This window comes from Ornithorhynchus anatinus, chromosome 3 (assembly GCF_004115215.2).
Source record: "Ornithorhynchus anatinus isolate Pmale09 chromosome 3, mOrnAna1.pri.v4, whole genome shotgun sequence".
Classification (NCBI taxonomy): Eukaryota; Metazoa; Chordata; class Mammalia; order Monotremata; family Ornithorhynchidae; genus Ornithorhynchus; species Ornithorhynchus anatinus.
Genome location: NC_041730.1, coordinates 98,664,923 through 98,809,101, shown reverse-complemented (window position 1 = coordinate 98,809,101; position 144,179 = coordinate 98,664,923). Strand labels below are relative to the sequence as shown.

General features: G+C 42.4%; 1 protein-coding gene and 1 non-coding gene across 2 annotated transcripts; one reads left to right on the top strand and one right to left on the bottom strand.

Moving 5' to 3' along the window:
- Window positions 1-19,849: 19,849 nt before the first annotated feature.
- On the bottom strand, window positions 19,850-19,987 carry LOC114810738. Its single transcript, XR_003758433.1, has one exon. It is a non-coding gene; the product is annotated as a small nucleolar RNA SNORA7 (small nucleolar RNA).
- Window positions 19,988-52,586: 32,599 nt separating this feature from the next.
- Window positions 52,587-143,099, top strand: RTKN2 (rhotekin 2). Its single transcript, XM_029061695.2, has 12 exons — window positions 52,587-52,637; window positions 74,370-74,566; window positions 87,218-87,276; window positions 90,800-90,853; window positions 92,247-92,364; window positions 99,091-99,288; window positions 109,173-109,267; window positions 114,906-115,012; window positions 116,539-116,670; window positions 134,224-134,389; window positions 139,711-139,818; window positions 141,400-143,099. The coding sequence occupies exons 1-12, from the start codon at window positions 52,602-52,604 to the stop codon at window positions 141,966-141,968; spliced, it is 1,839 nt and encodes a 612-aa protein (XP_028917528.1). The 5' UTR covers window positions 52,587-52,601; the 3' UTR covers window positions 141,969-143,099.
- Window positions 143,100-144,179: the final 1,080 nt, after the last annotated feature.

The window sequence follows — 144,179 nt, the reverse complement described above, 5'->3', positions numbered from 1 at the left end:
AGATGAGATTGAGGTTCAGTGAGTAGTTTGGCATTAGGGGAGTGAAGTGTGCAGGCTGGGTTTTAGTAGGAGAGTGGTGAAGTGAAGTAGGAGGGAGCAAGGTGATTGAGTACTTTAAAGCCGATGGTAAAGAGTTTCTGTTTGATGAAGAGGTGGATGGAAAACCATGGGAGGTTCTTAAGGAGTGGGGAAATGTGGAAATGTAAAAGTTTTGGTAGAAAAATGATCCGGCCAGCAGAGTGAAGTATGGACTAGAGTCAGGAGAGACAGGAGTCAAGGAGGTCAACAAGGAGCCCAGTAGAGTGATAATAGTAATTATGGTATTTGTCACACATTTACTATTTGCCAGGCACTGTACTAAATGCTGGGGTTGATAGAGGAAAATCGGGTTGGACACAGTCCCTCTCCACATGGGGCTCACAGTGTCAATCCCCATTTTACAAATGAGGTACCTGAGGCACAGGGAAGTGAAGTGACTTGCCCAGGGTTACACAGCAGACAAGTGGCAAAGCCAGGATTAGAATGCATGACCTTATGACTCTCAGGTCTGTGCTCTCTCCACTACACCATGCTGTTCTCTAGTCAAAGTGGGATAGCATTAGTGCATAGTTTAACATGATTGTAGTTTGGATGGAGAGGAAAGGATGGATTTTAGCAATGTGGAGGTTAAACCAACAGAATTTAATGATAGGTTGAATATGTGGGTTGAATATGTGGGTTGAATGACAGAGAGGTCAAGCATAAAGCCAAGTTTAGGGATGGACTTGTGAGACAGGAAGGATGATGGTGTTGTCAACGGGGATGGGAAAGTCAGGGGAAGAACCACGTTCGGGTGAGAAGATAAGGAGTTCTGTTTTTGATATATTAAATTTGAGGTGATGCAGGACATTCACATAGAGATGTCTTGAAGGCAGGAGGAGATGTGAAACTGCAGAGAGGGAGAGAGATCAGGGCTAGAGATGTAGATTTGGGAACCATTTTAGTAGAGTTGGTAGCTGAAGTCATATGAGCAAGTGACTTCTCCAAGGGAGAGGGTGTAGATGAAGAATAGAAGGAGGCCCAGAACTGAACCTTGAGGGGTACCCACAGTTAGGAGGTGGGAGGCAGAGGAGGAACCTGTGAAAGAGACTGAGAATGATCAGCCAGAAAGACAGGAGGAGAACCAGGAGAAAACAGTGTCAGTGAAGCCAAGGTTGGGGAATGTTTCCAGGAGGAGGTGGCTGATGATGTTGAAGGCAGCTGAGATGTTGAGGAGGATTAGGATGGAGTAGAAGCTGTAGGATTTGGCAAGAACGAGATCATCGGTGTCCTCTGAGAGGGTAGTTTCTGTGTAGTGAAGGGGGTGGAAACCAGTTTGGAGGGGGTCAAGGAGAGAATCGAAGGAGAAAACCTTGAGACAGTGGGTGTAGACAACTTGCTCAAGAAGTTTGGGGAGGAATTAGGAGAAAGATGGGGTGATAATTAGAGGAGCTGTGGGGTAAAGGGAAGGATTTTTTTAGATGGGTAGACATGGGAATGTTTGAAAGCAGTGGAGAAGAAGCCATTTGAGAGTGAACAGTTGAAGTTGGCAGTCAGGGATGGAAGAAGGGAGGAGGCAAGTGTTATGATAAGATGTGAAGGTATGGGGTCGAATGTGCAGATGGAAGAGTGGATTTTGAAACAAGGCAGGAGATTTCTTCAAGTTACTGTTAGGAAAGATGGGAGAGTTGAAGGGCAGAAGGAGGGAGAAACTGGGGGCCCCCTCTTCTGCTCTCCCAGCAGTACCTCAAGGGATCTTCCTCCTCCAATCAAAATCTGCCCCCTCCACCTGTGCCTCCAAACCCATTCCTTCATTTCTTGTCAAAATTATTGCTCCCACCATCCTTCCTTCCCTGATCGATACCATCAACAGCTCACTTTTCAATGGCTCCTTCCTGACTGCTTTCAAACACGCCCATGTATCCCCATCTTAGAAAAACCTTCCCTCCACTCCATGGCATCCTGAATTTATTGCCCCATCTCCAGCCTACCATTCCTCTCCCAATTCCTCCTACCATTCTTCTCCCTCAATTCTCTCCTTAACTGCCTGAAATCTGGCTTCCATCCACTTCACTTCATGAAAACTGGCCCTTCTAAGGTCACCAATGACTTCCTAATGGCTAAATCGAATGGTTCATATATCCTAACCCTTCTTCAATCATTCAATCGTATTTACTGAGCATTTACTGTGCACAGAGCACTGTACTAAGCACTTGGGAGAGTACAATATAACAATAAACAGACACATTCCCTGCCAACAATGAGCCTACAGTCTAGAGGAAATCTAGAGGGAATCCTTCTTGACCACTCAACTGACTTGATCACTATAGACTACCCACTTCTTGAAACATTATCTAACCTGTGCTTCACTGACATTGTTCTCTCCTTGTTCTCCTTGTTCTCTGTCCTCTTCCTTCTCAGTTTTTTTCTCTGGCTCCTCCTCTGCCTCTCACCCCCTAACTTTAGATATTCTTCAAGGCTCAATATTGGGCTTCCTTCTATTCTCCCTCTACAGCCATTCCCTTGGAGAATTTATTCACTCCCATGGCTTCAACTACCATCTCTTCATGGATAACTCCATTAAGCAGTGTGGCTTGGTGGCAAGGGCATGGAATTGGGAGACAGAAGATGTGGATTCTAATCTCGGCTGTGCCACTTGTCTGCTGTGTGACCTTGGGCAAGCCACTTAACTTCTCTGTGCCTCAGTTATCATTTGTAAAATGGGGATTAAGACTGAGAGCCCCACGTGGGACAACCTGATTACCTTGTATCTACTCCAGCGCTTAGAACAGTGCTTGGCACATAGTAAGTGCTTAACAAATACCATTATTATTATTATAATTCACAAATCTACCTCTCCAGCCCTGATCTCTCACCTTCCCTGCACTCTCAAATTTCCTCTTGCCTTCCAGAGATCTCTACTTGGATGCTCTGCCGACACCTAAAACTTAACACTTCCCACCCGAACCCTATCCTCCACCAGACTTTCCCATCACTGATGACACCACCACCAGGAATCTTCTGGCTCACACACCTGTAAACGTGAGGGGCAGGAGGAAGGAGAGCCTAGGGATCCCCCTCTTTGGCTCTCTCAAACTTCCCAGTAGTATCTCAAGAGGAGATCTTCCCCCTCCTATCAAAATTCAACCCACATGTTCACTCTATCACCAATACTGTCAGTTCTACCTTCATAACATCTCTAGACTCCACCCCTTCCTCTCCATCCAATCTGCTATCATGTGACCCAAGCACATATCACATACTGCCTTGACTACTGCATCAGTCTCCTCGTTGACCTCCCTTGCCTTCTCTCTCTCCCTACTCCAGTCCTTACTTCACCATCCTGCCCAGATAATTCTTCTAAAATAAAAAAATTCAGTCAGTCCATGTTTCCCCACTCCTCAAGAACCTCCAGTGGTTGCTCTCCATGTCCACATCAAAGAAAAACCTGTTACCATCAGCTTTAAGTTCTTCCCGTCCTATCTTACCTCACTGATTCCCTACTACAGCCCACCCCACACACTTTACTCTTCTGACGTCAAGCTACTCACTGTCCCTCACTCTCATCTGCCTCACTGTCGACCCCTTGCCCACATATCTCATCTGTAAAATGGGGATGAAGACTGTGAGCCTCACGTGGGACAAGCTGATTACCCTGTATCTACCCCAGCGCTTAGATCAGTGCTCTGCACATAGTAAGCGCTTAACAAATACCAACATTATTATTATTATTATCCTCCTTGTGGCTTGGAACTCCCTTCCCCTTCATATCTGACCTTCATCCCTCTCCCCTCCTTCAAAGTCCTCCTGAGAGTGTATCTCCTCCAAGAGGCATTTCCTGAAAAAGTCCTCATTCCCTTCTTTGTTCTCCCATCTGTGTCTCCTATGCCCTTGGGTCTTTTCCCCTTAAGCACTTAATATTCACCCTACCACCAGCCCCACAGTCACGTATGTACATATCCATATTCTGCCCCATTTTCCCTACCTGTAATTTATTTAAATGTCTGGTTTTTTTCTAGGCTGCAAGCTCCTTGTGGGAAGGGATCCTTCCTACCAATTCTATTACACTGCATTCTCATAAGCATTTAGTAGAATACTCTGCATACAGCATGTGTTCAATTAGTCTTCCATCTTTTAGGCCTTGGCATTCTTTCAGTCATCACACACATCCTATAATTTGTTCTGGATTCCTCAACTTTTGTTTCGATGAATATCTGTTTGCAGGCACAAGACTTTCTGCAAGATTTTTGATGCCCGTTGTTGGGTAGGGATTTTCTCTGTTGCTGAATGGTACTTTCCAAGCTCTTAGTACAGTGCTCTGCACACAGTAAGCGCTCAATACAGTTGAATGAATTAATGAATTCCACTGATTGATTAACAACTGTAAAATATTGAATGTATGGAGGGTTGTCAAAGGCAGAGGTGGAGAACTTTGTAATAATAATAATGGTAATAAAAACAGAATTGAGTATTTAATAGGTGCCAAGCACTGCACTAAGTGATGGGGTAAACTTTGCATTATTAGCTGTAACATTCAGGTAGTTTTCCTATAATATGAAGGAATGCATTCTGATAAACCTCGTGTTAAGGAGCTCTCAAGTTATAACGCTCATTATACTGCTGTACACTGTAACCATGAGCATAACCCTTTCTTCCTACATAGAATTATGTTTTATACTCTAGACTCAGCTCTTTCTGGGTAGGAAACTTGTCCACCAACTCTGTTGCGTTGTCCTCTCCCAAGTGTTTAGTCAGAGCCCTGCACATGGTAAATGCTCAATAAACACCATCGAATAATTGATTGATCCAGCTAGATGCCTGTTGGAAATATTTTCTTTGATTTCTCACCTGCATTCTATCCAAAACACTTAGTGAAGACCTCCATTATACAAAATCGAACTGGGTTTTCTTCAGTGGATAAAGTGGCCACATGCTCTATATTTTTCAGAATTTGCCATTTTTTCCTCACATATCCCTGGTTCTTAATGAAATCAATGCAGGAAACATTTTGTCCCATATCGAGTAATAAAGCCAACAATGTTGCTGGTCCATTCCCCCACCGGGAATGCCACCCTTCCCCCAGCCTATCTCCAGCCTGTCTTCAATCCTGGTGACTTTGGAGTCGTGTGTGATGCAGGCTGAAAAGGAGCCAGGTAGCAAAAAAAGTAAAGGGGTCACAGCAGGACAACGTTAAAAAAAAAAAGTCACACGGGGACAGGGGACCAGCCCATCCATTGGCTGTGAGTTCTGGTTCAGGATTGGGGACAGAGGAACAGGACAGATGCGTAATGGGGAGGGGATGCAGGGGAACAGTGGACTCAGAGGTTTCAAAGATCTACAGGGAGAGCAGGATGAGTGGGGATGGGCAGGTTGAGTAAAGAAAAATAAATTTGAATAAAAAGATTTACTTGGGTAGTAGGTCGGATCTTGTAAAATATTTTATTTCCTAGTATCTTTTCAAAGAATAATTTTTGTTACTCAATTTCAAACAAGTCCTAGGAAATTTTTTACATTCCTATCTTTTGAAAGATCTTTGTCTTATATTAGCCAAACACATGTGGTCAACCTATCTGAAACCCACTCAGTGGAAAGAGCCCAGGCTTGGGAGTCAGAGGTCATGGGCTTGAGTTCCGACTCTGCCACCTGGCAGCTGTGTGACTGTGGGCAAGTCACTTCACTTCTCTGTGCCTCGTTACAGTTACCTCATCTGTAAAATGGGGATGAAGACTGTGAGCCTCGCGTGGGACAACCTGATTACCTGTGTCCACCCCAGCCCTTAGAACAGTGCTCTGCACATAGTAAGCGCTTAACAAATACCAACATTATTATTATTATTTTTGTCTAACTGGGGGTTATGTTTGTGTTGGTCCTACCTCCCTTATTAGACAGTAATTCTTTGATGACATGGAACAGGGGCTTATTTTCTCCTTTGCATTTTCCCCAGTATGCACTATATAAGAACAGATGAATAGAAGACATCCCATCATAAGAAGACCAATAGCCAGGCATTCAGTCCAGTATTTTAAAAAGCAATGGTCAAAGAAGGCTTTGTGGAGCCATTCGACAGTTGCTTATCTACATCCATATATGCATAAATCCAAATGTGTATATATATCCATATATGGATATACATTATCAATCATATTGATTGAGTGCTATGTGCACAGCACTATAATAAGCGCTTGGGAGATTACTATGTAATAGATTTGAAAGACACGTTCCCTACCCACAATGAACTTACAGCCTAGATGGGAAGGCGTACGTTAATATAAATGAATAAATATGGATTTGTACATAAGTGAAGCAACGTGGTTCAGTGGAAAGAGCATGGGCTTGGGAGTCAGAGGTCATGGGTTCGAATCCCGGCTCTGCCACTTGTCAGCTGTGTGACTGTGGGCAAGTCACTTAACTTCCCTGTGCCTCAGTTCCCTCATCTGTAAATTGGGGATGAAGACTGTGAGCCCCACATGGGACAACCTGATTCCCCTGTGTCTACCCCAGCGCTTAGAACAGTGCTCTTCACATAGTAAGCGCTTAACAAATACCAACATTATTATAAGTGTTGTGGAACTCAGGGAGGGATGAATAAAGGGTGCAAATCCAAGTGAAAGGGTGACACAGAAGGGAGTGGGAGAAGAGGAAATGAGAGCTCAGTGATGGAAGATGTGCTTGGAGATGTGTTTTTAATAAGGTCTTGAAGATGGGGAGAGTGATTATCTGTCAGATATGAAGAGGGAAGTTGTTCCAGGCCAGAGGCAGGATGTGAGCGAGAGGTCGGCAGCGAAACAGACGAGATTAAGGTACAGTGGATAGGTTGGCATTAGAAGAGCAGAGTCTGCGAGCTGGGCTAGATCTTACAGCAACAACCCCAGTTTTCACTGAATATTGGCAAATTTTCTTCTAGTAAGTCTTTGTTCTAAATGGTATTTGTTAAGCGCCTACTATGTTCCACGCACTGAACTAAGTGCTGGAGATAGATGAAAGATAGGTTGGGCACAGTCCATGTCCCACATGGGGCTCACAGTCTTGATCTCCATTTTACAGATGAGGTCACTGAAACACATAGAAGTTAAATGTCTCACCCAAGGTCTCACAGCAGACAAGTGGGAGAGCCGGGATTAGAACCCAGGTCCTCTGACTCCCAGGCCCGTGCTCTTTCCAGTAGGCCACAGTGCTTCTCATAACCTAGAGAACATAACTTAGAGAAGCAGCGTGGCTCAGTGGAAAGAGCCCGGGTTTGGGAGTCAGAGGTCATGGGTTCTAATCCCGGCTCCGCCGCTTGCCAGCTGTGTGACTTTGAGCAAGTCATTTAACTTCTCTGTGCCTCTGTTACCTCATCTGTAAAATGGGGATGAAAACTGTGAGCCCCACGTGGGACATCCTGATCAGCCTGTATCCCCCCAGCGCTTAGAACAGTGCTTTGCACATAGTAAGCACTTAACAAATATGACCACCATCATCATCATTATTATTATTATAACCTATCAGGGATCACATCCATGAATTTCCCCCTGGAAAGAGAGAGCATCCAGACTTGCATAGGCTGACAGTGCCACTACTTATAATGACAGTTTTTGTTAAGCACTCATGATGTGCCAAGCACTGTTCTAAGCGCTAGGGTAGATACAAGGTCATCAGATTGTCCCATGCGGGCTCACAGTCTTCATCCCCATTTTACAGATGAGGCAACTGAGGCACAGAGAAATTAGAGGGACAGTATCCAGCTCAGCCCAGTCTTGCCCAGCCCTGATTGATCTGGGGCAGCTGTCAAGGCCACAGAGCCGGGACTAGTGACACTGGAGAATAAGAGAGCTGGAGCGTGGCTCAGTGGAAAGAGACTGGGCTTGGGAGTTAGAGGTCACGGGTTTGAATCCCGGCTCTGCCACCTGGCAGCTGTGTGACTGTGGGCAAGTCACTTCACTTCTCTGTGCCTCCATTACCTCATCTGGAAAATGGGGATTAACTGTGAGCCATATGTGGCACAACCTGATCACCCTGTATCTACCCCAGCGCTTAGAACTTGCTCGGCACATAGCAAGTGCTTAACAAATACCAACATTATTATTTTAACCGCAACTCCTCCTATTTTAACCAACACCTCCTATGTCCCCAGAGTAGTCCCATGCCTGCTGAAGGGTTGACTACTGACCAAGACCACACTCCTGGCCACTTGTCTGCTAGGTGACCTTGGGCAAGTCACTTCACTTCTCTGTGCCTCAGTTACCTCATCTGTAAAATGGGGATTCTTTCATTCAATAGTATTTATTGAGCGCTTACTACATGCAGAGCACTGCGCTAAGCACTTGGAATGGACAATTCGGCAACAGATAGAGACAATCCCTGCCCAGTGATGGGCTTACAGTCTAATCGGGAGACAGATAAAAACAAGACCACTTAATCGCAATAAATAGAATCAAGGGGAATGAGACTGTGAGCCCCATGTTGGACTGGGACAATTTGCTAGTATCCACTCCAGCGCTTTAATAATGTTGGCATTTGTTAAGCGCTTACTATGTGCAGAGTACTCTTCTAAGCACTGGGGTAGATACAGGGTAATCAGGTTGTCCTATACTGTGCCTGGCACATAGTAAGTGCTTAAATACCACAAGTATTATTATTAATATCATTATTATTATTATCATGCCACCTGCAGGCTGACAGCTATACAACAAAGATCTGGGGAATTGGGGTGGGCAGCTCTGCAATTTACTTTACTAAGCAGGCTGTTTCTCCTGGTTGCAAGTGGGCTTGTCCGTAAAGGACTCCAGCCCCAGTCAGTGAGGTCCTGAGCCAAGAGGTAGGACGAATTTCTCGGGTAATAGACCCAGCCCTTCTTACAGAGAGGGTGGTGACACAGGGCTATTATATCTGCTTAGAAAGGAATTCTCATTTTCCTAGCAGGTGAAACCTGTACTAGTTCATTAAGTATGTTAATCTCCTTCTAATCCCCAAATGTTTTCTTTCCACCACCCAGCCCTTCAACATACACGCACACCCCTTCTCTCTGCTCTATTATCGTTTCAGTACGAGAACGGAGTCCAGTCAGGTTAATTTTTTCTGTTCAGTTCGAGTTTGGGTTCAAATGAAAATCAAGAATTCCAATCCATGTCTGAGTCAAAATATTAGCAGTCCTGTCCCAGGATGAAACCAATTCAGCTGGGAAATGTGATGCAAGCTATGTGAAAAATGTCCTGTCCTGGCAGGCTTACAGAAATAGCTAAAGAGCAAGTGCCGGCCCAGATCCAAATGCAAATAATGACTGATTGCCTTTCAGAGAACACTGATCATGCATGAATGTACTTCAGACTTTATAAAACTCACTTCAGAGCTGAGAAAGGCAGCTAGGTTCAAATATTTGAGCCTTAAAAATATGCAGAGAGTGTGGTAAATACTTATCAGGGCAAAAGGGAATCCAAACCAAAACACTTTTCTTAGGTAAATTTTGTTTTGCCAACCGTCCCTTTCGACCTCTATGACCAAGAGTTCCATTCATTCATTCATTCATTCATTCATTCATTCAATTCACTCATATTTATTGAGAGCTTACTAAGTACAGACCTCTGTACTAAGTGTTTGGGAGAGCACACTATAACAGCAAAAAGACACATTCCCTGCCCACAGTGAGCTTACAGTCTAGAGATGAACTTACAGTTTAAAGACTGCAGCCCTAACTTTTGTGGCTCCGTCAAGATTACTGTCCCGTAAAAACACCTACAGTCCCCTTCTATTTCTTCCTCTTCTCCCCAGCTACTGGCCAATTCATTCAATCGTATTAATTGAGCATTTACTGTGTGCAGAGCACTGTATTGAGCACTTGGGAAGTACAATTCAGCAACAAATAGAGACAATCCCTACCCACAATGGGCTCACAGTCTAGACAGTCTTACCTGTGAGCCCTTTGTGGGACAGGGACCATGTCCAACCTGATTATCTTGTGTCTACCCCAGCTCTTAGAACAGTACCTGGCACATAGTAAGCATTTAGCGAATCTATATCTATATATATATCTGCATTCTTTACCCAGAGAAGCTGTCTTAACTCCGCTCTTGGCTTCCTGATGTGTCCTCCCTTCTTCCTTTCTTCACGGTCCTCGCGGTGAGAAGCCCCATTGTGGTCTTTGTTCTTTCGTCTCCCATGTCAGTGGTTATTATAGCTTCCCTATTTTTTTTATTCAGTTCGCCTTCTCCTTCAACAACAGTGGAAGGTCGGTGATCTAGGTTCCGCTTGAGATAATCAGCCTAAATTCAAACTGGTTTGTTGTTTGAGTTTGGGTTTGATCCAGCTTTGACTTCAAAGTGGGTAAAGGGCTAGAGTCTTGGGGAGCTGGTCCAGGACTGTAGACCTCCTGGAGTTGAAACCACCGACCTTGTCTACATTTCTTCCACGGAGGCATTTCTACTGATGTGACTGAAAAAAGTAAAATTCAGCCACATATGATAATGCAAGGCATTTCTCTGCTCAGGATTCCTGAGCTCCCTCTAGACTGTAAGATTGCTGTGGGCAGGGAATGTGTCCGATTAGACTGTAAGCCCGTCAGTGGCAGGGATTGTCTCTATCTGTTGCCGAACTGTACATTCCAAGTGCTTAGTACAGTGCTCTGCACATAGTAAGCGCTCAATAAATACTATTGAATGAATGAATGCCTATTTATCATTATACTGTACTCTCCCAAGCATTTAGTACACTGCTCTGTGCATAATAGGCGCTCAATGAATATGATTGAATGAATGAATGGCTCTAAATTGAAGAATACTAATAATTGTGGGATGTGTAGAGATAGGTATGATATAATAACAATAATAATAATAATGATGATGATGATGGCATTTGTTAAGTGATTACTATGTGCCAAGCACTGTTCTAAGCGCTGGGGAGAGGAGTACAAGGTTATCAGGTTGTCCTACGTGGGGCTCACAGTTTTAATCCCCATTTTACTAGATGAGATAACTGAGGCCCAGAGAAGTTAAGTGACTTGCCCAAAGTCACACAGCTGACAAGTGGCCAAGTCAGGATTAGAACCCATGACCTCTGACTCCCAAGCCCGGGCCCTTTCCATTGTCCACACTGTCTCTGTCCCACATGAAACTCACAGTCTAAGGGGGAGGGAGATGGAGAACAGGTATCTGATTCCCATTTTTACAGATGACGAATTGCCAGGAAATGATTCAAAGTCAGTCATCCTCTTTGGACAATCATCCTTGATTACATTTTCATAAACATGTCTTCTGCCTACAGTTTTTTAAATGGCATTTGTTGTGCTTACTACATGTTAAGCACTCTACTAAACTCGGGGGCAAACCCAAGCTATTCAGTTTGGACACAGTCCAGGTGCCACATGGGGTTCACAGTTTTAATCCCCATTTTCCAGATGAGGAAATGGAAGCACCGAGAAGTTAAGTGACTTGTCCAGGGTCACTCAGATGAGCAAGAACTAGAACCCGGATCTCCCAGTTCCCAGGCTCATGTTCTTTCTAATAGGTCATCCTGCCTTGATGAAGCCAAGTGTGACCCTGGGCAAGTCACTTCAGTTCTTCACTTTTCTGTAAAATGGGGGCATTAAGACTGTGAGCCCATGTGGGACACAGATTGCAGGGAATGGCACTGTTTATTGTGGTACTGTACTTTTCCAAGTGCTTAGTACAGTGTTCTGCACACAGAAAGTGCTCAATAAATACTAATGAGTGAATGAATGACTATATCCACCCTGATTAGCTTCTGTCTGCCCCAGAACTTAATACAGGGACTGACACATAGTCAGAAACTAACAAGTACCATTAAAAAAAAAATAGAAGGCAGGAAATACGTTTATAAAAATGTAATCAAGGATGATTGTCCAAAGAGGATGGCTGACCTCAAATCGTTCTCTGGCAATGCTTTCCCAGCTTCCGGACAGTTCCCAGCTGAGAACAGAACACTCAATTTTGTTCATTTTCCCAACAAGCAAGTATATAGGGAGAATAAGACAGCCTGCTGAGTAGCTTACTTAGTGTTCTCTGGGTCTTCCATGCCCCAGAGGGCCAATTAATTCCCTAGTGAGAAGGTTCTGTGGTAGGTCTCCCGCAGAAAGAAACTTGATTTCTGGCATATCTGCCCCTCAGTCTGTTTCTCTTAATCTAAGTGATTAAGTCCTCAGTAGGAGAGGAATTCTTCTGTCAATGTGCAGAATTACCAAGAAAAAGGAAGCCAAGCTTGTTCCTTCTCCCTATTCACAATCTGCATTGTGCGAAAACACTAAATATTACCCTACATCTGTGTGGAAGGAGCTGAGAGAATCCAAATATCATTACCACTGACAATATATAATTTATCTTCCTGAACACTTTGAAGGTAAGCAGAAGGAAAAGTATTCAGACTCCTGAATCATTCTATTTTTCTTTCTACGTACAAATAGAGGAACAGTGGCATTCAAAAGTCCATCCAAACCTTTCAATTTGTTCCCAAACCCCAGACAACACAAATGTGTAGTCTTAACCTGTTTGTTCCTCTAAATCCCAGGAGGCAGGAAAATTACTGGCTAGCTCTATTCATATAACATAACATTTTGGGCTAATTTGTCCAAAGCACCTTCCGAATAAGATGCTGTGCTCTGTTTATTCTATCTTCATGTCAGTGATTTTGTACGTCCCTTTCAAATATTCAGGTAAACATGCAAATGTTATTTGTGCCTCCACATTACAGGGTAGACAATGACACTCCTCATATGATTTTCCTACATCTACATATTTAGTCATACAATATTTTAGACAGCCAAACCAGAACATAAAAAAAACCCCAGACTTTCTCTGTTGGACTTAATTTGCATTTATGTTGAAGATGTGGGTGAGGGAAAGGTAGCTCATCTCGTAATCAAAAGAAACCCAATGTATAAAGGAAAGTCTTTTCTCATTCATCACAAATGCATATGAGAAATAACCTTACAGTAATTTATAGTAGGGACATTTTACTCAGTTATGATTATGTTTCTTTGCATCAGCAAGTGTTAGAGTGCAGGAAAAATGTATCTTTTTTTTATATGCACCCTATCACCTGCCTGACCAAACCTGGCTTAGAAATCACCACATTTGGCTTCTGCATTGCAGGTTTCAAAGTTGGTCTCTTAATATAGTTCACAGATCAATCTGATTTGATTTTATTTGAGTCTTTAGCCAAATAGGGAAGGGAAACGGAGACCAGCTTTTAAAAATTCTAGTTCTAATGTATAGGGAATTTGTCTGCAGTTTATAGAGGGCATCCTCAGTTTTCTCTCTCCTTCTCTCCTCACCCATTCTAACCCCTCCCTGTTTTCCATTTCTGTTTAGCTTTTGTCATGAGATAGCTCTGGCCATTCATGCTCCCTGCCCTTTCTTTGGCCTTTTTCCTCAAGCTTCTTCTCCAGTTGTTTTTTGTAGCACTGTATTCCCTTCTCTTTCTTGACCGGATCCTAGCCCCTCTGTAGCTTCTCTCCCTCCTTTTTCAGTACGTCTGAGCTCCCTCAGTTCTGCTCATTTTACTTTGGGCTGAGGCTTCAGAGTCTACAGATGGTTCTTCCCCCCACCCCCAAGTTCCTTTCCACCCATATCTGGCTGCTGAAGCAGCTGTAGGTCACAAGGTATGACAAGGGGACAAGCGTTATTTGAATGGATTGTGATTACATTCAATGAGTTCTTGAATTTTGCAATCAAATAATAGATATTTCTGTGGAATACCATAAGAAATATACTTGAACATGCAGCTAGCTTGGCTGAAGATGCCCAGTGGTTCATCAAGTTCAACAAAACGTTAAGAATTTTTTCACAACCAACTGGAATTTTCATTTCCTGCATCACCAGGCCTATCCCTGATTTTACATTATTATTTAATCATTACACTCCTGGAATAGAAGATGAGTAACTTCTATATCTATCTGAAGGAAATGAAGCCAAGAAAGGTGAAGTACTCGATTCAAGTTCACCCAGCAGTGTTGGGTATTATTAAACTTTGGGTCACTATATGAACTAAAAGGAGTTAGGTTTTTCCACCACAAAATAAAAAGTGTGATTTGCATTATTTCTTCAAATTCAGACACTGGATTCTTAATTATCAGTGGTAATAAGGAACACTCACACAGTGTACAGAGTGCACACGGTAAGCACTCAGTGCTTAGAACAGGGCTTGGTGCATTGTAAGCACTTAACAGATACTTAACAAACACAAATCAGAGAAGCAGCATGGCTCAGTGGCAAGAACACGGGCTTGGGAGTCAGAGGTAATGGGTTCTAATCCCGACTCTTCCACTTGTCATCTGTGTCACCTTGGGCAAGTCATTCACTTCTCTGTGCCTCAGTTATCTCATCTGTAAAATGGGGATGAAGACTGTGAGCCTCACGTGGGACAACCTGATTACCCTGTATCTACCCCAGTGCTTAGAACAGTGCCCTGCACATAGTAAGTGCATAACAAATACCAACATTATTAAATACCTCATCATCAATAAATACAATTGACTGATCTAATGACCTGGCGACACACTTCATCCACAAAAATTGAAACCATAAAGTGTTATCTCTCTAAACATCTTCCCTGCTCCTCTCTAATCCTGCCCCCAGCCTTCTTTGACTTTCCCTATATTCCCTGTATCTTGCCCTCTTCTCAAAATCTACCCCCTTCACCTGTGCTTCTCACTCCATCCCTTCACACCTTATTAAAACACTTTCTTCCTTCCCCCATTCCTCCTTCCTTGAATGCCATCTTCAACGTTCACTTTTCATTGGATTCTTCCTCACTGCTTTCCAACATGTTTATATATCCCCTCTTCTAAAAAAGCCTTTCCTTGACCCCAAGGCTCTCTCCAGATATTGCCTCATCTCTCCTATTTCTCTTCAGATTTCTTGTTTACACCTGTCGTCTCCATTTCCTCCTTCCATTTCTCTCCTGGGTCACCTTCAATTTGGCTTCCGTCCCCTTCACTCCATGGAAACAGCCCTCTCTAAGGTAACGCATGACCTCCTCGCAAAATCTCACAGCCTCCTAATCTCTCTAGATGTCGCAGCTGCCTTCGACACCCTAGACCATCCCCTTCTCCTTGAAACTTTCCAATCTTGGTTTCACGGACTCTGTCCTCTCTTGGTTCTCCTCCTATCCATCTCTGATCACTCCTTCTCAGTCATTTTTAGCAGGCTCCTCCTCTGACAGCATGGGGGCGGTCCCTCAAGATTCTGTCCTGGGTCCCCTTCTCTCTCCACCTACACCCACTCCACTGAAGAATTTATTCACTCCCATGGTTTCAACTCCCACCTTTATGTGGATGATTCCCAAATCTGCTTCTTCCACCCAGGTCTTTGTCCTTCTCTGCAGTCTCACATTTCTTCCTGCCTCTGCTTTCAAGATATCTCGACCTGTATGTCCTGCCAACACCCCAAACTAAACCTGTTCAAGACAGAACTCCTTATCTTTCCACCCAAAGGCCGTCCTTCCCTTGTCTTTCCTATCACTTTAGACAGTACCACTCTCCTCCTTATCGCACTGAGCCTTGGCATTGTCCTCGACTCATCTCTCATTCAGCCCACGTATTTGATCTGTCACCAGATCCTGTAAGTTTTACCGTCACAGCATTGCTAAAATCCACCCTTTCCTCTCCATCCAAACTGCTACTATGCTGATCCAAGCACTTACCATTCATTTGATCGTATTTATTGAGGGCTTACTGCGTGCAAATACTGTGCTGTCTTGACTACTGCATCTGCCTCCTCACTGACCTCCCTGCCTCTGGTCTCTTTCCACTTAAGTCCATGCTTCACTCTGCTGGATGGACCATTTTTCAACATTCAGTCCACGTCTCCCCACTTTCTCTAGAACCTCCAGTGGTTGCCTATCCACCTCCACATGAAACAGAAACCCCTGACCATTGACTTTAATTCAATCAGCTCTCCTTACCTCAGTACAACCAATCATATTTATTGAGCACTTACTGTGGGCAGAACACCTTACTAAGCGCTTGGGAGAGCTCAATATAACAGAGTTGGTAGATACATTTCCTGTCCCCAGCGAGCTTACAATCTCTCACTGACCTCCTATTACAGCCCAGCTTGCAGACTTTGGTGATCTTGGACCAGATTACACACCGTACTCTGATCTCATCTAACTCATCACCGACATCTTTCCCCTATCCTCCCCCCTGCCTAAACTCCCTCCCCGTTCATGTATTCCAGACCACAACTCTCTCTGCCTTCAAGGCCTTATTAAATCACATCTTTTCCAAGAGACCTTCCCCAAGTAAGCCTTCATTTCCCCTACTCCCTCTCCCTTCTGTGCCCCCTATACATTTGGATCCATGAGCTTTGGGACATTTGATATACACCCCACACTTATGTGTATGTACATATGTATCTGTACAATATAACAGAGTTGGAAGGTATACTCCTTGCCTTCAAGGAGTTTACCATCTACAAGGGAAAGCCAGACTTCTATGCGATCCACAAGACGGAAACTCAGTTGCAAAATAATGTTAGACTTAAGTTCAAAATGTTAGCTGGGTTAAGCACTTATAATCATTAGCTCAAAGATTTAACTACAGTTGTTTCTCCCTAAATACTGTTCATCATTTTGAAAGTTTAATATCCAGATGACTGTTAAAAGTTCATGTTTTACTTCATCGTGACAAATTGTGACACCATCCCATTCCTCCCGTAAATCCTTGCCGTCTGCAGATCAGACTTCAGTATGTTGGATGTTAACTTTCTGGTAACCATCACCATGCCTTGACTATTCCAAATCACTTCAAAATACCAGGAATATTTTATCATCATTAACAAACAGTAATTGAGTTGTATCCCCAGTGTGGGCTTGAGAGCTAAGGAGTTTCTGAATAAACCTAACTTCATTTTGGCCCACTTGAATGATTTCATATCATAAAATATGTATTAATCCCCAAACTAATCCTAAAACTAATAAACAAGAGCATACATTTTCTTTTGGGAGGTGAGGGTGCAGTAATATACTAGGAGAGGGCATAAACAAATGAAAGTGAATAAAGATTTTTGTCATGCCATTGGAGACATTTTTTTTTCAAGAGGTCTCAACTGTGGCTATGTTCACAAAACAGGTTTATTTTATTTGCTTGATTGTTTAAGTAACTATACTTATCAGCTAAATATTTCTGTTAGTGGATCTTATCCTGAACAAAATGAACAGAGGCGTAAATTTGGGATTAGCTTCATGCAATAAATAAAAGAATGGTCAACTTGAATAAATATAGAAGTGATGCTGAACTGGGCTATAGAACCAAGCAAATCCAGTCAATATTATTATTAATAACTATTATAATAGTAATGGTATTTGTTAAGCACTTACTATGTATCATTCACTGTACAAAGCACTGGGGTGGTTATGAACAAATCGGGTTAGACACAGTCCCTGTCCCTAATGGGGCTCACAATCTTATTCCCCATTTGACAGATAAGGAAACTGAGGCACAGAGAAGTGAACTGACTGGCCTAAGGTCATACAGCAGAAAAGTGGCGGAGCCGGAATTAGAACCCATGACCTAATAATAGTAGTGGTATTTGTTAAGCACTTAGTATGTACTGAGCACTGTTCTAAGCACTGGGGAAGATATAGGATAATCAGATCAGATACGTACCTTGTCCCAAACGGGGCTCAAATTCTAAGTAGGAGGGAAAACAAGTATCGTATCTCCATTTTTACAGATGAGGTAACTGAGGCACAGTGAAGTTGAGTGACTTGCTCAAGGTCATACAGCAGGCAGGAGGCAGTTAGGATTAGAACCCAAGTTCTCTGATCCCAGCCCTGGGCTCTTTCCACTATCCCATGAGGGAATGTTTTGAAGCCCTAATTTCTTTGTTATTTATTATCTGAACTTGGTCTTTTGCTGGAGAGAAATTCCACTTATAGTTACTGAAACTCAAATTACTAAAGGATTTTTCAAAATGCTTTAGTCTCTTTTCTAAAACTTTATCTTTCTGTGAGTGTCTCGCAAAGCAGGTAATTAGCAAGCAAAACTAGGAGTACCTTGATAAAACCAGAAATTTACCTTGGTCTACCATCTTGCTTTCTATGTTCTCCTAACACTTTATCAGTGGCAACACGAAGCATGTTTTACTGTTTAAGGGAGCTCAACCATGTACGTGCTGAGTGATTTGTTCTGGAAGTTGTAATAACAGGCCTCACTGGCTCCAGACTCTCCCCTCCCCAGGCCACCTCACTCTGCTGCCTGGATCATGTTCCTAAAACAGTCTGGCACACATCTCCCCAATTCTCATAAGCCTACAGTCGTTGCCCATTCCTCTCCGTATCAAGCTGAAACTCTTTACTCTTGGCTTTACATGTCCAATCAGCTCTCCCCACCATATGTATCCTCAATCCTCTCCTTCTATCCCCCAGTTTACACACTTCATTCCTCACAAGCCAACTTACCCACTGTGCTTCTTTCTCATCTCTCTCACCACCTTCCTCTTGCTCACACATTCTTTTCTGTCTGGAATTCCTTCTTCCTTCACATTCAGCAGACAACTGCTTTCCCCATCTTCACGGTCCTTCAGAAATCACACTTCCTTCCAAGAGGCTTTCCCTTACTGATCTTTTATCTCCCCATCCTATTTCTCTCTCCGTTGCCACTTGAATATTTCTACATCACCTAAGGACTTGGGTACTAACTAAGCTGGCTTCACTAGGATTTGATAACAGATAGAATATGCAGGTTGAGTGAGAGATAACATGAAAGTTGCAGGCATAAGCAATGTTGCCTAATGGATGGAGCACGGCCCTCGGAATCAGAAGGACCTGGGTTCTAAGCCTGGTCCCCCACTTGCCTGCTGTGTGATCTTGGGCAAGTCACTTCTCTGTGCCTCAGTTCCCTCATCTGTAAAATGGGGATTAAAACTATGAGTCCCATGTGGGACAGAGACTGCATCCAACACGATTTGCTTGAATCTGCCCCAGTGTTTAGGACAGTGCCTGGCACATAGTAAGCACTTAACAAATGCCATCATTATTATGTAAGAATGTGAAGATTCCTGGTGGTGCTGCCTGTAGTGATAGGAAACTTTGGGGGAGGACAGGGTTTGCGTTCGGAAGATTAGGAATTCTGTTTTTTGTGTTCTTTTGGGGGGTTTTGATGGTGCTTCCTGTGTGCCAGGCACTATTCTAAGCGCTGGGGTAGATATGGGGTAATCAGGTTGGACACTGTCCATATCCCACATTGATCCCCATTTTATAGATGAGGTAACTGAGGCACAGAGAAGTTAAGTGACTTCCCCAAGCCCATCCAGATCCTTTTAACTCCCAGGTGCGTGACCTAACCATTAGACGACACTGTTTTGGACATGTTAAGTTTGAGGTGTCATCCAAGCTTAAGGTGGGACACCCAAGTAGTGATAGCCTAAAGTCAAGAAGAAATGTAAGACTGCAGAGAAGGAGCATTCTCCTTCAGGGTTGGAGAGGTAGATTTTAGAATAATTCCTGTAGAGATGGGGAGTTGAGCCATGAGAGTGAATCCATCAATCAGTCATATTTATTAAGCACTTATTGTGGGCAGAGTACTGTATTAAGTGCTCGGGAGAGTACAGAATAACAGACTTGTTAGAGACGGTCCCTTCCCACAAGAAGCTTTCAGTTCAGAAGGGGAGATAGGCATTGTCTTACGCTGTCTAGTCGTCTCCGACCAATAGCGACACCATGGACACATTTCTCCCAGAACGCCCTACCTCCATCTGCAATCGTTCTGGTAGTGGATCCATAGAGTTTTCTTGGTAAAAATCCGGAAGTGGTTTACCACTGCCTTCTTCCGCAGAGTACACTTGAGTCTCCACCCTCGACTCTCTCCCGTGCAGCTGCTGCCCAGCACAGGTGAGGTTTGACTAGTAGCAGATTGCCTTCCACTCGCTAGCCACTGCCCAAGCTAGGAATGGAATGGGTAGGCCTCTGCTTGGCTCACTCTCTCATAGTCAAGACTGGAAGAGTACTGGAAACTCTCCAAATGTGACCTTGAGAGGGGAGAAAGGCAGAATATAAATAAATGAATTATGTTTAAATGAAGGTGAAGGTGGGGTAAATAAAGGGTGCAAATCCAAATGGAAGAGAGACTCAGAAGGGAATGGGAAAAGAGGAAATGAGGGTTTAGGCGGGGAAGGCTTCTTGGAGATGTGATTTTAATGAGGTGGGAAGAATGGCGATGTGTCATATACCAAGTTCTAAGCCAAAGGCAGGATGGGGGCGAGGGGTCGGCGGCGTGAGAGAGGAGATCTAGGTTCAGTGAGTAGGTTGGCATTAGAGGAGGGAAGTGGGTGGGCTAGTTGTAGAAGGTAGGTGGTGGCAAGGTGATTGATTCCTTTAAAGCCTAAGGTAAAGAGTTTCCATTTGATGTGGAGGTTTCTGAAGAGTGGGAAAACAGACTGAAAGGTTTTGTAGAAAAATGATCCAGGCAGTGGAATGAAGTAGGAACTGGAGTGGGGAGAGACAGGAGGCAGGGAACTCAGCAAGGAGGCTGTTGCAGAAGTTAAGGCAGGGTAGGATAAATCCTTGGATTAATGTGGTAACAGTTTGGATGGAGAAGAAAGAGCAGATTTTAGCAATGTTGTGAAGGTTGAATTGACAGCACATGAGTTTGCCAAGGGAGTGGGTGTAGATGGAGACCTGAAGGGGGTCCAGAACAGTTAGAGGGTGGAAGGAAAAGGGAGGAAAATAATGTTTCCCTCCCCAATCTTTTCCAGATTTCCTGTAGATCAAAGTTGTTTAGTATATGAATTCACCCATTTTTATAGTTAACCAACACAGCAAAATTTCACTCTGAAGAATAATCATCCCAATTATAAAAATTATTTTTAAAATTCCTTTGACTGGGTATGTGGAGGAAATAGAATGTAAAACATTGATGTACTAGGAAAAAATAAAGGAGAAAACAAGAGCTTGGATACCAAAAAATTCTAAATGGAAGATCTAAAAAGTCTTTATTTCTTTTGACATTCACAAGATCAAAAACTGTAGAAAAACTAAATAATGCTTCCCAAGACCTCTTAACATTTTCTGTTATTAGAGTGTAGACTAGCAAACAGTTTGAAGTTAACATTTCAAAAGCTACTTAATGACTAGTTACTGAGAGAGAAAAAAAATCACAGATTTCCTGCCTCTATCCTGAAATTCTTATAAATATTTTGATTACCTATTCAGTTTTCACCACGGGGAGTAGATTAACTCCATACTACCGTGTAACATACAGTGTGTTATCTCTGTCCTTTTGAACTTCCCATTTCTTTCTTTTTTCTTCCTACCTTTCTCATCATCTCATTGTCTCTTGAAGAGGGAGTAACCTACGTGGATTAGCTTCATTTCATTATTTGGCAGGGGCTTGGGCAAAAATAATGGTCATATGAAAGGATATTAGTGAAATTAATACTTATAGAGAAAACAACTTTCATTATAAGAAGGCTGTGCTCAATCTCCTAAGTGTATTTGAAATAGTTAATGGGGCAAGCTAATTGCTAGCTGAGTAGAAACCAAATGCTTTCAGCCGAGAGGTAGTTTCTCTTTGATATTTCGCTCAAGATAAAATATGCTTCTCTTCCCACTACTGTGCCCACACCTAATTCAAACAAACATTCAAGAGGGATGATACATTAAATAGTAATTCACCATCTTTAAAACTTTGCGAAGCACTTTGATATATTGTTTTCTGCATTGAGGTAATTCAGATACTTTCTAAAATGAGGAGAATCACATACTTATAATGGTTAAAATTTTACTTTTCAGATTAATATTTGCTGACAATTTCTGGTTAATTCTAGTTTTTGTGGAAAAGAGAAAACATTGTTCTTTGAGGATGAAGACCTTGGGGTGGATAGTTTAAAAACTGTCAATCAAAAACAATAGAAAGAATAACTGGTCTAATATCAAGGGAATGAGTACTCGCATCTAGTAAGTTATTTCCCAGAGAAAATCCATTTTTCTTCTAAATGGGGTTTCTGATCACTTAAATGATTAGGGCATTCTGTGCCTCTCGTTACTTATACTAATGAATATTCTTAAATTAATGAGTCACACAATTAATATATATTCCCTATGGTATTTTTTTAATTATCTGCCAAACATTTCCATGAAATAAGCATGCTAATGCCAAAGGCAGACTAATGGGAATAAATTGAACCTATCCAAAGTCCATTTCTACCTCAGATAATCTTTTGGGGGCAGGAATAACAAAAAACAATAAAATATGCTCTCTTCTTGAATTATCTAAAGAAAGCACAAAGCTTTCAACTTTAATCACAGATGTTAGCGGTGTAACTTCCTTGATACCTCCACGTTCCTTAAGTCTGGTTTCCTCACGTCTGGTCTGAAAGTTGAAGGAGGAGAGTTTCCGAGGGGGGAAAAAGAAAGAAAACAAAAAAAAGTAAGAGCAGTACCACGATGGTTTGATGGATTTTGCTCTATGAAACGTGAATCAGATGCAATCCTTCAAGCAGTGCTTTATAAAACCTCCTGGCTGGGTCTCTGCGTAGTTTGACCTACCTCCATCTCTCCACTGAGCAGGTGGAGGAGAGAAAATGAGAAGCTTTGTGTTTGTTTCCTCTTAATTAAAAAAAAAGGACAAAAAACAATCCCTGGGGACAGCAGCTGTCGGAAACAGGGTTGACCTCTCTGATCCCACAGCAGGACCATGCCTTGGGGGGCAAGTATCAGGCTGGCCTCAGATGACATCATATGACTGAGGGATGGGGAAAGGTGTCAAGTTGGGTGGTAATGTAACCCCTTCACCTTGGGGTTGGTAGAATTAATAGGATGCCCAGACTTCTTAAATAAACCAAACACTTTTTTATGAAAGTCACCCCTCCTCTCCCCCCTGCATCACAGGCAATTTTCTTCAAGGGGAGAGTTATCTCCCAGTGATTTACTATCTCTTCCCTTGCCAGGTTAATCCAACATCCTGGAATAACCACATACCTAGAAGAGAAGGAATGAATAACTTGCTGAATATTGTTCGTGGAGTTTTGAACCCACATTTTCAATATCAGTACTTGGAAATGATCAGGTATTTTTCCAAACATATTTGTCTTTATTTTGTTTTTATGTTTTTACAGACTCTGATTCCACTTCAAGAGAAGTCCATCCATCCCTCAAAGTGCATTTCATTCTCCTGCTTGCTAGGCTGAGAATGAGCAGAAAGGCATATTGCTGTTTCAAGTTGATTGTCAGAATTAGGACTCAAAGCTTTTGACTCTCTCCCTGTACACCCGAAAACTAGGCCACTTCCTGAATAAAAATATTTCTTTAGTATATTTTTCAACAACCAACTCCCAGCTTGAAGACATTTGTAAATTAGACATTCTTTGTAACTTTCTGAATATTTATACTTTTCTGCCCCAGAATTCAGTGCAGATGCCAACTCAGTTTCAAACTCATTACAGCATTATAGATGAAAAAGCAAGCTTATAAATCGCCTTTTAAGGAATTACTTTATGCCAGTTTTCAGAACATTCCACGTGAAGAAAATAATTTCCTTTGGTCCTACTGGGACCAAGAGATGAGTGGCAATAGTCACAGAAATTGCACTGCTTTGAAATGAATGGAATAAACACATGCCAAAAGTCATGATTTTACTAAGAGTTCCAAACTGCAGTAAGTGGGATAAATTAGATGAATTAGAAGAATATGATTCAGAGAAATAAATTGAATGTTAATCCTGGTTTCAGTCTGTGCTCTATTTATAAAGTCACAGGCATTTGTTAATCCATTCTCATATTTCAAATCATATTATTAAGCTTCTCTGAACACATTAATGGAAAAAATAAACTTTGGAGTTTGAGAAGGATCAAAGAATTTTAGAAGTCTGATTTGAAAGATTTTATAATCAAATATTTTCTCTATAAAATGTTCTTTGTAGCGATGCTGACGCCAAATTGTTAATGATATTTAGTTACCAGAGAAATATACAATACCATCCTCCCTTTCCATATGTTCCTGTCTTTCTATTGAGGTACAACTCATACATGTGGTAATAAGACTCTCTACATCCGAGATCAACAGAGCTGAAAGGACCTGAAAGGAACCAAAAAGAGAAGTCCTCTGAGACAATCCATCAAAGGTATTTACTGAGCACTTTCTGTGTACAGATCCAGTACTAAACACTTGTGAGATTACAATGGAATTGGTGGGAATGATCCCTTTCCTCAAGGAGGTTATAATCCGGTAAAGCCCTGCTTCTAGGTAGGTGAATGACCACAGCATCCAGGATAGATTTTTTTTTTTTTCAAGTGAAGACTGCAGTAATCTGTTTCAGTGTTTTATCACTCTGCTATTCCAGACCTTCTTTCATGAATTCAACTAGGATCCTGCTTGCTTTAGTGTAAATCCAGTTTCATCTTGTTTGGAACTTGTTGGTCCTCGAGAATAATAGGACCGCCCCGTAGCAATCTTCCTCTTCCACCTCTTCCTCCTCCTCAAGATTTACTGGCTGCCTATTTTGTGTGCCCAGCACTGTTTTAAGAAGTGGAGAACATGCAGATGAAGAGCACAGTCCCTGCCCTCAAGGACCTATAGTGTCATGGAAGCAGTTACTAAACTAACAAATCTAAACGAGCAATCAATCGTATTGATTGAGCACTCACTGTGAGCAGAGCACTGTATTAAACAGTTTGGAGAGTACAGTTTAACAAAGTTGATAGACACACTCCCTGCCCACAACAAGCTTACAGTCTAGAGGGGGAGACAGACGTTAATATAAACAAATTATGGATATTTACCTAAATGTTGTGGGGCCGAGCGTGGGGTGAATAAAGGGAGCAAATCAAGGTGACACAGAAGGGAATGGGAGAAGAGGAAATGAGGGCTTAGTCAGGGAAGGCCTCTTGGAGGAAATGTGCCTTCAGTAAAGCTACGAAGGTGGGGAGAGTAACCCATTCCTTAAATGCTTTGACCCCATGATCTCTTTGCTTTTCTTTTAATGATCATTCCTGACATTCTTCCTAAATTGCATTTAACTTTCCCATTACTATAGATAACACCACCAAACTATTCAATTAATCTACCACCTTGGCAACATCCTCAACTCCTCCCTGTTTTTCAAGCTCTTATATTTAAGCACTGGCTAAATTTCCCAACTCTTCCCTTACGATAATTCCCAGATCAGCCTCTTCCTCTTTACCCAAATGGCTTCCACATTGGTCAAGCACAAGGCCTAGCTGCCTGGAAGACAGTCCAAAGCTGCCATTTTCCTTTGACATTAGACATTTAATAAATACCATTGATTGACATCCTGCTCTCTCCAGCACAGCAGAGAAAGTTGAGTTTTTAATAATAATAATAAAATTTGTTAAGCGCTTACTATGTGCCAAGAACTGTTCTAAGCTCTGGGGTAGGTACAAGGTTATCAGGTTGTCCCACCGTGGGGCTCACGGTCTGAATCCCCATTTTACAAATGAGGTAACTAGGGCACAGAGAAGTTAAGTGACTTGCTCAAAGTCACACAGCTGACAAGTAGAGGAGCAGGTAATCGCGCCCATGACCTCTGACTCCCCAGCCCGTGCTCTTTCCAGTAAGCCGCGCTGCTTCTCAGAAGATTCAAGTCGTAGGTGGGGAATGTGTCTACCAACTGTCTTGTGCTGTGCTCTCCCAAGTGTTTAGTATACTGCTCTGTACACAGTGAGCCCTCAATAAATACAATTGATTGATTGATTGATTAATTGGGTTTGGGATAGCTGTGACAGTGGCTTTTGTGACTCTTGGAGTCTAAATAGCCCTTCCTAGGGAAGGGGGTGAAGGATGTGTGTGACAAACATGAAACCTCTCTTTTAGCCACAGTGTTCTATGGTTGTGGTAATATCCAACCCTACTATCTTGTATCTAGCCCGGCACTTAGAACAGTGCCTGGCAAATAGTAAGTGCTTAATACCATAATTTCTATTATTATTATTAATAATAATATTATTTATTTTTGTTCATGCCTTTCTATGTTTTTTTTTCGTTTTTTATTGTTTCACATTTCCTTACATATCTGTTGCCAAACCTCTGCATTTCACTTAGATTTTTGAGCATTTTGAGTGCCCAGGCTCATATTTCATTATCATCAAGAATTAGTACAGTGTTTTGCGTACAGTTGGTGTTTAAGAAATATTATTACTATACTACTGCTATTACTATTACTGTTGTTTTATTACAGACTACTGTAATCAGCCTCCTTCACTAGTTTTCCTCCTTCCAGCCTCAACCCATTTCAGTTCATATTCCAGACTGCTGCATGGATCCTTTTTTGTGCTTGTGTGGTATTATTAAGGGCTTACTACGGCCAGACACTGTTCTAAGCTCTTCGGATAGATACGAGGCAGTTAGCTTGGACAAGGTCCATGACCTACATGGGCTCACAGTCAATCCTCATTTTACAAATGAGATAACTGAGGTCTAGAGGAGTTAAGCAACTTGCCCAAGGTCACACGGCAGACAAGTAGCAGAGCCAGAATTAGAACCCAGGTCCTCCTGACTCTCAGGTCCATGCTGTAGCCACTAGACCATACTGCTTCTTCATTTTCTTGAAGTTTGCTAGGTACAAAGCATTCCACACCTCCAAAAGCTGTCCATCTCCTTCCACATCAAGCAGAAACACTTTAACATTGGTTTTTAGGCACTATTTCAACTCTGTCTATCTAGAGAAGCAGTGTGGCTCAGGGGAAAGAGCCCGGGCTTGGGAGTCAGAGATCATGGGTTCAAGTACTGGCTCTGCCACTTGTCAGTTGTGTGAGTGTGGGCAAGTCACTTAACTTCTCTGTGCCTCAGTTCCCTCATCTGTAAAATGGATTAAGACTGTGAGCCTCACGTGGGGCAATATGATTACCTTGTATCTACCCCAGCACTTAGAACAGTGCTCTGCACATAGTAAGCCCTTAACGAATACCAACGCTATTATTATTACTACTATTGGCTTTCTTCACTCACTACTCCTCAGCTCGCACATTTTGCTGCTCCTTACCTTACTTTCAAACAACTCACTCTTGGACCTTCTAAGCTCTGCTAAGGCTGTTCCCTCAGACTGAAACTCCATCCCCTCATAGATCTTCCAAATGACAGCTTCCCCATCTTAACAACCCTCCCCAAGTACCACCATTTCCAGGAGCCTTCCTAAATTAATTCGCAGCCCCCCAGATGTGTATAACCAATTACCATCCTTAGTGCTTATATGTCTTATTCCTTTCCTCAGACCTTTTGTCTTTATGTTTATCTAAGCAATTATATTTTACAGTCATTTATTTCCTACTGATATATCTGTACTACTTTCTGCTAGATTGTTATTCTTCCTCCTACTTCCAATATTTTTAAAAGATGAACTTTCTCCCTCCCCTATTAGATTGTAAGATCGTTGAGGTCACAGAACGTTTTGCAACTGCTGTATTCTCCCAGGAACTTAGTACATTGCTTAATGATAATAGTAATAATAGCAATAATAATGTTGGTATTTGTTAAAGCGCTTCCTATGTGGCAGGCTCTATTTTAAGTACTGGGGTAGATACAAGCTAATGAGGTTGGTTACAGTCTCTACCCCACATGGGGTTCACAAACTTAATCCCCATTTTACAGATGAGTTAACTGAGGCATAGAGAAATGAAGTGACTTGCCCAAGGTCACATAGCAGACAAGTGGCAGAGCGGAATTAGAACTCAGATCCGTCTGACTCCCAGACCTGTGCTCTATCCACTAGGCAACACTGATTTCCTTGATCATTAGTATTCTTTAGGCCCTTAGTTAGTGTCATTGGCTGATGGTTAGGCCTCTCCAGTTTCTCCATTTTCTTCTTGGAATGTAGTGCTCAAAATTGAGTAAAATACTTTAAATATGCTAAATATATTAGCATGATTACTTCCCCATCCTTTCTTGTCATATTTCAACACATCATTTTTCAAAAAATGTTAACTATTAAGCATTATTAAGCTTAACTATTAAGCAATTATTATTATTATTATTATTATTAACTATTGAGCAATATTCTGAGCATTGGGATAGATACAGATCAATCAGACACAGTCCCTGTCCCCACTGGGCTCCCAGTCTAAAGAGGAGGGAAAACAGGTACTGAATCCCCATTTTACAGTTGAGAAACCTGAGGCTCAGAGATGTGAAGTGACTTGCCCAAGGTCACATAGCAGACAAGTAGCAGAGGCAGGATGAGAACCCAGGTCCTCTGACTTGTAGGCCCGTGTTCTTTGCACTGGTCCACGGTGCTTTGCAACTAGGATCATATTATGCTGATTTATATTCTCCTTATAGTTGCTATGACCCCCTGGGTCTTTAAAGCATCTCCATTTTCTATTTTTATTCCTTGCTTTTTTTTCATCCATAAGCATGCTACCTCACACTCTCCCCACTGAATTTCATGTTATTTTTCTAGTACCATCTTTCTGTTTTATTAGGGTCACTGAGTTTTATTTCTGTATTCCAAAGTGTTAGTAACCTTCACAAGCAGAAGAACTGACCTTATTCATCCAGTTCCAAAAACATTCTGTTCTAGATAACATGAAAAAACAAATATTCATCTGGAAGCCCATATCAGCTTATCTGCTTGATTGACCTAGATGTCCATCATTGATGCTTCCTTCAGCTGAACACTCAAGATAGAGATAGAGAGAGATAGATAGCAGCGTGGCTCAGTCGAAAGAGCCCGGGCTTGAGAGTCAGAGGCCATGGGTTCGAATCCCACCTCTGCCACTTGTCAGCTGTGTGACTGAGGGCAAGTCACTTAACTTCTCTGGGCCTCAGTTCCCTCATCTGCAAAATGGGGTTGAAGACTGTGAGCCTCATGTGGGACAACCTGATGACCCTGTATCTAGCCCTGTGCTTAGAACAGTGCTCTGCACATAGTAAGCGCTTAACAAATACCAACATTATTATTATTATTATTATCTATCTAAATAGATAGATACCTATATATCCCCATCCTCTAGCAGTGTACATCCAGCTGCTTTACTTGAGAGTGAGTGTAGTTTTGAGGACAGAAATACCTGTTGCTTTCTATCTGAGACAGATGAGAGATGTAGTATCTGGTGGATCACTAGGCAATCAGCTTAGGGAGCAGCAGGAGGGTCAAAATCAATGCCTCTGTTAAATTCGTTATCTTAAATCCAGACCTCATTGGCCAGTAGAAAAGTATGTCATTGCTGAGCCTCTAGACTAAGTTCCTTGTGGATAGGAAACGTGTCTACCAACCCATTATATTCTACTCCCCCAAGTGCTTAGTACAGTGTTCTGCTCACAGTAAGCGCTCAATATATGCCTTAATTAATGAGCAGAAGGATGCTCGCTCCTTTCAGTACGGTAAAAGATGGCCAGTCAAACCTTCTAGCTGCACCTGTAAGACGCGGGGTTACTGAAAGGTTTGTTCTGATGACAAGATTTGAACAGCAATCTTTCCGCAGTTGAAATTTAAGCAACTAAAGTTTCTTTTAGGAAGAAGAATATGGAAAAAAGATATGGGAAAAGAAGACCTAATATATGTTTAATATGTTTCTACTTAAGGGACTGTTGAAGGCACTCAAAGAATAGCTACATCGAGCAGTGGAAATGAAAACATTAAGGGAAATTTTATAATGCTCCTAAAGAGAATGTGGGTGTAGCGATTTGATTCTAGTTAAGCTGAAATGATAGGTTTGGTGTTATGCATAATTTGCTGAAGTGACACTTAAAAGAGCCATATTTTTGAGGTAAAATTTTATTCTATCTTCACATCTTCCCTTCCACACTGTATGAGAATAAATATATTTGCATTTTCACTCCACGTTCCTAAAACCTACCTCTAGAGCCAATCTCTTTTGTAGTTTCTTTGTAACTACAAAGAAAAGATGGAGGAATAGAGGAATTATTCAGTAAATGAAATAATCAATGTAGACAATCAGTTTGACAATTTAGAGTAAGTAAAACTCATTTTCCTCATTGCCAGATTTTCTGACCTGAACAAGATGGGTAATTGGTTCACATTTCCTCTTAAATGTGCTCATTCAGACACAGTCTTCAGCCAGACAATCATGAACAAATTTTCCAGATAATTATCCAGATAAAGTGTATTTTGACTTCTGTTGGATTTTTTTTCAGTGATATTTGTTAAGCACTTACTATGGGAAAGGCAGTGTACTAAGCACTGGGGTAGATACAAACTGCTCAGGTTGGTCACAGTCTATGATCTACATTAATCACCATTTTACAGATGAGGTAACTGAGGCACAGAAAAATGAAGTGACTTGTCCAAAGTCATACCTTAGGCAATTGGTGGAGCTGGGATTAGAAACCTGACTCCGAGGCCTGTGCTCTTTCCACTATGCCAAACTGCTTCTCAATTATATGGATAGGTTAGTGAAACCTTTTGTTTGCTTTTAGTATTTAGGTAATTTGCTAGTGTAGTCCCAGCCTTAGTTAAGGGTTTAGTCTGAGCAGGCACAGAATAATAATAATAATTATGGCATTTGAGAAGTGCTTACTATGTGCCAAGCACTGTTCTAAGCGCTGGGATAGATACAAGGTAATCAGGTTGGACACAGTCCCTGACCCAGATGGGACTCACAGTCTCAATCCCCATTTTACAGATGAGGTAACTGAGACACAGAGAAGTTAAGTTTCTTGCCCAAAGTCACACAGCAGACAAGTGCCAGAGCTGGGATTAGAACCGTCGACCTCTCACTCCTAAGCCCTTACTCTTGCTGAAATCTCTTGCTTTTCCAAAAATCATACCACTGCAATCAATCATACGTAATTATCCCAAAACTGATCTCCAGTCTCCAGGAAAAGGAAAATGATAAAAAGAGAAAATGCTGATCAGTTGCTACATCAGTGGTATTTATTGAACGCTTACATGTGCAGACTTTACTAAGCACTTGGGAAAGTACAATAGACTAGAGTTGGTCAATGTGATCCCTGCTCACAAGGAGCTAATGGTCTAGAGTACCTAGTATACTTAGCATCACTCCCTCCTTTTTAAAACCTTCTCAGGCCTAGGTCTTGCTGATGCAGAACTAACCTGCTTCTCCACCCACCTCTCTGCTAACCATTGCTCAATTTCATTCATTGGCTCCTTTTCTGCCTCTCATCCTTTTACTGTGGAGACCCCCCAAAGATTTTGGTTTTTGTCCCTTCTCTTCTCCCTCTACACTCACTCTCAGAAGCTTACCGACCCATGTGGCTCCAACCACCGCCTCTATGCAGACAAATCCTCAATCTAACTGTCTTGCTCTAACCTCCCATGTGGCCCACAGTCTCACACCTTGTGCCTTCAGGACAGCTCCCCTTGGATCAAGCAGTTAATCAGTGGTATTTATGTGAGCCCGTTGTTGGGTAGGGATTGTCTCTATCTGTTGCCGAATTGTACTTCCCAAGTGCTTAGTACAGTATTCTGCACACAGCCAGCGCTCAGTAAATACGATCGAATGAACGAATGAACGCATTGGGCCAATGTCCTTCTTCCCCCTCAAAATCATGATGTCTAAAACAGAATTCCTCACCTATCCTCCTAAACATTCTTTTCCCCATAATTTTCCCATTTCAATCTATAACACTACCATCATCCCTGTTCCAGAAGCCTACCCAATTCGCCCCTCATTAATTGCAATAATTGTGTCATTTGTTAAGCACTTACTATGTGTCAGGCACTGTTCTAAGGGCTGGGGAAGATACAAAATAATTAGATAGATACAGTCCCTGCCACTCACAGAGTTCACAAACTAAGAAGAAGGAGAACAGGAATTAGACCCCCATTTTACAGATGAGTTAATTGAGGCACAGATAACAAGTGACTTGCTCAAAGGCACACAGCAGGAATGTAGCAGACCTGAGAGTTGAACCCAGGTTCGCTGACTCTCAGGCCTGTGCTCCTTCCAATAGGTTATGCTGCTCCTCATTACCTATCAGTTCTCTCAAATTCACTAACTCAATCTCTTGGTTTTTCCCCAAGCCAACCTTGTTGCCGTCCTTATCCTCATCTCGTCTGCTTCCAACCCATCAATCATACACCTCCTCCAGCTAGAAAATTCCCTCTATTCACAATTCTGACAGACAACACAGACATTCAGAGCCCTCAAAAAATCCTACCTCTTCCAGTAAGCCTTTCCCAATTAATTTAGCATCACCCTAAACCATGTAACACCATCGGCCATCTCTAGCACATCTGAACTTTATTCCCATTCTCAGCAGTCAGGTTAATTTATTTATTCAATTTATTTTGGCCACTCTGGTTATAAATATTTTTATGTTTATCTTCCCCCATAAAGGTGTAAGCTCCTTGAGGGCATTGTACTTATCCCTTTGCTTTTCTGTACTTCCCAAGCATTTATTTTTTAAATTCTGAGCCAACAAGGGACAAGGATTATGTCCCACCTGATTATCTTATATCTACCCCAGTGCTTAGTAAACGCTTGATTCACTAGTAAGTCCTTAACAAAAATATCATTAGTAGTATAGTCCATTGCATCAAGTGGGCTCTCAATAAATATGACTACGAGTATTGTCGGTTCTGCGATGCCTGGCCCTCAGTAGATAGTCAATAATTTATTAAATACCATTGACTGACATTGAAAAAGGGGGAAAAAGCAAATGGAGAAGGGTGAAAAGGATAAAAAGGAAAAAAAGAGAAAAGTGGAAATTTGGAGGAGAAAAAGGAGGGAGGGGAAAAAGGAGAGCAGGGAAAAGAGGAAAGCGGAAAGAAAGTGGTAAAGGAGCCTGCCATTTTTCGTGCAGTTGAAACACTGAAGAATAAGGCTGAGAGCTCCATGTGGGATAATGGCTGTATCCTGTCTTCTAGCGTGTCTACTCCAGTGCTTAGTTCAGTGCTTGGCACAGAATAAGTGCTTAATAAATACCAGCTATTATTATTAATGGACTATTCAGTTATACTGCAAAATAAGATTGTTTTGGATTTGGGTAAGAAGCATATCCAGTGACTCTTTGAGCTGCCTTGAAGTTGATTAGGTAGCTCTGAGTATAAGGTAGGAAGGGTAAGACAGTGGGGCCTACCTTCAAATTCATCAGAATGAAAGCTTATTTGAATCTCCTTTCTCTATATTCAGAGCAATTTATGATGAAAAACCACATCCCCATACTCAACGGTGCTCCCGAAGAAAAGGGAGCATTTCCTCTTGTCAGCCATTAATAACCAAGAGGGTAATTTTTCCCAGAGTGTATTACAGTACTGGCAGAACTAATAAAATTACTGACATTTGATCACATTAATAGTAGACAATTAAAAGGAAAATTAACATATCTAATAGAGGAAAAAACATGACTTATTGTTTCTAGTTCCATGCTGATTAATCATAGACCTCCAAAAGAATAGCTCATTTCTTTAAACAGTTTTTGATTATTTGAGGAGAGAAGCGTGAAATGACCAGGACTGATTTTATTTCGGCCTATTTTAGAGAAGAGCAAGTTGATGAATAGGAGATCCAGGAGAAATAATCCGGCTTTGATTGACCATTAATCAATTTTCATTTGTTATTCTGCCTAGACACTTTGAATGAAGTTATGAATAATAAAAGTGCATCAATAATTTAACCAAGTATTTGATATAATTTATTTTAATCATATGTGAAAGACAGCTTGTTAATATTCCGAAATGAGTAACTTTACTTGAATCACTTTAAAAATAAATCACACTAAGAGGTTTAGCTATGGAGTAATTTGCATTTTGTTTGAATTTATTAATGTTGCATAAAACCAGTCCTCTAATTTAGAGGCATTCTGACATAATCACTACAAGGGTTTGAAATCTATCTGCGGGCATACATTTCAGGTAGATCAGAACTCACTTTTTTTTTAATGGTTCTTGTTAAGCATTTATTATGAGTTAGGCTTCGAATAAACCACTTAAGTACATACAAGGTAATCATGTTGGATATAGTCCCTATCCCACATGGGACTCACAGTCTAAATTGGAAGGAGGAGGATTTAATTCCATTTTACAGAGGAAGTAACTGGAAGTAACTAAGGGAAGTTAAGCTGTGCACAGGAACTGTGTCTACCAATTCCGTTACATTGTACTCACCCAAGGGCTCAGTACAATGCTCTGCCCACAGTAAGCCCTCAATAAATACCACTGATAGATTGATTGATTAATTAAGTAACTTGCAGAAGCTTGATTCAACATTTTGATCTTAGAAAGTATTTCTTAGCCGGGGGAAAGGGAAGCAGATGTTAGTATTTACTTGAAATTTTGAAGTCTAGAAATCCCTCTGATGGAATCCTGTGGTTAGTTATACTTCTTTTGTTATGCTTTCCAAATAAAAATGGAAAATCAATTCAGCCCCCCAAAGCTTGATTACTGATAGTACAATAGTTTTATCTTAATTGCTGGACTCTGTTGGATACCTTAAGAAGACAAGTTGCCCTTTCTGTTGCTAGGAGAAATAATGGCTTTACCAGTAGCTGAATGATTATATTAATTCTGGGGCTAGTCTGTATGTAGCAAGGGAATATCCGGCTGTTATTAAAGGTAACATTTTATTTAAAAGACACTGTGATTGTCATGACCATAGGGTTCCTGTTGATTTATCAAGCACACGGAAACTATGACAGTTTTGTCTGGAGGGCAGAAAAACAAGTAACACTGCAGGAGCTCCTGAAACAACCACCTTTTCTCCCAAAGGAACTCATGTTCCTTGGCTCCCAGCTGGAAAGGTATACCTCAGTAGAAGCCTTTCATGCATTACTTTGATAGCTCTCTGTGAACATAATGAGATGCCTCTTCCTGCAGTCATGGATTCTGCCTCTGAAAAGCCCTTCCCAATAAAGTCAGTGTTCCCTATAACCTAATATAAAATACAATCATTGTGTTCTCCTAATCTAGGCAGCCGATTCAATCCCCAAGGCCTCTGTTCTTGTGGTTGTATCTTTGCACTGTCACTGAAACATTCTTTGCCTCAAATCAAATTCCAAATATGAAATGGGAGAGTAAATATTCCATTGCAAACCATTAAGGCCAGAGGCACAGAGTTAAACCCAAAACAATCTTAATGGAGAAGGACTCCATATCTATAATTATTTATCTTCTGAAGCAGCTACAGCAACATCATTATTAGCACCATCAAGCATCATTATTAAAGTAGCAACATTCCACCTGGTATTTTGTAGGACAAGTAAACACGGCTCCTTTGCGCCATAGAGTTTGTAGTCTAGATTATGGTACGTAATGGAGGCAGGAACAACAGTTTAGTGACACAGTCTGGGTACACAGACATCCCATCCTATCTGTCTGCCGCTCAGTAGGTCAGTTGTATTTATTGAGTGCTTACTGTGTGCAGAGCACTGTACTAAGCAGTTGGGAGAGTGAAATATGGCAATAAACAGTCACATTCCCTGCCCACAACAAGCTCAAAGTCTAGAGTCCGACACAGTTCCAGGAGTCAGTGGGGTTTTCCCTGGAGCTACCAACCACTTCCTTATTTTTACCAAGAAAACTCTATGGATACACTACGAGAAGGATTGCAGATGGAGGGGGGGCGTTCTGGGAAGAGATGTGTCCACGGTGTCGCTATGGGTCGGAGACGACTCGACGGCAGAAGAAAAGACAGGACTAACCTAGTACGGGGTCCTATAGGGAGTTTAAAGGGCCTGGTAGTAGAAAGTAAAGAAGAAAAAGAGGTGTGACCTACCAGAGAGAGCCCGGACCTGGCAGTCGAAAGACCTGGGTTCGAATATCACTCTAATACTTGCCTGCTATGTGACCTTGGGCAAGTCCCTTAAGTTCTCTGTTCCTCAGTTGTCTCATATGTAAAATGGGGATTCAATGCCTGTTTTCCCTCCCATTTAGACTCTGAGACCCATGTGGGACTGTGACTGACATGATGGTATTGTATCCACCCCAGTGCTTAGTACAGTGATTGGCACACAGTAAGTGCTTAGTGACTGTTGTTATAATTATTATTAGAAAAGCAGCTTGGCCTAGTGGAAAGAGCATGGGCCTGGGTTCTAATCCTGACTCCACCTCTTGCCTGCCGTGTGACCTTGGGCAAGTCACTTAACTTCTCTGCACCTCAATTACCTCATCTGTCAAATGGGGATTAAATCCTACTCCCTTGTACCTAGACAGTGAGCCCCATGTGGGACAGGGACGGTGTCCAACTTGATTATCTTATGTCAGCCACAAAATTTAGTACAATGATTGACACATAGAAAGGGCTTAAGAAGTACCATAGTGACAATTATTAACATTTTGATTATCAATAATAATAACAAAAAATGATATAAATGAAAGAAGAATAACTCTAAATCTAACCCAGTCCAACATCGTGTGGGCCATCACACAATGCAACTCCCAGGCAAGTGGAACTGACCAGCCTCCTTGTGTGGCACAGAAAGTGTGGGGTTGTGGATTGTGTCCAGAGAAATCACACACCTTTGCGAAAGTCAGTGGGGGGTCCCCTTTCTCCCCAACAATCCCTCTATCGTACATATTGGCAGTTTCTAGAGCCAGTCCCTCTACCAGGTATGGTATTCCCTGGACCATGGGACCCAGACATCTGGCTTCCCGACAGGACCGTCAAGGAGGCTGTAGCAGAGCATCGGTTCAGAGCAGGGAGACTTTAAAGTCCAGGAAGTCTACCCTTAAATCTTTTCTCCGTCCCACACTGAATGTCAGCCTGATGGAGCCTCCCCATTCCTCTTGTAGGACCCTGGACAGCCTTGAACTCTGCTCAGAGAACCCCCCATCTCTCCCTCTCAATCCCTCTAGGCAAGCAGGACTCTGGAAAGCTGCCAGCCCCGGGACGGGGAGGTTGCCAATGGGTAAGACTCAGACAGGAGACTTCTCCAATTCTCTTCCTCCCTGTTGCCCTGTGTTTCTAATAATAATATTAATAATGTTGGTATTTGTTATGTGCTTACTATGTGCAGAGCAGTGTTCTAAGCACTGGGGTAGATACAGGGTCATCAGGTTGTCCCACGTGAGGCTCACAGCCTTAATCTCCATTTTACAGATGAGGGAACTGAGGCCCAGAGAAGTGAAGTGACTTGCCCACAGTCCCACAGCTGATAAGTGGCAGAGCCGGGATTTGAACCCATGACCTCCGACTCCCAAGCCCGTGCTCTTTCCACTGAGCCACGCTGTTTCTCATAAAAACTGAAGATGAGGAGACAGAGAAATGAAGTGTCTTGCCCAACGTCACAGAACAGGCAAAGGTCAGAGCCAGGATTAGAACCCAAGTCTCCTGATTCCCAGGTCTGAGCTTTTTGCACTATGCTACTTCAATCACATCGTTTCTGCCAATCAATCGTATTTACCGAGTGCTACACTGTGTGAACAGCACTATACTAAGCACTTGGGAGAGTGCAATATAAGAACGTGCCAGACTTGGTAGACACAGTCTACTGTCTAGAGAGGAAGAAGCAGATTTTCATTGTCCTCGCTGAGGAGAAGGGTGTGGGGCCTCTGGGGCATTAGTTCAGGGAAGTTACCTCCATTTGCCCTACCTTAGGGAGGGGGCCCTGTTGATCAGTTCTTATTTGTATTCTTCTCTGAGGAATGAACGACATTTCAACATTCAGGAAGATATTACTAAACTCACCTGTATCCTTGAATACCAATGGATAAGACACATTTATCTACTGAAATTCTTCTGTCAAAATAAAGAGCCAATTTAAACTAGCACTGCTTTGAATTTTTGTAAAGGGGGCTCCAATATAGTAGGACACCATCTTTTATTTTTAATGTGCACGTATGTTCACTTAGAGAATTAGTGACAAGCTTTAGATTGCTGTTGCTTAAACTGAAATTACTACTACTAACAAAGTAATGATAATAATGATAATTGTGGTGCCACACACTGTACTATACGCTGGGGTGGACACAAGCAAATTAGGTTAGACATAGCCCCTGTCCCACATGGGGCTCACAGTCTTAATCCCCACTTTACAGAGGAGGAAACTGAAGCACAGACAAGTAAAGTGACTTGTCCAAGGTCACACAGCAGGTCACACAAGGGCTTCTGACTCCCAGGCCCCATGCTCTATCCACTAGGCACGCTGCTTCTCTTACTCATCAACTTCATTTCATTTGCAATTAATTCCAGTTCTGGAATTTCTATAACATTACCAATATTTAGTTGAGTTCGGCTTGGAGTTAGGATAACTGAAATTGTATTTACTTGAGCTCAGTTAAATTTTAACAAAAGAAAATGAAGGCTGGGGAATGCGATTATCAGGATGTAGAAAATTTACAGGATTAATTCTACCAGAATTCATCTTTTCCACTGAGACGCATAATGGTTCATATTTTTACGGCATCAGCCTCCTCCAGACTGTAAACTCTCCCTCTAGACAGTAAGCTTGATGTGGGCTGGGAATGTGTCTACCAACTCTGTTATTTTGAACTTTCCCAAGCGCTAGTATTCATTCATTCATTCAATAGTATTTATTGAGCGCTTACTATGTGCAGAGCACTGTACTAAGCGCTTGTAATGTACAGATTGGCAACAGATAGAGACAGTCCCTGCCCACTGACAAGCTTACAGTCTAATTGGGAGAGAACAGTGTTCTGCACCAAGTAAGTGCTCAATAAATGCAACTGATTGATTGATCTTCGCTGAGCTATCTGCCTCCTGTCTCTCCCCACTGCAGTCCACACCTCACTCTGCTGTTTGTTCAGTACAGGTCTCCCCATCACCCAGAAACCACAAATTGTTGCCCATCCACCTCTGCATCAAATGGAAGCTTCTTACCATTGGCTTTAAAGTAGTCAGTCAACTCACCCCCGCTCTTACCTTACTTTGCTCATTACCCACCACAACCCAGCCCACATACTTTCCTCCTCTAATGCTAATCTACTCATGGTACTTCGCTCTCATCTATCTAACCGTTGACCCCTTGTTTACATCATCCCTCCGGCCAGGAACTTCCTCCCCCTTCATATATTATTATATTGTCCTCTCCCAAGCTCTTAATAGTTTGGCTTTAAAGCACTTAATCTCCTTGCCCCCTCCTACCTTACTTCCCTACTCTCCTACAACCCAGCCTGCACACTTCGCTCCTCTAATACTAATCTTCTCACTGTACCTCGATCTCGCCACCGACCTCTTGACCACATCCTACCGCTGACCTCAAACTCCCTCCCTCCTCATATAAGACAGGTAATTGCTCTCCCTCACTTCAGAGCCTTACTGAAGGCACATCTCCTCCAAGAGGCCTTCCCGACTAAGCCCTCCTCTCCTCTTCTCCCACTCCCTTCTGCGTCACCCTGACTTGCTCCTTTCATTCATCCTCCTTCCCGTCCCCACGGCGCATATGTATACATCTGAAATTTATTCATATATTTATGTACATTAATGTCTGTCTCCCCCTCTAGACTATGAGGTCGTTATGGGCAGGGAATGGGTTGTTTTGTTGTATATCGTACTCTCCCGAGTGCTTATCACGGTGCTTTGCACACAGTAAGTGCTCAATAAATACGATTGAGTGAATGACTGCAGTGCTCTCTATCCAAGAAGAACTCAGACACAAATGACTGATGTATAACAGACCACCACTCTTCCCGTCTTCAAAGTCACATCTCCTCCAAGAGGCTTTCCCCAACTAAACTCTCATTTCCACTATTTCCTCTTCCTTCTGCATAGTCCTCTCCCTGGCATCTGTGTCCTTTAACGACTTGATATTCACCCTCCTGTCGGCCTCACAACACTTAGGCACATCTACGTGGCTTAGTGGAAAGAGCACGGGCTTGGGAGTCCGAGGTCGTGGGTTCTAATCCCCACTCTACCACTTGTCTGCTGTGTGACCTTGGGCAATTCACTTAACTTCTCTATGCCTCAGTTACCTCATCTGTAAAAATGGGGATTAAAAAATGTGAGCCCCACGTGGGACAATCTGATTCCCCTGCATCTACCCCAGCACTTAGAACAGTGCTCGGCACATAGTAAGCGCTTAACAAATACCAAAAAAAAAAAGAGTTTACATTTGAGTGCGGGAGACAGACATTAAAATAAATCACGCAGATAATAATAATTAATAATAACAATTGTGGTATTTGTTAAACGCTTACTATGTGCGGAGCACTATTGTAAGCGCTGGGGTTGACGCAGGGGAATCAGATTGTCCCACGTGGGGCTCACAGTCTTCATCCCCATTTTACAGATGAGGGAACTGAGGCACTGAGAAGTGAAGTGACTTGCCCAAAGTCACACAGCTGACAAGTGGCCGAGCCAGGATTTGAACCCATGACCTCTGACCCATGACCCATGACCTCTGACTCCAAAGCCCGTGCTCTTTCCCCTGAGCCATGCTGCTTCTCTAAACTCCTTGGGGGGGGGGGACCTGTCTACCAACTCTCCTACAGTGCTCTGCAACCGGGAAGTGCTCAATAACTATCATTTATTGATTGTTGTGCCTCTAATTTCAGCTATTAGTAGGATACCTTTTGTTATCTTTATCAGAGTTTTCATCATCGTCATTATCATCATCATCATTATCATCATCAGTATTTATTGAGCACCTGCGACCATCTCTACTAACTCTATCCTACGTGACTCTGACAGACACTTAGTGTAGTGCTTTGCACACAGTAAGTGCTCAATAAATTACATTGATTGATTGGTTGATTGACCTACTGTATGTAGAGGACCTTAGTAGGGCTCTTGTGAGTATATGAAAGAAGTTTCTCCCCTGAGGCTAATGTCACCTCCCCAAATTAAATTCTTATAATGCAACTCCAGATAGTAAAATAGCATCAACTTAAAGCTACTCCTTAAAAATTTACCTGCATTTTCACTGACTGCAGATTTGCGTCTGCCCTGTTTGCAAGCTCTCTCTTCACAGGCTTTCTAATTTGCTTTGCGTACAATCAGATCTATTGTAGTTTAGTCTGAGGCCTTTTTTACCTTTGAGATTGTTAGTGTTTAGAGAATAAAGCAATTTATCTATCAGTCAACTATTATTAAGCAACAGTCTGTAAACAGCTTTTGGTAACAGCTACAATTTAATCAATTAGTCAATTTGGCAATAAAACTTTGTCTCCAAATCATAGTCCATAAGTCCCCACTCAAGAACCTCCAGGGGTTGCCCATCCACCTCCACCTCCGAAATCAGGTTGTCCCCCGTGGGGCTCAAAGTCTTCATCCCCATTTTCCAGATGAGGGAACTGAGGGCCAGAGAAGTGAAGTGACCTGCCCAAGGTCACACAGCAGACAAGTGGCAGATGAGGGATTTGAACCTGTGACCTCTGACTCCCAAATCTGGGCTTTTTCCACTAAGCCATGCCTATTCTCCAGCATACTTGTACTTATTATGGTACTTGTAAAGTGCTTACCATATGCAGGCACTATTCTAAGCGCTGGGGGGGGGGAGGTAAATTAATCAGGTTGGATGTAGTCCCTGTCCCACATGGGGCTCACACTCTTATCCCCATTTTCCAGATGAGGTAACTGAGGCCCAGAGAATTGAAGTGACTTTCTCAAAGTCACACGGCAATTATGCGGTGGAGTGAGGATTAGAACCCAGGTCCTTCTGACTCCCAGGCCTGTGGTCTATCCACTAATAATAATAATAATGATAATGACATTTGTAAGCACTTACTATGTGCAAAGCACTATTCTAAGTGCAGGGGAGGATACAAAGTGATCAGGTTGTCCCACGCGGGCCTCACAGCCTTAATCAGTGTGGCGCAGTGGAAAGATCCCGGGCTTGGGAGTCCGAGGTCATGAGTTCGAATGCCGATCCACCACTTGTCAGCTGTGTGACTGTGGGCAAGTCACTTAACTTCTCTGTGCCTCAGTGACCTCATCTGTAAAATGGGGATTAAGACTGTGAGCCTCATGTGGGACAACCTAATTACCCTGTGTCTTCCCCAGTGCTTAGAACAGTGTTCTGCACATAGTAAGCGCTTAACAAATACCAACATTATTATTATTATTATTCCAGTTTACAGATGAGGGAACTGTGGCACAGAGAAGTGAAGCGACTTGCCCAAAGTCACACAGCTGACAAGAGGCGGAGCCGGGATTTGAACCATGACCTCTGATTCCCCAGTCCGTGCTCTTTCCACTGAGCCACGCTATTTCACCTAAATATGGTTGGATGACTTATTTTCCTTGTTTTAGAAAATCTCCAGGAAAGGAGATTTTACTTCTATCTCAACAACCCATTTAAGTAACAGAGGCATTGACATTGGCAGCTCGTACCTTGATGGGGATGACCAGCACGGGGCCTGGATTGTTACGGGTGTAGGAGGCTGCAGTTGGGTAGGTTATCTCTTCCCGAAGAGCCTAATGAGAGTGGAGAAAAGTTTCTGTGTGGAAAATTGATGCCAGATTGTGATTCCTCCAGATATGAGGTGAAAAGTGGAAACTCCCTCTTCGCGGCAGATGTGGATGAGGTCAGAAGATGCGGCTTAGTCACATTGCTCAAGACACAGAGCTGAAGTGGAAGCTTTGTCTTAGGTAGGGCAGGTAATCTCTTGGTAGTTTCCATGACAGAAACTTCTTCAGGGCTTTCCCAGGAGGAAGAAGGAGGAGACAATGAGATCACAATTGATTTCAACTAGCAGGAGCCCTGCAGGAGGGGCCCTGAGGAAATATCAGTTGCAGTGATCAGTCTTTATAGTACTGCATTCAAATGCCTGGATAATCATCTTTTATCAGCACCGATAGCATGTACTATATTTAAATCCTTCTGAGAGGATCAGCATCAATATGGGTATCGACAATATTTATTGAATGTCTAGTGTGTGCAGAGCACTGAACTAGTATCTGGGGACATTTGGAAGAAGAAGAAAGAGAGATAATAGAAATAGACAATTATACACAGGGACCAGTAAAACAATAGATCAGAGTAAAGGACTGAATTATTCTTATTGTTATTTAAGCTATTTGTTAAGTGCTTACTATGTACCAGGCACTAAGTGCTGGGGTAGATACAAGTTTGGATACAGTCCATGTCCCTCAAGGATCTCACATACTTAATCACCATTTTACAGATGAGGGGACTGAGGCACAGAGGAAGTGAAATGACTTACCCAAGGTCACACAACAGATGAGTGGCAGAGCCAGGATTAGAACCCAGGTCCTCCTGAGTCCCAGGCTCGTGCTCTAGCCATTAGGTCACGCTGCTTCTCCCACCCTAGACTGTGAGCCTCATGAGGGAAAGACCCTGTGCCTGATCTGATTGTATTGCTTCTACCTCAGAGCGTAGGATTGCATTTGGAATATAGCAAGCACTCAAATACCACAATCAATATTTTTATTTGATCATGCAGGAAAACATGATCTTATTTGCAAACATTCTCATCTTTATTTCTGTCTATCACGAGTCAGTGAAATTTACCTGCTGAAGTAAATGAATAACGATCAAATCCATCAATTAGCATCGACTAGAGCTTATTCTATGCAAAGCACTCTAGGTGAACATGGGAGAGTACAATAAAATTAGTAGACAAGGTCCCTGTTCTTAAGTTTACAGTTTGGTGAGGGGGACAGACACTAAAATCAATTATAAGTAGGGGGAGGTAACAGAATTTAAAGATATCTAGAGGGTGGAGGAATGGTGAGTACCCAAGTGTGTAGGTGATATGGAAGTGATGAAATGGAAGTAGGAGGTGAAATAAGGTGGGGATAGGAGAGATTAATCAGGGAAGGCTTCTTGGAGGAGATATGATTTCAGATCACATTTGATGTTAGGGAGAGAAGTAATCTGCCAGTTATAGAGAGAGAGGGAGTTCCAGGCTAGAGAGAGAGGGCATGAACATGAGGTAGGCAGAGAGAGAGAGACAGAGAGAGAGACTGCAATGAGGTGTAGTGAGTAGTTTGACTTGAGAGGAGCAATCATGAAAGCTGGAGAGAAGGGAAGATAAGTAAGGTGGAAATCGCTGATTGAATGCCGTAAAGTCAGTGTTCAGGAGTTTCTCCTTGATGTGGAGTGGAATGGGTAACCATTGGAGGTTTTTGAGAAGTGATAAGATGATGTTTTAGAAAATGATCCAGGTAGCAGAGTGAAGTATAGATCGGAGAGGGAAGTTGACGAAGGCAGGGAGGTGTGTGAGGAGGCTCATACAATAGGAAGATTGGGTTTTGATATGTGCTTGGACCAGCATGATGGCAGTTTGGCTGGAGAGGAAAAGACAGATTCTGAAGATGCTGTTGAGAATGTACCAACAGGGAATTGAAAGAGAGAAAGGGGTCAAGTATCATGCCAACGTTACAGATGGAGAGAAGGGGATAATGACAGTTATAGGGAAAGTTAGGAGAAGGAGATTATTTAGGAAGGGAGATGAGGGGTTAAGTTTTGAACATTTGAAGCTTGAAGGGCTGGTGGAATATGTAGAGAGATGTCCTGGAGTCAGGAAGAGATGCAAGATTGGAGAGAGGTTAGGATTTGTGAGATAGGTTTGGGAGTCATTCATAAAGAGGTAGCAGCTGAGAGAGAGAGTAAACTGAGAGTTGAAGGGAAGCCAAAATTGAGACTTGAGGGACACCCACCTTTGGAGAATGGGAAGTAGAGGAAGAGCCAGAGTAAGAGGTCAAGAAGGAGCAGCCAGTGTCATAGGAGAAGAGAATTGATAACTGTGGTGTTTGTTCAGTGCTTACTGTGTGCCAAACACTGAGATAAAAATAAGATAATCAGGTCCCACTTAGCTCTCACAGTCTAAGTAGGAAGGAAAACAGTTATTGAATCCCCATTTTGCAGGTGAGGGGCCTGAGGTACAGAGGAGTTAAGTGTCTTGCCAAAAGTCACAAAGTGGTAGAGCTGAAATTAGAACCCAGGTTCTCTCACTTCCAGGCCCATGTTAATTCCACTAGGCCATACCACTTCCTAATGTGGATTGTGCCAGAGAGGATAGTGTCAGAGACGTCAAGGATTCGGTTTTTCTAGGAGAAGGGTGTGGTCCACAGTATCAAAACCTGCTGGGTGGTCAAGGAGGATTGAGAAGGCCTATCGTCTGTTGGATTTGGTGTGGAGGAGATCATTGATAGCCTCGGAGAAAGCAGTGCCAGTGGAGTGGTTGGGGATGAAATTAAATTTTAGAGGAGTAGAAGGAAGTTGGGGAAAACAACCATTCAAGGAGTTTGGACAGGAATAATAGGAGGGAGATGAAACAATATCTGGATGATGCACTGAAGTCGAGAGAAAATTTTTTTTTAGGATAGGCCTGTTCGAAAGCCTAGCAGATGGAGCCAACAGAGAGCCTAAGCAGTTAAAGATGATAGTCTGGGAGGCAAGAAGAGTGGGCACAAGTGTGTCTATGATGTGTGAAGGAATGCTAGAGGTGATTCTGGTGGAAAGGAGAGATTTTGAAAGCTTGTGGGAAATCTCTTGAGATATGGCTGGGAAAGTTGAGAGATTGGAAGGCAAAGAGTGAGGGAATTGGGAGGATGAGAAGATTTTAAAGTGTTTTGATTTTATCAACAATGTAGTTGGTAAGGTCCTAAGGGGCAAGGGAGGGGACAGGTGGGTGTCTTGGGAGTTTGAGGAACTTGAAGGTTTTGAATAGTATGTGTGGGTAGTGGGCCTGGGAATCAACAAGTGAGGAAAAATAGTGTTGCTGTGAAGAGGAAAGGGCAGAGATATAGTAAATGAAGTTTAATTTGAGATTCATTCATTCATTCAATTATATTTATTGAGCACTTACTGTGTGGAAAGCAATGTACTTAAGTACAATACACCAATAAATGGACACACTCCCTGCCCAAATTGAGCTGGACCATCTGGGCCCGATGCCTAGATTTCCATCAACAGCTCTCTACAACATGAGCCTATGAGTTTAAGAAGGGTACTGTGGCGGTAATCCAGGCTTGGCGTTGGTACTGCGAAATTCAACCAATCAGTGGTATTTATCAAGTACTAACTGTGTGCAGAGCAGTGTACTAAGTGCTTGGGAGAATCTAGTACAACAGAGTAGGTAGACACCTTCCCTGCCCACAAGGAGCTTACAGCTAGGGCCAAGGGCTGGGGAGATGGACATTAATACAATAATAATAATAATGTTGGTATTTTTTAAGTGCTTACTATGTGCCAAGCACTGTTGTAAGCCCTGGGGTAGGTACAAGGTAATCAGGTTGTCCCACATAGGGCTCACAATCCTCATCCCCATTTTACAGATGAGGTAACTGAGGTACAGAGAAGTTAAGTGACTTGCCCACGGTCACACAGCTGACAAGCGGCAGAGCCGGGATTAGAACCCATGACCTCTGACTCCCAAGCCCGGGCTCTTTCCACTGAGCCACGCCGCTTATGGTTGTGTACATAAAAGCCATGAGGCTGAGGGGTGTGTGACTGTCAAGTGCTTAGAAGGTCAAGGACAATGCAGAAGAGAGAGGGTGTAGGGGAAATGAGTGCTTAGGGAAGGCCTCTTGGAGTAAATGTGATTTTCATAAGGCTTTTAAGGCGGGCAGAGTGGTGATATGTCATAAATGAAGAGGAAGAGGGTCCCTGGCCGGAGAGGGGTTGGTGACGGGAAGGATGAGATCAAGGTACAGTGAGTGAGTTGGCATTAGAGGAACAAAGTGAGGGGATCGGGTCGTAGTTGGAAATCAGTGAGGTAAGGTAGAAGGGGGTGAGCTTATTGAATGCTTTAAAGCTGATGGTAAGAAGTTTCTGTTTGCTGTGGAGGTGGAACTGACTACTGTTGGAGATTCTTGAGGAAGGGGGAGATGTGGACTGATTTTTTTACAAAAATAATTTGTACAGCAGGATGAAGTATGGACTGGAGTGGGGAGAGTTAGGGGGCGAGAGGTTAGTGAGGAGGCTAATGCAGTAGTCAAGGTAGGACATAAATGCTGTAGCAGCTTGGAATGAGAGGAAAGGGTGGATTTGAGGGTTGTTATGAAGGTAGAACTGACAGGATTTGGTGAGTGAATATGTGGGTTGACTGAAAGTGGTAGTTGAGAATAATGTCAAGGTTATGGGCTTGCGAGATAGGGAGGAGAGTGGTACTGTCTACAGTGATGGGAAAGACAAAGGGAAGACAAGGTTTACATGAGAAGATGAGGTGTTTTGTTTTGGGCATGTTTAGTCTGAGGTGTTGTTGAGACATTAGGGTAGAAATGTCCTGAAGGCAGGAGGAAATGCTGGTCAAGGCTGGAGAGGTAGATTGGGGAATCCCTAGCACAGAGATGGGGGTTGAAGCCATGGAGCAAATGAGTTCTCCAAAGGAATGGGTTTAGGTGGAGCATTAAAGGGGACCCAGACTGAGCCTTGAGGGACTTCCACTGTCAGAGGGTGGAAGGCAAAGGAGAAGACTGGAAAACAGAGACTGAAAAAGGAGCATTCAGATAGGAAGAAAGCCAGGACAGGACTGTCAGTGAAGCCAAGGTTGGGTAATATTTCAAGGAGAAGGCCATGATTCACAATGTCAAAGGCAACTGAGAGGTCAAGGAGGATTAGGAGGGAGTAGAGGCCATTGGATTTGAGAAGAAGAAGGTCATTGGTGACCTTAGGTGGCAGAGTTTCCATGGAGCGAAGGGGCAGAAGCCAGATCGAGGAAGGTCAAAGGAGATCCATGTATGGATGAAGTGGAAGACGGTCAAGTTTGGCAGAGAAGGTGGATTTGAGGGTATGGATTTGCACATTAAGAGAGGGGAAGTTATGTAGAGCCTGAAAGAGAATGATGGACTGGGATAATAATAATAATAATAATAATGTTGGTATTTGTTAAGCACTTACTATGTGCAGAGCACTGTTCTAAGCGCTGGGGTAGACACAGGGGAATCAGGTTGTCCCACGTGGGGCTCACAGTCTTCATCCCCATTTTACAGATGAGGGAACTGAGGCACAGAGAAGTTAAGTGACTTGCCCACAGTCACACAGCTGACAAGTGGCAGAGCTGGGATTCGAACTCATGACCTCTGACTCCAAAGCCCATGCTCTTTCCACTGAGCCACGCTGCTTCCCGTGGCTCAGTGGATAAGGCTCAGTGGATCCCGTGGATAAGGGGAGGAGTTCAAAAAATTGGAGGTCTCTGTGTGAGTTTGATCGGTTTTACAAGGTGGGTATGCATGGGAGGGAAGGCAGGTGGTGAGGAAAACGTATACTAAGGTGGTGGTTGTAAAGGTGAAGAGGAAGCAGTGGATTTGTGAAATATTATAAAGGAAGAACAGACAGGACATAGGGGCCTGAATACATAAAACACAGGAACTTTAGCCTAACTAGCAATGTACAGACTGAAGAATTTTGTGCCAGTCTCTACCTTTAAAAAGAAAAGGGGTGAGGGATTTGAAGACAAAAGGAATATTGTAACCACACCCAGACGTGGGTACCTGAAGATTTCCTGGAAGATACATTTTCCTTCTCTGCTTCTAGGAAGTTGGGTAAACCAAAACTAGAGAGTGATCTGACAATAACAATTTGGAAAAACTAAGGTTCCCTTCCAAACAACATGTGTCAGGCCTTCTTGCACTATTATGTTAACCCACTGATGCTCATGGCTTCCCAAAGTAGAATTTATTTCTGATAGAGCCCTGCCTAGTTCAGAAAAATATGGAGACTTTTCCAGCTCTACCTGAGCCAAGTGGCTCAGTGAAAAGAGCGTGGGCTTCGGAATCAGAGGTCATGTGTTCGAATCCTGGCTCTGCCACTTGTCAGCTGTGTGACTGTGGGCAAGTCACTTAACTTCTCTGTGCCTCAGTTACCTCATCTGTAAAATGGGGATTATCTGTGAGCCTCACATGGGACAAACTGATTACCCTGAATCTGCCCCAGCGCTTAGAACAGTGCTGTGCACATAGTAAGCGCTTAACAAATACCAACATTATTATCTTACCTCCCTTTGCTTTTAGAGCAAGATTTTGCCTGGAAATTCATGCAAGTTTGTCTGCTGGGGATTAAGAGTGTGAGCCTTATGTGGGACAGACACCGGGTCCAACCTGATTACCTTGTAATAATAATTTTGGTATTTGTTAAGCACTTACTATGTGCCAAACATGGCTCAGTGGAAAGAGCCCGGGCTTGGGAGTCAGAGGTCATGGGTTCAAATCCCGGCTCCGCTGCTGGGCAGCTGTGTGACTTTGGGCAAGTCACTTAACATCTCTGTGCCTCAGTTACCTCATCTGTAAAATGGGGATTAAAAACTGTGAGCCCCACGCAGGACAACCTGATCACCTTGTATCCCCCCCAGCGCTTAGAACAGTGCTTTGCACATAGTAAGCGCTTAACAAATACCACATTATTATTATTATTATTATTAAACAATGGGGTAGACACGAGGTAGTGAGGTTGTCCCTCGTGGGGCTCACAGTCAATCCCCATTTTGCAGATGAGGTAACTGAGGCCCAGAGAAGTGAAGTGACTTGCCAAGGTCACACCGTAGACAAGTGTCGGAGCCGGGATTAGAACCCATGACCTTCTGACTCCTAGGTTCTTTATCCACTGTGACATGCTGCTTCCTGTAGCCACCTCAGCTCTTAGAACAGTGCTTGGCACATAGTAAGCGCTTAACAAATACTATTCTTATTATTGTATCTACCCCAGGGTTTAGAACAGTGCTTGACATATAGTAAGGTCTCAACAAATACAATTCTTATTACTGTATCTACCCCAGGGCTTAGAACAGTGCTTGACACATAGTAAGGACTTAATAAATACCATTATTATTATTGTATCTACCCCAGGGCTTAGAACAGGACTTGACACATAGTAAGGGCTTAACAAATACCACAATAATAATAATAATCATTTTTATTATACAGGTTTTGTGGGTAGCGGGTGAGCTGGGTGAGCCTGAAAGGAGATCTCTGTGTAAATTATGTATGAGCAGCGTATGAGAGAAGCAGCGTGGCTCAGTGGAAAGAGCCTGGGTTTAGGAATCAGAGATCATGGCTTCTAATCCCAGCTCCGCCACCTGTCAGCTGCGTGACTTTGGGCAAGTCACCTTACTTCGCTGTGCCTCAGTTACCTCATCTGTAAAATGGGGATTAAAACTGTGAGCCCTACATGGGGCAACCTGATGACCTTGTAACTACCCCAGCACTTAGAACAGTGCTTTGCACATAGTAAGCGCTTAACGAATACCAACATCATCATTATTATTATTATTATTAAAAGGGGATTAAGACTATGAGCCCCATGTGGGACAACGTGATGACCTCATGTCTACCCCAGCACTTAGAACAGTGCTTGGCACATAGTAAGCACTTAACAAATACCAACATTATTATTATTATTATTATTATTATTATTATTGGGGGATGAAGACTGTGAGCCCCACGTGGGACCACCTGATGACCTTGTATGTACCCCAGCGCTTAGAACAGTGCTTGGCACAAAGAAAGCGCTCAATGAATACCAACATTATAATAATAATAATAATAATTATTATTATTAAGGGGGATGAAGACTGTGAGCCCCACGTGGTACAACCTGATGACCTTATATCTACCCCAGGGCTTAGAACAGAACAGTGCTTGGCACATAGAAAGCACTTAATGAATGCCAACGTTATTATTATTATTAAAGGGGGAATGAAGACTGTGAGCCCCACATGGGACAACCTGATGACCTTGTATCTACCTCAGGGTTTAGAACAGTGCTTGGCACATAGAAAGCACTTAAAGAATACCAACATTATTATTATTATTATTATGAAAGGGGGATGAAGACTGTGAGCCCCACGTGGAACATCCTGATGACCTTGTATCTACCCTAGGGCTTAGAACAGTGCTCGGCACATAGAAAGCACTTAACGAATACCAACATTATTATTATTATTATGAAAGGGGGATGAAGACTGTGAGCCCCACGTGGGACATCCTGATGACCTTGTCTCCACCCTGGGGCTTAGAAGAGTTCTTGGCACATATTAAGCACTTAAGAAATACCAATTTTATTATTATTCTGAGCACCCGCATGCAAAGTAGAGTAACCTCTGGGTGTGGATGGAGCACTAAGGGTGAGGTGAGTGCAGGGGAGAGGGTGCGCCGCAGAAACCGGGCAATTTGGGGCTTAGCTAAAGCCTCATCGACTTTGTCGATAGTATTGCTCAAGGTGGGAACCTGCTGCCTGGCATCCTGGGCTTGTCCAGGCCCGGCTGGTGGCCCCGGGGGCTTCCAGCCGCTCTTGGCCCGGGGTAGGGGAGCTCACCTCCTCCAAGAGGCCTTCCCAGACTGAGCTCCCCTTTTCCCTCTGCTCCCTCTACCCGCCCCTTCACCTCTCCGCAGCTAAACCCTCTTCTCCCCTAATTTCCCTCCGCTCTTCCCCCTCTCCCTTCCCTTCCACTCAGCACTCTACTCGTCTGCTCAACTGTATATATTTTCATTTTACCCTATTTATTTTGTTAATGAGATGTACATCGCCTGGATTCTATTTATTTGCTATTGTTTTAATGAGATGTTCATCCCCTTGATTCTATTTATTGCTATTGTTCTTGTCTGACCATCTCCCCAATTAGACTGTAAGCCCGTTAAAGGACAGGGACTGTCTCTATCTGCTACTGATCTGTCCATTCCAAGCACTTAGTTGAGTGCTCTGCACATAGTAAACGCTCAATAAATACTATTGAATGAATGAATGTATTGCTATTGTTCTTGTATTGCTAGTTAGCAATACACTTAGTTAGCAAGTTAGCAAGCACTTAGTTAGTGCTCTAACACTAGCACTAACGCTAGTTAGCAAGCACTTAGTTGACTGCTCTGCACATAGTAAGCGCTCAATAAATACTATTGAATGAATGAATGTATTGCTATTGTTCTTGAGAAGCAGCGTGGCTCAGTGGAAAAAGTATGGGCTTTGGAGTCAGAGGTCATGAGTTCAAATCCCTGCTCTGCCACTTGTCAGCTGTGTGACTGTGGGCAAGTCACTTCACTTCCTCTGTGCCTCAGTTCCCTCATCTATAAAATGGGGATGAAGACTGTGAGCCCCACGTGGGACAACCCGATTCCCCTGTGTCTACCCCAGCGCTTAGAACAGTGCTCTGCACATCGTAAGCGCTTAACAAATACCAACATTATTATTATTCTTGTCTGTCCGTCTCCCCGATTAATATTATTATTCTCGTCTGTCCGTCTCCCCGATTAATATTATTATTCTTGTCTGTCCGTCTCCCCGATTAATAATGTTGGTATTTGTTAAGCGCTTACGATGTGCAGAACACTGTTCTAAGCGCTGGGGTAGACACAGGGGAATCGGGTTGTCCCACGTGGGGCTCACAGTCTTCATCCCCATTTTACAGATGAGGGAACTGAGGCACAGAGAAGTGAAGTGACTTGCCCACAGTCACACAGCTGACAAGTGGCAGAGCAGGGATTCGAACTCATGACCTCTGACTCCAAAGCCCGTGCTCTTTCCACTATTGTTTTTACGAGATGTTCTTCCCCTTGACTCTATTTATTGCCATTGTTCTTGTCTGCCCGTCTCCCCCGATTAGACCGTAAGCCCGTCAAACGGCAGGGACTGTCTCTATCTGTTGCCGACTTGTTCATTCCAAGGGCTTAGTACAGTGCTCTGCACATAGTAAGCGCTCAATAAATACGAATGAATGAATACTATTGAATAGATGGAGAGCCGGGCCGACGGCGCATGCGCCCTCCCGCCCATCGACCCGGCGGCGGGTTGCTGGCGGCCTCTCCCCGTCCTCCCCCGCAGGCCGGTGGGAATGGTACGGTCCGGGCTCAGCCCCGCCTCTCGGCCGGGGCTCCGGCCCAGGGGGCGGGATTTTCAAATATCGCCGGAGGGGGGGACGGCGCCGGGCGATGGAGCGGCGGAGTCCCGAGGGTCCCGAGCGGCCGGTGAGTGAGCGGCCCATCAAAAGGGGATGGGGGGGGGGGGCGGCACGGACACGCTCGTCTCTCCCGCTTGCATTCATTCATCCAATACTATTCATTCATTCGTATTTACTGAGCGCTTACAAGGTGCAGAGCACTGGATTCAGCGCCTGGAAGGTGCAATTCGGCAACAGAGACCATCCCGGCTCAAAGACGAGCTCGCAGTCTGCCGCTTACTCTGTGTGCAGAGCACCGGACTGAGCGCTTATTAACAAAATAATGCACCTTATTAACTAAATTCATTCATGCGTATTTATTGAGCGCTTACTAGGTGCAGAGCACTGGACTCAGCGCCTGGAAGGTGCAATTGGGCGACAGAGAGAGAGAGAGTCTCGGCCCATTGACGGGCTCACAGTCTAAACGGCGGGAGACAGCAAAGCAAAAGAGAACAAAAAAAAACCAGACAGCATCATCAAGATAAGTAGAATCGAGGAGCTATCCACCTTATTAACAGAATTCATTCATTCAATCGTATTTATTGAGCGCTTACTATGTGCAGAGCACTGCACTTAGCGCCTGGAAGGTGCAATTCGGCAACAGAGACAATCCCTGCTCCATGACCGGGCTTGCAGTCTAAACGTGGGGAGGCAGACAGCAAAGCAAGAGAACAACAACAACAAAAAAAAGACAGCATCATCAAGATAAGTAGAATCGAGGAGATATACACCTTATTAACAAAATTCATTCATTCAGTCGTATTTATTGAGGGCTTACTATGTGCAGACCACTGGACTAAGCGCTTGGAATGGACAATTGGGCATCAGAGAGAGACCATCTCGGCCCAATAATGGACTCACAGTCTAAACGGGGGAGGCACACAGCAGAGCAAAAGAGAGCAAAACAAAAAGAAGACATCATCAAGATAGATAGAATCAAGGAGATATACACCTTATTAATAAAATAAATAGGGTGATAAATAATATATGCAAATGAGCACAGTGTTTAGGGGAAGGGGGAAGAGCAGAAGGTGGGGGATTGGGGGACCTGCTCTGTTTCAGTGACCCGGGGGATCCGGGGATGGATTCCAAGTGCTTAGTCCAGTGCTCTGCATATGGTAAGAGCTCAGTAAGTACTATTGAATAAATGAATAAATGAATGAATCTGCTTCACCGCCGAGCTCGGACCGATGGGGGAGGGGGCCGCCTGGGTCTCCAGGGCCCGGGAGTCATTCATTCATTCATTCAATAACATTTATTGAGCGCTTACTATGTGCAGAGCACTGGACTAAGCGGTTGGAATGTATTATTATAGAGGGTACTCGTGGGTATCGGGTGATCTGGGTGAGCCTGAAAGGAGATTGTAAATTGTGTATTGGCTCACAGACTTAATCCCCATTTTCCAGATGAGGTAACTGAGGCCTAGAGAAGTGAAGTGACTTGCTCCAAAGTGGAGGAGCCGGGATTAGAGCCCATGACCTTCTGACACCCAGGCCCGTGCTCTATCCACCACTCCAAGTGGCTTCTTGTACCTACCTCACCGCTTAGAACAGTGCTTGGCACATAGTAAGCGCTTAACAAATACCATTATTATTACTGTATATCTACCTCAGGGTTTAGAACAGTGCTTGACACATAGTAAGGTCTCAGCAAATACCATTATTGTATGTATTGTATGTATGCATGTATTGTATTATTGTAGGTATCCCAGCGCATAGAACAGTGCTTGACACGTAGTATGGGCTTAACAAATACGATTATAAGAATATTCATTTTTATTATACAGGGTATTTGTGGGTATCGGGTGAGCTGGGTGAGCCTGAAAGGAGAGCTCTGTGTAAAGTGTGTATGAGCAGCGTATGAGAGAAGCAGCATGGCTCAGTGGTAAGAGCCCGGCTTGGGAGTCAGAAGTCATGGGTTCTAATCCTGGCTCCCTCACTTGTCAGCTGTGTGACTTTGGGCAAGTCCTTCACTTCTCTGGGCCTCAGTTCCCTCATCTGTAAAAGGGGATGAAGACTGTGAGCCCTACGTGGGACAACCTGATGACCTCGTATCTACCCCATTGCTTAGAACAGTGCTTGGCACATAGTAAGCCCTTAACAAATACCAACATTATTATTATTATGAGTGCTCCTTTCTGGCTTCCTCAGAGACAATCCCTGCCCAATGACAGGCTCAGAGTCAGTCCCTGCACTTGCACCTGTTAACAATGATGAGGGTATTTGTTAATCGCTTACTATTGTACATTCCAAGCGTTTAGTGCAGTGCTCTGAACATAGAAAGTGCTCAATAAATACAATAGAATGAATGACTGGATGTACCAAGCCCTGTTCTAAGCGCTGGGGGAGATAAGAAGCAGCGTGGCGCAGTGGAAAGAGCATGGGCTTTGGAGTCAGGGCTCATGAGTTCGAATCCCAGCTCTGCCACTTGTCAGCTGACTGTGGGCAGGTCACTTAACTTCTCTGTGCCTCAGTTCCCTCATCTGTAAAACGGGGATTAAGACTGTGAGCCCCACGTGGGGCAACCTGATTCCCCTGTGTCTACCCCAGCGCTTAGAACAGTGCTCTGCACATAGTAAGCGCTTAACAAATACCAACATTATTATTATTATATAAGGTCATCAGGTTGTCCCATATGGGGCTCACAGTCTCCATCCCCATTTTACGGATGAGTGAACTTCACAGAGTGGCGAAATGACTTGCCAAAGATCACATAACTGACAAGTGGAGGAGCCGGAATTAGAACCCACGACCTCTGACTCCGAAGTTCATGCTCTTTCCATTAAGCCATGCTGCTCCAATAATCATTCATTCATTCAGTAGTATTTATTGAGCGCTTACTATGTGCAGAGCACTGTACTAAGCACTTGGAATGTACAAATCATGATAACGATAGTGTTTGTTAAACATTTATTATGGCCAAGCACTGTTCTAAGCGCTGGGGTAGATAAAAAGTAATCATGTTGTCCCATGTAGGGATCACAGTCTTTGCGTCTTTAGAACAGTGCTTGGCACATAGTAAGCGCTTACCAAATGCCATTATTTTTAGCATTATTATTTAATCCCCATTTTACAAATGAGGAAACTGAGGCATAGAGAAGTCTAGTGACTTGCCCAAGGTCACACAGCAGACAGATGGCAGAGGGGGAATTAGAACTCACGTCCTGACTCCCAAGCCCGTGCTTTTGCCTCTAAGCCAGTTAATGCAAGGGTCTACTTGTTTGGTTTTGTTGTCTGTCTCCCCCCATCTGGACTGTGAGCCCATTGTTGGGGAGGGATTATCTCTATCTGTTGCCGAATTGGACTTTCCAAGCGTTTAGTGCAGTGCTCTGCACACAGTAAGCTCTCAATAAGTTCGACTGAATGAATGAATGACAAATGCAATGGCAGAGAAACGGGGATCCGGTCTCTGTTTAGCAAAAGTCTCAATCAATCGAACTGATCGCCCGTCTCCGGGGTGCAGAGCACTGTGGTGAGTGGTTGGAGAGTACAATAGAGGTAACCGTGGTCATGCATAATCATCTGCTTCAAAGGTAAAGCCATTTTCAAATGTCCAGAAAAGCCACCCTAACCAGTTGTGAGCAGGGAATGCGTCTGTTTCTCTCTATGTTCTACTCATCCAAGTGCTCAGTACAGTGCCTTGCACACAGTAAGCGCCCAAAAATACGATTGAATAAATGAACAAGCCAGCGGACCCCGCCGCTTATTCCGAACTAATTTATGTTTAGCTTCGATTCCCGAAATCTCAGTTAAAAACCATCATTTCTCCCCACGTACACTCAATCGGTGGTCAGAATGAAGGTTCTTTATCAACCAAAATATTTATACCATCAGAATGGACAGAAAAACGTTGTATTAGAAAAAAATATCGGAAAGCACACAATAAGCTTTCACCTAAAATATCCAAATTACTACTTTTTTCCTAGCTGGGATGTAATCTCCTTTGGGGATCTTGCCTTTTTTAAAAATATACACAGATAAATGCATGCAGGATTTTCAGTAGAATAAAATCCACTCTGTAGTATGTAGGTAGGTGGAAGTGAACTGGATTTACCTTGGGCAAAGGGATTGTGGACAAACTAAAAAAGATTATTAGACGTCAAAGTAAATCGGCTCCCAATAGCTGCCCAACATAATTCTAGTTCACTGAAACGGGACCAGTGACAACAATAGAAAATGAAATGAAAAATTGCAGGTTCTCTAGTACCTATTGAACTTGTAGAGTTCTAAGAGAAAGAGAATGGTGACCGAGATTGGAAGACTTAAATACAATTCAGATTCTAAATTGTACATGTTTCTGCTGTACCTTATTTGTAGACACACCCAAAGTTTCAGCAAACAGCTTGGGTTTCCCAACACTTTAGGAAGTAAATAATATATACAATTAAGGCTGTGCCTGGGTTCCCGGACGCCTCTAAGGTAAACAGCCATTAAGACTCCCCCAAACCAGTAACTCTGTTAATCATTTACTACTCAATTCATCGCAGAATATAAGATAATAACATTTCATGCCTGTTTGTATTTGCAGAAGCTAGTTTTTGTTTTGATTGCTTCAAATTTCTGGTGTGTAGCTTGGAGGGGATCTGTCCAAAGTAATTCTTGTATCCTTAAGGTGCTAATTTCAACCGGCAATGCTTAAAAAATGAATGCATATTAAAAAGTAGAGTGTTGTCCTGAAGTTATTACCAACCTGGAAAGCAAAATCTTCATTTCCTTTGCTATTAATAGGTTCTCATTTCCCTAATTGCAAAATGGAAATAACAACATTGACTCTACTTAAAGGGGATTTTGAGAAAGGGATAATTTTGTTCAAGAACTCAGAAGAAATATCTTCTCAGGAAGGACCTATTACAACTGGTGCTGGAACACAAGAATTTTACCTATATTATAATTTGCCCACGCTATAATGAAACATACAAAACCTACTCCCGAATTCACCGTATACTATTGCTGGACTTCTTCAAGTTGTGTTCTGCCTGTTACCGTATCACCCCAGAAGTGGATGTGTGTTGGGAAGCTGAGAGGGGAATGCTTAAGGTAATGGGATTAAGGCATGGTATCGGCAGTGGGACTGGATTTTTTTCTTACGGCACATGCTTCAACTCTACAGAATTACAAGCCATGTTATGGCAATTCCCATAGTTCGATAAATACTTGCACTAATATTTTAACACCAAAAATTTATTTGGGCACTGAGGGATTTGGATGATAGTTCATTTAGGGAAGAGGGAGAAAGGGACAGGAATTTAAAGTTATTGTGAGAGTAAATATAGAAAGAGAATTCCTTCTCTGTTTTTCCAGTCCTTGCCTTCACCCATCCTTTTGCTCAGTTTCATTATCTCAGTTGAAAACATCCCTGCCATATAATCACAAACATTGACATCAACTTTGATTCTTCATTGTCATCTTTGCAGAAAAATTATTGTGCTACTGATTGTAAGAAAGAATGGGTGTAGGAAGATCTTCAAGGGGCTACTTCAGTAACGGGCATAAATTGGAAGTCTATGCACTTCAATCCATGACCTTTGGACATTTGATATTCGCTCCACCTCCAACCCCACAGCACTTATCTACATATCTAAATTACATATTATAAATTATTCATATTAGTGACTGCCTCCCCTCTTAGACTGTAAACTCGTTATGGGCAGGGAACGTTTCTGCTAATCCTGTGTACTCTCCCAGGTGCTTAGTACAGTGCTCTTCACATAGTAAGTGCTCAAAAATAATATTGCTGAGCTTTGGAGTGTTTGCAAATGAGAAGGCAGAGAGAGGGGCAGTTGCTTTGTAGTTTGAAAGAACTGGACATAGCCTCTGAAAACATGGATGAGATGTTGTGCGGGTTAACTAAGTATGAAGGATGGTGAGAAGCAAAGCTAAGGAGAGTAAATGGTATGATAAAATAAGAGTAGTAAGAGATAGGAGGGGGAAGCCAATTAAGGGTTTTACATAACTGAGGGTGATGGTAAATCCCTCAAGGTTTTAAACAGAGGCAAAAACTGAACAAAAGAAATGCAGGGAAAGTTTACTACCAAGGTGAAGATTAGTGAAGCTAAGAGAGCAGGGAGATTGTATATAACTGGGAAATTACATAATCTAAAAGGGAAACAATTTGGGATCAAATGAGGAATGTGATGTTTCAAGGCAAGAAGGGCATGTGTGAGTTAGCAGAGGGGGAAAGGAGATGAATTTTATAAAATGCTACTCTTAGACTAGCACGCTATCACTGCTTATATCAAAACTAATAATAATAAGGGCACTTGTTAAGCGCTTACTATGTACCAAGCACTCTTCAGAGCTCTGAGGTAGATCCAAGTTATCAGGTTAGAGACATTCCCTGTTCTAGATTGGGCTGGCACTCATAATCCCCATTTTTTTTACAGATGAGGTAGCAGGCATAGACAAGTTAATAGTAAATAAATAATTATAGTACTTGTTAAACGCTTACTATGTGCCAAGCACTGTTCCAACTGCTGGGATGGATACCAGGTAATCAGGTTGGACACCATCCCTGGCCCAGGGGACTCACAGTCTTTATCCCCATTTTACAGGTGAGGTAACTGAGGCCCTGAGAAGTTAAGTAATTTGCCCAAGGTCACACAGCAGACAAGTGGTGGAGCTGGGATTAGAACCCATGACCTTCTGTTTCCCAGGCCCATGTTTTATCCACTACAACATGCTGCCTCTCTAAAAAAAAAAAAAAATTGCTGTAGCACTTTTCTTACCTAGGTGCCCTCACGTTAATTAATTTCAACCCTCACAACAACCCTGTAAGGTAGGGCGACAAGGCAGGTATTATTATCCCCATTTTAAAGATGGGAAAACTGAGGTACAGAGAAGTGACTCACCCACGGTCACATAGTAGGCTAAGAACACAGCTCGGACTTGAACCCGGGTCCTCCGACTTCTGGACAGTGCTCCGTCGCTTCACCACACCGCATTAAAGTTATTCTAGCAGCTGGATTCCTCAGGGTCTTCCGTTTTCCCACATCCCCCAGAGACTGTGCCCTCTGCTCTGGCCAAGCAACCTCACTGCCCCCTGTGTCTGCTCCATCACTCAAGCCATTCCCCCTGCCTGGAATGTCCTTCTCTCCTTCACCTAACTCTCTCTGCCTTCCATCGAAGCCCTTCTAAGACCTCCCTGCCGACATGACACTCTCCCCCATTAACTCCTTTTTCTCCCCTCCCTTTTCTCTCCACCCAAACGGCAACCTTACTGCTAAGGGCTCTCGTTATATCCCGGCTAGACTACTGTGTCAGCCTTCTCTCTGACCTCCCTTCCTCCTCTCTCTTCCCGCTCCGGTCTATTCTTCACTCCGCTGCCCGGCTCATCTTTCTGCAGAAACAATCTGGGCATGTCACTCCCCTTCTTAAACAACTCCAGTGGTTGCCTATCGACCTCGGCTCCAAACAAAAACTCCTCACTCTAGGCTTCGAGGCGCTACATCACCTTGCCCCTTCCTACCTCTCCTCCCTTCTCTCTTTCTACCGCCCACCCCGCACGCTCCGCTCCTCCGCCGCCCACCTCCTCGCCGTCCCTCGGTCTCGCCCATCCCGCCGTCGACCCCCGGGCCGCGTCCTCCCGCGGTCCCGGAACGCCCTCCCTCCTCACCTCCGCCAAACTGATTCTCTTCCCCTCTTCAAAACCCTACTTAAAACTCACCTCCTCCAAGAGGCCTTCCCAGACTGAGCTCCTCTTCTCCCTCTACTCCCTCTACTCCCTCTACCACCCCCCCTTCACCTCTCTGCAGCTAAACCCTCTTTTCCCCCTTTCCCTCTGCTCCTCCCCCTCTCCCTTCCCATCCCCTCAGCACTGTACTCGTCTGCTCAACTGTATATATTTCCATTACCCTATTTATTTTGTTAATGAATTGTACATCGCCTCGATTCTATTTAGTTGCCATTGTTTTTACGAGATGTTCTTCCCCTCGACTCTATTTATTGCCATCGTTCTCGTCTGTCCGTCTCCCCCAATTAGACCGTAAGCCCGTCAAACGGCAGGGACTGTCTCTATCTGTTGCCGACTTGTTCATTCCAAGCGCTTAGTCCAGTGCTCTGCACATAGTAAGCGCTCAATAAATACTATTGAATGAATGAATGAATATCCTGATTACACTAACTGCAGTATTTTAGCACAGTTATCTGCAAATTCTACTCTATATTTCTACTCTTGTACTTTATTGGTACGTTCATGTTCTCGGTGTGCTGACCTCCCCTTTTGATTGAAAGCTCTTCTAGAATAGGGAGCGCCTACGTCTCTTAAAATTTCCTCAGTCCTTAGTATGTACAGAGAAGGAGCCCAGTAAATATGTTTGATGAAATGAACCACAAAAGACAGGATTACAGGACAGGTATCAGACAGTCTCAGGGCTTGGAGGAGCAGCTCAACCCTAAGGAGAAAAGATGCTTTCTGGGCAGCTTTCCCAATGCCGCTGTGACTCTCTAAGGCTTCCTGTTGTGAGGGAAAGGGAAGGGAGAAGAAACATGAGAGCCAAGGAAGATCATCCAACCCTTAGGTTGGGCCTCCCTCTGGCCTTGAAATAACCAAGTGGAATTTGTTCACCCCAAATATTCTCTGTGGATTAGGACTGCTCATTCCAGACCTGTGAGTCGAAAGGATCTGGGTTCTAATCCTCCCTCTACCACTTGTCTGCTGTGTGATCTTGGGAAAGTCACAACTCCTCTGGGCAGCTCAGTTACCTCATCTGCAAAATGGGGATTAAGACTGTGAGCCCCATCTGGTACAGGGACTTGTGTTTACACCAACGTTTAGTAATAATGATGGTATTTGTTAAGTGCTCACTAGGTGTCAAACACTGTTCTAAGCGCCAGGGTAGATGCAAGCTAATCGGGTTGGGCACAGTCTCTGTCCCACACATGGGGCTCATGGTTTCAGTCCCTATTTTACATATGAGGGAATGGAGGCCCAGAGAAATTAGGTGATTTGCCCAAGGTCACACAGCAGACAAGTGGCGGAGCTGGGTTTAGAACCCACGACTCCCAGGTCGATCTCTATCCATCAGGACATGCTGCTTCATGGCAGTAGCCACCTCTGACATCTCGCCCTATAGAGCCTGGTACATAGTAAGTGCTTAAATACCATAAAATGACCCCTTATCCTCCTACCACCAACTCACTTGCTGTACTGTGATTTTTAAGCCCCATAGGTATATGGGTAATAGGTTTCTAATAAGATTATCCAATTTCTACTTTAGACAGTGTGGATGATTTCCTAGCATGTCTTGTCAGCTAGACAGTTCACAGGTTATTTAATGAATGAATTTACCTAACTTAGCTAGTTTGGTGGTGCCATATCATGCTTTTCACTTGACATGGTTGTTTTGCCTCAGAAGACAGGCTGTTCAGGGTTTTTCCCTTCGCATTCATATCACTTGTTCTCTGGATTCTTCACTGATGGCCAAGAAAATCCATTCCTTCAATCAGTCGGTCATATTTATTGAGCGCTTACTGTGTGCTGTATTAAGCACTGGAAAGTACAATACAACAATAAACAGTGACATTCCTTGCCCCAAATAAGCCCGACTCAGTCCTCTAGAGTATCTATGCCATCTTCCAAACTCCTGAATTCTATCCGTTCTCTAGTCTCTCCCATCTAGTAATTTAGAACCGAGTGACCAAATAAGTTCCCAGCCATTCCACTGGACAGTGGCATGTCTGACTGTGGCACCATCTGTCAGTTTTACCTCTGTGCAAAGGGACTGTGATCAGTCATGTGAAAATGGGAAAATGGTATTGGGTTGGGCAAGGTAAGTGTCAAAGCAGCAACAGTAGGAGCCTGATAATGGGGAGAGAGGAGGTGTCTGGCTCTCAGTGACTCCATTTGATGGGTATTTATTGAGTGCTTACTGTCTACAGAGCACTGTACTAAGCTCTTGGAAAATACAATGCAGCAATAAAGAGAGACAATCCCTGCCCACAATGGGTTTACAGTTTAGAAGCAGAGACATCAAAACAAGTAAATAGACATCAATATAAATAGATTTATAGATACATATGTACATAAGTACTGTGGGGCAAGGAGAGGGGGAGAAGAGCGAAGGGAGCGAGTTGAGATGATGTGGAAGGGAGGAAAAGGGGGCTTAGTCTGGGAAGGCTTCTTGGAGGAGGTACGCCTTCAGTACGGCTTTGAAAGGGGGGAAGAGTGATTGTTTGGCGGGTTTGAGGAGGAAGGGCATTTCAGGCCAGAGGTAGGATGTGAGCCAGGGGTCAGGGGTAAGACAGGCGAAATCGAGGCACAGTGAGAAGGCTAGCTCCAGCGGAGCGGAGTGTGCGGGCTGGGATCCAGAAGGAGAAAAGAGAGGTGAGGTAAGAAGGGACAAAGTGATGGACGGCTTCGAAGCCAATAGTGAGGAGTTTATGTTTGATACGGAGGTTGACAGGCAACCGCTGGAGATTTTTGAGGAATGGGGTGACATGCCCTGGTCGTTTCTGTAGAACTCCAGGACAGCACAGTTGTGTTAATAGTATGTATGAGTAAAAGCTTGGAGCTAAAAGGACAGCCACCGATGGCGATCATGGATCTTGTTTTTGGGGATGGCAGTTTTTCATGTTACTTCCTTTAAAACTAACTTAAATGGCTAAAGGATATGTATTCTAAGGATGGGGTAAAGCTGGCCTCTACTAATTGCTGTTAATGGTAAATAACTCCTCATTTTCAAATCCTTCAAGGAGCAAAATATATAAATTTTGAAATGGAGTAGTTGAAATTCCTTCAGATATAGAAGTATACCTGAAAAATAAACCAGAAAAGTCATCGTTCAGGAAACTAGTTACCACACTGCAAAAGAATGTTTTTAAATGTATGTAATTATACAAAATGACAATGTAATTATACAAAAACCTGTTGTTCTGCATCCATTATTGCAGCTGATTAGCTTGTAGGAAATATTTGCTCATGCAGTTTGCCTCCTAGAGTAATTGTAATGCAGAACATCAGCTTTTTATGGCCTTTTTTTTTTTGCTATTTAAATGCTTACTATGTGGCCAGCGCTATACTGAATGCTGGTGTAGATACCAGTTAACCAAGCTGGAAGCAGTCCATTTGCCATGGGGTACATAGTCTTAATCCCCATTTTACAGATGAGGTAATTTAGGCACAGAGAAGTGAAGTGACTTGCTCAAGGTCACTCAGCGTAGAAGTGACAGAGACAGGATTAGAACTCTGGTCCTGCCTTTATGGCACTAGTTCTGGGCATGAAGACAGGGAAATAAGGAGAGAATTTTAAAAAAACCAACCCTATGATGAGGGGAGACAAAGGAGGAAGATCAAATGGGGAGAGCAGCTCAGGTAGATGGACCGGAAAGTTGGCAGGGGTAAGAAGCAGTGTGGCCTAATAGAGGGAGCACAGACTTGGGAGTCGGAGGAATTGAGTTCTGATCCTGGCTCTGTTACTTACTTGCTATGTAACTTTGAACAAGTCACTTCTCTGTACCTTAGTTTCCTCATTTGTAAAATGGGGATTCAATACCTATTTTCCCCCCCTTTTTTTGGTATTCGTTAAGTGCTTACTATGTGCCAGCCGCCGTACTAAGCGCTAGGATAGATACACATTGTCAGGTTGGACACAGTCCCTGTCCACATGGGGCTCACAGTCTTAATCCCAATTTTACAGATGAGGTAACTGAGGCACAGAAGCGAAGGGACTTCCCAAGATCACACAGCAGAGAAGCGGTGGAGTCAGGATTAGAATCCAGGCCCACACTCTAACCACTAAACAGCGTAGCTTCTACTGTATTGTGAGCACCCATGTGGGATAGGGAGTGTGTCTGACCTGATCATCTTGTAAATACACCAGTACTTAGCATAGGGCTTGGCACATAGTAAGGTCTTAACAAATACAACTTTATTATCATTATTACCTGAATGCCTGGTGAAGTCATCAGGGAGGATCAACATGTCCATTTTACTTCCGACGAAGTGAATGTTGGTCTCCTAGTATTAGAAATTCTCCGATTCAACACAAATACCATAATATAACAGTGTTACTCAGCTACAATTAATTGAGTAGAGAATCCTGTGCAATTTTGATAAAATAGGGTCTTTGACTCTGGTTGAGGAATCATTGTCTCATTTATAACATTGTTCCAAAGGGGAAATTGATTATGACTTTCAACATTTTGACATGATGCGATTTTCGTGAACCAGTTGGGCAGAAGTCCTAGGATTTCTAATAATTTAACAATAATAATAATGTTGGTATTTGTTAAGCGCTTACTATGTGCAAAGCACTGTTCTAAGCGCTGGGGTAGTACAAGGTAATCATGGTGTCCCACATAGGGCTCACAGACTTCATCCCCATTTTCCAGATGAGGGAACTGAGGCCCAGAGAAGTTAAGTGACTTGCCTAAAATCACACAGATGACAAGTGGTGGAGCCGGCATTAGAACCCATGACCTCTGACTCCCAAGCCTGTGCTGTTTCCACTGAGCCATGCTTGATTCCTTTTTGGGCTAATACTGTAAATTTATTAGAATCAAAATATAATAGCCTAATAGACAGTGAGCACTTTTACTATTTTCCATCTACACCCACTCCCTTGGAGAACTCACTCATTCCCATTGCTTTCACTAATAATAATAATAATAATGGTATTTGTTAAGGGCTTACTATGTGCCAAGCACTGTTCTAAACACTGGGGGCATATAAAGTAATCAGATTGTCCCATATGGGGCTCCCAGTCTTAATCTCCATTTTACAGATGAGGTAACTGAGGCTCAGAGAAGTTAAGTGACTTGCCCAAAGACACACAGCTGACATGTGGCGGAGCCAGGATTAGAACCCCTGACCTCTGACTCCCAAGCCCGTGCTCTTTCCACTGAGCCACACTGCTTCTCTGCGATACCATTTCTATGTGGATGAGTCCCAAATTTACAATTACCACCCACTCCCCCAAATCCTTATTGAAGGCACATCTCCTCTAGGAGGCCTTCCCTGACTAAGCTCCCCTTTTCCTCTTTTCCCACTCCCTCCTGTGTCACCCAGACTTGCTCCTTCTATTCTCTCCTCCCAGCCCCACAGCCCTTATGTACATATCTGTACTTTACTTTTTTATGTTAATGTCTGCCTCTCCCCTTCTAGACTGTAAGCTCGTTGAGACCAGGGAATGTGAATGTGTTTATTGTTGTATTATATTCTCCCAAGTGCTTAGTACAGTCCTCTGCACACAGTAAGCACTCAGTAAATACGATTGAATTAACAGTCTCCCGTCCTCTGCAACCTCACATTTCCTCCTGCCTTCGGGTCATCTCTACTTGAATGTCCCGCCAACACTTCAAAGTTAACATGTCTGAAACAGAACTCATCTCCCCACCCTAACCCTGTCCTCCCCATGATTTTCCCATCACTGTAGACAGCACCACCATCCTCTCTGGCTCACATCCTCTCTGGTCTTATCCTTGACTGATCTCTCTCATTCAACCCACATTTTCAATCTGTCACCAAATCCTGTCGGTTCAACCTTCACAGCATTGCTAAAATCAGCTCTTTCCTCTTCATCCTGTTACAACGTAAATCCATGCACTTATCCTATCTTGTATCAGTCTCCGTGCTGACCTTCCTGCCTCAAAATTTTATCTCCCCTCTCCAGTTCATACTTCACTCTGCTGCTCAAATCATTTTTCTACAAAACCGTTCAGACCATGTTTCTCCACTCCTCAAGGACCTCCAGTGGTTACCCACATGAAACGGAAACACCTTAATTATGATCAGCTTTACATCATTGAAGGCACCCTGCCCCCTCTTACCTTACCTCACTCCTCTGCTACTACAACCCAGCCCACAGACTTAACTCCTCTACTGTGAACCTACTCACTGTACCTTGATTTCTTCCATCCCACCATGGATCTCCTGTCCACATCCTGCCTCTGGCCTAGAACACTTTTCCTCTTCATATCCAACAGACGATCACTCTCCCCACCTTCAAAACCTTATTAAAATCACATTTCCTTCACGGATTATACCTTCATTTCCTCTTCCCACTCCCTTCTGCGTCACTCTTGCACTTAAATTTGCACTCTTTATTCACCCCTCCCTCAGCATCACAGCACTTATGCTCATATCTGTAATTTATATTAATTTCTGCTTCTCCCTGTAGACTGTATGCTTGTTGTGGGCAGGGAACATGCCAATTAACTCTATTACATTGTACTCTTACAAGCTCTTAGTACAGTGCTGAACACACAGTAAGCACTCAATAAATATGATTGTTTGATGGGCTGATTTTTTTTAAGAAGTTGTACAAGCTTCTGCTGTTGACAGTGGCTGTTTTTTCAACTTTAATGAAAAATTTGTTCAGTTTAGATTGAACGTCAGCCTTCTTTTCTACCTCTGCCTACATTTGAACTTTTCTTTCCTTCACGATTTTCAATCATGTTTGTTATTCACTTTAAGTGCAAGACTTTCTAGTTCCAAGATTTCAGCGGGTGATATTGAACCACAGCTACTTAATCTGTTGGACATCTTTCAGTGAAGCATTCGATTGTCCCAGTTTGATGAGGTCCTTGTTGAACAGTGCTTCTTCTGAATGAAAATAAGCTAACTTAACATCCTCCTCCTGTGTGCAGGGAGTGTATCTATCAACTCTGTTATGTTGTACTCTCCTAAGCATTTAGTACAGTGCCCTGCACTCAATAAGAGCTCAAAAAATACCATCAAATAATTGATCGGTTATCCATTTCTAAATTAAACTCACCCATTTCTAAATTTCCTCCTTCTTTGGTTCTCTGCTCTGCAGCACTCCAACACAAGTTATGTCGGGAGCTTACTGTAAATTCCATTTATGATGAAGAATTTACTTTTCTGAAATTCTTGTCCAGAACTCTGGGGTCAATCCAACAATGTAGGTCATATCCATGGGGTGAATGTAACCTGGGGTTCATCAGTTTAGAATTGGCTTCCTCGGAGAAGCAGTGTGGCCTAGTGGAAGGGGCACGGGCCTGGGAATCAGACAATTTGGGTCCTAATCTTGGCTCCACCACTTGCCTGCTGTGTGACCCACGGCAAGTCATTTAACTTCTCTGTGCTTCAGTTCTCTCATCTGCAAAGTGGTGATTCAGTACGTGTTCTCCCATCTATTTAGACTGAGAGTCCCATGTGGGACCTGATTATCTTGTATCTAACCCAGTGGTTAGTACAGTGCTTGGCACGTAGTAAACACTTAAATACCACAATTATTATTATTATTCCCTTTTTTTCCTAAATATTGCTGGCTTTGTAAGTAGCCTTGTATTTGTTTTTCATTTTTTCTGTTTCCAATTTCTTTTTCTTCTACTTTCCCCATATATATATATATATGTGTGTGTGTATGTGTATATATGTGTATATATATATATATTTAAATGGTGTTTGAAAGTGCTTACTATATGCCAGACACTGTACAAAGCACTGGAGTAGATACAAGCCATTAGGGTGGATAAAGTCCATGTTTCACATGGGGCTCACAGTCTTAATCCTCATGTGGGGATTAGAACCCAGATCCTCTGACTCCCACTCTCATGCTCTATCCACTAGACCATACGCTTCTCAACATATTTCATCTCCCTGCCTTCACAACAGAGAGTGTGTTTCATTTATTATACTCTCCCAAGCAGCTCATTCATTCATTCAGTCGTGTTTATTGAGTGCTTACTGTGTGCAAAGCACTGAAGATTGGGAGAGTGCAATATAACAGACACATTTCTTGCCCATAATGAGCATTCAAAGCTTTGCATACGGTAGTTGCTCAGTAAATTCCAACAGGTGACTTCTATCAGGTTTTGTTTCATTTTTCTCACCTTTAAGCACTTAGTAGAGTGCTCTACACAGAGTAAGTGTTCAGTAAATACTATTGAATGATTTTAATTTTAGCTACCTAAGAGTTCATTCCATTTGAGTAGGTTTGCTTTTTCTTCGGAAATAACTACACGGTGCCTGTTTTAGGTTTTTACCTTTAGGTGTTTACAAAATATCCCCTGAAAAAGTTTTCATAACAAAGGAGTTGGCAAGCTAGGAGTTACCTGGTCAAAATACCAAGTGTGTTTTCAGGTGATCACTATCCTATCCTCACTCTTGCTGAAGTTTCTCCTCGGCTCCTGCAGAAATCCCTCCTCTCTCTGCTGACAGACTTTCTCCTCACAGACTAGTTCTGCTGCTCTTCTCTAGCCCCCACTATCCTGATGGCTCCAAGCTGCTGGGTGGCGTTCTTTCCTCAATTAATCATATTTATTGAGTACTTGCTGTGTGCAGAGCACACTACTAAGGACGTGGGAGAGTACAATATAAAAAAGTTGGTAAACCCATTCCCTTGCCCGCAATGAACCCAGTTTCTCTCTTCCTTACTCTTCTTTCTCTTCCTTTCCCCTCCACTTTGGTCTTGCTTGGAGCCTGGTTTTCCTGTGGCTCGGTCTCTCCAGTCAATCTATCATATTTATGGAGCACTTACTGTGTGCAGAGCACTGTACTGAGTGCTTGGGAGAGTACAGTGCAACAGAGTCGATAGGCACCTTCCCTGGCAACATCGAGTTCATAATATAGGAGGGGAGACAGGCATTAATATAAATGAATTAGTTACGGATGTGTTCGTAAGTGCTGTGGGGCTGAGGGACGGGTGAATCAAGTGAGCAAATTAGGCTGATGCAGAAGGGAGTGGTAAAAGAGGAAATGAGGGCTTAGTCAGGGAAGGCCTCTTGGAGAATAAAATAAATAAATTGTGGTATTTGTTAAGCGCTTACTATGTGCAAAACACTGTTCTAAGCGCTGGGGGATACAAGGTGATCAGGTTGTCCCACATGAAGCTCACAGTTTTAATCCCCATTTGACAGATGAGGTAACTGAGGCATAGAGAAGTTGTGACTTGCCCAAGGTCACACAGCTGACCAGCGGCAGAGCCGGGATTAGAACCCGTGACCTCTGACTCCCAAGCCTGCACTCTTTCCACTGAGCCACGCTGCTTCTCAAGTGACTCTTGTTAGCCAAGCCAAGTGCCTGGTGATAGCTGGCCCAAAGAAAGCTTGTCTATTGACTGGAGAAATAAATAAGTGTGAAAACATATCATATGAACACATACATATATATATATATACATATATATACATATATATCACACATACGTACTGAGAAAAAGCGTGGCCTAATGGGTATCTAGTGCTAGACACTATACTAAGTGCTGGGGTAGATACAGGCAAATCAGGTTGGTCACAGGAACTCTGCAGATGAGGTAACTGAGGCACAAAGAATAATAATAATGTTGGTATTTGTTAAGCGCTTACTATGTGCAAAGCACTGTTCTAAATGCTGGGGTAGATACAGGGTAATCAGACTGCCTCACGTGGGGCTCACAGTTTTAATCCCCATTTTACAGATGAGGGAACTGAGGCCCGAGAAGTGAAGTGACTCGCCGACAGTCACACAGCTAAGTCTCAGAGCCAGAATTCGAACCCATGACCTCCGACTCCCAAGCCCATGCTCTTTCCACTGAGCCATGCTGCTTCCCAGATTAAGACTGTGAGCCTCACGTGAGACAACCTGATTACCCTGTATCTATCCCAGCACTTAGAACAGTGCTCTGCACATAGTAAGCGCTTAACAGATCCTAACATCATTATTATTATTAAAGAAGTAGAGTGACTTGCCTTAAGTCACACAGCAGACAAGTGGCAGAGCCAGGATTAAAACCCATAACCGTCTGACTCCCAGGCCCATGTTCCTGTGATGATCACTAGATCTTACCCAGTGAGAGAACTGGGAGTTTATTAATAATTTGGTTATAGAGCGGTAGAGAATCATTAAACTTTCAGACCACAGAATGTTCAATGAAATTGCAGGGTTTTTCAACATAGAGGTCAGTGGTTTCTGAAGACCTTGTATAGTTTGTGGTGGATCCTCAGAGTAATGAGATACTGAGGTTTGAATCAGGGAGAGAAACATGGGAAGTCTTTAAAAGTTGGGATGGAAAGGAAAGGGGACTGAAAGTTTAATTATGACCAGAATAGAGGAAAAAGTGAAGACTTGGAGCAATTCTGAAGGTAAAGAAACGTTAATGTAGGGCAGTGGCACCTTAAGGCACTCTAATTGAAAGATCATCTGTGAGTTCCTGTACTGTAGATGAATAGGAAATACAAGTCTTCAACAAAAAGTTTTGAAATAACAGATTCAATTGAAATATACATGATATATTGAAAGCCTGGTTGAAAGAGAGGTTGTTATTCTTACAAGTGAAGCAGTATGGCCTAGTGGGTAGAGCCACGGGCCTGGGAGTCTGAAGGACCTCGTTCTAATCCCGACACTTGTCTGCTGTGAGACCTCAGCTAAGTCACTGAACTCCTCTGTGCTTCAGCTCATCTGTAAAATGGGGATTAAGATTGTGAGCCCCATGTAGGACAGGGACCTTGTCCAACCTGATTACTTTGTACCTTTCCCAGTGCTTAGAACAGTGCCTGACACATAGTAAGCTTTAAAAAACCCCATTAAAAAAAAGTTAGGATTGGTAGGATTAAAAATGACATAAGATTTATTAGTAAAAAGATATATAATAATAATAATGATGGCATTTGTTAAGCTCTTACTATGTGCCAAGCACTGTTCTCAGCACTGGGGGGATACAAAGTGATCAAGTTGTCCCTCGTGGGGCTCACAGTCTTGATCCGCATTTTACAGATGAGGTAACTGAGGCTCAGAGAATTCAATAGTATTTATTCAATAGTATTTATTGAGTGCTTACTATGTGCAGAGCACTGTAGTAAGCGCTTGGAATGTACAAATCGGTAACAGATAGAAACAGTCCCTGCCCTTTGACGGGCTTACGGTCTAATCGGGGGAGACAGACAAAAACAATGGCAATAAATAGAATCAAGGGGATGAACATCTCATTAAAACAATAGCAAATAAATAGAATCAAGGTGATGTACATCTCATTAACAAAATAAATAGGGTAATGAAAATATATACAGTTGAGCAGACGAGTACAGTGCTGAGGGGAGGGGAAGGGAGAGGGGGAGGAGCAGAGGGAAAGGGGGGAAAAGAGGGCTTAGTTGAGGGGAGGTGAAGAGGGGGGTGGAGGGGGAGCAGAGGGAAAAGGGGAAGCTCAGTCTGGGAAGGCCTCTTGGAGGAGGTGAGCTCTAAGTAGGGTTTTGAAGAGGGGAAGAGACTTAGTTTGTCTGAGGTGAGGAGGGAGGGCATTCCGGGACTGCGGGAGGACGTGGCCCAGGGGTCGACGGCGGGATGGGCGAGAATGTGGGACAGTGAGGAGGTGGGCGACGGAGGAGCGGAGTGTGCGCGGTGGGCGGTGGAAAGAGAGAAGGGAGGAGAGGTAGGACGGGGCAAGGTGATGGAGAGCCTTGAAGCCTAGAGTGAGAAGTTTTTGTTTTGTGCGGAGGTTGATAGGCAGCCACTGGAGGGTTTTAAGAAGGGGAGTGACATGCCCAGAGCGTTTCTGCAGGAAGATGAGCCGGGCAGTGGAGTGAAGACTAGACTGGAGCAGGGAGAGACGGGAGGAAGGGAGATCAGAGGGAAGGCTGACACAATAATCCAGCCAGGATATTATGAGAGCCCGTAACAGTAAGATAGCCATTTGGGTGGAGAGGAAAGGGCGGATCTTGGCAATATTATAGAGGTGAGACTGGCAGGTTTTGGTGACAGATCGTATGTGTGGGGTGAACGAGAGAGCCGAGTCGAAGATGACACCAAGGTTGCGGGCCTGAGAGACAGGAAGGATGGTCGTACCATCCATGGTGATAGGGAAGTCAGGAAGAGGACAGGGCTTGGGAGGGAAGATGAGGAAGAGAAGTGAAGGAACTTGCCCAAAGTCACACAGCTGACAAGTGGTGGAGCCGGGATTAGAACCCACGACCTCTGACTCCCAAGATCATGCTCTTTCCACTGAGCCACGCTGCTTCTCAATATGAATGATATATATTAGTAAGCTCTGTAATTCATTTTAATTGGACAATCAATCCTGTGGTATTTTTGTAATAAAAAACAGTGGGTTTTTTTAAAGATTTTTGGACATTTGATATTTGGCTCACCCCCAGCCCCAGCCCCAGCACTTATGTATGTATCTTGAAGTTATGTGTTATAAATTACTTACTCATATTAATGTCTATCTCTCCCTCCTCACTGTAAGTTTGTTATGGGCAGGGAACTTACCCACCAGTTGTTGTATAGTACCTGCCAAGCATTTAGTACAGTGCTCTGCACATACCAAGCACTCAGTAAATATCTTGGATTGATTATTTGTTAATAATAATAATGATGGTATTTGTTAAGTGCTTATTATGTGCCAAGCTCTGTTCTAAGCACTGGGGGAGATACAAGGTCATCAGGTTGTTCCACGTGGGGCTCACCGTCTTCATCCCCATTTTACAGATGAGGTAACAGGCTGAGAGAAGTGAAGTGACTTGCCCAAAGTCACCCAGCTGACAAGTGGCGGAGCTGGGATTAGAACTCACCACCTCTGACACCCAAGCCCGGGCTCTTTCCAATGATCCATGCTGCTTCTCATAGTACAGCGCTTAGTACACAGAAAGCACTCAATAAATATGATTGATTAATATTGATGATGATGATATCAAGATACAATAAGTAGGCTGGCAGAGGAGCAAAGTATTCAGGCTGGGTTGTAGTAGGAGTTCAGTGAGGCAAAGTAGGAGGGGTAAAGCCGATTGAGGGCCTTAAAGCCATTGGTAAGGAGTTAGTTTGAAGCAGTGTTGGGTGGGCAACCATTGGAGGTTTGAGGAGTGGGGAGATAAGGACTGAAATTTTTTTAGAAATGGAGAAAGAGAGACGGAGGCAGGGAGGTCAGCCAGGAGGCTGATACAGTAGTCAAGACAGGATAGGATAAAAGCTTGGATCAGCATGTTAGCAGTTTGGATGGAGAGGAAAGGGTGGGTTTTAGCGATGTTGTGAAGGTAGAACCTACAGGATTTGGTGAAATTAAGTATGTGGGTCTAATAATAATAATGTTGGCATTTAAGCACTTACTACGTGCAGAGCACTGCTCTAAGCGCTGGAGGAGATACAGGGTAATCGGGTTGTCCCACATGAGGCTCACAGTCAATCCCCTTTCTTCAGATGAGGTAACTGAGGCACAGAGAAGTTAAGTGACTTGCCCACAGTCACACAGCTGCCAAGTGGCAGATCCGGGATTCGAACCCATGACCTCTGACTCCCAAGCCCATGCTCTTTCCACTGAGTCACGATGAGTTATGGATAATGCCAAGATTATGGCCTTGTGAAATGGGGAGGATGGTGCTGTTGTCTACAGTGATAGGAAAGTGAGAGGAAGGTCAGAGTTTGGATGGGAAGATCAGGAGGTCTACATTTGATTTCCTTTGTTGTTTTTAAGAAGGATCTAAAAGTAAGCTCTCAATTTTCAGGCTCAAACTGATCAGAAAGCTGAAAAGAATGGTGAAATCCCGAAATTTGTTGGCTCAGGAGGGCCATTTCCTTAACCCTAAACCTCCCACAGGTCCATCCACTCCCTGGATGATTCAAATCCAGATAGGGAGTTTCTTTTGCATTAAACATTATTCAGCCATATTAATTATCTTTAATAGGTAAACGTTGATATTCACTATGTATTTATTTCTGTTCTTCAAAAAATAGTAAATGTTTTAATAAGCAATATTCTTGTACAATCGACTAAGATGTGGTATTTTCCCTAGTGTGGTAACCTGGTTTCTAAACTTTATAAAACCAATGTAGTATGGCAATACTTTGTTTTTGCTTTTTACAGTGCTTTCTGACGGTCTGTTTTTACTTTCGGTAGGAGAGCGGCTTTCGAGGAAAAATTGACTTTGAAACGCGGATGAGAGAAGGAATATGCAAACTCCTTTCGTTAAGTACTCAGAAAGACCAAGTCCTACATGCGGTTAAAAACCTGATGGTGTGCAATGCTCGCATAATGGCTTACACATCGGAGCTACAAAAACTAGAAGAGCAGAATGTGGACAGAATAGAAAGATGGTCAGTAATGCTTTCATATTTACTCTTCCAACTTTAATCCGGAATTTTCAGCGTGTTTATATATGGGACTGGCAAAAGCAGAATTATAGAATGGAAGAGTAGGCCAAAGTAAGTTTACCATCGTAGAGGGTCAGAAGAAGTCCAAAGGGAATATTCTGAGAGAAGGAAGACGTGACCATGGGTGGTAATTTCAGGAATGAAGAGAAACATAGGGCATCTGCCTGAAGGTGATGTGATGGTGAAGATGGCTGTCGGTCAAGGAAATAATTGTTTCAATAGATCTGTTAAAACTAGAGAAGCGGCATGGCCTAGTGGAAAGATCGCTGGCCTGGGATTCAGTGGATTTTGCTCTCTTCCAGGCTCTGTCACTTGCCTTCTATGGTGTCTTGGACAAGTCACTTAACTTTTTGGCACCTCTGGGATTATTGTGAGCTCCTGGAGTCACAGGGACCATGTCTAATTAGTAATAATAATAATGCTATTTGTTAAGCGCTTACTATGTGCCAAGCACCGCTCTAAGCGCTGGGGTAGAGACAAGGTAATCAGGCTGTCCCATGTGGCGCTCACAGTCTTCATCCTCATTTTAAAGATGAGGTAACTGAAACACAGAGAAGTTAATAATAATAACTGTGGTATTTAAGTGCTTACTATGTATCAAGCACTCTTCTAAGCGCTGGGGGAGATACAAGGTCATCAGGTTGTCCTGTGTGGGGCTCACAATCTTACTCCCATTTTACAGATGAGATAACTGAGGCCCAGAGAAGGGAAGCCGCTTGCCCAAGGTCACAAAGCAGACAAGTGGCAGAGCTGGGATTAGAACTCAGGTCCTCTGATTCCAAAGCCCGTGCTCTTTCCACTAAACCACGCTACTTCTCCAAGCGACTTGCCCAAAGTCACCAGCTGACAAGTGGCGGAGCCGGGATTAGAACCCACAACCTCTGATTCCCAAGCCCGGGCTCTTTCCACTAAGCCACACTGCTCCCAACTGTATTCTCCCATAGTACTTAATATAGTGCCCTGAACATATTAATAATAATAAATAAAGTGCCCTGAACACTTAATGAACACATAATAAAGTGCCCTGAACCCTTAAACAGAGTCCTTCTCTAATCTTTCATTTAATCCTCTCCCTCTGCATCACTCTTGCACTGCTTTTTCACCCCTCCCTCAGCCCGAGAGGCTCACGTACATATCCGTAATTTATTTGTATCAATATCTGTCTCCCCCTCTAGACTGTAAGCTTGTTGTGGGCAGCCAATGTGTCTACCAGCTCTATTAATAATGCTGGTATTTGTTAAGTGCTTACTCTGTGCAGAGTACTGTTCTAAGCGCTGGGGTCGATACAGGGTAATCAGGTTGTCCCACGTGAAGCTCACGGTTAATCCCCATTTTACAGATGAAGTAACTGAGGCCCAGAGAAGTGAAGCGACTTGCCTACCGTCTCACAGCTGAGAAGTGGCAGAGCCGGGATTCAAACCCATGACCTCTGACTCCCAAGCCTGGGCTTTTTCCACTGAGCCATGTTGCCTCTATGTATTGTACTCTCCCAAGCACTTAGTATAGTGCTCTACACTGAGTAAGCACTTAGGAAATACGCAGTTTCATCAACTGTAAAATGGGGAGTCAACACCTCTTCATCTTTCCTTCTTTCATCTTTCAAATACCATTATCATTATTATTATCATTATTATTATTATTATTTAGACATGGTCCCTGTGACTCATCTTCATCTTCATCTTTAAGACCGGAAGCCCCAGGTGGAACAGGGACTGTTTCTGATCCAGTTATATGTTGTCTCTCCTAGTGTTTAGTACAGTACTAGACACATAGTAAGCCCTTAAAAATTGTGGTATTTGTTAAGCGCTTACTGTGTGCAAAGCACTGTTCTAAGTGCTGGGGGAATACAAGCCGATCAGGTTGTCCCACGTGGGGCTCACAGTTTTTTAATCCCCATTTGACAGATGAGGTAACTGAGGCACAGAGAAGTTAAGTGACTTGCCCAAGGTCACACAGCTGACTAGTGGCAGTGCAGGGATTAGAACCCGTGACCTCTGACTGCCAAGCCCTCCCTCTTTCCACCGAGCCACGCTTAACTAATACCATTCACAAAATATCACTCCATTTCCAAATATTAGACTCACTCATTTTCATGAGACAGGTCCAACATCCCAAAGAAGGTAGAAAAAGAAACAAAAGGAGCCCTTACAAATCCCGGCATTCAAAAGGAAAAAGAACCCTCACAAACATGGGGAATCTAGCCAAAATCCTAAAGGAAGACAGCCTGAATCGTATGGTGAGTTGTAAAATTCTGCTTTCGCACAACGAATGCTGTTTGAAATGGAGATACAATGGAGAGAATGCGAGGAAATAAATTCCAGTATAAATTTCTAACCACAAAATAAGATATCCCAGCTCTGCCACTTGTCAGCTGGGTGACTTTGGGCAAGTCACTTAACATCTCTGTGCCTCAGTTCCCTCATCTGTAAAATGGGGATTAAGACTGTGAGCCTCATGTGGGACAACCTGATGACCCTGTATCTACCTCAGCGTTTAGAACAGTGCCCTGCACATAGTAAACGCTTAACAAATACCAACATTATTATTTAAACTAGACAGTTTAAAAATAGATCACTAACCCCCATGTCTCAGCCTGGCCTTCCCAGAAGTTTAATTGGCTATCGGATAAAGTCTTCTCCACACTTGGAGTTGTTTGTCCTTGGCAAGTTGGAAAGGTTGTCTCCACCCTCTTTTCTTCCTCTCACCAAGGGAATACTGGGGGCTTGGTTGTAACTAAGAGCACCCCTTACCATTGAAGAGGTAAATCAGCCTCTCTGCTTCCTGGGAAATATCATTTCTTCTTACCCCTCTGCCATTCTTTTCCCAATTTAATAAGAATAATAATAACGTTGGTATTTGTTAAGCGCTTACTATGTGCCGAACACTGTTCTAAGCGCTGGGGTAGATACAGCGTCATCAGGTGTTCCCACGTGAGGCTCGCAGTTAATCCCCATTTTCCAGATGAGGTCACTGAGGTACAGAGAAGTGAAGTGACTTGCCCACAGTCACACAGCTGACAAGTGGCAGAGCCGGGATTCGAACCCATGAATTTCCAACAGGACCTCCGACCGGACGATGATGATTATTGTGGTCGTTCTTAAGCACTTGCTTTGTACCAAGTACTGTACTAAGCGATGGGGCATGGTGTAGTGGTTAGAGCAGGGGCCTGGGAGTCAGGTCATGGGTTCTAATCCTGGCTCCACACTTGTTTGCTGCGTCGCCTTAGGCAAGTCACTTCACTTCTCTGGGTCTCAGTTCCCTCAGCTGTAAAATAATAATAATGTTGGTATTTGTTAAGCGCTTACTATATGCAGAACACTGTTCTAAGCGCTGGGGTAGATACAGGGTAATCAGATTGTCCCACGTGAGACTCACAGTTAATCCCCATTTTACAGATGAGGTAATAATAATAATAATAATGTTGGTATTTGTTAAGCGCTTACTATGTGCAGAGCACTGTTCTAAGCGCTGGGGGAGACACGGGGAAATCAGGTTGTCCCACATGGGGCTCACAGTCTTAATCCCCATTTTACAGATGAGGTAACTGAGGCCCAGAGAAGTTAAGTGACTTGCCCACAGTCACACAGCTGACAAGTGGCAGAGCCGGGATTCGAACTCATTACCTCTGACTCCAAAGCCCATGCTCTTTCCACTGAGCCACGCTGCTTCTCTGCTGCTTCTCAGTCAGGTAACTGAGGCACAGAGAAGTTAAGTGACTTGCCCACAGTCACACAGCTGACGAGTGGCAGAGCTGGGATTCGAACCCATGGGGATTAAGACCGTGAACCCCTTGCGAGACTTGGACTGTGTCCAACCCAATTTGCTTGTATCCACTCCAGCGCTTAGTAGAGTGTCTGGCACATAGTAAGCACTTAACAGATACCACAATTATGATTATTATTATTAGATGCAAGATAATCAGGTTGGATACAGTCCTGCCCAAATGGGGCGTGCAGTGATTCATTTTCTGAAAGCACGGCTCGTACCGAAGACTGTAATACAGCACAGCCTAACATCCCACAGTATTATAATTGGGGCGGAGGAAACTGGAACTGTTACCCTGGGACAAAAAAATCAGCACTACCACTATTAAATTAATATTATTTATTACTACTAAATAGACACTATTTATTGAGCACCTGACACACACAGCTCTGAAGATTCCATCTTCGATGGACTCTTGAAGAGATGGCAATAATATTTCTACTATGTCCGTAAGCCGGCTTTCGCAGCGAAGATAACGTCTTAGGAAGCAAAGCAGGACGGCAGTCCGCCTGTGAGAATTTGAAAACGTGCCCTAGGATTTCAAATGTGCCACCCTTATTGCCATTTTCCAGAAGAAAGACAAGAAAGCTGCTCCGTTGTACTTCGAAAATTCCCATCTCATAGCTCTCTCTCAACTTTGAAGGGATGGTAATAGCTCTGCGGGACTAACGGTGTTCTAGTTCTGGGAATACAATCAACATCCGCAGCCCATGAAACATCACTTTAAGGGGACCATTAATAATAATAATAATAATGATATTTGTTAAGCGCTTACTATATGCAGAGCAGTGTTCTAAGCGCTGGGGTAGGTACAGGGTAATCAGGTTGTCCCACGTGAGACAGTCTTCATCCCCATTTCACAGCTGAGGTCACTGAGGCGCAGAGAAGTGAAGTGACTTGCCCACAGTCACACAGCTGACAAGTGGCGGAGCGAGGATTCGAACCCACGACCCCTGACTCCCAAGCCCGGACTCTTTCCACTGAGCCATGCTGCTTCTCATTCTAAGGATGTGATGCATTCATTAATGTGGCTTTCTTTTTACAGTAGATTTTGAATTCCACCTTAAAAGGTCTTTCCTGAAATTCCTGAAGAGATTTTAAATCCACTTTTTTGCTCCACCTGGTTAGTCGAGATTTTGAGACAATGGCTAATTGGTCCCCTCTGCTGGCCATTTCATTTAACTACACTAAAGTTTCATCCCGAATAATCATTCTCACACCTAATAAAACCGCCCTAAATCATCTGTAAACTACACCTTCGTTCCAGAACAATCCTCCGTCCAGTGACCTGCTAAGAACGTCAGGGCACCTCAACTGTTTCTTGTGGGGCTGTTGTTTTTTTCCCCATGTTTTCCTTCCCTTCCCCAGATCGGTCATTTGAACGTAATATTCCGACGTGGTTAACCTAGCGGTTTTTCAAGCGGATGTTGATTTGGTCGTCCCAAACCGTTGCCCTAGCAACGCACTGTTAAGCAAATATTTTCCTTCTAGACGCTGGAAGTATAGCTATGGATTTGGGGAACATCTTGAATTAAAAGGTTAGAAAGCTGGAACCGTAACGGGAAGAAAATCGATTTGGAAATTTCTGAGTCGGAGGTAGATAAGTACTTTCCGATTTTATAAGGTTCCTCCAAGACCTCTTGTTATTAGTACAGACGAGAGCTTTTGACTCTAATGATGAATATTAATAATAATGTTGGTATTGCCAGATCATTTCTAAAAACCGATCGGAGCAATGAGCAGCTATGACAAGCACTTTTCCGTTCAAAATTAAGCTCTCTGTGGAACTTAATTAACTGCGTAAGAATTACACTGAAGAACCAGAGACCAGTTTGTTTTATGGTATTTGTGCAGTGCTTACTCTGTGTCAGCTCTGGGGTAGATACACGTTAATTAGCTCAGACCCAGACCCTGTCCCTTATGGGGCTCACAGTCTAAAGTAAGAGAGAAAACAGACATTGAGTCACCATTTTACAGTTGAGAAAACAGGTACGGAGAAGCAAAGTGACTTTCCCAAGGTCACAGAACAAAGAGTTGGCAGAGTCGGGATTAGAACCCTGGTCCTCTGACTCCCAGGTCCTGCTCTTTGTTTTGATGGCATCGGTTAAGCGCTTACTATGTGCAAAGCACTGTTCTAAGCACTGGGGTAGATACAAGGTGATCAGGTTGTCCCTCGTGGGGCTCACAGTCTTAATCCCCATTTTACAGATGAGGGAACTGAGGCACAGAGATGTTAAGTGACTTGCCCAAAGTCACCCAGCTGACAAGCGGCAGAGCTGGTATTAGAACACCGGTCCTCTGACTCCCGTGTCCTGCTCTTTGTTTTTTTTGATAGCATTTGTTAAGCATTTACTATGTGCAAAGCACTATTCTAAGCACTGGGGTAGATACAAGGTGATCAGGTTGTCCCACGTGGGGCTCAGAGTCTTAATCCCCATTTTACAGACGAGGGAATTGAGGCACAGAGAAGTGAAGTGACTTGCCCACAGCGGACAAGCAGCGGAGCCAGGATTAGAACCCATGACCTCTGACTCCCAAGCCCGCGCTCTTTCCACTGAGCCACTAGGCCATGCTGCTTCTATTTTGTGTCAACCTCTTACAGATTGGTTGCTACATTTTTTGATTAATGTTGGTATTTGTTAAGCGCTTACTATGTGCCGAGCACTGTTCTAAGCGTTGGGGGAGATACAGGGTAATCAGGTTGTCCCACGTGAGGCTCACAGTTAATCCCCATTACACAGATGAGGGAACTGAGGCACAGAGAAGTTAAGTGACTTACCCACAGTCACACAGCTGACAAGTGGCAGAGCCGGGAGTCAAACTCATGACCTCTGACTCCGAAGCCCAGTCTCTTTTCCACTGAGCCACGCTGATTCCCTAGTCAAATTACAACAAACATTAACGGAGCCATTTTGGTGACTCCCTGAAACTTCATTTTATTTAAGTTTTTCTTTTAAACAATATTTGTTAAGTGCTTACTATGTGCCAGGCAATGAACTAACTGCTGGGTAGATACAAGTTAATCAGGGTAGATGCCGTCCGTGTGCTACATGAGGCTCATAGTCTTAATCTTTATTTTACAGATGGGGTAACTGAGGCACAGAGAGGTAAAGTGCCTTGCCCAAGGTCACACAGCAGTCAAGTGGTAGAGGCAGGATTAGAACCCAAGTGTTTTTGACTCCCAGACCTCTGCTCTATGCTCTATCCACTAGGCCAGACTATTTCTAGAGAAGCAGTGTGGCTCAGTGGAAAGAGCCCGGGCTTGGGAGTCAGAGAGTATGTGTTCTAATCCTGGCTCCGCCACTTGTCTGTTGTGTGACTTTGGACAAGTCACTTCACTTCTCAGAGCCTCAGTTCCCTCAGCTGTAAAATGGGGATGAAGACTGTGAGCCCCATGTGAGACAACCTGATCACCTCATATGCCCCCAGTGCTTAGAACAGTGCTTTGCACATAGTAAGTGCTTAGCAAATACCACTTTTTTTTTTCTAGACATTTGAAATTTCCATTCAATCTTGTGTCAGATGCTTCAATACAGAAATCAGGCTGTAGTAAACCTGTGGAGGAGAGCTCTCTAAGGGGTCTTCACCGGTCAAGGAGAATTAGGCCCTATGCTGTTCCACAGGACTGTTTCCCAGACGAAAAGGTCATCGCATACTTCAGTAGTGTGCTCTTTAATAATAATAATAATAATAATAATGTTGGTATTTGTTAAGTGCTTACTATGTGCAGAGCACTGTTCTAAGCGCTGGGGTAGATACGGGGTAATCAGGTTGTCCCACGTGAGGCTCACCGTTGATCCCCATTTTCCAGATGAGGCACAGAGAAGTGAAGTGACTTGCCCACAGTCACACAGTTGACAAGTGGCAGAGCCGGGAGTGGAACCCATGACCTCTGACTCCCAAGCCCGGGCTCTTTCCACTGAGCCACGCTACTTCTCTTTGTGGGCAGAGTGGTGCTTACAGGCCACCCTGAACCTACACAAGGAAATATGTTGGTTTTTGATCCCAGAGGCTGCTGGTGTCATGATGTGTTATGGAGTGAGGGAAGAGGGAGGATTTTTCTTGTCTCCTCGGTTCCAGAGAGAGCATTGCGAAGGCCCCCAGAACCAAAAGGAAAAAGGAAAGTGTTTCCCAAATGAAAATTTAACAAGTAAGAGAGATTTAGCCTGCTCAAGGGTTGAAAGGGATAGTTGAAGAAATCATCAAGTAGGGAAATGGATGCTGGATTAACTTTATGCCATAGTGTAAGAAATCCATCTTCCTTTTCCAATCTGAGTGGCTGTCAGATTTAATGAATCCATACTTCAGAATAGTGTAGGAACCACTCCATTGCTCCCATTCAGCTATCTAAATGATGATGAGTTTAAGTACTTACTATGTGCTCTCCTACTACTTACTCTCTCTCTCACTATCTCCTCTGATGCTAACCTCCTCGCTGTGGCTCGATCTCGTCTTACCTCGCCGCCAACCCCTCGCCCATGTCGTACCTGTGGCCTGGCATGCCCTCCCTCCTCATATCGGGCAGATAATCGTTCTCCCCCACTTCAAAGCCTTTCTGAAGACACGTCTTATCCAGGAAGCCTTCCCTGACTGAGCCCTCCTCTCCTCTTTTCCCACTCCCTGCTGCACCGCTCATACTTGCTCCGTCATTCGTCCATTTTCCCCCACGGCACATATGTATATAGCTGTATAGATCGGTAATTTAAATATTGATTTATCTATTTATTTATATTAATGTCTGCCTCCCCCTCTAGACTTCACAGTTCGTTGTGGGCAGAGACTGTGTCTGATGTTATATTGTCCTCTCCCAAGTGCTTAGTTCAGCACTCAATAAATGTGATCATTATTATTATTATGTGTCAGGCACCGTACTAAGCGTGGGGTGGTTACAAGCAAATCGAGTTGCACACAGTCCCTGTCCCACGTGGGCCTCACAGTCTCAAGCCCCACTTTACAGATGAGGGAACTGAGGCCCAGCGAAGTGACTTGCCCCAGGTCACACGGCAGACAAGTGGTGGAGCCGGGATCAGAACTCATGATCGTCTGACTCCCGTGCCTGGGCTCTATCCACTATGCCATGCAGTTAGTTTTATTCCCTTGAATCTCCTGGATAGAATGCATGTTTTAAGACACTGACTTATTACTCATTATGTACCTAAGAGAATTAAAAGAAATCTTGTATAATATTAAGACCGAGTGCCTTTGGGTGTCATCTGTTGCACGATTCTTTAATAAGGGTTGATTCCTTTTCGGTGGGTGTTTTTCCTGATTAATTAAAATTTCCAGGTAAAGATCCCTTTTCATTTTGGGACCGACCAGTGAGCCGACCGGCTTCTAAAAGCTTTACTCCCATACAGTTCTTAAACATCCAACTTGACATAGTACTTTCTTTGTTATTAGAATTTATGGATGCTAATGGATTAATATTTCTACATCAAAAAGACAGAGTACCTTTGAATTTATGAATGGGAACTCTGTATTCTAGAAGAGAAATTTCTGTTTATAAATTACAAGTTAAAGCAGGTAGTTAGTTATGTTGATCGGAGAAAGCTTAAAAGACCCGAACGTATTAAGTATTTAGTTTCAAATCCCTTCTCCAAGTCCTCCGATTTAGAATCCACTGAAGCTTCTCCCCCTCAGCTCTTGCCTTTCTCTGCAGTGCTCATGCTCTTTAATTAACCAACCAAATGTTTGTTAAGCACTAATTATGTGCCAGGCACTGTACTAATCCCTGGGGTAGGTAGGCACCAATCAGATTGAACACAGTCCTTGCCCCTTGTGCCTCACAATTTTCAGATGATGTAACTGAGGCACAGAGAAGTTAAGTGACTGGCCCAAGTTCACACAGCAGGCACATGACAGAGTCAGGATTAGAACTCAGGTCCTTTATTGGACATTTTGTGCAAAACACTGTATTAAGCATTTGGGAGAGAACAATCCAGTTGGGAGACCCTCACCTCAGAGAGTTTACAGTCCTACAGCTCTTTGTCATTCTTGCGTCTCTTTTAGTCTGTCTTAATTTATATCTCAGCTAGCTTGTGGATGGGGTATATTCATTCATTTATTCAGTATAGTATTTACTGAGCGCTTACAATGTGCAGAGCACTGTACTGAGCGCTTGTAATGTACAATTAGGCAACAGATAGAGACAATCCCTGCCCAATGACCGTCTTACAGTCTAATCAACGGGTTTACAGTCTAATCCCCACTCTATCTCTTTTTCTCATTTGGCTTCCATTCTCAGCGTGTCTATGGAGAAGCTGCATGGCCTAGAGGAAAGGGCACGGCCTGGGAGTCAAAGGATCAGGGTTCTAATCTTGACTCTGCTACTTTCCTGCTGTGTGACCTTGGGCCTTAGTTTCCTCATCTGTAAAATGGGGGTTCAATAAATCTTCTCCCTCCTATTTGGAATATGAGCCCTATATGAGACAGGGATTGTGTGTGATTTAATATCTTGTATGTACCCTTAGTGGTTTGTACAACGCTTGCAAAGAGGAGGAGGCTTTACAAATACTACTATTATTATAATTATTACTACTAATATTATTATTATGAGGTGAGTGGTAAGGGAACAGATCTCTGGCCTCGCCCCCGGGACATCTACTATCATGGGCCGCCCAGACTGCATTGCCAGTTTTTGATCTCTTTAGGGAGGCTCCGTACCTGACTCTCCTACATTCATTCATTCATTCATTCATTCAATAGTCTTTATTGAGCGCTTACTATGTGCAGAGCACTTTACTAAGCACTTGGAATGTACAAATCGGTAACAGATAGAGACAGTCCCTGCCCTTTGACGGGCTTACAGTCTAATCGGGGGAGACAGACAAGAACAGTGGCAATAAATAGAATCAAGGGGAAGAACATCTCATTAAAACAATAGCAAATAAATAGAATCAAGGTGATGTACATCTCATTTACAAAATAAATAGGGTAATGAAGATAGAAGAGCGGACTAGTACAGTGCTGGGGGGATGGAACGGGAAAGGGGGAGGAGCATAGGGAAAGGGGGGAGAAGAGGGTTTAGCTGCGGAGAGGTGAAGGGGGGAGTAGAGGAAGCAGAGGGAAAAGGGGAGCTCAATCTGGGAAGGCCTCTTGGAGGAGGTGAGCTTTAAGTAGGGTTTTGAAGAGGGGAAGAGAATCAGTTTGGCGGAGGTGAGGAGGGAGGGCGTTCCAGGACTGCAGGAGGACGTGGTCCAGGGGTTGACGGTGGGATAGGTGAGAATGGGGGACGGTGAGGAGGTGGGCGGCAGAGGAGTGGAGCGTTCGGGGTGGGCAGTGGAAAGAGAGAAGGGAGGAGAGGTAGGAAGGGGCAAGGTGATGGATAGCCTTGAAGGCAGTTTTCAACCCACAGGACTCCCCTTTTCCCCCTAAAAGCCCAAGATGTGGTCATGGAGAGGGCCAACTCTTACCACTCTTCTCTCTCCTCTCTTCTTCTCTTTTCTCCTCTCTTCCTATCTCTGCATGTCTCTTCCCTACCAACTTCTACTTTCCCCATATCCCTTCCCTGAGTCTTCTTGTTCATCCCTCCTCAAATTCTGTCCTTGCTTTTCTCCCCCTCGCCCTCGTTTTTATCTTCCCCTCCCTTTCTCAGCTCGTTCTGTCCCTGACTACCCCTGTACCACTGATTCACAATATAACTGCTTCTGTGGAGCTTCTATCAGGAATATGGACTTTCCATCTCACCACTGGGTGTCTTCATATTGATAATAATAATAATAAGAAGAATAGCGGTATTAGTTAAACTCTTACTATAGGCCAAGCACTCTATTAAGCACTGGGGTAGAGACAAAATAAACAGTTTGGACACAGTCTCTGTCCCACGGAGGGTTCACAGTCTTAATCCCCATTTTACAGAAGAGGTAACTGAGGCACAGAGAAGTAAAGTGACTTGCCCCATGGTCACCCAGCAGACAAGTATCAGAGCTGGGATTGGAATCCAGGTCCTTCTAAGTCCCAGGCCTGTGCTCTGTCAGCCACGCTGTTGTTCTCACACTTGTGCAGCTTCTCTTGTAAAGGCAGGAAGGAGCGGGCAGTCTTGTTCTGAAGTGCCATGTATGACTTCCCTTGCTAACACAAGCACTTAGTATAGTGCTCTGCCCACAGAAAGCGCTCAATAAGTACAAGTGAATGAATTCACTGTGCCTCGTTCTCATCTGTCCTGCTGTCCACCCCTGGCCCACGTCCTACGAATGCCCTCCCTCCTCCCATCCACCAATCTAGCTCACTTCCCCCTTCAAAGCCCTACTGAAAGTTCACCACCTTCAGGAGGCCTTCCCAGACTGACCCCCCCCTTTTCGTCTGCTCCTCCTCCCCTCCCCATCGCCCCAACTTCCTCCCTCTGCTCTGCCCCCCTCCCCTCCCCAACAGCAGTTGTGTATGTACATATTTATTATTCTATTAATTTTATCAATGATGTGTATATATTTATAATTCTATTAATTTATTTTGATGCTATTGATGCCAGTCTTCTTGTTTTGTTTTGTTGTCTATGTCCCCCCCTTCTAGACTGTGAGCCTGTTATTGGGCAGGGATTGTCTCTCTCTCTTGCCAAAGTGTACTTTCCAAGACCTTAATACAGTGCTCTGCACACAGTAAGTGTTCGGTAAATATGACTGAATGAAGGAATTCATGGAAAAAATGTGCTGCATGGTCTCTCACAATTCCAACCAGAGGTTGGGAAGAGTGAGTACCATAGTACTTCCCAGTGTGTTTGTGTGTATGTATATATATGTGCGTGTGTATATATACATACGTACACACACACATATGTGTATGCATACCTACACCCACAGATGTATATTAATATCATACTCTTTCTTTTGACAGCCGAGCGGATTTTGAAACTAAGGAACGAAAAGCATGTAGAGGAAAGATTGCGTTATCAGGTTTGCAACCCTTATCTTTTCTTCTTTCCTAAGAGTTAGATGGAAATTTCTGTAGCACAAAAATGTAAGAAACTTTGCATTACTTTGCTTTAAAAAGCGTTTTCAAATGTTAATGTTTGAGACCTATTTTTCTAGTTGCATTAGTCCAGTAATGTAAATTTAAGTGCCCAAGAGGAGAAAATTACTAATTGTTTTTCTCTCTGGACTGTGAGCTCTTTGCGGGCAGGGAATGTCTGTTTATTGTTATACTGTACTCTCCCAAGCGCTCGGACAGTGCTTTGCACACAGTAAATGCTAAATAAATAAAATCAAATGAAAGAATTGCCTAAAAGAAAAATGCTTCTTCAAAAATGCTAACTTGGGCAGAATCTACGCTAGCAGATTTTCCAGGTACTTTAGGTCAGAATTTTCTAGGGTAGATTTGGCCTCATTCTCAGTGAATGCTAAGCGATAACGTATTCACTTAGAACATTTTGAAAGAAATTCTTTTGGAGTGATTTTTCATTGCTGAGGTGGTTCAAAGATAAATTCCAAAGAATTCTAGAAGCAAATAATAAATCAATCAGTGGTATTTATTTAGCATGGTTTTTTGCAGAGCACTGTACTAAGTGCTTGAGAGAGTACAGTTCAACAGAGTTGGTAGAAACATTCCCTGCCCCCATGGAGATTAAAAAATATTGCCAGTAAAATATCAAGTCATTACATCAGTGATACGTATTGAATGCTTAATGTGTGCATAGCGCTATACTAGCAATTGGGAGAGTACAGTGAAACTGAGTGGGTAAATGTTCTCCCTTCCCACAAGGAGCTTAAATTTTAGAGGAAAAAAAATGATTCATAGAATTAACCTAACTCAAATAGAATAGCTGAAACTTCTGTGCATCAAGTGTCTCATATTCACATTAAACTCCAGGTTGAATCGGGAGCCCCAAAATATGTTTCTCTTTCTGCCTCTCCCACACTAAGTAGTACTTTTTCAGTGTATTTGAGTGTAAGGGAGCATAAAAAAATTTACCCTCCAGCTTATACTCCGTTGACTCTGGAATGGACATTTATAATTATTTTTTTTCCCCACAACTGTGATGTATTGCCATACTGATGAAATGTTACAAGGTTAATTGTCCAAGTGAAAATTTAGCCATTCAGAAAGATCTGAATTTCTCTTGATGACTGGTCACATCTCCTCTAATAAAGTTAAAAATTGAGGCAATTATTTGGATATTTCAAGTCCAAAATGGCCTTTGCCTTGAATTATCTGGATAATTGCTTCAGCCTCAGTTTGTTAATGGATGTTTTGGGCAGGGAATGTGTCTACCAACTCTGTTGCATTGTACTCTCCCATGCGCTTACTACAGTGGTCGGCACACCGTAAGCACTCTATAAATACCACTGATTGATTGATTTGATCGACACCTGACCGTGCAGATGGCAACTGTGACCCAAACCGTAATCCACATTCTCTGGGGTCAATATGGGCCTGTGTCTTGTGACAATCCCAAATGGCATGTTCACTTTTCCAGCTGTAAATTATGGTTAAAACTAATGTGCTCCTCTGCTGGCAAGATAGTTGGGAGTCCACGGTAGAACCTCCATGCATGCAGGGTCCAAAAAAGAGGACGGGGCCGGGACAGACTCCTAAATCCCAGGCTGAACGGTCCACTTTCAGCCTTTGCTCAGATCCTATTTGGAGGGTGGTGGCTGCTGACTGATTCCCGTACACCATCCCTTTTGGTTTTCACCTCCCTTCATCAACCCTTTCCTCAGCTGAGGTGCACACACATCCCAGCTGGACAATTCTTTTTATCCTTTTGACAGTATCCCTGGTAAGTTCTGTTTTTTCAGGACATTGACCTGAAAACCTTAAAATGGTTGGTGGGACAGACCCATACATCTTGGGACTTTCCCACCAAAACTGGAACATCTGGTCATCGTTTGTGTGCTTTATTTCACACTGTTTTTAGAGAAATAGCTAACTGTGTAGGTACATATTTAAGCCATGTCACTGCTGTGTTCCTCAGTTTCCTTGTTTGAAAATAGGAATTGCAAGGCAGATACCCTATCTTCCTGACATGGATAGTGAGGAAGATTTTTTAAAAAATTTGATTTCTTCATTAGCAGTGATTAAATGCAAGACATTTTTCAATAGTATATTATATTGAAATGTTACGCTTAGGTCAAAATTGGAAATAGCCACTAAAACCTAACTATCAAATTAATAAGCGTAAACAGTCACAGGGTATCTTGGACAAATGAACCTCACCAATATATCTTGTTTTAAAGTCACCAGCTTTTCAAACTAATTATAATTTCTAATTAATATGTATTTACTAAGTGCTAAGAAAATGCAGGAGAGTTCAACTGCCTCTACAGGCAAAGTAGAAAGTTGAGATAATTATCTGTATATTTCAGGTAAATATTCAGTCATTCTTGTAAAAGATGTTTGAGATCTTAGATCTGAGTAATCCAAATAATTGTCTCCCAGCTCTACTTTGCTTTGCCTGTGGAGATGCAGCCTTGCAGAATTCTCCTTAATAAAATTATACTTGTAAAAAAAAATATTTGTGGTATTTGTTAAGCACTTACTCTGTGCTAAGCATTGTACTAAGCCTTGAGGAAGATACAAGATAATCAGGTCCAACATGGGGCTTGCAGTGTAGGAGGAAGAACACATATTGAACCCCCATTTTGCAAATGAGGGAACAGAGGCACAGAGAAGTTAAGTGACTTGCCCAAGGTACACATACCTGCTGTGTGTGTGGCAGAGCTGGAATTAGAACCCAGGTCCTCAGGCTCTCAGGCCTGTGCTCTTCCCAGCGTGGCCTAGTGAATCAAATAATTTGATCAGGGTAATCCAGTCTTGATTTTGGTGTCCTTAATGAGAAGGGACGAAACCAACTAGGAAAAAAAAAGGGAACTACCAGCATGAAAGCCTATATATGGTTTCCCCTGCCAAAGTAAAGAATTAACTAATCACCCAAATAATTAGCTGTAGGTTCTCCATGATATGTAGGATCAGTAACATCATGAACTTATTGGTAAGGTGCAGGGAAAATAATGATGGAGATGAACCTAAACTGTCCCTTGCTTTTAGCTTTGCCCATATGGGTCTTATATCTCATTTTACAAATTATCCATGCCACTGATGCCTGTGACAAAATAGAAACACTTGGGTAATAGATTTTCCCACAAGGCTTCAAAACTGCAAAATGGAAGTGCCATATTGCAAATTTAAGCAAACAGTTTTGTTTCACCGGAATTCCTTGCACAATAGATTTGATAGATTATTATCAGCCAATAGATACTGAAGGTATAAAATTGCTGGTTTATAGGCAGCTTTGAAGGAGAATGATGTCTCAAAATAGTTAAATTGTGAATTTTCTTTTGGCAGTCATGGTTAGAATTAAATTAAGTTATGGAATTCTGGGAACCCAAAAATAGGGCAGATTGGTTTCAGAAATAGAATGTAGAGGAAAAAAAATCATATTGTTACATATAATAATTTCTCTCTCTTTTCTCCCTGTAGATATTCGAATACCTCTAATGTGGAAAGATTCTGATCACTTCAGCAATAAAGAAAGTATGCCTTTTTGTTCATTGTTTTCTCCTCTAAGAAAATTCAATAGGATATTATTGAAACCTATGTCCATTGATCTACTTTGTGATCAATGTGATAAATTGTTAGCTTGATAGTGTTTCTGTGTTACAGTTGAAGATGATGCTAATTAGGGTAAATTGCAAGTGCCATTTGAGATGGGAAAGTGAGCAGAGACAGCAGAAGCAGAATGAGAAGCAGGAAAAATAACATTTAGAGAACAAGAGTGGTACTATAATTGTCTAGAATCTGGGAAGTTGAAAGAGTAAATTTTTTTTCCCCTAGTTGTCTCAAGTTTTGTGGCCGTTCTCTTCTGCCTCTATTTCATCCCAGGACACTCAGGTCTGCCATAACGTCCATTCTCACTATACCTTTTAGCTAGGATGTGAGAGCATTCTTCTGACAGTGTGAGCCAGTTTGATTACAGTGCATCCCTGTTGGTAGAAAGAGTTACGCATGTGGATGTGTGCAAGTCTGTTACATCAGCTAAGGAGGGTATACTAAAAATGCAAGCTTCCCTTAACATGGAGTTTTGCAAGAACTCAGCCTCTGGGATAGTGGTAGATAATAATAATAGTATTAGTTACCAAACTGTACTTTCCAAGAGCTTAGTAAGCACTCAATAAATATGATTGAGTGAATGAATGAAAGCCTGCATCAGTTTCATCATTTACTCAGTTTAAACTTCTCTTTAAATGTTAGAATTCAATAAGGCTAATAGACAAAATACATAATCATTATTCTGTTGTGTGTTCTATTGACAATTGAATCACGTTCAAGCACAATTATATTTTTGTGCAATGAAGCTAAACTTTTGTGTATTAGAGGGAGCCTGGACCAGTGGGAAGAGACTGGAACTGAGAGTCTGAGCACCTGGGTTCTAATTCTGGCTCTGCCACTTGTCGGCTGTGTGATCTTGGGCAAGCCACTTCTCTGTATCTCAGTTTCCTCATCTGTAAAATGGAGAATAAATCCTATTCCCTCTGATTTAGAATGTGAGCCCTGTTCGAGACAGGGAATTTGTCCTACCTGATTATCTTTGATCTGCCCTAGCACTTAGCATGGTGCTTAACACTGTAATTATTTATTATAATTTATTGTTCATTGTTAGAACTCTATGTAACTTTAGAAGGGAACACATGATTACAATGGAAGTTGAAATTAATCTTTCCCTAGGGATTTTGTTACTATATGGAGATAATTCTGCTACAACATGTGAAACAGTAATGTAAACATTTTTGGGGGAAAAAAATCCACGAGTCCTTTGACTATACCTTAGGAAAAGAAAGAATTTAATTTTAGCCTACTTATGGGAAACACCTAACTTGGTGATACACAACAACATCTTTGCTACAATACTGTTTTGTTTCTTTTCTAGGATCTCAGCGTTATGCTGTTTTTTGCTTATTCAAAATGGGAGCCGAGGTTTTTGACACAGACATGGTGATTGTGGACAAAGCCATTACTGATATATGTTTTGAAAATGTCACAATATTGTGAGTATTTCCTCAATTTGTAGACTGAAGTTAAAATAATACACTACTTTTTAATAAAAGAAAATAATGTAGTATAAGTACTTAAGAATGAGAGGTCATTGAATTCTTTTGGAGGCAGTAGAACATTTTATTCCACTTTAGTTCAATCCTCTTAAGGCCTAACACATGCTGAGGAGTTTATTTTTGTAATCTGGAGAATGACCATAGCTAAACAGGAAACACATTTTTACATTGAGAGACTAATATAGGAAAATATTTTTTGTAAATATTTTATGACAAGATACAATTACTCAAAGATGAAAAGCTTGTGGCTATGTTTAATTAAGTTTTTAAAATTCTATTTTTATTTTGATATCACTTCTACTAAAGAATCTCTTCCCTCTTAGTTATATTCATGAAAAAGATTGGTTGATCCTTAGCACTCCTTTCATCCCCCCTACTATTAGCTAGTCAATCCTAGTAACTGAAGAAACCAGGCGATTAGCACAGTGATTATGTCTTGGTCTTCCTCGGGTTTTATGAGGCAAAATAACACTCTCTTATGCTTTGATTATTCTTCTGAAGCTCTTAAAAACACTTTACCCACTATATCTCCCTGATCCCTCCTCTGCTTCTTTGCATTGTTCCCCAGGTACATTGACACAGAGCTTAGTTTAACTTCTCAGGTTCACACAGCTCATCAGTGATATGGCTGGAATTCCTCAAGCCTTATGACTCATAATAAAACATTTCCCAAACATGCTTGCTCTGCAAAATCAAAATCAAATTTTGGGGGGAAAAGGACCCTTCCAAAGACACTTTTGAAAGTTAGAATGTGATTAACAACATTAAAAACCCATTGTAAATATTTAAAATTGTTTAAAAATAACCCTGACAAATGTTTAAAATGCTTTTAAAATGTGCTTTTTGTGATGATGATTGTTTCTTTTAATACAAATTCAGTATTTATGAATCTCTGGTTTTCCTCTAAATATTGACATTTGCTAGTCATTACTAGGAATACTGTATGTTTAAAAGTTGCCAAATAATAAACAGTAATGGAACTTAATTGTATTTAACGTTCAAGACTACAGAAATATCTGGGAGCAATTCCCTTGCTAAATCCAGACTATATGTTGGTCACTGAAATTTTAAAGCTGCACATTTTAAACCGAAGAGGCTGTTTCACTCTTGTGTCAACACGCAACATCTGCTGGCGGTGACTCTCTTTTTTGGTCTAGAAAGTGTTTCGCTTACTGATATAGAAACACTATGGTTTTCTACAGTAAAGATAAACGCTAAAGGTATTACAGTCAGTGGAGAGAGTGTAGTCTGAAGAAGGTCACCCTCATCCCAGTGCTTGGCTAAATTGCCCACGCACATTATTTTAAGCTGTCACTCTCTTGGGTATCAACTGCATCTACCTGGTAAACTCCCTATCACTCCTAACTCATCTGCAAAACAAAACTGAAAGAAGAATTATTACTCATTACCGTGAGGTAATTTTCCTCACCAAATTAAAGCATTAGTTTCAATAGTGGGTTGAAGGCTACAAGTTAATCTTAGTATGACTGAATCATAACGCAGTCATCTAGTCCAGCCCTCTATCTCCAGGCAGGTGAATAATAACCATATGTTCATTCTTAAAAGACTTAAACTTGATTAGCCCTGATTCATCCATTTCAGTAGTTTTTAATATTATTATTGTACTAAGTGCTTAGTATGTCTCAAGCCCTGTTCTAAGCGCTGATCACTAGTCTAAGAGCTTATTTTGTCACCAGTAAACCATCGATCAGTGCTATGTGTGCTAACTGTGTGTGGAGTACTAAGTGCTTGGGAGAGTACAATACTATCCCTACCCGTAAGGACCTTTCAGCCTAGGGGTGGGGACATTAAAATTAATTACCACAGGGAAATTGCTGGGTATAAGGACGTGTACATAAATGCTGTGGGGCTGAGGGTGGAGTGGATGCCAAATGTTTAAAGGTTATGGATCCAAGTGAATAGGTAACACAGAAAGCAAGAGTGAATAGGGGATAAGTGGCTTAGTCAGGGAAGGCCTCTTGGAGGAGACGTTAGGGAGGACGGTGGTCTGTGGGATATAAAGTGGGGGGGTTTCCTCGGCTAGAGGGAGGATAAGACCGGGGGGTTGGCAGCAAGATGGTTGATATTTAGGTACCTCTCCAGCTCTGACCTCTCTCCAGCTCTGTATTCTCACATCTTCTCCAACCTTCATAGCAGCTCTACTAGCATGTCTTTCTGACACCTCAAACTTACCTTGTCCAAAACAGAACTCATCTTCCCACCCAAACCCTCTCCTTCCCCTGCATTTTCCATCACCGTAGACAGCACCACTATCCTCCTGTCTTACAAGTCCTTAACCTTGGCATTATCCTTGACTTATCTCTCTTGTTCAACCCATGCATTCAGCCTATCCCCAAATCCTGTCAGTTTTAGAATCCACCCTTTTCTCTCTAGTCAAACTGTTACCACTGATCCAAGCATTCATAATTTCCCACATTGACTATTGCATCAGCCTCTTCACTGACCTTCCTTTATCACTATTATTATTATTGTATTGTATTATTGTTTTGTCTACTGATTCTAGTGTATTGCCTCTGAAGTTAGTGTGGTATTCTGCACACAGTAGGTGCTCAAAAAATATTACCGACACAGTAATATTAAAGTGCTTACTCTGTGTCAAACCCTATTCTAAGCTCAGGGGTAGATACAAGTTAAACAGGTTAGTTACGGACCCTGTCCCATGTGGGAATTCTTCTCCCACTCCCCTCTGCATTATTCTTGCACTTGGATTTGTACCCTTTATTCTCCCCTCCCTCAGCCCCACAGCATTTTTGTACATGTCCGTAATCAGCAACGTGGCTCAGTGGAAAGAGCACGGGCTGAGGACTCGAGGTCGTGGGTACAAATCCCAGCTCTGCCGCTTGTCAGCTGTGTGACTTCGGGCAAGTCACTTAACTTCAGTGTGCTTCAGTTCCCTCAATTGTAAAATGGGGATTAAGACTGTGAGCCCCACGTGGGACAACCTGATTACCTTGTATCCTCCCTGGGGCTTAGAACAGTGCTTTGCACATAGAAAGCGCTTAACAAATGCCATTATTATTATTATTATTATTTATCTAAATGTCTGGATCTCCCTGTAGACTGTAAGCTCGTTGTGTGCAAGGAATGTGTAAACCAACTCTGTTATAATGTACTCTTCCAAGTGATTAGTACAGCGCTCTGCACACAGTAAGTGCTCAGTAAATCTGATTGGTTTACTGGGGCTCACAATCTAAGTAGGAAGGAGACTAGCTATTGAATCCCCATTTTATATGTGAGGAAACTGAGGCAAGGACACAGTAAGCAAGTGGCAGAGCTGGCATTAAAACCCAGGTCCTCTGACTCCCAGGACTGTGTTCTTTCCACCAGGTCACACTGCTCCTCAACTTCCTGATTTCTCTAAATTCCTTTACCGTCTCCTTATAGTACCTGTTTTTCAGTGGTTTAATATGCCATTCCTCACTGGAGTCTCACTAATTCCTCTATATCCTTTTTAAGATGACATAGCTAAGACTGAATATAGAACTCTAATAAGAGTTTAGGCAACTGTTGTGGCCAAAATTAAACTCGTCTTCTGTCCTCCCCAAATCCCCTTGTCATTTAAGTTTCCTTGTCACCATTGACAAGACTACCACCCTCCCTATTTCTGAAGTAGTATCCTTGATTCGTTGCTCTCATTCAATCCCCATATTCAGTAGGTCAACAAATCTGACCCAATTAACTTGTACCTATTCCAGCGCTCAGAACAGTGTTTGACACAAGGAAGCACTTAACAAGTACCTTAGAAACAAACAACAAAAACCCCCAAATCCTGTTGGTTTTTCCACTTCAAAATTTCCAGGATCTGTTCCTTCATCCCCAAACGTACACTGTGCTGATCCAGGCACTGGTTTTATCTTGGCTTTGACTATGTCATCCTCTTCACTGGTCTCCCATGTCTCTCCACCTCAAGACCATACTTTATTCTTCTGACTAGATCATTTCTCCCCATCTTCCAGTATTTTCAAAACTCCTGATCTTTGTCTTTAAGGCAGTCAATCAAATCTCCCTCTCTCCTACCTACCCACTTCTTCCACTTCACCCTCTCTATTCTTCTCAGGCTAACCCACTCACTGTGCCGCATTCTAATCTCTCCCACTGCTGACCCCTTTCTTTTGCCCTCTTTTTGGAAGTCTGTCCCCTTTCAAATCCAACCAACCAGGCTCTCATCTTCAAAGCCCTTTGGAAATCATATTTCTTCCATGGGTACTTCCTTGATTAATTTCAAATCCCTCTTTTTAATGTCCCCTCATTTGCCACTTCAACACCTCTGCCACCTAAGCATTTTAACTACTTATAACCTTTAGTAGCGCTTACATAGATAATCTTATATATTATATTAAGCACTAATTTCTTCTTCTTTCCTGAATTTACTTCACGGTCTGACTCCTCCATTAAACTGTAATCTCCTTGAGGATGAGGTTCCTGTCTACTGATTCTATTGTATTGCCTCCAAAGTTAGTGTGATATTCTGCACCCAGTAGGTGCTCAAAAAATATTACTGACACAGTATATAATACAGTAGAAGAACTCCCATCTCCCTTATGACTTTTCTTCTTATTATTCTAATTATTTCTATATGTACTGGTTACTCTTAAAACAGATTTTCCTATTAAATACTGGTAATGTTAGTTGCGTGAAGTCTTATAATAATAGTTTTATTTATTGAGCACATATTTGGAATAAACTATACTAGTAACTTGGGAACTACAGAATTAATTACAGAATAATAAGAACAATAATATTTAAGCGCTTACTATGTGCCAGGTGCTGTTCTAAGCACTGGGGTGGATACAAGCAAATCGGGTTGGACACGGTCCCAAGTGGGGCTCACAGTCTCAATCCCCATTTTACAGATAAGGTAACTGAGGCACAGAGAAGTGAAGTGATTTGCCCAAGGTCACACAGAAGATAAATGGCAAGGCTGGGATTAGAACCCATGATCTTCTGACTCCCAGGCCCATGCTCTAGCCACTATACCATCCTGCTTCTTATTGAGTGTGCTTTGGTGTTAGAAGTAACAGTTGTACATAAGTACATGTTGGCATCCATCAAGGTTGTGTTCTGTAACAGTTTTTGCTTCCCTCAACCTGTAATATATATCAGTGTCTCTCTCCCATGCTAAATGCTCCTCGAGGGCAGGTATCATGTCTGCTAACTCTCTTGTTTCTCACAGATGGTTAGTATAGTTCCCTGCCCAGAGTAAACACTCACTAAATATAATTGATGAGTTGTCTTTATTAATGTAGAGTTTGTCAAGAACTTAACCTCCTAGTTGTAGGAGAACTGAGTGTACATATAATTACTAGCAGCTTCTGGGTTAAAGATTTTCTCCCCATTTCCAATCGCCAGAACCTCTTTGAGTTCTCAAAATTGTTTGAGAAATCAAATTTTTGCAAATGATAGAAGAGTAAATAGTTTTGAGTATTACAGTCATTTCTGAAAGTGAAGCATTTCATAAAAAACATTTAGAAGTATTGGGAAATATCAGGAAGACAGTCAACATTGGCCAGAGGAATCAAGTGGCTCAGGGCTTAAGGTTATTTTTGTTTAAACATTATTTCTATATGTACTGGTTACTCTTGAAACAGATTTTCCTATTAAATAAAATACTGGTAATGTTAGTTGCATGAAGTCTTATAATAATAGTTTTATTTATTGAGCACATATTTGGAATAGTGAATTATACTAGGAACTTGGGAACTACAGAATTAAGAAGTAACATTCTCCCTGGCCTATAAGGAGCTGACACTCTACTGGGTGAAACAACCATGAAAAAAGTTACAGGGCTAGTAAATAATGATAATAATAAATAAACTATACCCAGTAATAAATAAGAAGCAATTGAATGCACAATTGAATATAAGAGCTGAGATTGGGCATAAATTAGTTCATAAGTATTAGAGTTGGTTGATGGATTTATAACAGCACAGGTTTCTGGGAAATTAATTGGGGAAGGCTTTGTATATATACAGAGATAGATCTATATTTATATATATATGAGGCAGGATTTTAGGAGGGCTTTGAAAGTGGAGAAATATGTGGTCTGTCATATTTGGGAATGGAGGGAGTTCCCAAGTTCCCAGTTGGGGTAACAAAATGAGCAAGGGAATGGCAGTGGAAGAGATGAGTGTCAGGAATAACTAGAAGGTTGGTGTGGTAGGAGCAAAAGAGAGTGATTGGGCATCAGTGGGTAAAGTCACCCTATCTGAATCAGGTGAGATGAGTTGAAAAAACTTGGAGCTGGTTTTGCGGCATTTCAGCTCTCTTAAGCAATTAATAATCCCCTTCTAGTCTGTAAATTCCTTCTTGGTAAGTGATCACGTCTACCTACTCTTATTGTACACTCCCAAGTGCTTAGTATAATACTCTGCATACAGTAAGCACTCAATACGTATAACGTGGTCTTGTACAATCAACAACAACATCCTGCTCTCGAGGGTACTGAAGGTGCTTTGCAAGAAATGCAATCATTGCAAGTTTATTGACTAGGATAAATAGTAACGATATTCATCAAGCACTTACTTTGTGCAGAGCACTATATTATAGATTGGGAAAATATCTCTAAGTAAATTATTTCTAAAAGCAATTTTCATTTTCAGCAGAATTAAAGTTACTAATGATGAAAATGTATTTTGTTACCAGTAATGAAGCCGGGCCAGACTTTGAAGTCAAATTGGAGGTGTACAGTTGCTGTACAGAAGACCCGTCTATAACAAACACTTCCAAAAAGCTAGCCAAGAAATTCAAAACATCCATCAGTAAAACAACAGGGAAAAAATTAAATCTGGTGCTACAAGGAGATGCCCTTGATTCATGTTTTCTCTCTAACCCAGCTATAGCGTGAGTAATTCAATTGAATAAGACGATTTCATTTATATAAATTGTATGGGTACGGTCTAAAAATGCATTTTTATTCTGTAATATGTGTTCTAAATTTATTCATGGGGAGAAGGGATTTGCATTTAAAACAAATGAGACCAAAATGAAAGTGCTTTGATCCTAGTTGATGCGCTAACATTACCTTCACTTAGAAGTCAGCATTCTAGTCGCAGAATATTTTCACTGAGGGGGTGGTAGATGTGGAATTTTAGGATGCCGGAATCACAGTGAATATTTATACAAGGTTATCTAGTTCTAAGATGTTTGCTTATAAATTGGGGGTCTTGAAGTCTGCGGATTGCAGTGTGTTCTGAAACTTCACAGTGCTTATTTATTAGATTCCTTAATGATACAGCATCATTTACGAAAATGTTGGTTATGTGGGTTTCAGACTTGCTATTTAAGATCCAAATTGTTTGCAAACCATTCAGCTGGCTGTGAGATCATGATTCTCTGCATTTTTAACATAGTTGGTGCTTAGACAGATTATAGGTCTTGAAAATCCTGGATACTAAAAATGCTGAGTGAGAACTGTTTCCCTTGAATGAGTATCTTTTCAAACTTGATTTTCAGTACTAGACTTTGTATCAAATCTAGATGATAATGGCTGTGGTGTTTTGAAAATCATAGGGCTTAAGTCTTCCAGGGAATAAAGAAGTTTTTTCAGCAAACTTTAATATTTTTCCATCCTTTACAAACTGGATTCCATTTGGATAAAAATAATCTTGCAATTGGATTATAAGCAAGAACTAGTTCACTAGAAGAGCTTTTTTCCTGTGGGTAAACACAACTAGAGAGCCTGAGAGCCTAAAAAAAAATAAATATTTTTTTTCCTGAATTTTAGTCCTGGATACTTATTAACGATTATTACCCAATTGTACTTAAATTCATCAATGAAACCCTCCCTCTATTTTAACAACCCACATGTCTTTCTCTACCCTATTTGTGGACATCTGCATTTCAATATAAAATACTTCACAAATATATTGAGCAGCTCATAAGATGTTTTAGGGCCTAATATATAAATTTACAAAGGGTTATTTTTCAAAATCATGGCATTAATAAGTTGTCCTTTTCATTGTTCCAGGTCTTAAGTACTCAGAAATGATATCTGGTTTTCATTAAATATTGCAGATTCAAAATTTGAGAGCATTCCCAAGAATCATAACTTTTTAACCACAACCCACCAAGCCCAAGATAGAAAGTGTGGGAAATCTGATTTAACCCAGGTCCAATTGGTTTCAACCCTGAAGTACCCATGCAGTTTCCTAGTTAAGTATTAGAAATTGTATCTGATTTCAAAGTTTCCTGATACAAGTCACAGTCTTTTAGGAGTGGGAGGATTGTTTTTTCTGGAAGGACTGGGCGATTTGTTTCTGAAATCATCTATTCCATTTGACACCACCAGACATTTGTGGAGCATGTTCACTTGGATTAACTGTTTGACAGTGCATCCAAATCTTTTATTACTGAACTAAATATTTTGAAATAGGCTCTGATCACTTCTTTAGTATCTGTACCTGACACTGCAATATCTTTGTAAATGAGATTCCAATAATTTTTTTTTATATGTTTTTATGTACTTGCCAAGTGCTTACTACGTGTCGAATGCTGTTGTAAGTCCTGGGATGGGTACAAACCAATTAAGTCAGACAAAGTCCTTCTTCCACATAGGACTCCCAGTCTAAATAGGAAGGAGAACAGGTATTTAACCCCATTTTACATTGCGGAAACTGAGTCACAGAGAAGTTAAGAAATTTGTCCAAGGTCACACAGCAAGCAATTGGCAGAGCCAGGTTTAGAACCCCAGTCCTCTGACTCTCAGGCCCATGCTCTATCCACTAGGCCATGCTGCTGTTTTAAGTGCTTACTATGTTAGAGGCCCTGGTCTAAACCCTGGGGTAGATACAAGGGAATGAGGTTGGGCACAGTCCGTCTCCCTCATGGCACTCACAGTCTTAATCCCCATTGTACAGATGAGGTAACTATGGCAAAGAGAAGTAAAATGATCTGCCCAAGGTCACACAGCAGACAAGTGACAGAGCCAGAATTAGAACGCTTGATCTTCCGACTCCCAGGCCTGTGCTCTATCCACTAAGCCACAGTCCCTTCTCAAAGGAAAGCAGCGTGGCTTAGTGGAAAGAGCGGGTTTGGGAGTCAGAGGACGTGGGTTCTAATCCCGCCGCCCCCACTTGTCTTTTGTGTGAATTTAGGCAGGTTACTTCATTTCTCTATGCTTCAGTTACTTCATCTGTAAAATGGGGATTAAGACTGTGAGCCCTACTTGGGACAACCTGATTACCCCAATGCTTAGAACAGTGCTTGACACATAATAAGCATTTAACAAAGATCATTATTATCATTATTATTACTAAGTCAGCTTTTGGGATAATGCAATGAAGAAGTATCACGAGCCCCACCGGTGATCGCTCCCTCACAATATCAGGCACTCGACCCACGAGCCGTTAACCAGGAATTTGACTTCCTTACTAATTTGGTCACTCAAATGACATGTCAAAGTAAACCAACAGCACTGTTACAGTGGATAGCTTTATTTTAAACTTAAGCAGCAGGGGTCAGGCACATGCATGCACACAAACACACACACCACACACAGCACAACACCTATAGCTACCAATCCGACTGGTTTGCCCCAAGTCTTGGCGAAGATGGTAGTTTCAAGGAGTCAGACTGCCCGCAGCTCGTCGTTGTCCTGCTTCAAGTCTTAGGTGCCGGGCAGCGGCAGCCTTAGGTGTCTTAGAGCATGGCTTAGATGCTTCCACACAGGGCCAAGCAGGCCAGTTCTTTCCGCCTTTTATCCATTGTTCTCGGGGGATTGCAGCGGGGAGGCTGCTCGGGATTGCCCGCTGTCTTCAGGATCGCCTGCTGTCTTCGGCTAGAGGCTTGGCTATTTAGCTCGTTACAGGGTAAGCCAGAGAGGATGGCAACCCCTTCCCCCGGGCTTATCCCCTCGCAGACTTAGGCCCATCCGGCAGTTATCTTCCTGCCCAGCAGAGCAATTTAACCCTTCCTTAAGCCCTCAGTAAGACAATTCAATTCCTCTCCTCCAAACTCCCCAGAAAGTTAATACAGTTTCTCTTCTAAACATCCTTTGGCCTTGTTGTTCCCGGAGTCAAACAATACAAGATGGAGCCACTTTTGCCTTGTTGCTCCCGGGATCGAATAATACAAAATGGAGTCACCCTCGCTCACCAGCAGAAGGATACACTTATTGCCAGTGAAGAAATTCCTCGAAGAGTCTTCTGGCCAGTGTGTCCCTCCCTCCCCAGTTTTCCACTGTTACTTGTAGCAGAGACACTGGGTGCAGGTAACTGGGAATATGTAAGAATTAGAGCAAGAGGACATTTTCTCTCTGCACCCCCAACTGCTCCCTTGCAAGTGAAAATACATAGATCTGGTATTTGTTGGTAACTTCGACCCCCGTTTCCTTGGGTGTAGAAGCTCACGTTAGTAGAAAGTAGAGGGGGAGAGAAAGAGAAGGGGTTGAGAATGTGAGGAGTCCATTTCAGAAAGACAGTTCCCTTCTGCAGTCTTCTCTCTCACAAGGGCATTTTTCTCCCCCTTTTGTAGTGCCAGATGCCTAGAGCCTCCAAGACCTAGATTTTTCTTCCAGATATCCCACATCTCAGTTTTCTCCAACCTTTCTCATTCAGAATGTTTTCCTAATGCTTGGAGAGAGACTGTAACTAATAACTAATCTTCAGTGTCCTGGATACCACCGATAGCCAGTCATTTGGCACCAATCGTCTGAGTTCAGAGCACTGTACTGAGTGCTTGAGAGAGTACCGTACAGACAAGCAGCGTGGCTCAGTGGAAAGAGCACAGGTTTAGGAGTCAGAGGTCATGGGTTCTAATCCCGGCTCCGCCACCTGTCAGCTGTGTGACTTTGGGCAAGTCACTTCACTTCTCTGGGCCTCAGTTATCTCATCTGTAAAATGGGGATTAAGACTGTGAGCCTCACGTGGGACCGCCTGGTTACCCTGGATCTACCCCGGTGCTTAGAACAGTGCTCGGCACATAGTAAATGCTTAACAAATACCAACACTATTATTATTATTATTATTATTATTATTATTATTACAGTACTGCAGATGAGTAAGCACACAATACCTTGTCATTGAACAATACAAGCCTTGTATCTTAAAGATGTTATTCGCTAGACACAGAGTAATGTAGTTGGTAAAGCAGATTGCATTTCAGCATTGGGTCTTTCTTAAAAAAAATGAGAAGAAAGCTGACCTTGAAAATACATGTTAGATATGCAGCATGACCTAGTGGATGGAGCATGGGCCTGGGAGTCAGAAGGACCTGGGTTGTAATCCTGGATCTGCCACCTGTCTGCTGTGTGACCTTGGGCAAGTCACTTCACTTCCCTGTGCCGTAGTTACCTCATCTATAACATGGGGATTAAGACCGTGAGCCCCACGTGGGATATGGACTACATCCAATCTGACTAGTGTGTACCCCAGTGTTCCCCCTCTCAAGATCGCAGCTGGAGAGTTTCCAGTTCTCAACAAGTCTCGGCTCTGGGAGGGAGAGTCAAGCAGAGACATACCCATTCCATTCCTAGCTTGGCCAGTGGCTAGAAAGTGGAAGGCGATCTGCCACAAGTCAAAACTTACCTGAGCTGGCCAGCAGTGGCGAGGGAGAGAGTCGAGGGTGGAGACTCAAGTTTATTGAATGGAAGAAGGCAATGGTAAACCACATCCATATGTTTACAAAGAAAACTCTATGGATACACTACTAGAATGATTGCAGATGAAGGTGGGGCGATCGGGGAGAGATGTGTCCGTGGAGTTGCTACGGGTCAGAGGTGACTTGACGGCGTAAGACAAGTTCCCAGTGTTTAGTAAAGAGCCCAACACATAGTGAGTGCTTAACAAATACCATAAAAATAATTTGGAAATCCTTAGTGAAAGGAATTCTAAGTATACAAGAGTTCTCCATAGTTCGCTATAGCATTCATAACTTAAAGCTCACCTCCTCCAAGAGGCCTTCCCAGGCTGAGCTCCCCTTTTCCCTCTGCTCCCTCTACCCCCACCTTCACCTCTCCGCAGCTAAACCCTCTTCTCCCCTCTTTCCCTCTGTTCCTCCCCCCTCCCGTCCCATCCCCTCAGCACTGTACTCGTCCACTCAACTGTATATATCTTCATTACCCTATTTATTTTGTTAATGAGATGTACATCACCTTTATTCTATTTATTTGCTATTGTTTTAATGATATGATCTTCCCCTTGATTCTATTTATTGCCATAGTTCTTGTCTGTCTGTCTCCCCCAGTTAGACTGTAAGCCCGTCAAAGGGAAGGGACTGTCTCTATCTGTAGCCGATTTGTACATTCCAAGCGTTTAGTACAGTGCTCTGCACATAGTAAGCGCTCAATAAATACTATTGAATGAATGAAAGCCGGTGTTGTTTATGGCGCAACACCTTATTTTCTGCTCTTGATTGTGAATTGGGTTACTGCCTAATAGGCTTCATCAAATATTTTATGCTGAAATGAATTTTTCTTGGTTTAGGATTTTTTTTTCCATTTCCTGTTATTTCACCAGTAATCTCAGCTTCCTGGTCTGAGAAGAGGGGTTTCTAATACAGTCTTTTCATCTTTTAATTACCAGAACAGGCCTAAAGGATCAAAGCTATAGAAATATGAATCTTTCCTAAAAATATGGCATTCAACCAAATGTTATTTCTCCAGAAAAACTGCCATTTAAGGCATCTTTTTCTCAGAAACATATGGACAAAACAGTATCTGTTGATTAGCCTATTAGATTTAAAAACAGATACCGATAGAACTTTGGAAACCGTATTGAAGTTAGCTGAAAGGAATGAGTATAATGCTTTAGAAAGAAAATATTATTCTAACTAGAATTTTTTAAAAGTGAAGTAGTTGTTTTTTTTGGCAGAACCGCTGTAATTAGTCATGCTTAAAAAACTATGTAACTTGAAATATCAACACAAATATTGTTTTATCTGAAAGAAGACACTGAACTTTTTTGGTAACCCTAGAATATTTACTGATATGATTTATTTAACCGTTTTACTTTTGGTTTTTTAGACTGAGAACTTTGGCTCAGCACAACTCTTTAAACCAGATTTTCCCAGTACTTATATTACATTAAGGTACTTTCTGAAGCTGCGTTAACTCATTCATTCCCCTGATGTATAGTATTATTTAGTAAGTTGCCATTCAGAGTTCCAAATAAAAATCTAGTGACATTGAACAGTTAACGCAGGTTCCAAACGCATACAGCTTACAACTCATTTAGGCACTGAGAGACTCTGGGCCTCTACCCCTTGACACGAGCAGTATTCTCAGTTGAAACAATTCTTTCTTGATTTGTCATTTCTTGATATATTAACTGGAATTACCCTCCTCGGCTCCCATCATGTTGCCTGAGAAATCTCTCATCATTAGAATTCATTTTAAACAGTTCGCTCACCCACTATGTCATTGGTGCCCAAAACAATGATAGTTTTCTAACCGGCTTTTCTCCACTCTCTCTTGTTCTCCACTATTCTCTCCTACCCGGCCAAGGTACACAAACTCTCACAGCTCTAAAAACTTTCAAAGCCATCACCAGTTGGCCTTGGAAGCAGCACCATAGAAGAGCCATCAGTGACACTGGGAGCTTTGAATACCTTGCTCTTCCACTGGCCTGTAGCAGTGAGACAGCTTAAGCTCTAGCATGGATGAAATGCTAGTGGTGAAGTAATCTTCTCTGGCCACTTAGTGTGTACATTTCCCACACTAAACTCAACTTTGCACTTTTTGAAAGAAGTCCATATCATTTGGTCACTCAGGGACTAGGTGCAAGACTCTGACTAGCTGTATGTATTCTTTTTAATGAAATGAAGCAAGAAATACTAGAAATGTTATTAATTTGAATTGTGAAAGCATTTCTTGACAAGTAGTCACATTTTCCAGTCACCCAGCATGTTTTTCAGTCGCTCCTGGAGCCAACCTGCTCTTTTCACGAGATGAAATATACAATTTAAAATTATTTCTCCATTTCAATATTTTGTGGAAGTACATTTTTGTTGGAACTTTGTTCTTTCTTACAACGTAGTACCACCTTGCATGAGGAGTGTCCGTTGAAAAGTAGAAGCCATGATTCTTTGTTACGTATGGACTGGATGCTGTAAGATAAGCAGCCATTTTAGTTCATGTTATTGGGCATCCTTATGTTGCATACCAGGTAATGATGGGGAAACGTTCAGAATTACAGTTGGTGTGGAGAGGTAGATAAGCTGAAGATTCTCTAGACTGTAAGTGTAAGCTCTAAGGCGGGGAATGTGTCTACCAACTCCATATTGTACTCCCCCAAGTAAGTAAGTGCTCAATAATACCGATGACTAATTGACTGCTACTCATAATTGACAGGGGCTCTATACAGTCTTTATAACTTTCCCTGTGTAAGGCTGTGCTTGCGGTCACTGGGTGATGCCATTTATTCAGTTTGTCTGCAAGGCAGCCAGGCTTTCCACTGTAGTTCTGCTTTGGGAATATATATGTGTGTGTGTGTGTGTGTGTGTATTCAAACACCTGGCTGGGATGAGATACAGGTGGCAAGGATCCTTGGCCAATATGAAAATTACCTAAAAATCATGGGGTGTCAGCTAATGACCATAACTTACTTTTAAAAATAATAATGTTGGTATTTGTTAAGCACTTACTATGTGCAGAGCACTGTTCTAAGCCCTGGGGTAGACACAGGGGAATCCGGTTGTCCCACGTGGGGCTCACAGTCTTAATCCCCATTTTACAGATGAGGTAACTGAGGCACAGAGAAGTTAAGTGACTTGCCCACAGTCACACAGCTGACAAGTGGCAGAGCCGGGATTCGAACCCATGACCTCTGATTCCAAAGCCCGGGCTCTTTCCACTGAGCCACGCTGCTTCTCTAGCCACGCTGCAAAAGGAAACCTCCAATCCCCAAAAGTATGATTGTTCTCAAACTGCATATATATATATATATATATACACACAAAGGCAAAGGCTTCCTTGCACATGGAAAGGTTCAAAGGGGCTTCTAAGCACCTGGGACCTAGAGAACTGTTCAGCAGCCAGGAGGCAAGTTATTTTGGCAGCACAAGGAGGAGTCAGGGTGGCCTCTCTGTTGCTAGGCTTTGAGCCAAATTAACATCCTGAGCCAGTGGATGCCCATCTAACCCAGCAAGTCTGGGCCTGTTACCTGAACTATAAGGAGATATTTTCCACCTTTTTTGTTCCAAAACACACTGAGGAAACTAATACAGGAGAGACCATGGGTATAGTCTTTCCCACCCTCTGTTGCAGCGGAATGCTTTTGAATGAAAAAATGATAAGCTTTCAAAGTGGAGCCATATGATCACTTGGGATACATATGTCCAATAAAAGTAAACACGAGGGTCCCCAGGATTTAATGATAATAATAAGAATAATTATGGTATTTGTTAAGCGCTTACTATGTGCCAAGTGCTGTTCTAAGCGCTGGAATAGATACAAGGTAGTCAGGTTGTCCCAAGTGGGACTCATAGTCTTAATCCCCATTTACCAGATGAGGTAACTGAGGAGTAGAGAAGTGAAATGACTCACCCAAGGTCACACAGCAGAAAAGTGGTGGAGTCAGGATTAGAACCCATAACCTTCTGACACCCAGCCACTATGCCATGCTGCTCCTTCCATAATAATGGTATTCGTTAAGTGCTTACTTTGTGCCAGGCACTGTACTAAGCGGATACAACCAAATCAGGTTGGACACATTTACCTCAAAATACAGTTTGTGAAACACTGCTCGGTTATTAATAATCAATGATACTTATCGAATGCTTGCCGTGTGCAGAATACGAAGCATTTGGCAGGGTACAATACAGTAGGGTTGATAGACACATTCTCTGCCCCTGAAAAGTTTTCAGTCTAGAAGGGGAAACAGACATTAAAATAAACTATAAATATGTACAAAAGTGCTGTGGTGTTGAGGATGAGGTGACCATCAAGTGCTTAAAGAGTACAGATCCAAGTGCATAGATGATGCAGATGGAATAGGGACAATGTGGGCTTATTCAGGAAGGCCTCTTAGAGGAGATGTGATTTTAATAAGCCTTTGAAGTTGGGAAGAGTGGTAGTCTGTTATATATGAAGGGGCGGGAGTTCCAAGCCTGAGGGAAGATAGGAGCAAGAGGTCGGCGGCAAAGCAGATGAGATCAAGGTACGGTGAGTAGGTTAAAGTTAGAGGAGCGGAGTGTGTGGGTTGACTTATAGTAGGAAATCAGTGAGGTCAATAAAACTTAATGTCGCTGAATTTTTCTGTATTTTTTAGTTTTAGGAATTTCAGGTGAGATTTTAACGCACAGAAAAAGAGCAGAAGATTTTCATCCGCACAAAAGAAATGCATCAGAAAAATAATAATCCAACAGGCTTTTGAGTTCAGCATTCAGTTCTAATTTAGAATCTACTCAGTACAGGGGGTTACTATCGTCATAATTCCGATGAACTTCGACAAGTGTGCTAGTTTAGCGCATAGCAGTATAAAAGAGGCTAAAACCAGAGGGGAAAACAGTGACTTAGTTACCGGCTTTCCAACATTTCCTTGTTCCACTTAAGAAATCCACAACCTGGGGAAGAAAAACCTCGGCAGGTTATAATTATGTGTCTCCCTCAAAAGTATGTGCTTTTCAAAAAGCTCCCAAATAATTTTAATGTATTAAAAGAAAAATACTGTATTGCTAATTACCCTACAGGTGACCAGATCGTAGTTTCCAACTGTTTATCTCAGAGAATAGGCTTGCTAGAGACAAACTACAGGCAAATATTTAAAATATGTCTTTTCTCTCCTTATCAGCGGTGCAAAGTATCATTTGCTGGCACATACTACTTTGACATTGGAAAGCACTGAAGACAGCTTCAGGACACACAGTCTTGCTATTACTGGAAATGGTATGTATGTGACTCCAATAGGCATTGTTGTGGGATCCTCAAGGGGATTTTAATATTTTGGGGGTTGGAATTTTATGATTATGAAATTCCTATGGGTTGTGCAATCCTGTAATACAGAGACCTGGGGACACAACTGAGAATGAAGCTTGTCAGTGAGTTGGTATGTACATGAGTTACTAAAGGAGAATATATGTCATCAGAGATAAGGAATTACATGTAAAACTGGATTGTTGAAAATCGTTACTTTTGATTAGTGGTCTCTAAAGTCTACCCAGTGACAGTGTCAGGACCATGTAGTGCAATATTGCCTTTGGTTCTTATAGCCAGACTAAAGTCTCATGAGATACCTTAATTTTTTATCACAGTTCGTCCCTAAGGTAGGAGGTTGTTTGTGTCTAAGAATTCAAAACACAGACATTAAAGGTTAAGCACAGAGGAAGGGATTGCCTAACTATTTGGAACAACAGAAGTTTGGAACAGACTTTAGCAATATTGTAAGACCTGAGTAAGTAGCAGAAGTTATCTGGGATCCAGAGTGCAAAGACTCTTCATTTATAGAATGAAGATCAACTAATAGTCGAACACCTGACTAGGATGAGGTAAAGAGAAGGCTTGGCTCAGTGGCTCAGTGGAAAAGAGCCCGGGCTTGGGAGTCAGAGGTCGTGCGTTCTAATCCCGGCTCCGCCGCTTGCCAACTGTGTGACTTTGGGCAAGGCACTCAACTTCTTTGGGCCTCAGTTCCCTCATCTGTGAAATGGGGATTAAAACTGTGAGCCCCACGTGGGACAACCTGATCACCTTGTATCCCCCCAGCGCTTAGAACAGTGCTTTGCACATAGTAAGTGCTTAACAAATACCACCATTATTATTATTAAATGTGGAAAGGATCCTTAGCCGTTATGAAAATTACCTATAAATCATGGAATGTCAGCTAATGACCTTAGCTTACTGTTCAAAAGGAAACAGCCTCCACTCCCCAGAAGTGTAATGGTTCTTGAACTGCTTCACCTTTTGGGATTTCATCACAGTATGAAGATAGTTTGATTTGTCATGGTACTAGTCGTAGTGTAGGATTAGTGTAACATCATCTGGACTGATTCTCAGGACTTCCAGCGTTCACGTTCATGACCCCACTGCTAAGTCCCATTCCCCCTCTCATCAGCCCCAAATCAACGTGGCCATTCAAATCACCTCATCATCAGTAGGAAGTGTATCATTTTCATCTCTCTGACCAAAACCTCCTAATCTACCCCCTTACCCATATCCTCACATTCCTCCTATCCGTCTAACAGAGACCTCTGAGTTCTAAGCTCTCTCAATCTGTCTCTGTCCATCGTTTACTTCTGGCTGTATGCTTGTTGTGAGCAGGGAATGTGTCTGTTGATTGTTATGGTGCACTCTCCCAAGCACTTAGTACAAAGCACTACACACAGTAACCACTCAATAAATATGATTAATTGAATGAATATATAATGGTATTTTTAAGTGCTTACTATGTGGCAGGCACTGTATTAAGCAATGGGGTGGATACAAACAAATCGAGTTGGAAACAGTCCCTGTCCCATATGGGGTTTATATTCTCAATCCCCATTTTACAGATGAGGTAACTGAGGCACAAAGAAGTTAAGTGACTTGCCCAAGGATTCACAGCAGTCAAGTGTTGGAGCCAGGATCTGGACCTCCTACCATTCCTCCCCTGTTTTGGGGGGTGGTTTTTTTTGTTCGTTTGGGTGGTTTTTTATGGTATTCAAGAAAGAATAACAAAAATAATGGTGATGGCATTTGTTAAGCCCTTACTATGTGCCAGGCACTGTACTAAGTGCTAGGGTAGATACAAGGTAATTACATTGGAAAACAGACCATGTCCCACTTGGGATTCACATTCTTAATCCCCATTTTACAGCAGAGGTAACTGAGGCACAGAGAAGTTAAGTGACAAGTAGTAGAGCTGGGATTAGAACCCAGGTCCTTCTGACTTCCAGGCCTGTGCTCTATCCATTAGGCGACACTGCTTTTTCTCTCGTTGCTGAAGCTCTCACAGACCGTAGTTATTTTTCCAGATGTTTAACTCCCACCTGAAGCCAAAGTGCCCCTGCTGTCACCATCCCTAATCCATGATCACCTTGCCAGTTGCCTTATTGGTAAAATAGACAAAGGACATGAACTTCACCAAGTCTTACCCTCATCTGCCTGTGGTCTTCACACTCCCACAACCTCTTTCTCCTTCCCAGCTGCTCCTCTTCGAGTCATGGGTTCTAATCCCAGCTCCGCCACTTGTCTGCTCTGTGGCCTTGGGCAAGTCACTTAACTTCTCTGTGCTTCAGTTACCTCATCTGTAAAATGGGGATGAAGTTTGTGAGCCCTTCGTGGGACAGGGACTGTGTCCAACTCCATTTGCTTGTATTCACCCCACCGCTTAGCACAGTGCCTGACACATAGTAAGCACTTAAATACCATAATTTTTGTTACTGTGGTCAAACTCAAACCCCTCCCCCTGTACCCTAGGCCACATCGCCTCCTATCTTTTGCTCCCAGTGCCCTTCCCTTCCTCAAAGACACCTTAACCTCAACCCCTAGACACCTGTAGTATTTATGTATCGTTTTATGCGTTATGCTATTTAAGCATTTATTCATTCAACTGTATTAAGCACTCACCGTATGCAGAGCACTATACTTAGAGCTTGGAAGAGTACACTATAACAGTAAACAGACACATTCCCTGCCCACCAGCTTCCAGTGTCGAGATTCCAGCAGGGCTCAGTGGAAAGAGCATGGACTGGGGAGTCAGAGGTGATGGGTTCAAATGCCGACTCCGCCACGTCAGCTGTGTGACTTCGGGCAAGTCATTTAACTTCTCTGTCTCAGTTACCTCTTCTGTAAAATGGGCATGAAGACTGTGAGCCCCACGTGATTCAAACTGATCACCTTGTATCCTCCCCAGCGCTTAGAACGGTGCTTTGCACATAGTAAGCACTTAAATGCCATCATTATTATTATTATTTCATTTATAGCCCTGATGTCGGTCCAGCACTGCTTGGGGAATCAGGGAACCTGGATTCTGAGTCCCTGAGGGGGAATGCCTTCTTGGGCAGGTCATCAGTGGTGAAGGTTGCTAACTGATGAATCACCAAGGACATTCCATGAGGTAGACAGAGCCAGTAGAAATCCTGAAGAAGTAGGCTAATGTGAGTAGCAGTGTCCACACTGGCTACGAGAGCAACCATCTGCTGGGTTATGATGCTACAGTCCAGCAGCAGCACGATGCTGCGGTCATTTCAGCTCATTCATGAACCTTGGTGTATATTTTGTGAGCTACTATACTTCATCCACCTACTCACTCATTTCATCCTCTTGAGGGGAACAGGAGTAGGAGGAGCAAGAGAGTCCAAATGGTGCCAAGAAAACCTATATCACTATGATCACTTTCTGCATACAAGTTTTTTTATGGTATTTGTTAAGTGCTTTCGATGTGCCAGACACTGTATTAAGCGCTGGGTCAGATAATCAGGTTGGATACAGTTCGTGTCTCATATGGGGGCTCACAATCTTAATCCCCGTTTTACAGATGAGGTAACTGAGGCACAGAGAAATTAAGTGATTTGCCTAAGGTGACACAGCAGACATATGGCAGAGCTGGGAGTAGAACCCAGGTCCTTCTGATTCTCAGGAGAGTAGGTCACACTTCTTACTGGTTGTCTGCCATTCCTGATCAGAGATTCTACATTTGCTCACTCAGTTTTCTGTTCTTTTTCTTCCTATGTGGAAATAATTGTGATTTTTACTTCCGTTGTCTTCTCCCAAGGGCTTTTTGTAGTGCTCAGCATATGGTATGTGCTCAACAGTTCTGTTCATTGGCTAATGAAGTGCAAGTAGGCCTTAATTTGTATGCCTGTACTGAAAATATCAATGTAATAATAACAATAATAGTAGTATTTATTGGACAATGTGTGTCAAGTGTGGTGCTTAGCACTGGGATAGATACATGATACTCGGAGCTCACAGTCTTGGGCATAATGGGGAATGAGTGTTTTATCACCATTTTACAGGAAAGGAAACCCAGCCCAGAGAGGTTGTCTTTTCCAAGGACACACAGCTGCCAAGTGATGGAGCAAAGATTAGAACTCACGGTAGCTAATTTCCAGTCTCTTGCTCTTTCCACTAGGCTATGCTAGACTTAGCTTGCTAGTCTGTAAACTCTTTGTGGGTAGGAAATGTGTCTACCAACTCAGTAGTATCGTACCCTCCTAAGTGCATATTACAGTGCTCTACACACAATAAGTGCTCAGTAAATACCATCGATGAATTGATAGAGGGGGAATTCAGACATTAAATTACAGATGGGTGAAATAGCAGCATATAAGGATATGTACGTATATTCTGTGGGGTGAATATCAAGTGCTTAAAGGGGGCAAATTCAAGTGCATAGGAGATGCTAAAGGGAAGCGGAATAGGGGAAATGAGGACTTAGGGAAGACCTCTTGGGGATGTGATTTTTGTAGGGCTTTGAAGGTGGGGAGAGTTGTTGTCTGTCAGACATGAATGGGGAGGGTGTTCCAGGCCAAAGGGAGGATGAGGACACGGGCAAGAAAGATGGCCAGAAAGATGAGATTGAGGTACGGTGAGTAGGTTGGCATTAGAGGAATGAAATGTGCGGTCTGGTTTGTAGTAAGAGATCAGCGAGGTGAGGTAGGATGTCGGGGGAGCTGATTGAGTGCCTTAAAGCCGGTGGTAAGGAATTTTTGTTTAATGGGGAGGTGGAAGGAGTCTTTTGAGGGTTGGGAAGAAATTTTTCTTTTAGAAAAGTGATCCAGGCAACAAAGTGAACTATGGACTGGAGAAGGGAGCGACAGGGGGCTGGGAGGTAAGCGAGGAGGCTGATTCAGTAGTTAAGGTGGGTGATCATTTATTTATTGAAGAGGACTACACTCAGTACTTGGGAGAGTACAGTATAACAGAGTTGGTAGACATATTCCTTGCCTACAAAGAGCTTACAGTCTATAGGGGGGGACAAGCATTAATAAAAATAAATTATGAATATGTACATAAGTTCTGTGGGTCTGTGGGAGGGGTGAATAAAGGCTGCAAACCCAAGTGCTTAGGACAGAAAGGAGTGGGAGAAGATATCAGGAATGTCATAAATAAAGTTCGAATCCCAGCTCCGCCACTTGTCGGCTGTGTGACTGTGGGCAAGTCACAACTTCTCTGTGCCTCAGTTACCTCATCTGTAAAATGGGGATGAAGACTGTGAGCCCCACGCGGGACAACCTGATTCCCTTGTGTCTACCCCAGCGCTTAGAACAGTGCTCGGCACATAGTAAGCGCTTAACAAATACCAACATTATTATTATTATTATAAATGTTTGAGTCAGCATGGTAGAACTTCAGATGTTGAAGAAGGGGTGGATTCAAACATCCTTCTGTCTCATCCAGCAAGCGTTCATTTGAGTTGTGCATTAAAGTATCTAATCTTGATAAAAATGAAATAAAAAGTAAATGAGTGTACCAAAGTCTAAAAGTGATATTTAAATCTACTAACAAAGAGTTTTACTAAAATGGCCATCGTAACCTGGGAGAATTTATGCAAATACAATGTTGTAACTATTTCCTTATTTCTCTCTCTCTCTTTTTTTTTAAATAGAGGAATCTTCATTTTGGCTTCCCTTGTATGGCAACATGTGCTGCCGATTAGTTGCTCAGCCAGCTTGCATGGCTGAGGATGTGTTCAAAGGATTTCTTAACCAGCAGGTTTGAATGCTTTAAAAATATTTCTGTAGATTTGTTTTTAGAGTGAAAGAAAATCTGCCCCCCAAATCGCCATACATTGCCTCCATTACTTAAGACAGATTAAAGCAGTGACAAGTGTTTCATAGCGTGAGATGAAAATTCTTTTTAAAAATAATAATGTATATTTTCCTAACGAATTTAATAATAAATTTCAGAAAGTAAACACTGAAAAGTCAGTCATCTCTTGTCTAATTTTAGTCAGTCCGGTTGTCAACCGACCAAACTGTCATCTTGCCCTAATTCTGGTCCTTGTTTGAGCCTTTTGGATATATGTTTAGTTATTTGGGCTATGGGGGTCTTTTATTAATATTGATGACTAGTTCAGGCACAGATTTATCACGTACCTTCTAAAGGTGAACAGACAGAGAAATAGGTTATGAGGCACTTAAGAGTTTTGAAGCTACAGAACGATGGGGTCGGCTTCGGTTGAACAAAGACTCATATTGGAGGATGACAGAGAACAAAATACTCATTTAAAAATAATTCATTCCCTCTTTCCATGCTTGTGGTTCAGGGCTCTGCTAAGGTTCCAACCTTCCCTTGCATCTATCCAATCGGTATCTGGTCAGGACTAGCGGTATCGGGAATACACAGTCTTTCAGCTGCTGCTGCTCGTCTCGTCAGGGCTACCGTTGGAGAACATTCCCCATTTTCACTGCTGTTGCTCCTGGGGCAGCAGGGGGAGCTCAGACATATCAGTTATTTGAAGCGGCCAGCCTCCATTCCTCCACATCAGAACCCTGCTCTGACAGAGATGAAGATGCTGAATGCTCTTCACCTTCCCTGTCTGGCCGGCCTTAACGTGGCACCTTTCAAGTCTTCCGGGCTCCCGGAACTACCCTCGTGCTTTCTACTGCTGCTTTTTGTTCATCTACCACCATGTTATGTGGCTATTGCCCTTTATTTAGAAGTAGCTAATTGAGAGCCGTAATGAAGCGCTAGGATTTTCTTTGTGGAAAGAATTCAATAAGAAAATTTGCATTCCTATCAAGGCTCATATTTCAGTATTCTGAGTGGAACTGAACATCGCTGAGAGCTCTTATTTGACTAATTTTTCCATGATGGATTATAATGTGTTCCCAACACTCAATAATTTAAATAGACTACACTTCACTCATTAAAAGATCTTCTGGAACAATGCATTGATTGATTACTATCTCACGTGTCTAGTAGTTTTTTGGTCACTATTGCCTGCTCTGTAGTTTCTCGATTACTTTGAGAATTAACTTCAGTCCATGACAACTTATTTACCGTGTAATATAAGAAGTTCATTTACTCCGTTAGTACTTGGGTTGCTCATTAGCAATTCATAGAGAATTTCTGCTTGCAGGGAATTTCTAGGTGATTCTGCAATGTTATTTAAATTCTAAGAATAATTTAATTAGATGCCCACTTGAAATTTTGACATTTTGTGTAAGAGCTAATGTTAGAGTGTTAAGAAATAGCAATTTTAAAATTGGTAATTTACTGGATTTTTTTTTTCTTAGCAAACTGTGGGAAGCCTGATTAGCTGGAAGAGGTTATACTGTGTACTGAGAGGTGGGAAACTCTCTTGTTATTACACTCCAGAAGAAATTGAAGCTAAAGTGGAACCAGCTTTGGTAGTTTCCATTAACAAGGTAAAATATAATACTGTTTTACAAATAAGAAATCCAGACACTTGCAGAGGATTCCTCTTATTTTTTTTACGTTGGCTTAATACCGTGCTTGCTTTAGCTTACTGATCACTTGGGAGAGTAGCATGGTGCAGTGGATAGAGCACAGGCCTGGGAGTCGGAAGGTCAAGGGCTCTAATCCTGGGTCTGCCGTTTGTCTGCTGTGTGACCTTGGGCAAGTCACTTCACTTCCTCTGTGCCTCGGTTACTTCATCTGTAAAATGGGGATTGAGACTTTGAGCCCCATGTGGGAATATGTCCAACCCGATTTGCTTCTATCTGTCCTAGCGATTCGTATAGTGCCTGTCACAGAGTAAGCGCTTAACAAATGCCATTAATATTGTTATTATTATTATGGCTGGGATCCAGTTGGGAAGAGGAAAGTTTAGTGTCTTGCACACAAAAGGTGCTCATTAAATAGCCAACTTATTGATTTCTTGGGTTGTTTTTTCAACCATTCCAGCTCTCAATTATTCAGAGAAGAAATATCTTGCATCTTTCAGTGAATCAAACTGGTAATTTGCATTTTGTGCTGCTCCAGTTGCATCTCTGCTGTAGCATAAAATCTTATGAAGTTGTGCATCGCTAGTGCTTGTAAAATACCTGTTCTCCCACTTCCCTAAACTGCGAGCTCCTGTTGGGACAGGGAATGCATCCAAACTAATTATCCAGTATCTACCCCAGAGCTTACCGCCGTACTTGGTACTTAAAAAATACCATCATTACTGTTATTATTGTTATAGTTTAAAATCCCAAGAAGTTATATTTGGGTTCAACCATTTTGGGGCTAGCTATAGAAACTTGCTGTAATTCTTTGTCTAGATAATGGAGATTGAGAACTGATTAGGAATGCAGATTTGTTCTTCTCAACCTACTGTTCCAGTTAACTCTCCTTATAGTGAGAGCATAAGGGAAAGAAGATGGTCGATTATCTATTTTAATTCCTGGTAATCCAAGGTGTTTATAAGGACCTTAGGTATCTATGCGCCTGCTTATTGCTCAAAAAGTACTTATTGACCGACTGCTTTTCACTCTCGTCCAGTTTCTCTACATTCCCATTTTTTCTTTTTCTGTAGACAGGCATGCCTCTCAGATACCTTTGTTCTCTTTGCAATTGCTTTGATACCTGGAAAATCCCCATTTCTCATTCACTAGGCTACCTCCTGCCTCTCATTCTTAATCTTTTTCTGATGCCTCACGTGGGTTTGAGAGCGGTAATCCCCCTCCTCCAAACATCATTGTTAAACGGTTGGTTCAACCTAATAGCTCATAAAAAATAGTTTTATTTCAAAACCAAAAGGGAAAAAAACAGAATCCCTGTCCATTGTTTTATTTCAGATTTTAAATTCTTATAGTTCAGGGACTACTGGCCTTTTCTTAATTGCACCTAGCATATCAGGGGCATGATACAAGTCCATCAGCAGGATTTGAGATTCATTTTAGGGTGGAAAATCCCAGAAAAGAATTTAATTCTAAACATAGCTAAGAAATTGCTATATCATTAAAACTCCCAGAGGGGAAAAAAAACTGGGTTATAGTTCCATCTAAGATTTTCCCTCTTCGGGGTTTTAAAGTTGTTTTGGGAAAGGAATGTTTAATGTTGTTAATAGCTAGCTACTTAGAAAAATCAAAACAACAAACTGATCTTTCCTACCTTTGGTTTTTTTTTAAATATTACTTTTTATAAAGTATGTGAAATCACACATTTTTGTAGTTGCAAAGTTTCATTTAGAACAGACAACATTGTTATTTTAGTCACCAAGTTTGATCTCTCACCATAATTCTTGTTCTTCTTCCTAATAGTGTTTCCTGTAAAGCTAAGTCAGTTCATTAATTTTCACAGAAGCCATCTGTGGAAAGAGTCACATTAAGAAAAAAAAAAACCCACAAGCTATTCCCTTCTTCTCAATTCGAATTTGAATGGCTGATTAACTTCAAAGGCTTTGCTTCAACTTCAAAAAAACTTTAGTGCTAACATTGTTGAGTAAGACATTCCCACTAACACATACTTAACTGGAGTCATAAAATCTCCTTTACATTGTAGAAAACATTCTTCCTATCAACTATTTTTCTAAGCTAAAAGATAAAGGCCATAAGTGTTTTTGTGATTTAATAAAGTTGTAATAAACTAGGTTAACAAGGCTAAGTCTCAGAGATGCTTTTGAAAGGTGAGTTTAAAGCAATTTAACAAATATAAAAGTGTATTATATTCTTTGGGATAAAAAAAGCGACTGGAACTTTGTTACTCACCTTGATGTTATCAGAAAGAAGAATTTTAAAACAATTATTAGACTAAGGAGTTGCCCGAAGGTAGATAGAATCTCTAGTTATGCAGTGTGTGTATTTTGAACATTTTAGCCTAATGGGTTAGGGGAAGTTAGGATTACTTTAGAATCATTGTTTAAAAGTTTATTTCTAAGCTAATTACAACATGTAAACTGCCAAGCTTGAGAATGCAATGAGGGAAGCTGCAGTCAGCATATGCTAACAAACCACTGGGAAATATCCAGCTCAGCAGGCCTCAAGTATCATCAAGAGTCTTTGAGAACTACTCTTTGCAGGTAATTTTGCTCTTGAGGCACTGCGGAAGGAGTCTTGCAGATGATTATCAGTAAATAGCATCTATTGAGCTCTTACTGTATGCGTAACACTGCATTAAGCACTTGGGAGAGTACTATACAACAGGAAGCAGCATGGCTCAGTGGAAAGAGCACGGGCTTGGGAGTCAGAGGTCATGGGTTCGAATCCTGACTCTGCCACTTGTCAGCTGTGTGACTGTGGGCAAGTCACTTCACTTCTCTGTGCCTCAGTTACCTCATCTGTAAAATGGGGGTTAAGACTGTGAGCCTCACGTGGGACAACCTGATTCAACTTGATTACCCTGTATCTCTCCCAGCGCTTAGAACAGTGCTCTGCACATAGTAAGCGCTTAACAAATACGATTATTATTATTATTATTATTAATTGGTAGACGTAATCAACCTATCATTGGCATTTGTTGAGCGTTTACTATGTTTAGAACTCTGTACTAAGTACTTGGGAGAGTATACTACAATAGAATTAGCAGACATGTTCCTTGCCTATAATGAGCTTACAGTCTAGAGCGGGAAGTGGGCAGATCTAGTTTCTTTCCTTGTGCCTCTTCTAGTGGACTCAGTCATTGGCATATAGTGAGCGCTTACTGTGTGCATAGCACTGTATTAAGCGCTCAGGAAAGTACGGTACAGCACAGTTGGTAGACATAATCCCTGTCCACAAGAAGTTTACAGTCTCCAAGGGAAGACAGACAATAAAATAGATTAGGGTTAGGAGAAATGGTGAGTATCAAATTGTTTAAGTGCATAGACGACATAGAGAGGTTGGCAGATAGAAAGGGAAGCATCATGGCCTAATGGATTGACCACAGGCCTGGGAGTCAGAAGGATCTGAGTCTAATCCCAGCTCTGCCACCTGTCTGCTGTATGACCTTGGGCAAATCACTTCACTTCTCTGCATTGCCTCATCTCTAAAATGGGAATTGAGACTATGAGCCCCATGTGGGACATGGACTCTGTCCCACCCGAATAGCTTGTATCTACCCCAGTGCTTAGTACGGTGCTTGGCACATAGCAACTGCTTAAACAAATACCATTAAAAATAATGATAATAATAATAATAATAACATTGGTAAGGGAAGCAGCACTTAACTTATTTATGCCTCAATTACCTCATCTGTAAAATGGGGATTAAGACTGGAAGACATATGTCAGATAGGGACTGTTTAACTCAGTTACCTCATATCTACCCCAATGCTTATAACAGTGCCTGGCACATAAACGCTTAACAAATTATTATTATGATGATTATTATTAGATATGAGCCCTGCCCACAGGGACCCTACAGCGGTCTGACGATAGGAGTCAAAGAACTATTCCTTCTGTTTAGAATTACTGTTTCTCTCAGATCTAATTTGTCTTTCTCCCAGTTTTGGTACATATTGTCCTTCCCCTAATTGAAAGAAATGCCATGAAAAAGCCATTTGGAAGGGAAGTAACATATTGCCTAGGTGAACTTGCTATTTCCTCAGCTTTTTTGATGGGAGGAACCAAACCCCGTATTGGTCAAAGGAATGTACCAGCCCTCTCAAGTGACCTGACCCCTCTCCTCTCTTATATACCATTTTCATTTGAACTGGCCTTCTCTGAGCAACAACGAAACCGTATGAGTTTGTGATAAAACATATAAATTGATTTAAATGGCATATCCTGCATTTCATTTGCACCTTTGTTTAACCTTGTCAAATGCTAAACTTTTTTTGCTAGTATCTATGGTTACCTAAATTAATGGCATGTATAGAACTTACACATTACTACATTTCATACTTTCTAAGGCAGAAACATTTAAATGAGCAAATTCACTGGAATTGCTACAGAATTGTTTTCATATGAAGTGTTATTATAATGTTTTATGTAAATGTGCAGCCTCAACTACAAAATCACTTTTTATTCTTTAAAAACTACATTACGTTTAAGCGAGTAATATCAAATTTAGACATTTTGGATTGTGCATATTAAATATGCATATTAAATATCCAAAATAAGTTTGGATTAAAACAAACCTAGAGAAGGAAAAGGTAGCACACTCTTTTTGTCATAGCAAGCACCAAATGTTACTCCAACCATGTGTTTACCCTGGCAGGTTGAAAAAAATTCATGGAATCTTCCTGTCTTAATAGTTCTAAGTGGGTCAATCAATGGTATTTACTGACTGCTTACTTGGTGCAGAGCATTTGGGAGTTGAAGCTGGTAGAATGGTCCCTTCCCACAAGGAGCTTATCAATCGCTCATGCATTGAGTACTTACTCTGTGCAGAGCACTGTACTGAGTGCATGGGGAAGTTCAGTAAACTAATAATACTAGTAATTGGGTATTTAAGTGTTCACTATGTTCCTGGCACTGTACTAAGAGCTGGGGTGGATACGAACAAATTGGGTTGGACACAGTTCCCTATCCCACATGGGGCTCACAGTACTAATGCCCATTTTACAGATGAAGTAACTGAAGACCGCAGAAATGAAGTGACTATCCACTAGGCTATGCTGCTTCTCAAAAGAAACATTCCTTGCCCACAACAAGTTTACAGTATAGAGATATGCTTACATATGGCGTAATTTTCCCAAGTGCTCAGTACAGTGCTCTTCACACAGTAAGTGCCCAATAGCCAGCTAATTATGTGGGGATTTGTGCCTGGAATTTTTAGTTGGAATGTATTATTCCTATTATGGTATTTGTTAAGCTCTTACTGTATGCCGAGCATTCTTCTAAGAGCTGGGGTAGATACAAGGTAATCAGGTTGTCCCACTTGGGACTCACAGTCTTAATCCCCATTTTACAGATGAGGTAACTGAGGCACAGAGAAGTGAAGTGGCTTGCCCAGGGTCACAAAGCAGACAAGTGGCAGAGCCAGGATTAGAACCCATGCCCTCTGACTCCTAAGCTCATGCTCTTTCCACTGAGCCACGATGCTTCTATATTTAATTTAGCGTAGGGGGTGAATTTGATAGGTTGCATCACACACTGATTGTTTTTTGTGTCGAATTTGCAGTTCAAAGACTGTAAGCTAGTTGTGGGTAGGGAATGTGTCTGTTTATTGCTAAACTGTACTCTCCCAAGAGCTTAGCAGAGTGCTTTGCACACAGCATGTGCTCAGTAAATACGACTGAATGAATGAACGTAACCTTTTTAACTCAGGACTCTGCCAAGATGACAGGTACTCACAATGTATGGGTTTCTAAGAGATTTGGTCTTTGGAGAATATCTTATGGCTGCCATGAGTGGCGATGTGGAGAAGAAACATGGCTTGGAGATGGAAATCCAAGAAATGCTCTCCGTTTATCAGGTGGATGTGTCGACATCAGGGTATTAGCCTCAGTGGCGGGACCAGTGGTGACTGGCTCCCACAAGGTCGGTGGCGCGTATCTGCGCATTCCCTATCAGCATTAATTTTGCACTTAGCATTAGACTTTCCCCATGCAGATCTGGGTCAAGATAAAAGTTTTGAACAGGCTGGATTTGGGAAGACCAAAGTTCCTTCTTGGCTCAAGTCCAGCCTGAACCTATGAACACCTTTATTGCTATTGTTCTTGTCTGTCCGTCTTCCCCGATTAGACTGTAAGCCGGTCAAAGGGCAGGGACTGTCTCTGTTACCGATTTGTACATTCCAAGTGCTTAGTACAGTGCTGTGCACGTAGTAAGCGCTCAATAAATACTATTGAATACTATCGAAGTCCCACCGGCATCTCAGATTTAACATGTCCAAAAGAGAGCTCCTTATCTTCCCACCCAAACCCTGTCCACCCCCTGACTTTCCCATCACTGTAGATAACCCCACCATCGTCACTGTCTCACAAGCCCATAACTTTGGCCTTATCTTCAACTTTTCTCTCTTATTCAACCCACTAATTCAGTCTGTTACCAAATCCCATTGGTTCAACTTTCACAACGTCACTAAAATCTTCCCCTTTCCTCTCCATCCAAACTACTACCATGTTATTCCAAGGATTTATCCTATCCCGCCTTGAGTACTGCATCAGCCTCCTTTCTGACTTCCTTGCCTCGTGTCTCTCCCCACTTCAATTGATACTTCAGTCTACTGCCCAGATTGTTTTTCTTCAAAACTGTTCAGTTCATGATACCATGAGCTATAAAACACTCAATCACCTTGCCCCCTCCTACCTGTCTTCCCTCATTTCCTAGTAGTACCCAACCCGCACACTTCACGCTAATCCCAACCTACTCACTGTACCTCGATCTTGTCTATCTTGCTGCTGACCTCTCACCCACATTCCGCCTCTGGCCTGGGACACCCTTCCTTATCATATCTGATAAGTGATCATTCTCCCCAGCTTCAAAGCCTTATTAAAAACACATCTCCTCCAAGAAGCCTTCCCTGACTAAGCCCTCGTTTCCTCTTCTCTCACTCCCTCCATGTCCCCTTGCAGTCAGATTTGCACCCTTTATTCACCCCTACCTCAGCCCCACTCCACTTCTATTCAGATATGTAATTTATTTATAGTAATGTCTCTCTCCCCCTCTAGACTGTAAGGTCGTGGGCACGGAATGTGCATACAACTCTGCTGTAATTTTCTCTCCCGGGTGCTTAATACAGTCCATTGTCTGAGCTTTTGCTTCCTTGCATCTGTCCACCCTATTTACGATCTCCCCATTTCAGCTTACCTTAAAATAACTGTGCCGTTGACCTGCTGCCATTGATTCCTTTCACATCTCCCACCCAGCAAAATGCACCAGTGAATCAGTTGCATTCCAGGTCCTTAATGTTCTTAACCCTGACTTGGCATTCAGTGAATTGCACTGTCCGGGCCATTCTTCTTCCATTTCGAAGAACTGCATTTCTGATGGGTCTACTTTAGAGGTTAGACCAGGAGTCTCCGATAAGTCCCAGTCTAAATGCCCGTTAAGACGATTGGACACTACCGTTGCTTTAGAGTCTTTCATCTGGGTCAGAAACATGAAGCCAGGCCAATGGTAAACTCTTTATGCGTTCAGCGAATGGTGCATGGGCCTATCTGATTTATGTTTCTCCCTCATTCCCTATCCTCGCATCCCTAGGGAGTATTCAACCTTAGTAGTTGCATTCGGTCTTGGGTGTTCCCTGTGGATCCTTTTCAGCCTGTTGCATTTGCTAGGCGCTTTGCTGCTTAATAACTTCAGCCTTCCTCTTGCCGATCGTAAGTACGCCGCACTTCGCTGGTGGCATAAAGCCGTTCCTAATCAACTGCCAGTCATAGTGTGTGTGCGCTTGTAGAAAATCATCCTAATCTTATCAGTGATATTTATGGAGTGCTGACTCTTTACAGAGCATTGTATCAGTGGCTACCAGTTCTTTATGAATAATTCGAAGACTTTTAGTGATGCTCTTGGCATGTTAGGTCACAAAAGTTTTCCAAATGAGTAAAATTGTATTCTACTGCTAGCTTCCAAATTTCTTGTTACTTCCTGGAGCCTAGCTGCCTCAGGTTGAAAATTTTATTCTAGTGTCTGTCTCCCCCTGCCCGTAGTAGGGATCATTTCTATCAACTATTTTGTGTTGTACTTTCTCAACCACTTAGAACAGTACTTACATAGTAAGTGCTCAACAAATGCCACTGATATATTGATAACAAGGCTGGCCTATAATACATATTTTAATTGTTGGCATCAAATAAGACTCCCCAATTCTGCCACAACTTGCCCTATCATTGTGGAGTAATCTTAGGATCTTAATAAACTCTGCAGGGCAACCGAATGTTTTAGAAGTTGCTAGAGCCATGGTCTATTTACAATGTCAAATGTGTTTGTGAGATCTTCACCCCACCATCAGCCCCATAGCACTTTTGTACACATCCATAATTTGTTTATATTAATATTTGTCTCCCCCTCTAGATTGTAAGCTGCTTGTGGACAGGGAATGCGTCTACCAACTCTTTTGTATTGTACCCTTCCAAAGGCTTGGTTCAGTGCTCTGAACACAAATGCTCAATAAATACCACTGATTGCTCTAAAAGAGCAGTGAGATTTCCCAAATTAATCAATCTAACCTTTCATTTTGAAGATGATGAGATTGGTGGTATCCTAAGCGGTACTATGGACTTTTCTTAGTTTCGCTTATGTTGAGGAGGTAAAGCAGTGTGGCCGAATAGAAAGAGCATGGGCCTAGGAGGCAGAGGACCTGAGTTCTAATTCCGCCTCTGCCACTTGTCTGCTGTGTGATCTTAGGCAAGTCAACTTCTCTGTGCCTCACTTTCCTCAGCTGGAAAAGGGAAGTTGAATACTTAGATACACCATCAGATCTGTGTGCTGTTTTTCATGGCTTTAACTGAAGTGGTGACCTCATAAAAAGGTGGAAATAGAGCCATGTCTTCACATGCTGGTGGGTTAACCACTTGGGTTAAATATCCTAAATAGTGGTGAGTGATTCAGAGGATATCTTTGAAGTGTTATTTGCCATCTCCATCTTGGTTGAGGGTAGGAATAGCTCTCTTCTTCAGGGGTGCGGCAGTGGAACGGACTCCTACATTCCACCTTTGCAGCATAGAAAACACATTGAAAGCTTTAGTCTTGTTTCAGTTCCCAAAGTCTTCCATCTTTTAGGCCTTGGCAATCTTTCAGTTGTCACACACATCCTATAATTTGTTCTGGATTCCTCAACTACTGTTTCGATGAATATCTGTTTGCGGGCACAAGAGTATCTGGAAGAACTTTGTCTGTTGTTGGGTAGGGATCATCTCTTTTGTTGCTGAATTGTACTTTCCAAGCGCTCAGTATAGTGCTCTTCTCACAGTAAGTGCTCAAAAAATATGATTGAATCTCATCAAACCAGTCAGTGTTGTCTGCTAGCAGCACCTACAGATTTATGGCTAGCCAGGAGATTGTATTTAATGGAAATACCCATTCAAGGGATGCAGTAGATGCGGATAGATTTCTTGCTCTAACAGGGTTGGTTTGGAATGTATAGAAAATTATTTTGCAGTTGTCTTCATTTTCCAGGATGGTGATTTACAGCCATTTGGATGGTTTAGATACCACTTGACACTCATAGCTCCAGGTTTAGTAGTGTAAAGATATCTACACCTCAAGTCTTGCTGGCAGTTAATTATCTATGCAGTTGGTTGTTGGCTTATTATTTGGGTACCGTCTGAACTTTACCTGGGATTATCCTCGACTCACCTCTCTCATTCAACCCACATATTCCACATCACCTAATCCTGTCAATTCTGCCTTCACAACATTGCTAAAATCCACCCTTTCCTCTCCGTTGCTACCACACTGATCTAAGCACTTATCCTATCAACCTCCTTTCTGACCTCCCTGCCTCTTATCTCTCCCCACTCCAGTCCATAGTTGGCTCGGTTGGCCAGAGCAATTTTCTAAAACCCATTTGGCCCATGTATCTCCACTTCTCAAAAACCTCCAGGCGTTGCTCATCCTCTTCCACATCAAACAGAATCTCCTTACTATTGGCTTTGAAGCACTCAATCAACTTGTCCCCTCCTATATTACTTCCACTAATTTCCTACTATAGCACAGTATGTTCAATTCACTCTTCTAATGCCATCCTACTCACTGTACCTTGATTTTGTCTTGCCACTCTCCCCTTGCCCATGTCCTGTCTCTGGCCTGGCATCCCCTCCCCCTTCATATCGACAAACTTTCACTCGCTCCACATTCAAGATCTTATTACAATCACATCTCCCCCAAGAAGTCATCCCCAACTAAGCCCTCATTTCCTCTACTCCCTCTCCCTTCTACATCACGCTCACACTTGAATTTGTACCCTCTCTTCACCCCACCCTAAACTCCACAGAGCTCATGTACATATCCATAATATCTCTCCCTCTCTACTGTAAGCTCCTTGTGGGCAGGGAATAAGTCTACCGATTCTATTATACTGTACTCTTCCAAGCACTTAATACAGTACTCTGCACACAGTAAGCAATAAATATGATTGAGAGTTATCATTTTCAGTAAGTAAATACGGTATTGGTATTTATCAACTGGTATTTAATACACGTTGACTATACCCATGCTGTTTAGTTTTCCAACCTCAATCAATGGTATTTGAGTGCTTACTGTGTGCAGATCACTGTACTGAGCACTTGGGGAAGTACATTATAATAGAGTTGGTCGACATGTTAACAGATATTTACATAGGTGCTGTGGAGAAGAGAGTGGAGGGAATATCAAGTGCTTAAAATGTATGAGCAATGCGGATGGGAGAACGAGTAGGAAGTGGCAGCTTAGCAGGGGAAGGCCTCTTGGAAGAGCTGTGATTTTAATAAAGCTTTGGAGGTGAGGAGAGTAGTGACCTACCACGTACAGAGGGGAAGGGAGTTCCATGCCCTTGGGAGGACTCGGCGGCAAGGTCGGCGAGATAGAGGTACGGTGAGTCGGCTGGTGTTAGAGGAGTGTAATGTGCGGGCTGAGTTGTAGCAAATCAGCAAAGTAAGGTAGGAGGGGGTTAGCTGATTGAATCATTTAAAGTCAATGGTAAGACGTTTCTGTTTGTTGCAAAGATGCATGGGCAACTACTGGAGGTATTTGAGTGGGGTGACAGGGACAACTTTTCTTAGAAGAATGTTCCAGGCAGCAGTGTCTTCCCAATGGAGTGGGAAGAGACAGGAGACAGGGTGTATTCCCAAATTTGTTTTTACATTTGAATATCAGTCCTAAAGGTGCATCAGAAATCCCCTGTGACAATCTGTCAGGCATCACCACTCTGTGATGAGTCTGTATACTAAGCAAGAAGCTATTTTTGACAGCGGGCCATTTACCAGATTGTTGGGGCTGCTTGGGGCTATTAACCTCTGGCCAGGACCGGAGGAGATAGGAGAGGCTTAAGTGGTTGAAGTAGTAATACTATTTTACTTAAAGCCCCGAAGTTCAGGCAAGCGATGGATTCAGTTTGTAACCCTCATATCCTGACCTTCCTGGTGTTGGGGAATTCCAGGTGTTGCTGTAGCAACAGGTGTTGCAAGTGACAGAGCAAGTTAAGAGCTGCCTTGGGAGAAGCAGCTTCTGTTTAAAAAAAAGCATGGAGTCTTTAGACATCACTAATATCTCTTAGGTGGTGTGGAAGGTTTAACATATGTATAGTGATAATAATAATAATGACATTATTTAAGTGCTTTACTATGGGTTAAGTACCGTACTAAGCACTGGGAAACAGCATGGCCTAGGAGGGTAGAACATGGGCCTGGGAGTCAGAAGGTCATAGGTTCTAATCCCAGCTCTGCCAATTGTCTGCTTTGTGACCTTGGGCAAGTCACTTCACTTCTCTGGGCCTCAGTTCCCTCATCTGTAAAATGGAGATTGAGACTGTGAGCCCCATGTGGGACAGAGACTGTGTCCAAGTCGATTATCTTGTAACTATCCCAACAATTAGTACAGTGCCTGGCACATAGTAAATGCTTAAATACCATAATAATTAATAATGATTAATACCTGATAATCAGGTCAAACGCAGCCCATATCCCCAAATGCCTGAACTGTTGGTTTAATTTTAATCCCCAGATATTAGAGCCTTCAAGCAGAGGATAGATGACCTCAAGAAGAAGGTTTATGTAGCTCCTTTTTTCAAAATCTGTTTGTCATCAGGAAAAAGGAACCATGGTGCTTATAAAAGCTATTACAGTACCAGATCGTGCAGTAGCAGTCAAAAACATTCAATTTCTACTTTGTTCTGTTTTTCTCCTCTGATGTGTACTCAGTAGGAGGTCTGAGATATATATAGGCCAAAACAAATAAAATGCAGGTGTGATGTGCCCACACTGGACAGAATCCAGGAAGAGATTGGAGAATCTTCAAGCATGGCCTGAGGGCTAGGCCCAGCCCATGTTGACCAACACCCCAGGCAGAGTCATCCTAAGTAACCCAGAAGAGTTTGGGCATCTCCATATTCATTAATACCAGGAAAAGATGTGGGTGAGGAAAAAAATCATAGTGGAGAGACTGACTTCCTGCCCTTTTTTTCTTTTTTTACGGTATTTTTTAAGCAGGCATTGTACTAAGCATTGGGATAGATACAAGCTAATCAGGGTGGGTACAGTTCAAGTCTCAACTGGGGTTTATAATATATTTTCCCCATTTTACAGATGAGATAACTGAGGCACAGAGGAAGTGAAGTGACTTGCCCAAGGTCACACAGCAGATAAGTGGTGGATCCTGGATTAATACAGGTCCTTCTGACTCCCAGGACCGTGCTCTATCCACCAGACCACCCTGCCTATAGGCATGCTAGAAGCTGTGTCTAAAACCCCCCAAAATAATTATGAGCACAACAGAGGATATTTTTTAAAATGAATTGTTTTACTGGAACAAGGGTGCTGAATTATTACTAGAGGGAAATAATAATATAATAAAAAGAATCATAATGGCATTTGTTAAACACTAAGTCCAAGGCACTCTACTAAGTGCTAGGGTGGATAGAAGCCAATTGGGTTGGGGACAGTCCCTGTCCCAAGTGGGGCTCACAGTCTCAATCCTTATTTTACAGATGAGGTAACTGAGGGCCAGGGAAGTGAAGTGACTTGCCCAAGGTAGCACAGCAGACAAGTGGCAGAGCCAGGATTTGAACCCATGATTATCTGAATCCCATACCCATGCTCTATCCACTACACTGCTTCTTGAAATCCTAGGGAGAGTTCATTGTACATTCTTGATAGAGAAGCAGCGTGGCTTAGCAGAAAGAGCCCGGGCTTGGGAGGCAGAGGTCGTGGGTGGTGATCCCGTTCCTGCCACCTGTCAGCTGTGTGACTTTGGGCAAGTCACTTAACTTCTCTGTGTCTCAATTACCTTATCTATAAAATGGGGATTAAGACTGTGAGCCCCATGTGGGACAACCTGATTACCTTGTATCTACACCAGTGCTTGGTACGTAGTAAGCACTTAAAAAATACTATCATCATCATTAGGGTGGCTATCAAGGAGGGTGACCGTAAAACAATCCATTACCACTGTTGGAGACAGGATACTGATCTGAAGGGGAAATTAATGGTATTTCATAATTTCTTGGAGGAGCTGTGGAGTGGATAAAATAAAACAATGGTAAATCCACACGTTCAGACAGCACTCTTCTCATTTCCCTTTAACCCCACCATCTCCCTTTATCAGCCCCACTTTTATAGGAATGTTGACCACCACCACCCCTAGATGGGTGGCAGGGTAAAACCTATTCTAGGAGTCTTTTTTGCTATTTGCCTGTGCCAAGAGGGAGAAAACTAGCCCTGGTAACCTCTTGAACAGTGACAGAGGCGCAGGAGGGTGGATAAGCAAACATAGGTTTTTCAAGAGATTAGCATAACAAGAATTTGAAGCTAGGAAAATGATTAGAGAGTCGATAATGTAAGAGGTACCTGGGTTTTACTGTTTCAGAGTGAAATATTTTGCTTTAAGTAGAATATGATCTTAAAAAAAATTGTACTTGATGCAGAGTATCCTCCATGCTAATTCATTCATTCAATCGTATTTATTGAGTGCTTACTGTGTGCAGAGCACTGTACTGAGCACTTGGAAAGTACAGTTCAGCAACAAACAGACGATCCCTACCCAACAATGGGCTCACTGTCTAGAAGGGGGGAGACAGACAACAAAACAAAACAAGCATCAATAGCATCAATATAAATAAATAGAATTATAGATATATGCACATCATTAATAAAATAAATAGAATCATAAATAGGTAAATATATACACAAGTGCTGTGGGGCAGGGAGGGGGGTAGAGTAGCGGGAGGGAGTCAGGATATGGGGAGAGGAGGAGAGGAGGAAAAGGGGGCTCAGTCTGGGAAGACCTCCTGGAAGACGTGAGCTTTCAGTAGGGCTTTGAAGGGGGAAGTGTGTTAGCTTGGCAGATGTGAGGAGGTAGGGCATTCCAGGCCAGAGGTAGGATGTGGGCCAGGGGTTGACGGTGGGACAGGTGAGAATGGGGCACAGTGAGGAGGTGAGTGGCAGAGGAGCGGAGTGTGTGGGCTGGGCTGTAGAAGGAAAGAAGGGAGGTGAGGTAGGAGGGGGCAAGGGGATGGACAGCTTTGAAGTCAACAGTGAGGAGTTTTTGCTTGATACAAAGGTTGATGGGGGGGTGACATGCCCAGAGCGTTTCTGTAGAAAGATAATCTGGGCAGCAAAGTGAAGTATAGACTGAAGTGGGGAGAGACAGGAGGTTGGGAGATCAGAAGAGATGCTGATGCAGTAATCCAGTTGGGATATGATGAGTGATTGTAGCAATTTATTACTTCAATCCTGGGAGAAATAGAGCCAGTGTGGGCCTAGGTTAATTATGCTCAAATATAGACAAAAGGCCTTAACAACTTGAGTACACTTACCACCTACAAGTGTTTTGATTCTGCTGCAAAATTATAATAATTCAATACTTCCTTCACTCCTTTAGATTTAGAGGGTTAAAGGCTTGCTCTAGCAGGATGTGGCCCAGGGTTGGGAGTTAGAGGGCTTGGGTTCTCTCACATACCTGTTGCCTGACTTTGGGTAATCAATCCATCAGTGGTATTTATTCAGTAAATCATATTTATTGAGTACTTTGTGTAAACACTGTACTAAGTGTTTGGAGCTAAGAGCTCTGTGCTAAGAACTTGGGAGAATAGAAGAGAGCTGGAAAACAGAATCCCAGCCCACAAGGAATGTACAGTCTAGAAGGGGTTACACGACATTAAAATGTTACAGAAAGGGAAATGGAAGAGTTTAGGGGTATTGCTCTGTGCCGAGGGGCTGAGGTGAGTATCAAATTGCTTAAAAGGTACAGCTCAAGTGCATAGGTGATGGAGAAGGGAAGGTGAATGGGATGAGGCATGACTTGTTAATCAGGGAAACTCTCTTAGAGAAGTTATCATTTTAATAGGGCTTTGAAGATGGGGAGACATGTAGTCACTTAACTTCTCTATGCCTCCGTTTCCTCATCTATAAATTGGGGATTCAATACGTGTTCTCTGGGTTCTAATCTCACCTCTGCCACATCAATCAGTAGCATTTATTGAGCGCTTATTGTGTACTGAGCACTTGAGAGATTTTAACACAGAGTTGGTAAATCCACTCCCTGCCCACAGCGAGCTTACAGTCTAGAAGATGTCCGCTGTGTGATCTTGGGCAAGTCACTTAACTTCTCTGTCTGAGGTACCTCATCTGTAAAATGGAGATCAAAACTGTGAACCCCATGTGGGATAGGGACTGTGTCCAACCCGATTTGCTTGTATCTATCCCAGGGCTTAGAACAGTGCTTGGTACATAGCGCTTAATAAGTATCATTATTATTCTCCCTCCCCCTACTAGATTATGAGTCCCATGTGGATTGGAACTGTGTCTGAGTGGAATATCTTGTATCTACCCCCTCTAGACTGTAAACCCATTGTGGGCAGGGAAGGTCTCTCTTTATTGCTGTATTGTAATCATAATGATGGTATTTGTTAAGCACTGACCTTGTGCCAAGCACTGTTCTAAGCACTGGGGTAGATACAAGGTTATCAGGTTGTCCCAGGTGGGGCTCACAGTCTTAATCCCCATTTTACAGATAAGGTAACTGAGGCACAGAGAAGTTAATAATAATGTTGGTATTTAAGTGCCTACTATGTGCAGAGCACTGTTCTAAGCACTGGGGTAGATACAGGGTAATCAGGTTGTCCCACTTGAGGCTCACAGTCATAATCCCCATTTTACAGATGAGGGAACTGAGGCACAGAGAAATCAAGTGACTTGCCCAAAGTCACACAGCTGACAAGTGGCGGAGCTAGGCTTATAAACCCACAACCCCTGACTCCCAAGGCCGTGCTCTTTCCACTGAGCCGTGCTGCTTCTTTTTCCAAGCACTTAGTACAGTGCTCTGCACACAGTAAGTGCTCAATAAATATGATTGAATGAATACTGGAGTGCTTGATACCTAAAACTTAAATGCCACAATTATCACCATCATCATCTTTAACTTCTCCCCGCCCCCCCAAAAAAAACAACAAACCAAAAAAAAAAAAAACTTCAGCTATGTCTAAATGTGGATTTCTAAGTGTAAATTCAAGGGAGAATTGCTCACAGGTAGACTACATGACTGCCAGAGAAGTAGCATAAAGCCAGCTACATTGAGAGTAGCAGAATTTCTGCCTATTGGCTTCTGTCAGAGCCCCCTTGTTTGATGTTCTGGAGGCTGGAGTATGTTGGGGTGTTGCTGTGCTAAATAATTTGGGGAAAGAAGTGACATTCTCCCTGCCTCTACCCGGCACAAATATTTGCTATTGCCTTGGCCCATGCTTCCCCCTCCCTCCTTCCCCCAGAACACACTCCTCTTAGACAGGAATTAGATTTTAGGCTGGTGAGATTGGGCACTTTTCAGCAATCCATTGGAAAAAATATTCTTTAATTCAGTTTTCTTTACGAGAAAATATTTTACTAGTCTTTAGTTATTTAGTTGAAAATGAATGTTACATACAGAGTAAATGTTAAATGATTTTCTAAAGATGTTTCCCTACAATGGATTCTGTTAGCGTTTTACTCAAACTATTAATATATACATGCACCAATACTGGAATAAGAAGCACACATTACTGATTCTTTTCCATTTTGTTACTGTTAGAAATATAGCTAACATCTGTATTCCAGTTAAGACATGCAGTACTTGTTTTATTACAGGTTTTTAGAGGAATTTATTAAAGACTGCACAATCCTACTCCCAGATGGCAAAAGATCAAAACAGAGGCGATATTTTAATCTTGAGGAATTTTGCATTTGGCAGTAGGCATACTGTATTTTAAATGTTGCTATTCATTGCTAAAAGAATTTTTGATATGAATGTAAATTTTTGAGTATTGAAATATCAGTTCCAGTACCTTGGCTCCTTTTGAAGTTGGATTGATCAGCAGCCAGATTTATAATTGTATCCTTTATAAATGTACTGACTAAACATTATAATTTCAAGAACTGAAGTCTTGTGGTTGGTGCAATAGCTGATTACAGTGTTACGTGTAGGTTCTTTGTATCTTAATTTTTAGGAAACCAGAATCCGGGCAATGGATAAAGATGCCAAGAAAAGGACTAATAACTTTTCTGTTATCAACCCGTTGGCTGGACAGGCTGCAACTCAAGTTTTTGCAGCTGACGATCGAGAAGAACTTCAGAAGTGGATGGAAGCATTTTGGCAGCATTTCTTTGATCTTAGTAAGTAGACAGTTTGGGCCTTCTAGTTATGTAACTGGTGAGCATCAAAGGAACCTTGGATCAATCCGAATTTAAAAATTATGTCCTAATCCTGTAATTTGTATAGAGGAGGAAGAAAAAATTACTTTTCATGCCTTGGAGCTGATAAGTAATGTCAATGGTCTTTGGAATAGTAAGATTTCTACCTCTTGGGTCCCAAATGTTAAATAAATGAGGTCTAAACTCAAAACTATGTGATTTGAACTTCCACAGTAACCAAGAAGTAAGAGCAATTTTAACTGGTCCAGGAAATCCCAGGTCAGGGCCATCAAACAGCCCCACTTAACACTTATGCATGTTCTCAACCTAAATCCATTCATATTTCCAAAACTTTGCTCTTAACACTCAGAGCTCAGTACAGTACTCCAGTGCTGAGTTGGGTGTTCCATTCACAGTAAGTGCTCACTATATGTTATTCCTACTAAACACCCATAGCATTTTGTGAATTTATTTCATGTGCCTGCCAGTCTCTTACGTCTGTCACCCTTATTAAAAGGTAAAGCTCCTTGAAGACAGAATTCAGGTCTCTTGTATGCTCCCAAGTGTTTGGTACAGTGTTCCACAAACAATGGGCATTCAATGAATACTATTGATTGACTGAAAAGAACACTTTTTATTCATTCAGGCAAATTTATTGAGCTTTGACTGTGTGCAGAGCACTGTACCGAGCGCTCGGACCAAACGACACCTCCGTTTTCAAAACAAGCAAACTTCTAGTATCCAAGTGTAAAGACCATTGGGTGAATTCAGAAGTAAGGCTTTTTATTAATAACATTAAATGGTTATTTCTAAAATTCACATCAAAATGACTGAGGCCAACATCACATTTCTCACTAAAACATTGAAGAGCCTGTCGATGGAGCTGCTTTAAAAACAAACCCTCCTGTTCCCTCTAAAAAAATTTATGTGCCTGTGGAATGGGTGGCAAATGAGTCTTGTATCCCCCCTCCACCACTTTCTGCGTTCTCCAGGAGTCAGCGTGGCCTAGTGGAAAGAGGACAGGCCTGGCATTCAGAGGCCCTGAGTAATCTTGGGCAAGTGACCTAACTTCTCTATGCCTCGGTTACCTCATCAATACCTTTTCTCCCTCCTACTTACGCGGTGAGCCCCATAGACAAGATTGAGGTCAAGGCAGTAGATTGGCATTAATAATAATAATAATAATAATAATGTTGGTATTTGTTAAGTGCTTACTATGTGCAGAGCACGGTTCTAAGCGCTGGGGTAGATACAGGGTAATCGGGTTGTCGCACATGAGGCTCACAGTTAATCCCCATTTTACAGATGAGGTAACTGAGGCACAGAGAGGTTACGTGACTTGCCCACAGTCACACTGCTGACAAGTGGCAGAGCCGGGATTCAAACCCATGACCTCTGACTCCCAAGCCCGGCTCTTTCCACTGAGCCACGGCATTAGAGGAGTCAAGTGCATGAACTGGGTTATAGTAGTGAATCAGTGAGATATGCTAAGAGAAGCAACATGGCCTGGTGGAAAGAGCACAGGCCTGGGAGTCAGAGGACCTGAGCTCTAACTGCTGCTCCACCACTTGTCTGCTCTGTGACCTTGGGCAGGTCCCGTACCTTCTTTATGCCTCAGTTCCCTCATATGCGAAATGGGATTTAAGACTGTGAGCCCTATGTGGGTGAGGGACTGTGTCCAATCTGATTACTCCATCACTTAGTACAGTGGCTGGCACGCAGTAAACACTTAAGTAGCATTAAAAAAAAATGAGCTAGAGAGCTGATATGAAGACCTTAAAGGAAAGGGTAAGGAGCTTCCACCCAATGCTGGAGAAGCAGTGTGATTTAGTGGATAGAGCACGGGCCTGGGAGCCAGAAGGACCTGGGTTCTAATCCCAGCTCCACTGCTAGGTGACCTTAACTTTTCACTTAACTTTTCTGTGCCTCACTTACCTCAACTGTAAAATGGGGATAAAGACTGTGAGCCCCATGTGGGACAGGGTCTCTGTCCAATCTGATTGGCTTGTATCTACCCCAGAGCTTAGGACAGTACTTGGCACATAGAAAGTGCTTAATAAATACCGCAGTTATTATTGTTATACCGAAATGGATAGGTAGCTATTTGGGGGGAAGTCCTGGTTGCTCCCCAAACTGGGGCCTTGCCAGGAGTGAGAGTTGACAGTAGTGCTCTCTCCTTGGACACAGAATGGGGCAGAGAGAAAAATGCCAGGCAACTGAGAAGTCACCCCAGAGGACCACGGGGCCTGCAACAACTCTGAACCAACTTCCACTCCATCTTGCCTCACCACAGATCCTACAGTGTATGTGCACAGCTGGAGAGAAGTATTCTTTTCCCCTGTACTTACAGGGCAAACATATGCCAGCACAGACTTCCCAAGCCCATACATGCTTCCCCTCCCTGGTTTAATAGTTAATAAAAGGCAAGAATTGAGGTAATCAATCATTGGTATTTATGGTTTGTGTTTAGAGCACCGGACTTGGCTCTACCACTTGTCTGCTGTGTGACCTTGGGCAAGTGACTTCATTTCTCTGGGCCTTAGTTCCCTCATCTGTAAAAGGGGGATTGAGACTCCGCCCCCATGTGGGAGAGGAACTGTGTTCAAACTGATTTGCTTGTATCCACCCAGCGCTTAGTACAGTGCTGAGCACATAAGTGCTTAACAAATACCGTAATAGTATGTTATTACTATTAAGTGCTTGGGAAAGTACAGTATAATAAAGCTGGTAGATATGATCTATGTCCGCAAGGAACTTATAGCCTATAGGCAAACAACAAATAGATTGGATCTTTTGCCTCACTTAAACTGTATTAGACCTGAAAAGAATTATGAAATCCTTTTTTAAGAAATAACTAGCAGAAACACCCGTGGCTTGAGTGGGTTTAAGGAGAAAGGTATGGACACAACTTTTGTGCCGAAGCATGGATTGAGCGAGGATGTATATGCTGTTTTTTGTTGTTTTTTGCAATATTTATGGACTTGGGCGTTCTGCCAAGATTCCCAGTAGTCAGCTGTTTCAGCATGCGTGGAAACAGCTGATGGATTCTGAGCAGAAGGCTCAGAGTTCCAAAATAACTGATGCTTTCCCTAGCCACGGCAGAAGTGAGCATCAGTCCATGGTAGCTCCTGCACCTGTAGCAGCTATTCCATTGGTCAGTGGGCGCAGAGATGCACCACCCGTCATAGGTCATTGCTGATGAAACAACATATCACCTCATCAGGTTTCCACCCATCATCCTACCACAAGCCCATGGCAACATCCACAAATAGATAATATCATATGTATATAAATCGGGATCTTATTCAAAATGCAGCCATCAGTTTCAAATGACGCAAATCATGTGGTCTGAGATAATGCAATGAGAAAATTCTGGACTTTAAAATGTGTCCAGGAGGACTGTAGAAGTGCTAAAGTCTACCTTGCCCCAAACTTGGTCTACAAGATAGTTGGAGGCTTTACCATTCCAGCAAAAAAGAAAAAGTTAAGCCTTCTGCTCTAGTTTGCATCGGTCAGCCCATCATTTAAATGGTATTCCAGTTTGGTGTGCCCCATTTTAAAAAGAAATTAGGAAACCATAGATGGTCTAGGAAAAAAGTTCAAAAATGATTAAAGCAGGGGAAAATTGGTCCTCTGAAGAAAAGTAGTGAGAGAAAAGGCTAAGAGAGGACTTAATAACACGTGAAGAGGATGTTCACCTGCTGTTTTGCTCATCCACGAAGGACCAAACAAGAGAAAATTACTTTAAATTATAGCAAGGGAAAATTCAATTGGACATAAATAACTTATTTACTGTAAGAAGTAGAAAATACTGGAACTGTCTTTTGAGAATAAGGTTGGGGAGTATCTCCCTGGAGATTTTGGTTAACAATGAATAGACAAATCATCTGTTACACTGGTTTAGTGATTCATCTGCCTGAAGTCAGAGGACCAGACCAGATGCTCTCTTGATGTCTCTCTCAGTTCGATGATTCTTTGATTTTGCTAGATTTAATCATGAGATTTTTAGCTTCAGGCTTTTATTCCATTTCCAAATTCTATAAAGCATGTTCATCTTTTATGCTATTTTTTTTTAATTTTTCATGTTAACTGCTCTCCTTAAAATGAAGGATTTAGAAGTGGAAAATGTTTTAAAGTATATGTGGAGTAAAACAAAAGTTTGCAGATGATTCACAAACTGAAAATGAAATATCTTGAAAAAATTCCACTTTCAATTAAGGCACAGAAAACTGGTCAAACAGGATCTTCAGTTTGTGAGGCGTGGTGTTAGTTTTAGAACATAATGATACAGAGAACTGTAGATAACATATTTTCCACAAAAAGATAAGTGCTGATTGCATTTACTATCATATTGGTATTAAAAAAGTTGAAAGCCTCCCGAACAGGGATAAGATGTCTTTGTGTGGCGGAATTGCCACTTAATTGGTAATCAGCAAAGAGAAACCTCAGAGGTTGAAAACACAAATTTGTCTTGCTCACAAGCCCTTAGCTGTTAAAACTGGATCCTCATATTGCAAATATTTAATTATTAAAAATCCTCTCAAAATATTTGGTCAAGTTGAAAAATCTATTGCATGATCCTTGGTTCCTTTTACCACCCTAAAGTAAATTTTTTAGTTTTATATTGACATTCATCCAAAAGATTCATAGGCCTCCTAGAATGTAGATAATTATTTTAGATTCTTAAAGCAACAATTTAAGACCATTGTTATTTCTTTAGATTGTAAGTTCCTTCTTCAGACTCTACACTTCTGGTGTCCAGGAAATGTGTCTGTTGTGATGTACTCTCCCAAACACTTTATTACAGTGTTCTCTGCACATAACTAAGCACTCAATAGGTACAACTAATTTTGTTAAATATTACTGTTGTCAAAACCTTAATCATATTTCAAAGGCCACCTACATTTACTTTTTTTTAACCCCTAGGTAATTTTGTCTTGGCTAATTTGTTTTTAATTTTGATTGTATGAAAGGATTATTTTTAAAAAGAATGTTAAAAGTGAACTTTTTTTAACTCATGATTAAAATATAAAATGTGATCACTATCCTGTTAGTGATCTAGCAGGGGGATTTAGAATAAACTCGAGACTATGGCTTATTAACTCTACACAGAATTTTCATCTTTCATGTTGTTCTTTGGATTTCAACTTTAAAAATAGACACTCACTATTTCATAAAACCTATGCTTTTCAGATTTTTTCCAGGGGTGATCATATATCAAATACAATTTATGGTATCTATTTCAAGTAAAGCATATAAATTTACATAGATATTTTAGTCTAATCTGTCTTTTTCTCTCTCAGGCCAGTGGAAACATTGCTGTGAAGAACTTATGAAAATTGAGATTATGTCACCACGGAAACCACCTTTGTTCTTAACAAAAGAGGCGACCTCAGTCTACCATGATATGAGTAAGTGGGATTGTCTTTTGCAAGCTGGAGGGTAACAAAAACAACATTGCCTGTATTCAAACCGCTTGTTCTGTTGACATTAAAATACTGAATTTTTCAGAGGCAGTCAAGAAGAATGAAAAACGGACAGTGATTATGTACCACGTAGTTCATGTTTAATATATGAATTAATAATACAACATTAATGAATACACATTTTTCATAGCTGGAATGTGTAAGATCAAAGAAAAATTCATGGCTTCAGTATGAACAAAAGAGCAAAGGAAATAAACATTAACTCAGAGTAGCTGATAATTTCAAAAATGAAAGCTTACAGTATTCTGAAATGCAGTTGTATACTGTAATCTTTGCTCTGCTCTATTAAATTCATTTTAAGTGATGTTAGCAAATGAATATTAATGAATCAAAAGCTTTCATCTTTGGCCAAAAATTTGGAATGTTTGATTCTTAGAGAAATTTGAGAGTTTTAGGCTCATTGTCTAGGAGACATTTAGCCTTGTTCTTCTCTGTAAATACAGTGGAGTATTGACTATGCCCCTTTGTAGGCTTGACGGAAGATCGGTTCTGGGTTCCCAACCTCTCTCTATTCTCCTCAGGACTTCCCAGGCCATGGTACACACTATCATATCTTCCCAAGATCCCAAGAATCCTGAGAGAAAAGATAAGATGGAGTTACCTAACTTTTGAACATCTCTGCACTATTCTGGGCCAATAATACGTGTTCAGCCTCAGTTGGAGCATGCACTCAAATAATAATAATAATATTAATAATGATGGTATTTGTTAAGCACTTACTATGTGCCAAGAACTGTTCTAAGCACTCGGGTAGATACAAGTTTATCAGGTTGTCCCACATGGGGCTCACAGTCTTAATCCCCATTTTATAGATGAGGTAACTGAGGCACCGAGAAGTTAAGTGAATTGCCCAGTCACCCAGCTGACAAATTGCGGAGCTGGGATTAGATGGGCCCTCCCCTTGTGGGTAGGAGGGAAAAGATTTTCCCTTCAGTTTGAGACTCTCTTCAGCCATAACCTAAGAATAGTAATCAGGCCAGCCAGTCCAGACCCAAACCAATTGGTTCAGCCAATATCACAGCTGGCTGTAGTTAAAAGTTCCCATCCAGAAGCACAAAAAACTGGGCTTTCATTGGATTTAGGTCCCTGCAGTGGAAGAATCAGTACCCAAAATGTGTATACCCTTTCCATGTTTCAAAGAGCCAGCTCAGCATTACTGCTGGAAAGAGGATGGCAGAAACTCATCACAGCGCAACTGCATTGCTCTCCTCTATTCTGCCTAGCACTCCTGACCTCCAAGGAAGCTCTGCTTTTCTCTCGAATGCAACTGTGCAAACACACCTTTTGACAGCTATTCTCCCTAGTTCCAGGCAGAGAATAGGTTCATTTTAATTTTCTTTTGAGTAGCGCTATTTTAATATTTTCTAAAGGAACATTTTAGTACATCTTCCTATCCTATGGTTTTCCCAGGCCATTTTGGAGAGTCCATTCAGGAATTCCGACGGGGTGAAATGTCTATGGCTTTTGGGTTTCAGCATCTGTTAAAGCGTTTTGAATTCATTTTAGGCATCGACTCTCCACTGAAACTCGAGAGCTTAACGGACATAATACAGAAGAAAATCGAAGAGACTAATGGGCAGTTCCTCATTGGTCAACAGGAAGAGTCAGCAACTCCTCCATGGGCTGCACTGTTTGATGGCACCCATGAAAAGATCATCCGGAAACATGGGGTCATGGTCAGTGCGAGCGAGACGCCAAACCCTAGCGATGGGAAAGGCAAGAAGCGGCGAGCTCCTCTTCCCCCTCCCGATAAGTCTCCATCCATCCTGAAAGCCCAGACAAGTCCCGATAGATTTGACAAGGAAAATTTCTGGGAAAAAGCAGGTGTCGCATATAGGACCTCATCTTTAGATTCCAAATTATCCTCCTTGAGGCACCAGTTTCAGAAACCCATCGCTGCCCCTCGAAAACTATTTACTAGCAAGAAAGGCAGCTTTGGTGACAGTGAAAACATGATGACTTCTGGTACTGGAATCACTAAAGCAGATTCAGAAGCCAAGCCAGTGCCAGCTCCTAGGCAGAAAACTCTCAAAGGTATACTGGACCCTAGGTCCTGGCTGCAGTCACAGGTGTAATACTTTGTATTCTTAAAGCCTATCAGGCATTTGGCTTCACCGACATGTAAACAGTAGCACCTTGAAGAGTTCAACATCTAGGGTATTGGAAGCAGAATGTACATATTTGTAGTAGTTAAATCTTGGTACTAAGTAGTATTGACTTGTATCCACAACTGGAAGAAAATTGGAATTCTACAGTTGGAAAAATCTGATTTCTATTTTAGAATCCAAGGGTACAAGTCATTTCCCAAGCACAGTGGATAAAAGAGTATTTGAGCCAGATTCTGAAAATACCCTCTGAGGGGGCCAACTTTTCATTTTGAGCTTGGGGGCGAACTTGTAGGCAGAGCTTTGAGGGAACAAGGGAGAAAGAATGGAAGGAGAGAGAATGAGGGGTGGGAAGAAGAAACAACAGGTGCAACCTGCCATCTTTTAATTGATTGATTCATTCGATCATATTTATTAAGCGCTTACTGTGTGCAGAGTACTGTACTAAGTGCTTGGGAAAGTACAATACAGCAATAAAGAGTGACAATCCCTGCCCACAACGAGCTCACAGTATGGGGTGGGGGAGACAAATATCAATTCAAATAAATGGACATCAATATAAATAAATAAAATTGCAGATATATACATAAGTGCACCTTCTTTTGCCACACCTGTTCCCCTAGCTCGAGCAGCTCCAAACCCTGGAGATGAACACCCAAAGCTGCCCTCACTCTTTACCCACATGCCCCACAGGGCTACACAAGCCCCGTCGCTTGTAGTCGGGGTACTCTATTCGGTCACAGCCATGGCTGCTGTGTCAGATGATCCTGGTCTGGCAGCAATTCCACTGGGGTTACTGTTGCCAGAAGTCCAGACTTCCAACCCCTGGTCCTTCTGCAGGATATCCACACCCAGCTCCCACTCATGCTAAGAGGATCCTCCCGAGGCTGCACTGTGAAGAACCACACCCACCCTAGGTGCCCTAGGAGGACCAGAAACATGGCTGTGGTGTTCTCCTCTTCGTTTTGCTGACAGGCTGAAGTGAAGCTGCCATCTTGGTCCACCTTGGATCCTTTTCCAACTCTGGAAGGCAGGGCAGGCGAACTACAGCAAACTACTAGAGAAGCAGCATAGCGAGCACAGGCCTGGGAGTCAGAAGGACCTGGGATCTAATTCCAATTGCACCTCAGTTCTGCTGAGTGACCTCGGGCAAGTTACTTAGCTTCTCTGGTCCTCAGTTACCTCATCTGTCAAATGGGGTTTAAGAGTGTGAGCCCCACGTGAGACAGGCACTGTGTACAATCTGTTAATTCGTATTTACCCCAGTGTTTAGAACAATACTTGGCACAGAGTGATCACTTAAGTATCATAATTGCAATTATTATTATTATTATTACTGCTGCCCATCTTGCCAGAAAACTGAAGGATCAAGGCTAATGATGTCACCCCACCCAAAGGGACTATGAAGTTCATTCATTCAATTGTATTTATTGAACACTTACTGTGTGCAGAGCACTGTACTAACCACTTGGAAAGTACAATTCGGCCACAAATAGAGACACAATCTCTACCCGACAATGGGCAAATGCATGCTTATGTTGCTACTCTGTGAAAGAACTTACCCACATAAGTGCATAACCTATGCAGGTTCTGATTTAAGGGAGACTAGGAACCTATATTTTTGGCTTTAAAAATGGAAATGTTTATGCTGTGGCCTAATTTATTTAGTATTTTAGTCCTCTGCAATTTGTCACCCTTATTGAATTGCCAGTAATGAAAAATATATGGTTAAATAATAAGATAGAATTTGAAATCAGTCATCATAAAATGTATTTTCATAAAACCCTGAATTCCAGTACCCACCCAACTAAATTTTTCTTAACATTTTGTAATTTTCATTTAATATTTTGTGGGCTCCAAAATACTGTCAATTAGAATTTATAGACCTTTTATCATTACTGGGATGCATTCTGAAGTATTGCCAGTTTTTAAAATGAAGAATTCAATGCTGCCTAAACTGAATTCCCCAGTGGACCTGTAGTTCCCCCTGATCTTTTGACATAATTTTAAAAAATGAAATAAACTATTAGTTTAAAGAAATTGTATAACAGAGAAACAGTACCCTCAATCAAAGTGCTGAATAAAAGACGAGTTTGTTCTGCAACAATGTACTTTCCTGTTATTAACCAGTTGGCAGCTTGAAAGCTTAAAGCACCTTTTACATTTAGTCAACTCTGTTAA

What these genes read in the sequence shown, in the direction of transcription:
- RTKN2 (XM_029061695.2), top strand. Translation starts at nt 52,602, where the DNA reads ATGGAGCGGCGGAGTCCCGAGGGTCCCGAGCGGCCG. An exon ending in CCGAGGGTCCCGAGCGGCCG is followed by an intron (nt 52,638 to 74,369) that starts GTGAGTGAGCGG and finishes TACTTTCGGTAG; the next exon opens with GAGAGCGGCTTTCGAGGAAA. An exon ending in AAGGATTTCTTAACCAGCAG is followed by an intron (nt 115,013 to 116,538) that starts GTTTGAATGCTT and finishes TTTTTTTCTTAG; the next exon opens with CAAACTGTGGGAAGCCTGAT.